The sequence below is a fragment of the Trachurus trachurus genome (genome assembly GCF_905171665.1).
Source record: "Trachurus trachurus genome assembly, chromosome: 6".
NCBI lineage: Eukaryota > Metazoa > Chordata > Actinopteri > Carangiformes > Carangidae > Trachurus > Trachurus trachurus.
Window position 1 is genome coordinate 26,825,624 of NC_139897.1, and position 120,262 is coordinate 26,945,885.

Genomic DNA, 120,262 nt, shown 5'->3' on the forward strand with positions numbered 1-120,262 from the left:
AAATACATTATTTGAAACAGACAGAGAAAAGCTATACTCTTTCTTCACTACCAGTTTTTCATGCAACCAACAGAGGGCGCTTGTTCTTTCTTCCGGAATCCCTCTGAAGATGACTATTTTCTAATATTCCCCATCACCTTCTTACCTTTAATCTTGTGTTTCTTTGTTTTGTATTAATCCCCACGTGTCTTTTGCTTACGCCGACCTTAAAAACACCCGTTCTCCTACACTTTTCCTTTTAAAAACATTAACCCCCGCCCGACGGCGCGACGCCGAGGAGCGAAACGCGCAGCCCAACGCACTTTGATGACGCCATCACCAACGAGCCATAACAAAAACAACAACAGAACTCAGCTGTTCGGCGGCTAGCTAGTTAGCTCATGTAGTTACTGACTGCTTTTTAGGCTTCAGCGTTTGTATATGTTACTTTACAGCCACCAGTTTACACGAATACTAAGCAGATTTTTATAAAATATTCAACATTGCGCAGTAATTTGCGATATTATTGTAAACTCCTTTGTTTCCTCTATGCTAGCTCCTAGCAGGTTAGCTGTTTAAACTGAAGACGAGGGGGAAGCCTGTTCCGACCAAAAAGGTAAAGACACGACTTTAGTCTCGATTATTCTCAATATCTATTAAGATGACGATACTTTATTGTCATTATACATGCACGTACAACGAAATGAAGGTGCACAGTCAGGATGCAGACTCATAAAAAGAAAGAATAGCCTAAACAATGTGCATCAGTCACACATCAGCATTTATTCACTGACCACACAGCAAAACCAATAAATGCCAAAGTACAAGGAAATGTCTGTTAAAGGGGTAGTTCAACATTTTGGCAAATTCGCCTATCGCCATAATGTCTATAGTCATAGCAGTAGGTTTTTTACCTTTAATTATCGGTGCATGTTGTTTTGAGATCCGCGGGGCAGAGACGTGAGCTGCTCAGTGAACACAATGGAGGTGAATGGTACAGGTCCCCTGCCCTGTCCCTCATCAAACTCATCAAATACACAATCCAACAACAAGTTGTGACCTGCACATTCACCACGCTATGAAATAATCATGTAAAATTATGTAACATTACGACACAAGAAGCAAATACTCTAATACTACTTGCGCTTTTGAGATCACTCCACCCAGCAGCCGTGTCTGGGATGTAGTTCTGGCTACGCATTTGTCTCTAAAACAACTCCGTCTACTAATGTTTCATGATTATCTCATAGTGTGGTGAATGTGCAGGTCACAACTTGTCCACCAGAGTGTTTTGGAGTTGTTGGATTGTGTATTTGATGAGTTTGATGAGGGACAGGGGACCTGTACCGTTCACCTCCATTGTGTTCACTGAGCAGCTCACGTCTCTGCCCCGCTGATCTCAAAACAACATGCACCGATAATTAAAGGTAATGAACCTACTGCTACGACTATAGACATTATGGCGATACGTGAATTTGCCAAAATGTTGAACTGTCGTTTTAATCATGTTTGCTTCACTGTTCAGTTACAAATATTATAAAAGGTGTGAGTGTTTGAATGTGCAGCTGCTCTGGACAGTAAATAGGAGCAAATAGAACAAAGATGACCAAGCAAACTAGAGTCTTGTCACACAACGAGTGTCGCAGCATTAAACTGTAATGTAATTCCCCCACAATCACTGAGCACGTGAAGATCACATTACGTGTAGGTTATTTATTGATCCTTTGGGTTATTTATTATTTAAATGCTAATGTTACACCTACCTGGTCAGCTAGCTGCACCTGGACTTCAAAAGGAGAGTCACTTAGTCAAATGATTCACATTCAATACAAATTCATTGACTAAAGAGAGATGAACCACAGTAAATTTACATGCCACAGTCACATCAATATGAGAATATTAGAGCTTTAGCTACTGAGTGTTGCCTGGTGCAGCTTTACAGTTTTCTAGCTTTTACAAGAAGTTATCCAAGTTCACAACCATCAAATGAGCTGTTCAGCTGGACCAAAGTTATTATCAATGATGATGATTACGTTCCCCATTCAGTGCATAATGTATGGTAAATATATGGTGTGTTTCCTGTGTTAAAGCAGACCACAAACTGAACCAGAAAGGGTGTTTTTCTGACTCTAAACTTTCAACAATTTAAGAAAAAAACCAAAATAACTGCCTGTTTTTCTTCTGACTCTAGGACTTCATCAGACCGGAGACATTTATGGCAGATCCAGACCAGAAGACCGGCCGGTGGAGATTCTGACCTCCACCAATGACCACCAATATAATTTCCTCATCCGTCGTAATGTCTCCCCGAAAAAGACCCCTGGTCCCCGTGAGCTGCCGGCGGAAACCGGCGGACGACTACTTCCCTTTCAACTTCCTGCCGGTGGAGTGTCAGCTGCACGTCCTGTCCTTTCTGAACGAGGTGGACAAGTGCAGCTGTGCCTTGGTTTGCCTGAGCTGGAGCTGTCTGGTCCGCTCGTGGAAGCTGTGGCGCGTGGCCGACTACTCCCGTCGCGGCGTTTTCCACCTGGGCCAGGAGGGGCTGCTGGTCTCCAACCGGGAGTTTGAGAGGTGGAAATCCTGGGTGCACCACTACACCCACCACCTCATCTCCCGCCATGCCAGCCTGCTCACGCTGAAGGCCAGCTTCGACCTCGGGGATCGATGCAACAAGTGGTGCGAGCTGCTGAGCCACCTGCTGGACAACGTTCACTGCAGAGACCTCAGCCACCTGGACCTCAACTGGACCTTCACTCTCCTGGAGCCGCTGGACCTCAGGGTCCACTCCAGCTCCAGTTCTCACCAGGACAGCATCACCAAAATGGACCAGGTAACTTGTTTTTGATTATTTCAGCTTTCACCGAGAATCTAGCCTCGCATCACCAGGCTCTTCAGACAAGCGAAGAGCCTGGTGTCCGTTACCTCTGAATTAGTCTGCATTCTGGTTCCTGTCTGTAGCGGATACCGAAATCACCAAATTCACCAAAATAAAAGTGTTCACCAACATAAAACTTATAAAATAAACATTAACTTGTAATACAATAAAAGCGAAATGTTAACTTAATGCCTCTGGGACTTTCTTGTAAATTATATTCCTTAAATTAAAGAGTTTTACCGCATTTTATTAGCTTGGTGCTTTTATTTTGAAGGAAAGGTCTGTCTCTCTCGCCCTGGATCCGTTTCCTTCCCAAAACAGCGAGTCAACAGCCCCAGACTACCGAGAATCCAGATTAGAACTTAAAGGGATAGTTCAACGTTTTGGCAAATTCTCCTATCACCATATTCACTATAGTCACAGCAGTAGGTTCATCACCTTTAAAGTCCCCCTCCCGCGACCCTTTTTGGTTATTTTAAATCCAGCAGCTCATTAGCAATGCACCTCTGGAGGGTGGGCGGAGACTGCGCTGCTCTACACCGAGCTGTCAAGCCTTTCACCTCTGAGCCAGATGCAGAGCGGGGCGGGAGCTTGTAGCACTAGTGCCCTCCCCTGGGGTTGTGACGCGTCAGCTCCAGTCTCCCTGAAACTGCCAGTTTGCGTCTGCCATTGGTTCACAGCAATTTGAAGGCAAAAAAACTCAGAAATGCAATTTTGCACACTCCTTTCTGCTGATATGTCCTCTAACACAAGAAAAATGCCACAGGAACACGTGAAAAGCACGAAAAACACGATTTTCATGGGAGGGGGTCTTTAAAGGGACAACGAAGAGTTTTGGAAAGCGAAGTGTTTTCACACTACATTTCCCATGAGCCTCCACGTGCACTGTGAAATTCTTGGACCGGCGCAATATGGAGGAAAGCGAAAACATTTGCCAAGAAGGTTTTCATTGATCAAGAATGAAAGTCGTAGGTTTGAAGACGATCAGATACCATCGTAGTTCCGACCATAAATGGCAATTCGGCGTATTATTCCCATGACCCGCCGGGCAGCGTCCGTGAAACCGAAAGTAGGAAATGTTGGGCGGGTCGACCGCTAAATAATAATGACAAAATACCTATAAAGACAAAACTATACATTTATCGAAAATGAACCCATTAACGTAGATTCATTCACATTAATATGATACTTTTTTATAACCAACTTCTTGCTGTCCCTTTAATTATCGGTGCATGTTGTTTTGAGATCAGCGGGGCAGAGACGTGAGCTGCTCAGCGAACACAATGGAGGTGAACGATACAGGTCCCCTGTCCCTCATCAAACTCATCAAATACACAATTCAACAACTCCAAAACGCTCTGGTGGACAAGTTGTGACCTGCACATTCACCACGCTATGAGATAATAACTGAACGTTACGAGACGGAGTTGTTTTCGAGGCAAATGCAGGCACGGCTGCTGGGCGGAGTGATATCAAAAGTGCAAGTAGTTCAGAGTATTTGCTTCATGTGTCGCAATATTACATAATTTTACATGATTATTTCATAGCGTGGTGAATGTGCAGGTCACAACTTGTCCACCAGAGCGTTGTGGAGTTGTTGGATTGTGTATTTGATGAGTTCGATGAGGGACAGGGGACCTGTACCGTTCACCTCCATTGTGTTCATTGAGCAGCTCACGTCTCTGCCCCGCTGATCTCAAAACAACATGCACCGATAATTAAAGGTAATGATATGAACCTACTCCTGGCGAATTTGTCAAAATGTTGAACTATCCTTTTAAGCTGCAGTTTCACATGTTGGTGGCTCCTGTTTTCAGCAAGCGTTAACATAAACATCCAGAAGTCTTGTAAGTATTTTGACCTCTGTAAACTGCACACATCAAGATAATACCTTCTACCGGTGCAGGGTAGTTTGAGATGAGAAGATGAGAAGTTGGAGATCTGGATGTGATGAGTAGAGATGATGATGCAGGAGAGAGGAGAGGTGATTTTAAAGTATGACAGGGACAATGTGATTGGCTAGTTGAGGGAGATCTGATTGGTTACCGAACACCTGAGGTCAACTGATTAGTCAGCAGATATCTTGACCTGTCAAACACAGAGGGAACTATGGGATGTGATTAACTATAATCGTCAAAATCTCTGCAGTAAGTAAAGTCCTGTGATGCTGTCAAGGCCATGAAGATTCATTTTCTTATTAGGGGGGGTAAAGAAAAGTTGGACAAAGACAAGTCAAAGTCAAACAAAGACAAAGTATTTTTATTGTCCCAAACAGGGGAAATGGAGACAGAGACATTAATTTCAAACACACTGTACAGATGGACAACAACAGATAACGTGTCATAGCGGGCAGATTCAAAGAGAAAAGTTGGTGACTTTCATTAGTTTTTTTCAGCTTTCAATAGTGAAACAAGTTTGGGAACCACTGTTATTCGATGTTTTTGTGCACATTAACATGTCACTTGTTGTTTAGATTAACCTTAAAGGGATAGTTCAACATTTTGGCAAATTGGCCCATTGACATAATCCCTATAGTCATAGCAGTAGGTTCGTTACCTTTAATTGTCGGTGCAAGCTATTTTTAGAGCAGCGGAGCAGAGCCGTGAGCTGCTCAGAGCTACTCTACAGAGGCTCATGGGATTTCTTGGTTTCCCTCATCAAACTCATCAAATACACAATCCTACAACTCCAAAACGCTCTGGTGTACAAGTTGGGACCTGCACATTCACCACACTATGAGATAATAACAGAACGTTTCGAGGTAAACTCATGCAAAACCGCTGATGCGCGTTGCCTTCAGGGACAGTTTTTCATCAAGCAGTCTCTGCATTTACCTCAAAAACAACTCTTGTTGTTGTTATTCTGTTATTATCTCATAGCGTGGTGAATGTGCAGTTCACAACTTGTCCACGACAGCGTTTTGGAGTTGTTGAATTGTGTATTTGATGAGTTTGATGAGGGAAACCAAGAAATCCCATGAGCCTCTGTAGCGTAGCTCTGAGCAGTTCGCGGCTCTGCTCCACTGTTCTAAAAATAGCTTGCACCAACATTTAAAGGTAACAAACCTACTGCTATGACTTATAGGGATTATGGCAATGGGCCAATTTGCCAAAATGTTGAACTCTCCCTTTAACATGTCACTTGTTGTTGTTTAGATTAACCCGGTTCATCTCTGTGATTTTGCAGGTGAACAGTTTCCAGGAGCTCCTGACCAAACTCACCCACAGCTGCCCGCGCGTCTCCAAGATGCGACTGCACTTCGACTGGTCGGACTTGTCGGTGTCGCTGCTCACCCAGTTCCAGCAGCTCCGAGTCCTGGAGCTCAAATACTTCTGGGTCTTCAAAGGGGTGACTCCCTCCACGCTGCAGACCCTCACCAAGTCCCTGCCCAACCTCAAGTCGCTGACGTTGCACATCCTGGTGCCGCTGAGGAACCTGGGCATCTCGTACACGCTGGAGTCTCAGTCGCTGGAGTTCCTGGACGTGTCGCCGAGCCGAGGCCTCGTCTTCCACTGCCTGAAGCTGCCGGCGCTGCGCGAGCTCCGAGCCAAGAAGATCGTGCGCGGGATCACGCTGGACCGGAGGACCAGGCTGCGGATCCAGCACCGGTGGCCCTGCCTGTACCACGTCCTCCGGGAGGGAACGCCGAAGCTGCAGGCCCTGAACAACGAGCGGCTGCTCCCCACGTGGCGGGAGCAGAGCTACGGGGATCTGTCCGCCATCCTGGAACAGTCCTGTTACTGTGTTCAGCATCTCGACAGCTGGCTTTGGTAGTCGGTCGGCCGCCCGTAAATGAAGTACAGATGGCGGATTCCAGAAGAAACCAATATATTTCCTTTTAAAACTTTGATTTACAGGGATAGTTCACCCAAAATTCAAATTTCACTCATTATCTACTCACCCTCATGTCGACTAAGAGCTGGGAAAATGTTGGTGTGTCTTTTTGGACGAAGAAAGTTGGTATCCATTGACAACCATTTAATTTAATTCAGTTTATTTGATAGGGACAATGCAGGTTAACATAGTGACACTTCCACTCGTTACAAACAAGTCAATGTGACTGATGTTCTGCATACAGAGATTATAGCTAATGCTAGTTTCCAACTCCCGTCCCTAGTTAGGCTTTTAGTAGAAAAAAGAAGTTAAGAAGAAAGACATCAAAATTACATACAACACTATAAAATGTACAATACATCTAAAATCATACCAAGTCATGACACATTAAAAATGCATACAGTTCTGATTTTGTTTCAGCCAGATTTTGACCTTTGTATTAAAAATTCTTATGTCTTGGGTTAGTTTTATTTCGGCCGGTAATGAATTCCACATCATCGTAACTCAGAGAAGGGTGAGTAGATAATGAGTGAAATTCGAATTTTGGGTGAACTATCCCTTTAAATGAAGTGAACGCCGTGCGCCCATGGGGGACACGGATAAAACTTGAACACTTGAAGTCGAATCAAACGGCTGCCAGCTGTTTCCAAAGCAGTGAGCTGCTGCTGCTGCTGCTGCTGCTGTTGTTAATGAGGAAACATGTTTGTGTCGACATGACAATGACAAACAGCAAGTCTGTAGTTGTTTTTTATTCTATTGGTCCAACATTCCCCCCCCCTAAAAGAAAAAAAAAAAGCTGATTGTACTGTTTTCGTGCCGGCCCGGGGATCCGTTTCCACTCAGGCTCTGGAAACTTTGCTGGAAAAGTGACGACAATGACTGCAACTTTATCTGAGCGTCTGAGTGCGTGTGTGTGGCCCGTGTGTGATGAAAAGAGACTGAATGACTTAGTGAGTGAGTGGATGAGTGAGTGTGGTGGCTTCTCTGTGGAAAAAAACTTAAAAACTTTTTAAACATCAGAGACAGAAAAACCAGGGCTCAGTGTCGAGGGAAGAAAAACAACAACCATCCGAACTAAAGGCAAAATATTTGGAGAAAGAACCAACTTGACACGGAGAGAGAGAGTTATAATTTAAAAAAGAGTTCATTTCATTTCAGAAAGTATGTGCTGTGTAATTAAAGTGATAATTTGAAGAAAATCTCAAAATATCACATTTTTATCCTTCCAATGTCACATTATTATCAATATTATGACATTTTTTCTTCTTTTTTTCTTGAAATATACTAGAAATATGACAAATGCACAACTGTTCAGTTTTTATCATTGGTTTATTCTCAAAATATTTTGCCTTTCTTCTCTGTATCCAGTCACCAACAATGTTACAACATGTTCTCAATAGCAGAAAACTGACATGTACTGTACTGTATTATTATTTTTTTTTACTTTTTTTTTTAGCTTGATGATTATTATTATTGATTGAAATGAGTCGTTTACTGCTGTCAAGGCTTTTATTAGAAAATGCGACGTGTGTGATCCCAGGCTCCTGGAACAGGTTTCCACATTGATCTCAGTGACATCAAAACAAAATAATCCATCATCTGTGTTGGCGGAGACACAGCAGGGACCAAAACGCTTCTCAGAATCGCTGTGCACCGAGTCCTCTTTTTAAATTCCTCTCTCATCTCGACGCAGAAAGTGTCCTCACCAATTATGTTGTTGGGTTTTTTCACGTTTACCGATACTCAGACTCAGAGGCGACGTTAGGCAGCAGTCGGGGTTTTACTGAGAGACACGAGCGAATTTGACAAACGGCGAAAGCCAAAGAATCAAAACAAAAAACAGCCAGAGGCTCAGACTCAGAGGTCCATCCCTTTAAAACCCGATCAAAACAGGATACCGATAACATCTTTGGCAACTTTTTAACACGTTGTTACCAGAACTGCAGTCGTTTTTTTGGCTTTGTTTTTGCTCCACAGCGTCAGGTTGACTCCTAAGAAGAAGAAAAAAAACATATCTTAATTGTTTCAACCAGACCATTTTTGTTATTTCTCACTTAGTTACCACACACACTCTGGTCAATTAATCAAACAGCCTGTCTGGAGGAACCAGGGCTCATTCCAGTTTGCACCAGATGTGTTTAAAATGTTTTCTTTCCTGCGTTGTTCAGTCTTGAATGTGTGATGTTGTTGGTGTTTTTAGTTTTTAAAAAGCAGAGAGAGCTGATGTGTGGATTTTATACGATGTTTGAGGACATTTTAACCTGCCTGTCTTAAAAAAAAAAAAGACATTTGGAGACTTTATTTGCACATTATATTTCCATTGCTGTCGTCAAAAGTCGATGTGGTTTTCAAATCGCTGCAGCAAACAAGTGACCAAAAGAAAGAAAAAAAAAACACCTGTTGTAGTTTGCGATCAGAGTTTTCCATGAATGTAAAGTTTTAGATATTTTATTTTTCTCATCATGAGCGGCGACTGTTTCCGGAGAGAGATGAAGTAGTCGGTGCCTTTTGCAGTTTCCCTCCCGATCAGCAGAGGACCTCCTCCGCTAAGATTTGACCGACAGGACTTCACTCCCTCTCTCCAGACACACGGGCGTGTTTACAGCTGGACTAGTGACACACTCGTGCGTTCAGATCAATGGATTCTCATCAGTTCACTCCAGTCACTTGTGCTGCAGATGTGTGTATGTGTGTGTGTGTATGTGTGTGTGTGTATGTATGTGAGGGTATTTATTTCTCCTGAATATATCAAAGTGTGCGTGAGGTTTGGTCGATGTCATGAAGAACTTAAAGAGTGTAGAAATCATCACACTTCATAAGCGATTGTACCCTGTCTTTATTTTCACTTGTGAGTCTGTATGTGTGTGTGTGTACTTGTATAGCTATACATGTGAGGACCAGTTTGAGTTTTAAACCATCAGAGTGAGGACATTTTGGGAAAGTGAGGACATTTTGGCCGGTCCTCACTTTCTCAGACCCCTTCCAAGGGTTAAGACTTTATAATAACTAGGTTATTAGGTTTAAGTTATGTTAAGAGTGATGGTTAAGGTTAGGCATTTGTTTTGGATGGTTAAGGTTAGGATAAGGGGCTAGGGAATACAGTATGTCAATGAGTGTCCTCACAAAGATAGCCATACAAGCGTGTATGTGTGTGTGTGTGTGTGTGTGCGTGTGTGTGGCAACATCGTGGCTCGTCGTTTCACAGAGAAACATGAATATTAATAATATGACCAATGACAGGTCTGATCCCGGATCTCCTGCTGTCTGAGGAACAAATCCTCCCTGAAATAACATATCACAGTGTGTGAGTAGAACACCCTGACAGATGTTGTAACATCTGGACCATAAGACCTTTTTTTTTTTTTTTCCTACATAATAAATGATTTAAGTTTCTTTTTGAATTCACTGGAATCTGATATGGTCGTTTTCTTTTTTGTTTTCTATTTGTGTCGCTACATTTATTAACTCTGTGACTGAGTGAGTGGGATTTATTTTATTTTACGTATTTATTTCTATATTTCTATATTTATTTGGAGATGTGTGTGACCAACAAGTGTCAGAACCATTAGAGATGATGTTTGGTGTGAAACCAGGAATGTGGCCTCCACCATGATGATGATGATGAGCGACCATTGTTGTGCCATCTCACTGTTCCAACATCTGTTCTCAGTACAAATAACCCGTCACCTCCTCAGGCGACTGTTTTCCGTCACCGTTGCCATTTCGTGCCCCGTTGTGTGTGTGTGTCTGTGTGTGTTTCCTCTGCTGAGGTGAGATCTCCTCCAAGTGTGTGTGGTGTTGGTCGTCACGGTCATGGTGGTCATGGTCGCCTGAAGCTGGGGCTTTCCAACCAATTCAATGATTTCCCAAATCACTCCATCTTCTATTCTCCTCCTCTCTCTCTCTCTCTCTTTCTCTCTCTGTCTTTTTCTTTTTCTTTTTTTTATATTCCTCTCTCTCGCTCTTATCCAGCCCACTCAGCACTCCTCCCTTCATATGCTTCTCGTTTTTTAGTCGGGGAGTTTGTCGGTCTCACAGGATCTGTATTTCCATTTATGTTTGGAACTCATCATCATCATCATCATCATCATCTGAAGCCCGTGCTGTGGTTTGTACCTGGACGAGGTGGATTGGGGATGACGGCGGCGGTCGAGAGGAAACAGACTCAGGACCAGTTCAACCACCACCACCACCACCACCACCACCACGGTCGTAGGTGATGACAGTGATGACCTCGACCATGTGAATGTGATTGTGATGGTTCGGTCAGTGTTTGCTGTGTGTGAGGAAGTGTGTGTTTGTGTGTGTGTGATGGGTTTGGAGAGTGTGTGCCGACTCAAGAGTGAGGAGAAAGTAAGTGTTCCTTGAGGTTTACCTAACCCCTGCATTAGCGGGAGAGACCACAGTAACCAGCTCCAGATGTTTGGGAGCAACAATCCGACTGATTATTTACAACAAGAGCGAACGAACATCGCCCTCTTTCTTCACAGTTTCACAGAGTTTTTTTTTTTACTCTTTGCTCCTTCGCTCGCCGGTGCCCGAGTTAATGCTTAATCCCAGCACAGGCCCTTAATTGCTGAGGCCAAGCCCTGTTTATGGGAGGGAGGGAAGGAGAGAGGGAAGGAGTGAGGGAGGTGACTTGGACTTGTTCTGATCAGTCACTGCAGACCAGAGACAGAGAAGCTCAGGGACTCATCTCCAGCACTCAGGCACCGGGACTCAGCCGACCAGGAGACGCCACCATGCCCAAAGGAAGCCACATATCCAAGGGCCTCGCCGCGGCCTTCGTCATCCTGACCCTCTCGGCCATCGCCTGCATGGTCACCATGATCGTCTTCTACAAGGTGAAACTCTCAGAGATCGACCCCACGCCTCTGCCGACCTTCGAGCCCACCACCGAGCCGCCGCCGCCCGACCTGCGGCTGCCGAGGTACGTGATCCCCCGGAGCTACGAGGTCTTCCTCCAGCCTCACCTCTACAGCAAGATCATCGAGGAGGTCAACGTCACCAGCCCCAACCAGACGATGCTCTTCACCGGAAACTCCACGGTGCACTTCTACTGCGCCCAGAGGACCAGCTTCATCTACCTGCACAGCGTGGACCTGGCCGTTTCCAACGCCGCGGTGAGGAACAAGGACAAGAACGTCATGCTTAAGGTTTCCGACATGTATCACGATGACAAGGGTGACTTTCTCGTAGTCGAATTGGAGGAAAGTTTGGACGAAGAGGGAAATTACAGTTTGTCTCTGGAATTCAAAGGAGAGATAGCAGACAATCTGAAAGGGCTTTATGTGAGCTCCTATGTTGAAGGTTCCCCAGAGTATGAAGACGATCCAAACGTAGATAGGTGAGTAATATCAAATATCTAAACTCAAAGATTTCAACTTTCTCTGTGCAGAAAATGCGTAAATTTTGTCTGTGTCTGTGAAAAATACAACAGGTCTGTAGAGTTATCCTCCAATTGAGCGTAGCTATCGGTTCATCTAAAAGATAAAAGTGGCGGTTTCGATGTCCGACTCTATAAACAAAGATGGCCGCCAGAGAAGGTCTCGGACAGTCTACACAGAAATACAGTTTCTCTAATAGACACCTTAATGTTACCTGTGCTGACGGACATATTAGTGCCAGGGTCAAAGTGGCTTAATTTAACCCAGGTGATCCCTGAAGGCAGCCTTACCTGTGGAACGACGTTAGCGAACATGTTTCCCTAATGAATTCTGGGGGATTGAACTGACATAGCTAGGCTACAGGTGTAGGCTAGGCTACGTCAAACTCCCGTTCAGAGAAGGAACAAGCGGAAACAAAAGAGGTGGAAAAACAATGAAATCGTATCGCAAAACTTTTCCCTTTTTTGTTTCTTTTGTTTCCAAAACCCAACATTAAGTAAAATGGAGTAAAAAAAAAATGAAAACAAGCTATTGACGAAAACACCTTTCTCTATCTAATCTAATAACACTAATCAGGAAAGAGACTCTGTGTTCAATAAAATCAGTCTGATCATTGACATGCGATGACAAAGATTTTACTTTCTGTTTAGACGAACCTGAATAGCCTACTGTACTTCACTTATCTTTGATGTGTGGTGCTAAAAACAGATAAAACCAAATACGTATAGGCTATATAGAAGATCATTCTACTTACCCTTTTTCTATTAACTATATTAATATCATAATTTAAACAGGAAGTAGGTTTGAATAAACACAACACTGATTAATATGAGTCATAACAATAACTTGGACATCATAAAATGTTGATGACGCTTCAATATAAATGTCATACAGACAATGATTTAGAGCAGTCTGATTATTATTGCCAATTCATTTCACATTGACAGGTCAAATCACTATTGGAAAAGTCGAACACTCTCACGTACACACTAGTATTTTTTTTTTATATCACGTTCAAATCGATTGGTTTCCCTTTACACTGAAGGTCTTTTTACCTGGTTAAATAAAGGCTAAATAAAAATAAAAATAAAGGTTAAAAGTTGAATTATCTTTATTATCCCCAAGGGGCGAATTGTTGTGCAGCCAGTAGCATTTGACTACAGTAAATCAATCACACACACACAAAGAAACCTAAAATCTAAATAAACATAGGTCCAACTGGTAAAAAGTCACACTGAGCAGCAGGAACAAAGGAAAGAGTGTGATCCTCTAACAACAACCTCCAAAATCCTTATGAATAATGATAATAGGACAATACAGCACCAACTTAACATAAAACCACCATTGTTTGTTTTCTCCCACCAACCGTATATATTATATGAACTAATATCTAATATAGCTATAAAACTTAGAGCCCAGATGTTAATGCTGTGTAATGAGTCCAGTTACTGCACCACAGACCTGCAGGTGCATTGTTATTGACCCAGAGGAGTTAATCATGAAGCTCAAATCACTTCCTCATGTGTTGTTTTTTAAATATGAGCTGCTGAAATACTCACTGCCCTTATACAGATTCCTCGCCGTCACCAACAATGAGCCGACTTATACCAGGAGGATTTTTCCTTGTTTTGATGAGCCCGACATGAAGGCAGTGTTTCACGTGACCATCATCCACAGGGCCGACACCACAGCTCTGGCAAACGCACGCTTCGGTAAGAAAATATGAATAATAAAGGTGTTATAGTCATTGTAGCCTACAACATACTATAACTGGTGTATGTGTTTATTTGGCTTCTGCTCACACAGTAGCTAATAAAGAAATAACAGCACATCCTTCCCCTTGTTCCTTTCCTTGTCTCCTCTTCTGCAGAAAGCAATGTTAATCGTGATGGTTGGAAATACACCAAGTTTTATCCGACGGAGAACATGTCCACGTACCTGTTCGCCTTCGCGGTGTCAGAGTTTACGGCAAAAAAATCCACGAACCATGAACGGGTGGAAATTAATGTACGTATTTCACTGTGGACCAAATGTTGTAAAGTCCATGTTGCTGTTGCTTCATCTTCTTTTTATCTCCCACGCAGACCTACGCCCGTCCTAAGGCCATCACTGACGGACACGCTGACTACGCAGCCGAGATCACCGGGAAGATCCTCAGCTTCTACGAGGAGTTTTTTGACATACAGTTCTCTCAGAAATCGCTGGGTAAGAGAGACCAATGTTAGAAACTTCTCTTCTGTGACAAAGTGGGGTAGCCTATGCTGAGCTACAGTTTGCTACCCATCTCATTTTTATATCATTTAATATCATCACTACTGAGAATGTATTTAGACATTCAGGTTGAGAATGTAAATCATATAGACAATGTAATGAATGAATGAATATTTTGTTGCATCCCTCTCTGACATCTGAAGTAGATGCAAAAAGATAAAGTCCTTGTGTCACGTGCAGGCAAAGTGTCACTGTCATCGGTATCGGCACTGGTTATAAGAAGCAGGAAGTTATAGGGTTAGAGTCATCATGCATCCCTGTTCTAAAAGGTTTTATAACATAGCGTATATCCAAACATAACCCAGTGAGAGGACTTTCCCAGATAAGACTCCTCTCTCCAGGTCTCAATGAGCAGTAAAAAATCCCCCACAGCTCTGGAAACACTGGGGTGAATCGCCCAACAGCAACATTTGGTTAAACTGACCATGTATCTGAAATCTAAATTGTTACCAAAGACCAAAACCACTGGAAGAAGAATCATCAGGAAATATCCTGTTTAGGTTCTGGGTCTGATCATATCTGGAAGTCATAGTTTGAAACATCTGGGGAACTGTGTCTCTGGACTCGGGGTAATTTGTGCACCAAAACAAAAAACAAACGGATAGTTCAGGTCTGATGAGCATCACCTCCTCTGGCTTCACTCGGTGTGGTGGTTCTTTTTTTTTGCATTTGTGTTCAATTTTTTCTGGCGTTTGGATCTTGAACATTGCCCGTAATATTTGTGCCTCCATACGTGTATGTGTCTTGTCCTTAAAGGGATAGTTCAACATTTTGGCAAATTGGCCCATTGCCATAATCGCTATAGTCATAGCAGTAGGTTCGTTACCTTTAATTGTCGGTGCAAGCTATTTTTAGAACGGCTGAGCAGAGCCGTGAGCTGCTCATAGCTACGCTACGGAGGCTCATGGGATTTCTTGGTTTCCCTCATCAAATTCATCAAATACACAATCCAACAACTCCAAAACGCTCTGGTGGACAAGTTGTGACCTGCACATTCACCACGCTATGAGATAATAACAGAACGTTACCAGACAGAGTTGTTTTAGAGGTAAATGCAGAGACTGCTTGCTGAAAAACTGCCCCCAGTGTTCAGTGTTTTTGCATGAATTTACCTCGAAAACAACTCCATCTTGTAACGCTCCGTAATTGATTGATTGATTGATTGATTGATTCAATTTATTGTCATTACACATGTTAAAAAACAAGGCAACGAAATGCAATTTGCATCCGACCAGAGTGCATATGCCGTATAATAAAAAAAATTATCTTACGTGGTGAATGTGCAGCAGCTCACAACTTGTCCACCAGAGCGTTTTGGAGTTGTTGGATTGTGTATTTGATGAGTTTGATGAGGGAAACCAAGAAATCCCATTAGCCTCCGTATAGCGTAGCTATGAGCAGCTCGCCGCTCTTCTCCACCTTTCTAAAAATAGCTTGCACCGACAAATAAAGGTAACAAACCTACTGCTAAAACTATAGGGATTATGGCAATGGGCCAATTTGCCAAAATGTTGAACTATCCCTTTAAAGTCCACTGTATTATTCTCTATCATCATTATTTTGACATACATCTGGTTATGTGTGTGTGTGTTTCCTTTAGACCAGATTGCGCTGCCAGACTTGGCCCCTGCAGCGATGGAGAACTGGGGGCTGGTCACCTACCAGGAAGGAGTCCTGCTGTACGATGAAAGAGTTTCCTCATTACTACTCAAGGAAGTGATCGCTTCTATCATCGCGCATGAATTGGCTCATCAGGTCAGAGGAGAGAGAGAGAGAGAGAGAGAGAGAGAGAGAGAGAGAGAGAGAGAGAGAGAGAGAGAGAGAGAGAGAGAACAGTTTGTGTTTTCCCTGCAATAAAAATGAAATAGTTTTATGAGGCCGATTTTACGGGTGAAGCACCTGGCGTCGATCTTTGTCCATCTGTGAGAGGATTTTTTCAGATTCAGATTCAGATTCAGATTCAGGATGGATGAGATGTTTTTGGAGCACCAACTCTTCTGTGTTGTCGTTTACTTACCCAGTGGTTTGGGAACCTGGTGACGATGAAATGGTGGAACGAAGTCTGGCTGAACGAGGGCTTCGCCACCTACATGTCCTACTTCGCAGTGGATCACGTCGAGCCTTCATTCAGCATCGTGAGTTCAGATTTCTGCTGCAGATTCTCTTTCGAAAAAAGTCACTAAAGCAAGTTTTTCTTTCTGGTTGCAAAGCTTTTCCTGAGTCATGTGACATTTGCGTCCTCCTTATCTTTGCCCGTTTCAGAGAGACAGATCCTTCTTGAGCGAACTCCACTCTGCCTTTGAGGAGGACGCTCTGGCCTCGTCCCACCCACTCAATCCTCCAGCGGACGACATCCAGACCACGGATGAGATCATGGAGATGTTTGATACTATCACCTACAGTAAGGTACAGTAAGAGTCGTTGTGTTCAGCGTTTGTGCATCACTCTAGCAAACAGTGTGTAACACAAAATCACACACAACCATGGGATCAGCATGAGAAAACTGTGGTTTTATATATATGATCTATGCTTTTCTGGTCTCTGATCCATGCATCAAGTGCCTCCCCGAGCACCGGCAGGAAGCTCTACTTCAACTTGATTTCTTACCTCTTTGTGCTCAAGTCATTCTGGGTCATTTAGCTCTTTATATTTATCAACCTAGTGAAATAAATCTAGTCCATACGTTTTCTTCTGGCTCGGTATACGGCACAAATCTGGCCCCGTACAGCAGCATTATTTCCACATCTTCTGGCTGGATAATAACCAGAATCTGCCCAGTAATGGAAGTATTTATATATATATATATATATATATATCCAGATGTGTGAGGACAAGAAGTTACATTGGGGACAGCTCTTTTGATACTGTGCAGTGGTGTGTGTGTGTCATTAAACTTATATACATGCATGTTTGTTCTTCTACAGGGAGCCAGTGTGTTGAGGATGCTGGCCGACGCCGTGGATGAGAGAGTTTTCAACCAAGGGATCAGAGTAAGCAACAGTTTCATTCAGTGGTTGTGTAGTTGTGCTACAAACAAACCTGTGGAGGAAGTAGTGACCCGGAAACTTTCCTCTACCAAAAATAAAAGCCCAGAGCTGAGAGAGGATCTAAACCCAGAGATTTATGTTAAAAATAAAGATAAATTAAATTAAAAGATAAATCCTCCACAATTAACCCAAATGGCCTGGATGACCAGCTTTCATCCTGTTCTTCTACCTCTGCTTTAACCAGATTTTCTCTGAGTATATGTATGTATATATAGAGAAATATACTTATTTGACCCCAGTTGCTCCTTGTGTAAACACCAAAATAGAAAAAGTTGGAAGTTTTTTAACATTAGTGATATTAAATCTCCATGGATCCTGAAGCTGCGTGGCGACCTCTGACACCGGACCGCTAGAGACTGACCTCAATGTCTGTCAGTCAAGACAAATTTGTTGTTTTGTTTTGTTTGTTGGTGGTGAGGAGATGTGGACACTGTAGCGTACGACGACGACGACGATGACATGACTTACAACATGGGCGGGGAACCAAACTACCGCACCGGAGATTTCTAATTTGATGCTTCAGTTTGCAGTAGGATGGGGGGAAAAAATAACATCTACATCGTAACTCACACAAACTTTATAATATTGTGTTTTCCTGGTCCAAAAAAACAGGAAAAAAAAGAAAGAAATGTAAACCACATCCAGCCAACATAATCAAGGGGTTTCACTTACTCTTTGGAGACACAGGGATAGTTGTACAGTAGATGGACGTATATAGTATAAAGCCTTCATACACACAAAGACAAGAGCAGGTTTGATTTGTCCGCCCTCAGATCCCCTCGTGATACTCGTGCAGATTTTCCCTCTGGACCGGACTGAATTCATCGCTAATGCAACAAAAGCTCCGTCTCAGTTACATAAGTTTATTTGCACATCAATAAACAACATTTCCATCATATATCCAAATCCGATCTGTTGACAATAACATCGTATTACTGTTTCTCTGAAGTCAAACATTCCAACATCTGGTTCATGTCTGTTGCAGTGGGAAAAAAGGCAGCACACACACACACACACACAACAATGTTTCTTATCCACTTGTACTTCATGAAATCACCGGGGGTGTTGAGTTGTTTCCCAGTGGGATGGTGCAGACGGTCAGAGTGATCCCGAGCTCCTCTGCAGACCTACAACACCTGCTCCATCATTCGCTATAGCCTGTGTCCAGAAAATCATAGAAAGCTTGTTTTCGGCAAAACATTTATTTCATCATTACATCCTCTCGCGCTCCGCTGCTGGCAGCTGTGTTTGGATATCTCCATCCAGTTTTCAGCATCAGTTATGAATACAGTATTTTAATTGTTTTGACTACAGAGTGAGGTGTGTTAACTATAAACCTGCCTCTCTTGTCCGTTTCTGTGTCTTTTAGACGTACCTCAAGGCCAATGAGTATGGGAATGTTGACCAGAAGAACCTGTGGGAGCATATACAGAAGGTCCGGCCTCGTGAGATGTGTTTTGAAATTATTTTTTTACCACCTCTTGTTTTTAATAATAATTTGAATACAAATATTACTTACTGTCTGCAGGCTGTAGACGACGATAAAGGTGACATGAAAGACGTTGCCAAGGTGATGAGCACCTGGACCGATCAGATTGGTTATCCAGTTGTCACCATCAACACGACCAGTGGAGTGGTCTCCCAGAAACGGTTCCTCTACAATGACACGGGTGAATCAAGGTTTGTGCTAAAGACGCTCCACTGTCAGTCAATCAATTATGATGTTCTAAGTACAGATAAGAAAAACCACAGACCAGTGTTTCTACTTCCTCTAAAACATTAACTATTAAAGGGATAGTTCACCCCAAATTCAAATTTCACTCGTTATGTAGAAGTTTCAGAGTCCTCCGTGCCTTCTCTGAGTTACGGGGGGGTCCGTGCAGCAGTATTTGTCCATATAATGGTTGTGAATGGTGCTCACTTTTCTTCGTTCAAAAAGACACACCAAAAAACATCCAAATACCTTCATACTGCTCGTCTGTAATGTGATGTCCCTCTTGTATTGAAGCCCCGACATGAGAAATTGTTGTTTTTAATAAGTCTATATTTTAAGCTTGTTTGTAGCGGAAGCTCCCAGTGTCTCAGTTCACTGCTCTTCCGAGATTTGCACTGATCGGGCAGTATGGAGGTATTGTTGTATGTTTTTTGGTGTGTCTTTTTGGACGAAGAAAAGTGAGCACCATTCATAACCATTATATGGACAAATACTGCTGCGCGGACCCCCCCGTAACTCAGAGAAGGCACAGAGGACTCTGAAAATTCTCCCAGCCCTTAGTCGACATGAGGGTGAGTAGATAATGAGTGACATTTGAATTTTGGGTGAACTATCCCTTTAAGAAAAGAAGAAGGAAAGAAGCTTGCGTGAGGTGAATGAGGAGCAACATGTGTGCATCGTTAAATGTGGCGTCCCACAGGGGTTTCTACTGGGGCCACTACTTTTTTTTTTTAATTAAAGCTACATTTAATTATACAATGACTCAGATGACTAATGCGATGGTTGTAGCTCACATTGATGATCTTAGTTTCCCTGAACTCTATAGCTTTTTAGTCTCTGAAAGTGTTTAATAATGCTTTCCGGATGCTTAATTGTTTGTAGTTATTGTTTTGGTGATATTATTACCAATATCACAGATCAACAGTTGGACAGTGTCACCCTCTATTTGTAGACAGTTTCGATGATATTACCTCTCACTGGGATCTGTATAATTGTTGCCAAACACATACATTGGTCATAGTAATCATAACTTCTTCCTCCATTGTAATTTTATGTCCTCTCTATGATTAGAAAAGATTGTTTACCTTCACTCCAGTATCTCTCCAAAGGCCAAAGTTCAATCATGTATCTGTCCTGTCACGTTCCTTCTGGGAGGAGTAGTAGTTGCAAAAAAAATAATAATTAAGGAGTCAATTTCCCCACGTCTGTTTTCAGCTGGCAGAAAACCCAGTGTCATTACATCAGCACCACCTTGTTAACCAAGTATGTTTCTGCCAGGCCTGCATGAATCACTGCGCTTGGCCCTATGGAGTGTTTCTGAAGCAATGCTTTGTAACTATGAGCTCCATAACACCACTGTGCTTGAGTTCAATGATAGATCAACACACCGTGACCTGGTTCAGAGTTTAGACAGGAGAACAGCTCTGGAGAGACTTGATGGTACACATCACTGGACCTTTATTTTGACTTTTCACTGTGTCAGAGCTTTTGTAATTACCATGCAGTGTTTTAGGGTTACCACATGTACCTGTTATATCTTGGCTTTGACATTTGTTTTTTGTTTTTTCTTTTGTCCATTTAGTCTTTTGTGGGATATCCCGATAAGAGTCATGTCAAATAAAACTGGATTTCCCCTTTTCTTCTTCCGGGAGAGTGGCCCAGGTAACCGAATACACAGCACACAACAGAGGGAATAAGGGCCAGATGCACTAAAGGGTTTTAACAGGGGTTGATTATTCATTCTGCTGCATGGATGAGATTGAGAAACAAAAATGAAGCCAAATCCTGCAGCGTGATCCCACTTCTTTTAGTGCATCTGGCTCCACGTTCCTCCAAACACTCAATTTTTAACAACTTTGGTTTCATATTTGAGAAAAACAAAAACATTTGAATAGGTAGTCACTGTGGGTTTTTTTTGATTGAGTACAAGTCAGTCATCTTTTTGTTCTAACACTACTTTGACATTTTCTACCATACCAATGATTTTTTTTTCGTTATGTATGACTTGTCTTTAACCAAAATGTGTCTTGTGAACAGTATCACTCGACCCGTTCCACTCTGGGGAGGGAGAGTGGATCCTGGCAAACGTGAACTGTACTGGATACTACAGAGTCAATTACAACCCAGAGAACTGGGACGCACTCCTGAAGCAGCTGTTAACAAACCCACATGTGAGTACGGAGCCAGACAACGAGTTAACGAAAACCAATCTCCATCTAGATACTGTCCATTTTACAAGGTGCCTTTTTTTTACGAGGAAGTAAAATTACACCAAGATGCCCGGCTGAATTCTTTGCCCTGAAGTTCTCAGAGAGAGACGGTGGAAGAAATGAAACCTTGACTCATTAATCCAGAATTGAGAAAATTGTTAACATACTTATGTGATTGTTAATTTTGCAGAAAAGAGCCGGCAAACACGAGTCAAAAAACACAACCGAGGCACACAAGGAAAGTGAGTCAAAGGGTATCTAATGAAGAAAAAAAAATCAGCAAGGTTCACACAGTCCATTTTTGCATTATTGTGAAGATTGGATCAGTTTTGTATAAGAGGAAGGGGAAAAAAGGCAGCTGAATGTTGTGATTGAAGGAAACCAGACGACTTACAACTGAACCTGACTCCAGAAAGAACCTCGAGGGGGAATAAATGTTTTGACAAGTGAAAAGGTTCAAAAGTTACTGGCAATTAATTTTGGCCAGATCGAGCCCTGGAGGGATTTTAATCCAAACAGTCCAAACTGTGTACCTGCAGGTCATGAACTTGGTGCTGATGATTAGACGCCCCGATCGCTAAAGACCATAGAGGCCTGGGCCCCACTCAGAGAATATAACATACAATACTAAGAAACCTGCTGTGGTTTGTTCACTGAATTAGGGTCTATAAATTAATTATGTCATCAACATCTGTTTAACATCCCATGTCTAGTGGAGGCTGTTTGGTCCAACACCTCATCCAGGCTGAAATATCTGATCTTCCTCAAGTACAACCGGCAGATCAAAGGTCATTACGTTGAGCCATTAGTGAGATTTGATGGCATCAACACTTAGTTATTCCTGTCCATGCTGTTGGGAACACAAACATCTGTACCGGAAAATACAGGAATCTCTTGAATCGTGTGAACGCGAACAGAACAAGTCTTGGTCTGGGGACCAAAGAACGCCTGTGAAAAACTTTACGACTCGCTGGTGGAAGGTCAGGGGATCAATAAAGTCGCTGTGAATCCTCTTTTGGTGGGAAATGTATGGCTGGCTTAATAAAATTTAAAGTCAATACATCAAATAGTTGCGGAGACACGTAACCGTAGACCAAAGCGGTGAGCCAACAGATAGACAGTTAATGTCATTCACATGGAAAAGCCTCTGGATCATTGGACAGCTCAAAACAGAACCAGCCAAAACTTGTATTTAATGTAATATTCAATCTTTTTATACAGTTGATCCCAGTGATGAACAGAGGACAGCTCCTTGATGATGCATTTAACCTGGCAAGGTAAGAACTACTCAGTCCACTGGGATCCTGTTTATCCAGGTCTCTACAGCAATGAAGATTATTCTTCTTTCAAACATGAAGTACTTGCTGCACTATCAGGTACTCTACCAGACTTGCAGGGCGTACAACCCCTTCCATACAAGACAAACTTGTAGACTGTGACAAGACCTTTAAATCAAGCTCCCTGTTGTAGTTTACTTTTAAAAGGATCTTAAAAGGATCAATAACAAAAGAAGTAACAATTGGTAACAATAATGGTCGAGTGTTAATCCAAAATCTTTGTAGAACTCTGGAGGTAATGACCTACTATGATATTAATTTAAGTCTTTTAAGTCTTCTAATTGTTGTCGTCTTCTCTTTTCACCTCTGAACTCAACTTTTGCACTGATAATTGATTTTTGACATCTTTTCTACTTGCTGCACTTTGCAGAAGTTGTTTGGTCTCGATACCTTATATCCTGTATTTGAAAGAGATGATTGAGATTGAATAGTCATGTCGGCAGCTCATTTGTCATCCTCATTTGATCTGATCAAAGTCTGATTTCTGTGTCCCCCAGGGCCAAAATGGTCGACGTGACTCTGGCCCTGAATATAACTCGCTTCCTTCGCAATGAGAGAGCGTACATTCCCTGGGAGGCCGCTAATGAAAACCTTTGGTACTTTGTCCTTATGTTTGACCGCACCGAGGTGAATGGACCCATGCAGGTATGTATCGGAAATTTTAAAAACGCATGTTTTGTTACACTACGGTACTTCACTGTTGGTATATTACTGCATGTACTTCAGAAACTCTGCTTTAAAAATGCCTCCTCCTGCAGGCCTACCTCCGACAACAGGTGGAGGTACTGTACAACTTCTTAAGTAACTACACAGATAATTCAACTATCCCTGAGGACCACTCCCTACAGTAAGGAAATATTAATTTTACCACGGGTTATTATTATCAGTTGTAAGTTTAGCTGCCACACTGCCATACTGAACGCATAACCATCTTAAGTTGCCAAATTATGTAATATTTCATTCTATTACATTTTTGTTTTCTTCTTCATCAAGATCAGTTACATTACATTTACCATGAATTAATTAATTTATACAGTATCTGCTCTCTGTACACTGTAGCCTACATGTGTATGTAAATTGAACTACCGTGTTTTCACCCAAAGGCTCAGCCAGAGCATCGCCATAAAGCTGGCATGTTCCAGTGGACTCCCAGCATGTGTAACCATGGCGACCACGCAGTTTGCTCAATTGATGGAACCCAACAGTACCAACGAGTAAGAAAAAACATTACTGGATTCTTTCTACCACCTTTAAATCGCCCATAACTGACATGATTATGTTGTAAATTACTGGTTTATAAACCTCTGTCTAATTGTAATAGTTTTCATTATATTCTGTAGCTTTACTTTCCAGAAATGATTTTGTAAAGGTAGGTTCTGGTTAATCACCTCATCTGTTATTATGACTGTTGTATGCATTGTGGGTATCTTTAAAGCTGCACGTGGCAGGATTTTCATGCGAAGATGGACTATTTAAAACAAAATAGTGAGATCTCTAGGAATGTGATCCTGGTCCTATTAACTGAAAGTAACAAAACAATAACTGGACTTATGTTTCCAGATGCAGCTTTAAATGACAAACCCATTGACCTCTCATTACTATATTGTTTAATGCTCATTACTTTGACACATATGCATCTGTTTGCATGCATGGCAATGTGTTTGTTCATTTGCCAACATTTGTATGTAGATGTGTGTGTGGTGTTTGTATGTGATGCTGCACGTTCAGTAGGCCTATAGCTAACATGTCCAACTTCAGAAATCATCAGTTTAATTTCAGACTCAACAAGATTATTTCCAGTTGGATTAAAATAGCTTTTTGTAAAATTTGCTTGTGCTAAATATCTTATCTAGAATTAGTAATAGCAATGCCAAAGTTATCTCCAGTTTCCTTATTTAACAGAGCAGTTTCTAAGTTATGCTATTGCTACATATAGCTAGCATTAGCATTAGCAGCTGTTTACCTTGCAGTCTAAAAGAAACATTCATCTTCCAACTTGGTCAAATTGTATTTGTTTACTCACCAAGAGCCTTTCTCCAGTGGTAGAAAGTAAACGCCAATGTTAGGTTTCATCTCTGTCACATCTTAATTTCTTCTAGTGAAGTTAGTATGCTAACCAGCTAGCGCAGGCCAGCCTGGTCTCTTTAATAATTGTGTTTGGCAGTAGGAAAAACATACAAATAGCCAGCCCACTTAACTACACCCGAAAAAGGTCAAAACTGAAATGAGACTGACACCTGAAGATCACAATAGAAATGATGTAGATGGATTTCTTTCTTTCGTTCTTTCTTTAAATGGAGAAATTTTGTCATTAAAACATCAACATCTGTAAAAGTTCAAGTTCAAGACAATTGGTTAGACAACTGAAAAAGATCAAGTATGGGAAAACCAAGAGTTATTAAGTTCGGAAACTGTTTGTGTAATAAAAGGGTGTGCTTATTTTTGATGCAGAATCCACGCCAACCTGCGATCTCAAATCTACTGCCAAGCTTTGGCCTATGGTGGGAAGGCAGAGTGGGAGTTTGTCTGGGAGAAGTATCTGAGCACCAGTGACACGTCAGAGAGAGACCAGCTCCGAAGTGCTCTGGCCTGCACCAAGAAAATCTGGCTGCTCAACAGGTAGAACGGCAAAAAAAAAGGGCCTGAAAAACACAGTTTTCATTAAGTGAAGAGTGAATCGTCAGTGTCTTCTTATCTTGCAGATTACTTGCCTACACCTTGGACCCTGAGAAGATACGTCTAATGGATGTTGCTTCCACAATATCGGACATAAGCGCGAACGTGGCAGGGCAAGCGCTGGCCTGGAACTTTGTCAGGGCTCACTGGGAATATCTCAGTCAGGGGTAGGTCCATTGGGTTGTGCCCCTGTTTTCCTGACTCATGAAAGTCTATCTAAGATTGTGTAGTTGGGTTTGACCAGTATTGATTGGAAGTGGCAGACATGACGATATTAGTTTTGGTCTGAGGTCAATGATGGGCATTGCTTAATTTTAAAGTTTCTATATTTTGTTGTTTTCAATTTAGATGGATTAGTACAGATTGACTACTCGACACTATTAATCGTTTTTATACATGAATTTACCTATTTGTCTCGTAACGTTCTGTTATTAACTCATAGCGCGGTGAATGTGCAGGTCACAACTTGTCCACCAGAGCCTTTTGGAGTTGTTGGATTGTGTATTTGATGAGTTTGATGAGGGAAACCAAGAAATCCCATTAGCCTCCGTAGCGTAGCTCTGAGCAGCTCACGGCTCTGCTCCGCCGTTCTAAAAATAGCTTGCACCGACAATTAAAGGTAACGAACCTACTGCTATGACTATAGGGATTATGGCAATGGGCCAATTTGCCAAAATGTTGAACTATCCCTTTAACAGAAACCCATCACATCTCTGTTTTGTTTTGTTTTTTGCCTTAACGGCATAAATTACAACTAATCCCAGTTAACCAGTAACTGGATTTAATTTTGTGGCTTATCAATAGAACCAAAGTCAGCAAAAAAAAAAAAAAACCTAGAGTAACAATGAATTATACAGCTTTAAATGTTTGCGTCTCTAGTACGGATATCAGAGTTGGCCACACAATAATCATTGATTACACAGCCACACAATAAAACACTGCTTACACAGCCACGTGATTAAGGCAATAATATCTGCAAATATGGTACTGTAGCAGACTCGGGTTCATAAAGCAGTAGCACGCAAACCTATGGTGCCGTGATTGGTGAATGTTGTTGGTGTAGTCAAGGAACTGATACTGATGAGTTACAGATAGACCAATGGTCAATTGAAGACATTTCAATAAACAAGCAGCCTCCATAAAGAAGAAGACAACAATGGTGTTTGTATCATCAAGTACAAAGGTTCCTCTCATTTAATCAGTCCTTATCATTCACACACCTTCATAAAAACCTCACGGTCAGCGTCGTTACCAGGAAGCCTGACTGATCACTTATCAGAGTTTAGATAGGCCTACACTAAAATAGACTGGGTTTCATTTCATGAGCAAACAGAGACACCTGAGATTGATCTTAATCAAGCAACCAGCAGGGATTATCTCTTATAAATACACATTTTGTCCATTAAGGCTTGTTCGTATGAATAAAAACACATCCTAGTTCATTCATCTGCTTCTAATATTCAGTTTGTGTTGAAATTCCTCTAGAGAGGTGTTTATTTATCTGTAATCCATTTGCTGCCGTTGCCTCACACTGAAAGCTGTTCCTAATAATTTGCTTTCTATCTTTCTTCTCTGTGCTGACAGGGGTGAAATTGGGCTGATGGCGGTGACCAGCCGGTTCTCAACACAGTTTGAACTGGAGGAGGTAATTACTCATGTTTTATCATATAAACATGATAACACAGCACGGATTGACGTCAAACAGGATGATTGGTAACCAGCCAAGCACCAATTATTGATGAGCACCAATAGGCTACACCCTGATATCTTATCATCAGTCCATCTGTCATCAGGCGTTTCTGACTTTTTACCCGTTGAGATGAGACATAACTCAGAAATACTCTTGCTCAGTCTTTTTTTTTTTTCAACAGAGCAGTTTGTAAATTATGCTGTAGGGTAGTTGCTTAGCTAGCATTAGCATTAGCAGCTGTTTACGAGAAGAAACATTGTTGAGTTCAAGGAGTAAAGGTCAAACTTTATTCCTGTAGGCTACTCACCAAAGCTTTGAAAGCAGCACCACTGTTTGTTCTCATCCCCACTATCCAGTCTTTTCCTACTCCTTAAGTTAGCATGCTAACAAGCTAGCGTGGCTCGTCACTTTCCGATACCGAGTCACTGTAGCCTCCAATCTGCCAGCAAGATGTAGCGCAGCTCGGAGAATGTGTTATTTGACTTACAAATATTTTTAATGAAACTTATAAACATATTCAATTCTCATTTGTAGACCTATAAAACATTATTTTAGATTAATTCATTGAGGGTGATTATATTTAGGCTAATATCTTTCACAATGTAAACTAAACTGATCCAAGGAGTAGGCTATTTCTTTGTGAACTCAAAGCCTGACCTCTAATTGTTGTCCAGATGTTTAAAACACATCAATCAGTCATGCTCTTTTGTGTTTCTTTTTTCTTTTCTTTTCTTTTTTTTTTTTTTAGCAAATTGTCACTCAACTGGGAATAACCTTTTGTACATTGTCAGTCATCAATTGTCAATAGTTCCTACAGCACGAGGGCGTGTGTATGCGTGTGAGTCGGGGTCAAAATGAACTACAATGTGTGTGTTCCTTCCCAGTGATGAAGGATCATGTCCCAGGATTAGGGTGTGTGTCCCTGATGTGTTTTTAATAGTATTTGGACAACAAGTGAGTTCAGTGATAAAGATGAATAAGGAATAATCAGAGTAATCAGGCTCTGGCAACACAGGCAACACTCAGGAGGATTATTGATTAATTCTGCTTTTGTTCTTTGCTTATCTGATGAAGAGTAAATGACTACAGCAATGTATTACGATTATGTATATTTTCTCTTAATTATGAGGACAGTGTGTCATTATTAGTAGATCAGGCTTGTGTGTTTCCTCTTCTTTGGTATAAAGCAGTGTGCTCCAACGGGTATTGCCCTAACATCGCTTTATCATCTGTTTTTGTTCATGCAGCTGCAGCGGTTTGCCAGTGACTACGCTCTTGGTTCTGCCACCAGGATGGTGGAACAGGCCATAGAGCAAACCAGAGTCAACATCGAGTGGGTCGGCGAGAACAAAGAGGCTATATTGGAGTGGTTTGAAGGAGAATCATCTTCGTAGAGTGAAAGAAATCCACGTCAAGAACAAGAACTGATCATTTCCAGGTCTACTTTGTGGACAGGGGAAAATAAGACTTGAAAAAGAAAAGGACAGCATAGAGAGTATTAACTCATGTACATTATTTATATTCAGTATATTCAGTGGAAAAACAGGCAAAGTAAATAGATTTCTTGACTCCGCTGTTTGTGATTTTGCACATGATGCTGCTGCGGCATCGATTTTTACAATCAAAGTTTTTTTTAAAGTGTTTACAGTGGCAAATATGAATTTGATGGGGAAAAAACAGCTCCAATTTGATTGCTGCTACTTTCCAGACCAGCCAGAGCCAAAGGACAGAACCTCATGTGTTTGTTTGTTAGTTAGTTAGTTAGTTAGTCAACATATCTGTATGTGTATAGTATAAGTTTTAATCAATAAATCAATTTATTCTTGTATGTCCCTGAAATTGTTATTTTTAATTTTTTAATAAAACATCTACATCATGTTAAACAAGAGGCCTGTCATTCATTATGTCAGCTTGATTTACCTGGAGAACATTGTGCATGTTGTTTTATTTACAGGTCACTACTGAAACATCTTAGAGGTGTGTTTAGATTAAATAAATGACTAATTAATGTCTCACTTTTTGTGTTTTAGGGATGTTCTGATATCAAAAATGCATATTGGGCTGATGGCAAATAATTTATTTTGGTGCTCATCCTTATCTTGTTATTTGAGTTTCAATCATAAAAAAAAAAAATCCAGGAATGACTAACTCTTCCTCCACTGGTCGTCCTAAAACAAAAACCACTTTGAAATTAAAGCCTTGTTGCATATTTTCCTCAGTGAGACCACAAACTGTCTCAGTGTGTCCCCGCAACCCTTTAACCAGTTACTAAAGACATTTCTGCAGCTTCATTTAATGATAAACTGTCAGAATTTTTTTTTTTTTTTTTTGGTGCTTGCTAAATTTAATCACCCCGAGGCCAATCCATGACTTTGGGCTGAGCTGCAACTAAAACACTTTTTAAATTTATGTGATGACGCTGTAAAAATTAGGGAGTGTACCGACCGAGTGTAATTACAACACAACCGCTGTTGTTCCACTCTGTCTCTGCTGAGTTATAATCAGGACAAGATATACTGTATATGCAAGTCTAATTCCTGCCTCTATTTGTATTTGTTGTCAAGGGATGTTGTCCAGGGAGATTAGATAGTGACACCGAATCAGTGATTGCACCACTGAACCATCCGAAGCTTCGTTCAGACTACATCAATATTCCAGGAAACACAGCTGCGATAAATATTTACTCCTTTAATTCATTATTCCAGATGCCATTTTATCTGTAGCAGAGTAAATGTCTTTTATTTGAATATTGTGAGTGGGAGCTTGCCATCGCCTTTCTTGTGAAATAATCAACATTTAATCAACATTTGCACATTTTTTTAAAGAGTTTAAATGAATAAAAAACAAATAGGAAAATACACTGAAGGTTTTTGATATGTGTCTCTTTAAATCAGTAACAGGAAGGTAAGTCACCCACTCTCCACCAGAGAAGTCAATCCCATCTGTGTGTAGTTTATGTAACATTGCTTTATTGTTGCGGTGTGGTCCACACACACCGACACAAACAAAAGGAGCTCCGGTCGTAGAAAGGTTGGGATTCAATCCAAAGTATATAAGAAGAAGGGGTGAAGCCTCAAAGACTCGGTCGCAGGGAACAGCCGGATACGCGGAGGAGCTGGAGGGATCAAGTCCTGCACTGTTGAAGTGATGCAAGGTTTCAAAACCCCAAGGCCACATGTGTAAGAGGTTCAATACCCAAGTGGAAACGTGGGAGTCCGGTCCAAGGACAGAGACACAGGAACAAAGCCAAGTTGAAGTGAGTTCAACCCCGTCGAGGCTGGAGCGAGGCCACGACTTCTCCCGGCTGACGGAGGAGAGATGGTTTCCTCACTCATCCTGAGAGAGAAAGACAAGTGAGGTGAAGTGAAACATCTCTGGTTTCCCCCCTTTTGTATTAACTAACAACATCACCACCTTCATCCTGGAGTGCAGATGCAGATGCAGCTTCGGCTCATCAAACAATCTGAGTCTGTGTGTGTGTGTGTGTGTGGAAAAAAAACAGAATAAAATAAGCGTAACGTGACTGTAGGTGCCAGACGAGCTCCTCTGAAACTGCTGATCACACGTCTCCAGAGGTTTTACCCAGAATGGTGAGAAAAAAGAAGAAAAAGAAAAACATCCAGTCAGCAGCAGCGGCAGCAGCTCTGTGGATGGAAACCAGATCAGAAAACCACTCTCTGACGACAGTGAAGAAGGCTGAGACCGGTCTCAGAGTGAACCACCTATGATGTTATATGTTTTTGTGTCAGAGGAGTGGATGATGAATGAAAACATTTTTCATTTTTACTAGGTAATCAATAATCGATTTCACTTCCAGGAGTTTATGGACACTTTTGAGGTGGAAGGTTTTCTTGCTTGCAACTCAACACAGGGTTTAAGTTTGGAAATCAATCAATTCTTAGATCACAAAACAAAACAAAACAAAGATGTGATGGGTTTCTGTTAAAGGGATAGTTCAACATGTTGGCAAATTGACCCATTGCCATAATCCCTATAGTCATAGCAGTAGGTTTGTTGCCTTTAATTGTCACTGCAAGCTATTTTTAAGCGGTGGAGCAGAGCCGCGAGCTGCTCAAGAGCTACGCTACGGAGGCTAATGGGATTTCTTGGTTTCCCTCATCAAACTCATCAAATACACAATCCAACAACTCCAAAACGCTCTGGTGGACAAGCTGTGACCTGCACATTCACCACACTATGAGATAATAACAGAACGTTACCAGACAGAATTGTTTTAGAGGCAAATTCATGCAAAACCGCTGATCCGCGTTCCTGTCAGGGACGGTTTTTCAGCAAGCAGTCTCTGAATTTACCTCTGTTTTTGTTCATGCAGCTGCAGCGGTTTGCCAGTGACTACGCTCTTGGTTCTGCCACCAGGATGGTGGAACAGGCCATAGAGCAAACCAGAGTCAACATCGAGTGGGTCGGCGAGAACAAAGAGGCTATATTGGAGTGGTTTGAAGGAGAATCATCTTCGTAGAGTGAAAGAAATCCACGTCAAGAACAGATCATTTCCAGGTCTACTTTGTTGACGGGGGAAAATAAGACTTGAAAAAGAAAAGGACAGCATAGAGAGTATTAACTCATGTACATTATTTATATTCTATATATGCAGTGGAAAAACAGGCAAAGTAAATAGATTTCTTGACTCCGCTGTTTGTGATTTTGCACATGATGCTGCTGCGGCATCGATTTTTACAATCAAAGTTTTTTTTAAAGTGTTTACAGTGGCAAATATGAATTTGATGGGGAAAAAAACAGCTCCAATTTGATTGCTGCTACTTTCCAGACCAGCCAGAGCTAAAGGACAGAACCTCATGTGTTTGTTTGTTAGTTAATTAGTTAGTCAACATATCTGTATGTGTATAGTATAAGTTTTAATCAATAAATCAATTTATTCTTGTATGTCCCTGAAATTGTTATTTTTAATTTTTTAATAAAACATCTACATCATGTTAAACAAGAGGCCTGTCATTCCTTATGTCAGCTTGATTTACCTGGAGAACATTGTGCATGTTGTTTTATTTACAGGTCACTACTGAAACACCTTAGAGGTGTGTTTAGATTAAATAAATGACTAATTAATGTCTCACTTTTTGTTTTAGGGATGTTCTGATATCAGAATTTCCCTCATCCTGTATGAATTTACCTGTAAAACAACTCTGTCTGGTAACGTTCTGTTATTATCTCATAGCGTGGTGAATGTGCAGGTCACAACTTGTCCACCAGAGCGTTTTGGAGTTGTTGGATTGTGTATTTGATGAGTTTGATGAGGGAAACCAAGAAATCCCATTAGCCTCCGTAGCGTAGCTCTGAGCAGCTCACCGCTCGGCTCGGCCGTTCTAAAAATTGCTTGCACCGACAATCAAAGGTAACGAACCTACTGCTATGACTATAGGGATTATGGCAATGGGCCAATTTGCCAAAATGTTGAACTATCCCTTTAAACTATTGGTTTATTTATTTATTTCACCTTTATTCTTTCCCTTTCACCAACTCTAGTCCTTGCACATACATACGCAAACCAACTTTCACTACCTTTAATACACTTCATTTTAAAATAACATTTTGTTTTTTCATGAGTGACGTTCTGATCTATAAGTGTTTAATTGTGTCTTTGTATGGAGAATAAACATTGTGGAGCATCATCCTGGTGAGAAAGTCGTCTAAAACAGTAACAAAACCTCTGGGACGTGTTGAACATGTGCACTGGAAATGAAAATCAACAAACTCTGCAGCCGCCATGTCGACGCCACACGTCCAGTGTGTTCCTGGTATCATGTTTTGGCTCATCATGTCTCCGTAGGATGAACTCATGACCGACCAGCTGGTCTTTCTAAACTTTTCCTCACCACTTTCACAGAAATACACATTACACATTACACATACACTGTCAGAGAAACATACAGTGCCAGTTCCTGCATTATGAGTATGACTATCCTGATGATGCATGAGGTGGTAACAGTTTGTTGTAAGTCTTCAACAAACACCCTGGACATCTGTAGTGAAGTGTTTGCTGCATGAAAACTGGAATTTATCGTCCTTTCAATCTCTAAAAAAGGAAAATTTCTATTGTTTTTCTTTTGACCTTGGACGGTTAAGCACTGACTAAGATCATTTAGATTTCAGCAGCTGAACATTTCTACAGAGTTGACAATAGCATTGTTATTGCTGTCATTCTGTTATTGCCTCTTTTTTATGGTTGTCGAGTGTCAATGTCTTTACATAATTTGTTGTATGTCACTGTACGTCAAATTAACTGTCACTTTGTTGTATGTCATTGCTATATGTTAGGCCTACTGTCTCTATTCTTCTTTTCTTTTGTGTCACTGTTATATGTGCTTTTATTGTCTATATTTTAATGTTATACTCCCCCTCTCCCTTGCCCCTTAGGAGGTCTTTCACCTCCTACCAGGCCATTAATAAGAATGTATTCTTAGCTATTCTTGCCTGGTTAAATAAAGGTTTACTACTACTACTAGACAGACTGTATGTAGCCTACAGGATCTCGTTGCTCTCACCCATTCATCCTCCTCCGCTCCCTCTCCTTCTCCTCCGGTCTTCTCCGAGCCGCCGGCGTCTGATTTGTTGGCCATGATCTTGTCCGTCCACGAAGCTCCGGCCTTCTCGTCTCCAGCAAAGTTACACTTGGTCACCGTGCCGCCGTCAACCTTGGCCAGGGAGACTGAAGGCAGAGAGGAAGTTAAGACGAGACGTGAGTTTTGTGCAGGAAGCACAAGACGAAACAGAAACTGAAGAATAAGAAATTAAAAAAAACTGAACAAACCAACAGAACAGCTGTGCAATGAACCAACCCAGAGGCTTCAAACTATTTCATGTGGCTCGTTGGTCTAGGGGTATGATTCTCGCTTCGGGTGCGAGAGGTCCCGGGTTCAAATCCCGGACGAGCCCAAAACCACATAATTAAATGCTCTTCTAACTCAGCAGTACATGTGGCGTATGACTTTGGTTTGGACACCAACTGAGCTTTAACCTCCAGCAGGATTTATAGAACATATGAAATTAGCTCTACCTCAGTGTGTACACTTACACTGACAACTGCATGTAGGTGGTGCTAAACCTCCTGTGAAGCAATAAAGTATTCTTTTGTTTTGATATAAAACCATTAGTCGAATGATAAAGTGATAATAATAATAATAAAAAACTTTATTTGTACAGCACTTTTTATACAAGAAATGTCACAACAAAGAAATGACCTTCACATTAAAAGACATAAAAATAAAGACATTAAAAGTAATTGATGTAAAATGAAAAACATAGGATGATAAAATAAATAAGTGAAATAATAATACATTCAAATGAAAAAATAATAATATACAGTATATTTAAAGAAGAAGTGCTGATGAGTTGATCAGGCCGGTAATAAATCAGCTGTTTTATGATGATGATACATTTCTACTTTAGCGGCCTCTTCATGCTCTCCTTGGGATTATAAAACTCCAAAATGGCAAAAAAAAAAAAAAAAAGTGTAAAAGTATAGGGTGTGAAAAGAGCAAAGAACTCCACACCACTAAGAAAGAAAAAAAAAAGGGGTGGATTGGATATCACAGGGCTGGATGGCTCCTGTGAGGTCAGACTGTGTTCAGGCCCTGGGAACCGACTTATGAAACTGTTAAAGAAGAGAGCAAGGGAGAAAAAAAAAAAAAAAAATTCAAGTTTAATTTCACTCACTCGCTCCCCGCTGCCTCTGAGGTCACCGCCGGGACAAAGCCGGGTCAACGTGAAGAGCATGAAAACCAAACGCAGCCATTTGAGGTAGTCAAAACAAATTAAAGAGCTGCAGCTAATCCTGTGCTGCTTTTTAACTTAAGCCCGGTTCACAGCGTTCTTCCCTTTTCAGGCTTCATCTGATACGAGGACGGACGATCAGCGCTGCTTTTTTGTTTTGTTTTGTTTCTGTTTTGTTTCTGTTTCTCAAAACCAAATATGAGGAGGCGGTTAAGCAGAGAAAACAGCCCTGGTGGTACTAATAACACTGACTGACTCACATATGAAGGGACTGTTTCCTCTGGTCTTCAGCCGGACGTCCTGCCCCGTCTCCAGCTCTGTTTTGTCCATCTCGGCCTCCGGGTACCAGAAGGCCCAGGCACCGGCCGGTCTGTGCTGCTCTGTTATTTTCTCCAGCTCGGCTTTGTTCACCAGGGCCGACAGCTGATCCGGGGACAGCAGGTCGGACTCGCCCTTGGCCTCCACCTCTGTGTGGACAGAAGGAGTCAGACGTCTGAGATAATAAAGACAGACAGTGGAGTGCAGTGGAAAGAACGTGAATGAACTCTGATGCACTACGACACTTTTTTGGGGGGAATATACACTTTAAATCAGAGTTTATTTAAGTTTTCAGTTCTTTTTTTTCCAACAATTATAAACAAACAAAATTGCAAAGAAACAAAAAACAAAGAAAGAGCAAAAATAAACAGAGAATAAAAGTGAACATAGTGGAAAATGGCGTGATCCTTCACAGGCCAAGAGCACTTTATAAAGGTATATAAAGTCCAACTTACCCAAATACAGTGTAATAAAAGAAAGTTATTGATTGTTTTATGTATATGAGCCAATAAAGTTTTCTGATTCAGATTCCTCTGCTGCACACAGGACAGGCATTCACTCCAAAATCGATGATTGGAAAAGCATCTTAAAAGGATAGTTCACCCAAAATTCAAATTTCATTATTCATTATCTACTCACCCTCATGTCGACTAAGGGCTGGGAGAAGTTTCAGAGTCCTCCGTGCCTTCTCGGAGTTACGGGGGGTCCGCGCAGCAGTATTTGTCCATATAATGGTTGTGAATGGGGCTCACTTTTCTTCGTCCAAAAAGACACACCAAAAAACATCCAAATACCTCCGTAGTGCTCGTCTGTAATGTCCTTCTTGTATTGAAGCCCCGACATGAGAAATTGTTCCGCCGGTCAGTGCAAATCGACACAGGAAGAGCAGTGAACTGAGACACTGGGAGCTTCCGCTACAAACAAGCTTAAAATATAGACTTATTTTATTTTTTTTCGTTACAATTTCTCATGTCAGGGCTTCAATACAAGAGGGACATTACAGATGAGCAGCATGGAGGTATTTGGATGTTTTTTTGGTGTGACTTTTTGGACGAAGAAAAGTGAGCCCCATTCACAACCATTATATGGACAAATACTGCTGCACGGACCCCCCTGTAACTCAGAGAAGGCAACGGAGGACTCTGAAACTTCTCCCAGACCTTAGTCAACATGAGGGTGAGTAGATAATGAGTGAAATTTGAATTTTGGGTGAACTATCCCTTTAAACAGTTTATCATTCAAAGTCCTCAACAAAAACACACTGGGTACAATCAGAGCTCTGCTGTAATGTTGCTTTTGTTGGTGTTTTATCATTTTAATATGGTTATTTAAACTTGAGTAAAGTTCTAGATAGATAAAATGTATTAATAAATAATCAAAACTCAAAATTGCTGTGTGAGACAAAGCGATACGTCACTGTCCTTTATTGCTTGATTAGCTATACACACATCCACTCAATCTTATGAGTGACTGTGGCTGAGGAGGTACAGTGGGTTGTCCAGTAATCAGAGGGTCGGTGGTTCGATCCCCGGCTTCTCCAATCCTCATATGAGAAAGGGCAAAATACTGAACTCAGATGTGATGTAGCATCAGTGTGTGATAAATGAGTAATAGAAATATGCTGGGTAAATGTAACATATTAGTGTAAAATGCTTTCAGATTAGATGTGTGTTTATATAACTCACCAGCTGTTTGCATTGTTACTAATAACAATAATAACACTTTCTGTTTTCGTCAGAAGAGTGATTCATGCTTCCAGATAAGACTTCCCAACATACTCAGTCATCCTTTTATTATCTTTAATGACTTTTTTGGACCATTTAATGCCTTTAATGACAGCTCCAGTGGAGACAGACAGGAAGTACTCAGTTAGTACAGTTGTGGAGTGGATCCAACGACCTCCTGCTAAAGGCTCAATGCAAACTCATGGTACAGAGACAGTGAACATGTGACGCATTCAGGTCCTTAACTTAAAACAACATTATCCACTTTCCTTGTATGTAACTGATAAATAACATCAGTGAAGTGGTTTGAGGTAAAATAGAGATGTAATGTATCCTAGGTGGGCAGCACTCCTATGTTTGGAGGAGACATCAAAGGGATAGTTCAACATTTTGGCAAATTGGTCCATTGCCATAATCCCTATAGTCATAGCAGTAGGTTTGTTACCTTTAATTGTCAGTGAAAGCCTTTTTTTGAACGGCGGAGCAGAGCCACGAGCTACGGAGTTGTTTTTGAGGCAAATTCATGCAAAACCGCTGATGCACGTTCCCGTCGGGGGCAGCTTTTCGGCAAGCAGTCTCTGCATTTACCTCTAAAACAACTCTGTCTGGTAACGTTCTGTTATTATCTCATAGCGTGGTGAATGTGCAGGTCACAACTTGTCCATCAGAGCGTTTTGGAGTTGTTGGATTGTGTATTTGATGAGTTTGATGATGAGGGAAACCAAGAAATCCCATAAGCCTCCATAGCGTAGCTCTGAGCAGCTCGCGGCTCTGCTCCGCCGTTCTGAAAAATAGCTTGCACCGACAATTAAAGGTAACGAATAGGGATTATGGCAATGGGTCAATATGCGAACATATTGAACTATCCCTTTAAAGTGGATCCCAAATACAGATTCATTTAGTTATGTGCTTAAAATTGAGACAAAGAGTAGCTCAGTCTCAACATCAACCTCTCAGCTGCTTTATTTTTTATTTTGACCTATTTTGGGGCCATTTTTTTGCTTTTATTTTGATAGTGAAGTGAGACAGGAAACAGGTGGGATTCAAACCTGCAATAAGCTGACTACATCCCAACCTCCTGGCTTCATGATGTGTTTTGAACCGTGTCACACACACACACACACACACACACACACACACACACACACACACACACACACACACACACACACACACACACACACACACACACACACACACACACACACACACACACACACACACACACACACACACACACACACAGAAAGCAGCATCTTATTTATTTTCATGTCCCTGCTCCTGCAGAACATCAGACTCTGTTTCATTCATCTGTCGTTCTTCGGCAGCTCTTCACAGATCTGTCTGTTCGCCTTAAAGGCCCTCGCGTGTGTGATTTAAAGACGCAGCTGCAGTTCATAAATCTCACCCCCCTTGAAAGACGGCAGGCACACACACACATATACACACACCACACTCCAAATAGAAACTGGATGGAGATGGAGATGGAGACGTTTGTTTTCCACTCACTGTAGGAGGACATGAGGAAGCCGGTGTTGACCTTTTTGGTGTCACTGAAGTTTGGCTCCATCTCTTTCCCACTGGCATCGAACTTCCTCTGGTGGATGCGGCCGGGTTTTATGTACAGCACGTAGAAACGGACCTGCCAACGAGGGGAAAATGAGCAAAACAAAAACAAAGTGTGGTTTTCCGTTCGTCTGTCTGTCTGTCTGTCTGACTGACTGTGTGTTTATGTTTAGTCTCTGCAAAAATACAAACACTGATAAGGATCTGGGAAACGCTCTCAACTTCTTGTGACAAAACGGTGGAAGAGTTTCTTTCTAAGGAGGAAAGACGATGTCAAATTGGGGAAATTGTCATTACATGTAGTATTATGTATAAGGTATTACTTTATATTTACTTTTATAATGACATGTGAACCTATAAAAGCAAATGGTTCCTTATCATCCTCAGAATCAAAAGGAAACAATATTTTATTCAATTGAAAGGACAGAAAGTGCTGTCAGTGATTCATCCATCCATTCATTTGAGTTAACCTCTATTTTAACACCAAAATGTAGGTTGAGCTGAGTATTGGAAGTTAAAAGGTCCTGGATACAAGAAACAACATTGAGCACCAACACAATAAAATCAAACAAGTGTCAAGAAATAAAACAACAATAAAAGCAACTAAAACATTCAAAATTCATTTAAAAAAAAGTTAATCATACTTAAAATATTAAAATAAGGCTGCATAAATCAGCTAAAACAGGAACATCTGGATGAGTTTTAGGATTTTTCATTTTGTACCTTTTGATTGTTGACATCAGTGATTGAATGTCTGGAAACATCCAATAACTTTCCCTCCAGAAGAACTCCTGGGCCACTGTGTGAAAAATAAATAATACATTTAAAAAAAAAAGATCTATCTATATCTATTTATACAATATACAATGCAATACAATACAATACAACTTTATTGTCCACCATCGTGGAAAATACATGATCTACTTCTATTTATTGCAATGCAAACTGACATAACGAGCTATAAAACAGACTCAGCTTCTAACCTAAAGGTGGTTGTTTAGTTTAATGTACTTGAACACACCGTCAGATAAACAGGAACTGTAAGTAGGCTATACCAAAACACTGTTTACAACTTTATTCAGATTAAGTTTTTTTAAGGTCGAATGCAAGAGCAACAATGATTTATTACAAATATATAATGTTTAATATTATGTAACTCACTGCTAACTGCACTAAATCTCTAAGAAAGCTTAAATTTGAGGTTATTTTAAATGAGGTTTGGTTCAGTGTCCACTAAACACGGAAGATGAAGCATCCACAGAGAGATAATGAGACTGACAGTAATCTGATTACCTGATAATCAGATTCCCAGTCAATATGTTTCCATACAAACATTAAATTCTCTTTAAAATCCAGGGGGCGCTGCACGGAAACCTGTTATTATCTCTCAGGACCAAACCTCGATTTAAAACCATTATTTATTTATTATAGACAGAAGCAGCTGTGTCTCGTGCCCCTACCTTTCATACGTGGACGGAGCCCACGCGCGGTCATATTTCTCATTGTGGACAGGTTTGTTCTGTAAAGACGTGTTGTGGTAAATTCGGCTCATTATTTCATTTAATAAAAACAAAAACAGTGTGTCTCTAACTTTTCCCGTCTCCGAGATTTTTCCCCCTGTTTCCGGACTTCCTGGTCCAGTCGCAGCTGAGGTGCGCTCGGTTTCATCCAGAGCGTGCGCCGGCGGCGAGTGACAGCTGTGAGAACGGGGCGGAGTTAGGATATACATAAATTATATATTATTCTTTTTACAGTCTATGATTATTATATATGTATGTATGTATACCTTTTTGTAAGTTTATATCATTTATAGCTCATTGGTTTTACAAATATCAATAAAAATAGATGCATACAATAAATTAAGTTACAACATAATGTAATGTATTATGTATTATTAATTAAAATGAAATAAAATATAGGTTAATGTCAAAATGAATTATACAGACAACTGGTTAAAGCTTGTTTTCTTCAGGTAACCAGCAACTTCAATCTTTGTGCATCATCCATATGTGATAAATCTATTATTTGACTTAGCAAAACCTTTTTGCAATTCAATTCCACATGTGAAGAGTAATAGAAAACAAAATGACATGTTCTCTATATCAGCCAAACAGCACATATACCATAAAGATATTATGATAGAAATGAAATGCCCAAAATAAAGATTGCATACGTTGTTTTATGTGGTATAACCTGTTGCACATTATATATAATATATCTTTTTAGATTTATACATGTTAATTTTTTATTAAAACAACATATACATACTTGTATATTCTTAATTATTATTATAATATAATTAATTTCTTATTAATCTTAAACTACCCCTCTCTTCCCAGTCTAATAGTGGTCTCTGACAAGGGTACACACTGTTTATAATATTAATGCACATGTTTACAGTCTTTGGGATGGATATACTGTATATATGTAACATATAGCTACAATATAAGATCATATACATCAACATACATAGTTGTTTTGACTGGAAATATATGTGAAATTGGTAGAATTATAAATATGCTACTACAATGCATTAAAACTCTGCATGAGGAGTATTTTGTTGCCTTAGGACAGAGTCATTCTTGCTGTTTCCCACTTGTTTACCTCCATCACTTCCTGTTTATCCGTTTCCTGCTGCAGATACCATAGTGTGTACAGACCAGTATACTTAAACTCACATCAGCCAGTGTAATTAAAACCACCTCTGTTTGCTTACTGCCTGGGCCTCCCAGCGGTTTCCATTTGCAGCAATCACAACAAAACACTAAATATCACATTGAAATAGTTTATTTTTACGACAGGCAGTAGTTCTTCAGTGTAAAAAGGTGTGCAAACTTTACTCCATGAACACAAGGGGACAGACACATTTGGGCAGAATCCATGGTTTGACTCGTCCTTCTGAGTTGTTTTGGCAGAATCTGTGTGTTTCCTCTGCATCTGGCCTCTGTCTCTCTCGAGGCAGAGCAGGAAGATGGGGCTGCAGATGGATTCCTGCATATAAAAACATGTGAGTTTGTTGTTTGGGGACCGGTGTGAGGTCCAGAGCCCAGATCAGTGGGCTTGTGGGGATACATCCTGTTCCAATCAAGGTGTTTTTGTGTTTTGTTTCACTCTGCTGCTTAAGGAGCTTTCTCTTTGGCCCGGATCGCAGGAGTTTAATTTGTTGTGGAGAGGATCCTGTTGCCGGAGGGATGCTCACATCTCGGGGCGCTCAGCTCCAGTCTGCATCTAAAAAAACACATTAAACATTACGATTAAATCTTCATCATCATTCAGTGGTAATTTGACTCATATCAATACATCATACATATCTGATCCATGACTTTTCCTCGGAGCTTCAACGGTGATTCACAGAAACGCCTCATGCCGAGAAAGAGACTTTTCTTTTTTTTTTAAACTTGGATGGTCGGTCTCTGATTCAGATTTACTCTACGGGCTCTTTGTCACAAACTTCCCAGTTTTTGTCTCAAATGCAAAATCAATTTCCTTCTGATGACAGAGAGTTTTGCAATAATGTCAAGACAACTTTTTTTTTATTAACGCAGATGTGAACCTGCACCTGCTTCTTCCAGTTATTGTTGTCGGTGCAGCTGGGGCCCAAACCAGTGTGCACTTCAAAATAAAAGTCTCCCAACAAATTCAGGGGTAAATGAATGCAATAATTTAACGTAGTGTGTATTATTTGTGACATCACACTACAATAACTCTGAGCTCTGCTAAAGGAGAATCTACGGTGGCCTTAATAGCTCAATGCACTGCAACTTAAGAAAACACATTTACACTGTAACTTTTGTGTCCCAGAAACAATTCAGTTGTGTTGTGAGTTTTTGTTGCATTACATGTGGGATTCTCACCTTCTGAGACGAGCTTCTGCTTCACTCTTTGGGGCTGCTCTCCTCACTGATACCTAGAATGACACAAGTCAAATGATATCAGTAACACTTCATCTATGCCCCTTTCCCACCTGCCAAAAAAACTTGTTTAAACCCGCTAACTATTGGCTTCGGACGGCAGTGGGAAAGGGTTAGTCGGCTGGCCTCTGATTGGTTTGCAGTGCGATTATACAGCTCAACCTGCTAATTTCTACATGATGATGTATGGCGCTATGTGCACTGGCGCTGACAAGACAGCGAGATAAAAGAGCTTCTCATTATCGGTGGGGAAGAGGAGGTTCAACGCCAGGTCACAGGGACCGTGCGAGACGCCACAGTCCACGTCGCTTCCCATTGTTTACGTCGCTAATTTTCTGTTGCACCGGACGCGCTGCAGTGAACGGCCACGCATCTTGGCAGCTGGAGAGCAAATGTGGGTTTTTTTGGCCAGTGGGAAAGGACTGTTTGCGATTGGGCCTGTGTCGACCTGCTAATTTTAGCGGGAAAGTGGCTTCATCATATAAATTATACAATATACAAGTTCTGGAAGTCAAAGTAGAACCAGCACGAGACTTGAAAACAGTCTGCACGGTTTCTTACAGGCCTCCCTGCAGCATTATACTATGCTAATGCTAACTGCTTGGTGCCTCAGGTTTAAGACTGTTGCATTGATATCAGCTTAAAAAACACTTAATAAAAAAAAACACACACAAACACCCACATACTGTATATAATTGATTCATCACTTTTCCTCAGAGCTTCAACTGTGAATGATTCACAGAAACGCCTAATGCCGAGAAAGATATTTTTATTTGCATAACTTGGATGGTCGGTCTCTGATTCAGATTTACTCTACGGGCTCTTACTTCATAATCTTTACAGGAACTGTGACAAACTTCCCAGTTTTCTTCCCAACTGCAAAATTAATTTCCTTCTGATAACAGAGAGTTTTGCAATAGTGTCAAGAGTCAAGACAACTTTTTTTTATTAACGCAGATGTGAACCTGCACCTGCTTCTTCTAGTTTTAGAGCAGCCAAACCAGAGTGCACTTCAAAATAAAAGTCTCCAACAGATTAATACAACAACAATCTAAACGCAGCCTGTATTATTTGTATCACTACAATAACTCTGAGCTCTGCTAGAGGAAAAAAACTCAACAAGAAGAACTCAGTGCACTGCAACTTAAGAAAACACATGCAAAGACACAAGCTTCATCAATTTGACAAGACATGCGCTGTAAAATCTCACAACACCTGTGACTTTTTTTTTGTCCCTAGAAACACCTGTTGATTGAGATTCTCACCTTCAATCTGCAGCTTCTCCTGATGCCAGGCAGCTCTGCTCATTGATACCTAGAACGACACAAGTCAAATGACTTATATTATGCAATATACAAGTTCTGGAAGTCCAACTAGAACCAGCATGAGACTTAAAAACAGTCCGCATGGTTTCTTACAAGCCTCCCTGCACCATTATGCCATGCTATGCCGATGCTAATTGCTTGGAGGTGCAAGGTGAGAACAGGTTTAAGACTGTTGTACTGATATAAGATAAAAAAAACACTTTAATCTTCAGTTTTGTTGAATATAAATGAAAAGTGCTATTAATATCTTGACATATAAAGGTAAAAGATAAAACATCATCCGTACTGAGGGGGTAGCGGCCGAGCTGGATGTTGAGCCAGATGTTTCGTCGTTGAGTCCAGCCGCCTGGAGCTTCCACCTCGTACAGATGCTCCTGATGTTCCTCATGCTGCTGCAGGAACCTCCTGCACACTGAACACAGGAAACACACACACTTTACTTTGCCTAAAGTGAATACAAATGTGATGAATAAATCTGTTTTGTTCAGAGCTATCCTAGAGTGGAATTCGTTGCCACTTTATATTGTGTTAACAGATTCTAAAGAGAGAGGGTATAAATTCTTGCTCAAACAGTTTCTTCTAATGTTGCAGCTGCAGTAGTTGGTATATGCTATATGATGAGGTGCCTGTTCTCTTCCCTGCCATATGAGATTACTATTTCGGTTTTTGTATGTTTTATTGTGTTGCCTTCCCCTTGTATGAGTATATTTATTGATTCTTGATTGTATTGTACAGGTGGTGTATCGTGTCTTGTGTTATACGTATGTCTGTGTCTACTGTGTGATTGTGTTAGTTGTTTTGTTCTACTTTATCCTTGATGTACCTGGAGGAATAGTGGTCAACTTTGACTGAATGTTTGGACTCCAGGAAGAATAGCCAAGCTAATGTGCTGGTGCTAATGGAGATCCAATAAATCAATCAATAAATAAATAAAACTTAAGCCGACCTGCCGCCATGCCGGGTGATAACGGAGCGCTGACTCCCAGGAACTCCTCGGTGGGGAAGGAGGAGCAGAAATCCTCCAGCATGTGGAGCCCCAGGCCTCTCCTCCTGCAGCTGCTCCTCACCAGCACCGTGTCCAGAACCGGCAGCAGGTAGCAGCAGCTGCTCCAGCCGTCACACAGGCTGCCTGGCACACAGGCAGCGGGACAGTTACTGTGACATGTAAAACACTTTCTACCGACTTCTTTTAATTAAGACTTGTCTTGGAGTCAGACCATTCCTAACCGAAACACACCAAAGTGCTTGTTTTTACTATGTTCTGCCCATATTTAAATAAAAGGCATTTTAATTTTTTCCTCAAGATGCGTGCTTTGGTATTTTATCTGTTTTTTGCCATTGATCCAGCCCTAAACCAAAGAGCATCATCTTAGCAACAAAGTCCTATGTTTAGGCAGCACTCCTACTCTTCAGCTTTTTCCCTACTGTTTGTTTCGTTTTGTTGAACTCGGTCTCAGCGAGGTGTTGATTCAACAGTAGGTTCATTCTCAGAGATGTGGTGTGTGAAGCTGTTGAGTTTCATAGCATTATACAGAGGTTTTGTTATTTAGCTATTTATGGGGTGGACAAAATAACAGAAACACTGATCTGTGGAGTTCAGTACTATCAGAAAATGTGATACTTATTGCATGACTGCTTTCAGTTTCGGTCTAAAAACAGAGATCAAATTATTTTTTTCTGAACAACTTTTTCATGTGGCGGCTTCAGGACTCTTGGGTCAGTACAGACGAGCAGTATGGAGGTATCTGGATGTTTCATAGTGTGTGTTTTGGACGATTCAAAAGTGAGCACAATTCTCCGCCTTTAAATGAAAATCCGTTGCCAGTCGGACCCCCCCTGGAACTCCAAAAACCTTTTGATGACTCTGAAAGTTCTCCAAACCCTTCCTTGGCATGATGATGAGTAGAAAATTGTTGAATTATCGATTTTGGGTGAAGTATTAAGATCAATGTTTTGGTCTCTTTTTTTGTGTTTTTCACTGAGAAATAAATAGAGCAACACATCAGAAACAATGCCAAAACTAAAAGAAAACGATTGTCCTCCTCCTCCTCCTCCTCCTCCTCCTCCTCCTCCTCCTCCTCCTCCTCGTCCATGGTACCTCTGTGTTTGACGGTGTAGAAGCCGAGCGCCTGGCCGTCTCTCCACAGCAGCTTGCAGCTCTCCGTGCGGGGGTGCAGGGAGAACAGCGCCTCCTCCTGACGACTCTTCTCCACCACTCGACTGAGCAGGAACACGATCACCCGCTCCATCAGGGACTGCACCTGGACACAACGTGGCGACTTAGGAGAGGGAACCACCAGCACAGATGAAAACAAACACCAGCATGCACATCATGGCTCTGCTCGAAAAATAAATACAACGGTCAAACTGTATAAAAGTCGTTGTTCTGAGGCAGTTTTGATCTCAAAAGACTGATTTTTTTTTTGACTTGTGGATTTAGCAACATGAAATATACTTCAAAGATAAATATTGTGAATCATAGGTTAGTACTTTTTGTTCTGTTCCTGATCAAATACTTTAGTTCAAGGCGCTGACTTCAACAAGTAGCCTTTGAAAGAGCAGTACAGATGTTTCTTTGCACACTGTTCAGACCTGTGTAGGATTTCTCATCAGTTGACAGACAGTCAGATGTACCAGTGCACAGTTACCAACATCAGGCCACTTCTGGATTCGCTGGACGTCCGTAAAAGGTCGTCCACACGCCACCACTTCTGATGCAGATACAGAGCCACCACTGAAAGGTGCACACAGGAAAGCATTAGTCTCTCTACACGCACACACACACACACACACACTCGATTAGCATTTATGAGGAACAACATGCAGGCTAGGATCCAAAAAGGACTCGATTCTTTGTGCCATGGATTTCACAAGACGTTGGAAACATTCCTTGGAGAGTTTGCCCCGTGTTGACATGACTGCGTCACGTCATTCCTGCAGTTTTGTGAGCTGCACAATCTCCTGTTTTTCGAAAGGTTTTCCACTGAATTCAGGGATGCACTGATGCGTTATCAAGTTGCGTAAATTCTGACCTCAGTGACTCTGTGAGTCTATATCTGTGTGTGTGTGTGTGTGTGAGGATGCAGTTTTAAACCTTTATGTTTATTTGCACGATTATAAAAGCAACAATAAAATTGAAAAAAAAAATTTAATTGGAAAAAAAGACATGTGCAGGTGAGGTAGAAACCCACTACAGGCTTATATTTAAACCTCACCTATAAAAGCAATTGCACAAATAACAAAGCAAAGCAAACAAAAGAAACATTAATATAACTTAAATAGCATTATAAACAAAAAGAGAGAAAGAACATGTATTTGAATCTGAGTAAAGACAGAGAATTAGTAAAAAAAATGCATATTTTTGTTCCAAACCTTGTGTTGGATCATCGGGAAGGTGAAGCGCCATCACTGCAACGTCAGGTTGGTCATCAAAGAGCTGCATCCACTTCACATTATTTGCTGTTATCTTCACCTGAGAAAACAGGACAGGACAGCTTTATGTTTAGGATAATGGCACGTGAATTATAAACATTTAAAAAAAGAGTTATGGTACCTTTGATGTCTGTGACACTTCCAACCACTCATCGTTATCGCCACATCTCGACTCCAAAGACGAGAGGTGCTTCTCAGATCCTGATGTCAGGTCACTGCCATCCACATCTGGAAGGTCGACAGGGTACATGGCCTCTCATGGGGCAGCGGCAAACAGCTGTAACTGTTCAAGATTTTTGCAATGGACAACATGCATCAACAAAGAACAACAAAATCTGCACTGACTTTATAATTGGCACCATGTTTGCTAACAAATTGAAGTTTGATCTCAAGACAGAAGCGCCTTTGTTTTCTGTCTCAGAGAATTGGCCACATTCCAAGTCGATAAGACCTGAATGACTCTGTTCTGCAGATCTTTTTATTCAATCGGTGGCACTGAACAAGGTATTGTGAAGGTTGTATGTAATATCGTGGGGTTTGTTGGAGTGAATTGCTTATTTAAGTTCAGTTCAGTTCAATTCAGACAACTTTATTTATCCTGCAAGGCGCAATTCATGTGTAGGTTTCCCAGTGCACATTCGTTCACACATTGATTTGACAGTGGGGAGGGAGGAGTCAAGAACCATATTACATATACAAGACGAAGAGATTAAGCAAGATGAGATAAAAAAAAAAACAAATGAGCTAAAAGCAGATAGTGTAGAAGCTGAAGCAATAAATAACAAGTCATTAAGAAGCAAGTACTGTGGAATGCTAGGAGTATCTGTATCCTCCCACTTCCATTAGGGAAATGAACCTGGTTGAACAGGGATGATGATGATGGTGATGAATCTGGTGATCTTTTACTGTGGCTGAATACAACACATTTTTTCATAAACCTACATACCTTAAAATGTAATGATGTTGTGGACTATAAAACTGCTCAAATGATGTATAAAGTAAATAATAATATGCTACCAGATGGCGTCCAGAGGATGTTTCAGACTCAAGCCATATGAACTAAGAAAGGTATGAACAAATGTGAAACAAACATTTATATCAATTAAATGAGTCAATCAATGGAATAATCTAGACTTAGAAATGAAACTATGTGACACATTTAACAGAAAAATAATATATAAAACTGAATTATAAATACCAGTGTGCTCATAAACTGCTGTATGTAGAATATGCAGGTTTTTTGTTCTGTGCTTGTTTTGTTTTGTATATTTTATCTACCTACTGCAAACAAATTGACAAATAAACTATACTTGCCTTGCCTTAATCATAGACAGCAGTGGAGGCATGATGTCTCTTCTGCACCCAGACCACATAAAAATATTACGTCACTTTTAAAGTCTCCTCCCTCGTGCCAACACATAATAACAAGTAGCAGATGACTTATGATCTTTGGCAGGTTTGTTGGTTCCTTATTATGGCAAGATCGGCCCAGTGTGTTACCGTAACTGACGCAAATGAACTGAACATTAACCTTTTAGTCACACACATGCATGCACACACACAAACACACGCGCGATGCTAACCTAGCTTTGTCACGCTAACTTTTAAAGATTAAACAATCAATTTACTTACTTTACAACAACAACCACAACTTGCCCAAGTTTTAAATATCCACCTCTCACATGTTGTCGATAGAAGTTGTCAGCTTCACCTGTGGTAACTAAAACTTCCCTGACTGGTTTTTCTTAGAAGCTGCAGCAGCGCCACCCTACGGTACAAAACAGGAACTGCGTCACCGGAAAACGTAAAATGGACTTCAAAATAAAAGCTCGCATCACATAATTTCAGGCATAGACATTTGATTTCAGGTGTTTTTTCTGAGAAAAATGTGCCAAATTTATATTTGCCCGGTCCTACTTCTTACATCTGCAAAAAAAAATCTGTCATTTGTCATTTACATTAATAAAATAAAATGTAACAAAATAATACATATTATACAATATTTTTTGTTGCATTGTTTACTTTTACTTCTACTGACCGCTCCATGTAATCTTGCGTCTATTTATTTGTCTTTGCTTTATTTATTTTCATTTAATTATTCATAGATTTATTTATTCATTTATTTTTTTTGTTTATTTATTTATTTCTATATTAGCTTTTGCATTGTTTGCCGGTTTATCTAGTTCATTTCTTCTTTTACTTTGATTGTAGTGTTTCTGACAAAAGGAAAAAAAAAAGTACGAGCGAAACCATGACGCCATAAAAAAGCGACGGGCTACCACCCGACGTCATCATTAGACGACGACTCAGTCCAACATGGAGGGTATTGAGTGTTTTCTGCTGGTGGTTTTGCTTCATGTAATGGCACATGGATTCATTACATCGACGGTGGAGAGTAGGCGAGAGTTTCTGGCCAAGCGGATTCAAGACGCCCGCGATTCACGACGCCGAGCACGAATACGACTTTTACAGATCGTAGGAGAGTTAGATCACGAGCTGGTAGAGACTCATATCCGCCATCGGGCACTAAGGAGGCAAATGGTAAGCATTGCAACATCTATTTCAGCGTCACATATCTGGTGTTGTATTGTGTTACTATAGCAAAATCACTTAAATCAACTTGTTTTGGTGCTGTTGTGTTGTCGTGATTCAGATATGCGATTACTACAGAGGACGTTGAGCTTCTCCTTTGGGCGCACAAATAGAGCAACGCAACGGAGAGGTGGGAGGGAGACTGTGGTTTCCGACCTGTACCGAAGCTCAGTGGATCCAGAGTATGTCCAAGGAGACATTTCAGTATCTCTGCCGCCGGCTTGAACCAGAACTGGGGCGACACGACACAAACTAAAGAAAGGAATCGCCATGGCATAGGGGGAAGCTTGTGCAACATCAACCAGGAATAAATACAGGAGCAGGAGCATCTCGCATTTGTTTGGAGTTGGCGTCACCACGGTGTGCCACTGACTGTGTACGTGATTTCTGCTCTTCTGTGGAGAAGGTGCTCATGGCCGACACAATACAGGTTCCAAACGCCGGGAAGTGAAAGGGATAGTTCAACATTTTGGCAAATTGGCCCATTGCCATAATCCCTATAGCAGTAGGTTCGTCGGTGCAAGCTATTTGAACGGCGGAGCAGAGCCGCGAGCTGCTCAGAGCTACACTACGGAGGGTAATGGGATTTCTTGGTTTCCCTCATCAAACCCATAAAATACCCAATCCAACAGCTCCAAAATGCTCTGGTGGACAAGTTGTGACCTGCACATTCACCACGCTATGAGAAAATAACAGAACGTTATGAGACCGAGTTGTTTTCTAGGTAAATTCAAACCAGCCTGAGGGGTCTCGGTCTGCTACTGTAGAAGCTGAGGGACTTGATATACATGCAGGTCTCATGGCGTACCTTAAAGTGATACTTTACCCAATATCAATAATTCACCAATTTTCAACTCTTCCAGAACTTTCGGCGTCATCAAAACGCTTTCATCCAGATACCTCCATACTGCTTGTCTGTACTGACTCAAGTGTCCTGAAGCCGCCACATGAAAAAGTTGTTTGGAAACAATTAATGTGATCTCTGTTTTGCAGCCTTGTTGTAGCAGTAGCTCCCAGTGGCTGCACAAGATTTGCTGTGAGATGCTCTTCCGTGTTTACATCATACATCCAGTGGTTTACAACGACAAACAAACATCTTGCGCATGTGCACAAACATCAACAGAGCCACTGGGAGCTACTGCTACAACAAGGCTTAAAAAAAAAAGGAGATCAAATTATATTTTTTCATTGTGTGTGTTTTGGACGATTCAAAAGTGAACTCTGTCCACCGCCATTATATGGTGAATTATTGATTTTGGGTGAAGTATCCCTTTTAACATGTAACTCATATTCGTTAATGTTTGCCTACTGCTGAACATCACTGTCATCTGTACCATTTGTTCTCGACAATAAATGGTTGTCATGTCTGTATGTGTCGTGTGTTTTCACTTGCTCCGCCAGTCACACTTATTATTCAGTTTTAGCCAGTTAGATTATGTTTTTAAAAATCATGATTCACATGATTTTCTGATACTCTTATTGTAGATCATCATCTCACAATATATGAAGAACTCCCAGTACACATAGTTTCAAGTCTGTTTTTTTTTTTATCAAGAAAACATTCAAATAAAAAAGGTGAGCAGTGCAAATAAGAAATGTCCAAATGTAGCGAGATCGAGTCTTGGGTAAAAAGTCAGTCCAACGGGGAGTCGGATGGCTTGTTGCGGCTGAGGGCGCTGGCTAGCTGCCCAAGAACGGCCAGAAAGCCGACCTGGAAGTCCTGCTGCAGACGCCGGCTTTCAGCGGCGTCGGCCTGGAGGAGCTCCAGTTCCTGCCTCCTCATCTCCGTCTCCTGGGCCTGCGCCTCGAGCAGCAGCTGCATGTAGTGGTCACGCTGCTGGTTTCCCTCGTCAATGACCACTCTGGTGGCGTCCTCCAGCTCGCGAAGTGCGTCCAGGAAAGATTCATCGTGATCTCTTTTCCTTTTTCCTAAGCAAGCAACACCAAAACACAAAAAGTAAATACACGAACGTAGCCTCACAATTCAGAAATACTGACAAGTTAAGGCCCTTGCACACCGTTTCAGGTGGTTTGCCTCCACATTGTGCCTTAAAGTGATAGTTCAACATTTTGGCACATTTGCTTATTACCATAATCCCTATAGTTTTAGGAGTAGGTTCATTACCTTTAATTGTCGGTGGTGCAAGCTGTTTTTAGATTGGCGGGGCAGAGACGCAAGCTGCTCAGCTAATGCAATAGAGGGGCATGGTACTTTTTGCTTTTTCCCTCATCAAATACACAATCCAACAACTCTAAAATGCTTTCGTGGACAAGTTGTGACCTGCACATTCACCACGCTATGACATAATAACAGAACTTTACAAGAGAGTTGTTATCAAGGCAAATGGCGATAGGTGAATTTGCCAAAATGTTGAACTATCCCTTTGAATCCATTTAACACAACTACTCCTTGATTCTCCCTCATGTACTCGACGCCTGCTGTGCCACTGTCGTCTTATTATCAACTTTACTATCCACAAGTTGCGGTAAATGCATGGATCTATTAATGCTGGCTTTTAACAATGGATGTCCATTTGTGTGATATCCTTTTGTTAAAAGTTGGCGTGATGATCCATGTGTTTTACAGATTTTCAATGAAAACAAAACATGCATTTACCGCGACTACTGAAACCAAAGGAGATGGTGAGAAGGAGCACGTGAGAGCTGTTTGTTGTCATGGTGTTGTGACGTACCTCCTTTCACGCTACATGATTGGTTGATGCGTTTAGCCGCCGGACCTCAGGAAAATCAACCTCACTCAAAACATTATGTCGCATTTTCACTGCGTAACATTCGTGGTCGGTGTGAAAGTATGGGATCCGTGATGAAAACCGGGGTTTGGAAAAAAAAAAAATATATATATACACATCGATGCACGTAAAATGCGTCCCCCGGTGTGAAATGGGCCTTTCGGCGTAACGTTACACAGTTTACCTCGGCGATTGTGACCGTCCTCGGAGGACCGGCGAGGGCTGCTGGCCGCTGTCGGTGCTGGGAACGAGGTCGAGGCCGGTTCAATGCGAAACACGTCCTCTCTCTCCTGGGTAGTCTCATCTGGAAAGCGCGGACAAAGAAAAACATTGATTTGCTGCCGGTTAGCACTGGGACTACTAGCATGTAGCCGGTTAGCATTACGACTAGCATGTAGCCGGTTAGCACTGGGACTAGCATGTAGCCGGTTAGCACTGGGACTAGCATGTGTATATATCTATGCTAGCATGTAGCTGGTTATCATCGGTTACCATTAGGACTAGCATGTAGTCGGTTAGCATTGGGACTAGCATGTAGCCGGTTAGCACTGGGACTGGCATGTAGCCGGTTAGCATTACGACTAGCATGTAGCCGGTTAGCACTGGGACTAGCATGTGTATATATCTATGCTAGCATGTAGCTGGTTACCATCGGTTACCATTGGGACTAGCATGTAGTCGGTTAGCATTGGGACTAGCATGTAGCTGGTTACCTAGCCTGTAGCATTTAGCTTTTGGCTAGGGAAACAAAACACTTCTGTTAGCAAAATATTACACGCATTTTAAAACAGGGCAACGATTTACCTTCGGTGTCGTTTGATTCCGTGTTGTCTTCTCGCCGTGGAGCTTCCACCAACAACGTTGCTGGTTTCTTTTTGGCTGCCGAGCCGGAAAACGCCGGCTTGTGCCCCAGCAAGGAATCGAGCCGGTCGTACCACTTCCCGGAGCGCCAGTCTTCTGGACTGCTCCGGTTGTTGTGGTCTTTTATTCTTCTGTAGTCCTGCTTTAGCTTCTTTAGCTTTTCGCGGATCTGCTTCACGCTGTGGTTAATGTCCATCTTCGCCAGCCTCGCTGCCATCTTCGCGTAAACTGTGTCATTTTTGGTCGAAGATTCAAGCCCTCGCTGGATGTCCTCTTCGGCATAAATGAAGAGCAAGGCCTGCACCTCGTGGTCCGTCCACCGGTCCAGTGATTTCTTGCTGGGCTCCATTCTTGAATCTTTAATCTTTAAACAGCTGCAAGCGTCGAACAGGTAGAAAGTAAACAGTGGGCTTGCAGCCAGAATTAAATGCAAAACAGAAACCGCGTTTCCACTCAAAGTTTCAGGAACCTGTAGTTCCTGGAACCTTTCGTACCCGGAACTAAATAGTTCCTTATTGGCCCGCTGTTGTCTGCGTTTCTTTCCACTGGGGCCCGGAGTCCCGGGGAGATTATGCAAATTACTAGTCTTAAAGGGATAGTTCAACATTTTGGCAAATTGGCCCACTGCCATAGCAGTAGCCAGGTTCATTACCTTTAAATATCGGTGCAAGTATTTTTTAGAACGGACGAGCTCAGCTGCAAGCTGCTCAGAGCTACGCTACGGAGGCTAATGGGATTTCTTGGTTTCCCTCATCAGACTCATCAAGTACACAATCCAACAACTCCAAAATGCTCTGGTGGACAAGTTGTGACCTGCACATTCACCACGCTATGAGATAACGTAACGTTATGAGACAGAGTTGTTTTCGAGGTAAATGCAGAGACTGCTTGATGAAAAACTGTCCCTGTAGGCAATGTGCATCAGCGGTTTTGCATGAATTTACCTCTAAAACGACTCAGTTTCGTAACGTTCTGTTATTTTCTCACAGCGTGGTGAATGTGCAGGTCACAACTTGTCCACCAGAGCGTTTTGGAGTTGTTGGATTGTGTATTTGATGAGTTTGATGAGGGAAACCAATAAATCCCATGAGCCTCCGTAGCGTAGCTCTGAGCAGCTCGCGGCTCTGCTCCGCCGTTCTAAAAACAGCTTGCACCGACAATAAAAGGTAACAAACCTACTGCTATGACTATAGCGATTATGGCAATGGGCCAATTTGCCAAAATGTTGAACTATCCCTTTAAAACTACGACGGAGTATTAGGACCACATTGGGACTTTTTTTCCACAGACTTTGAGAATAAAGTAATAACATTACTTTAAAAAAGTCATTGTATGATATTCTTTTCAAAGTCCTGATACTGTTGACAATGTGGTGCTGATGTGCCAAAATATTAAAGCCCCACTATGTAGGATTCGTGTTACTTTTACTCTGGTTGAGAAGAGCAACTGTCTGCTACCTCGTTCCCAGGGAAGCACAGTACTGTCCTGAATTTGTTGCGGTTGCCGTTTACTGTACCGCAAAACATCTGTCGTGATCTACAACAACAGAATATAATTTCCAGACATAATATATACATTTAACAAAATGTGAAAAATAAAATAAAAATCTGCACATTAATAAATCAAAAATCCTTGGTAATTCTTTGATTATTTATTATGTTGATTTTTTTTTTTCTGAACGTAACCACTCAATAACATACAAACATAAACTGACTTTACAGATTGTTTCATTACTGTATCTTTATTTCCAAAAGATAATATTAAAGGAAAGATTGTGATCAAAGAGACATGGAATGTTATTTCATATACAGCATGATGATCATGGTGCATAACATGTGAATGACACGGTAGCAAAATGGACACGCTGGTGGTCAGCCTAAAAAACATCCTTTAACCTGAAACTGTGGGTTACTTACAAACATCCCTTTTTTGAATGTTGTTAACGATTCTTTTCACCTGAGAGTAAATTGAGTCTTTTGTGCATCATGGCAGTCAGTGCCAGTATTTTTGATACCTGTCCTGACATTTATACAGGATATTTTCTAATAGAAATAGAAATTTACAGATGCTGGTAAATATAACTCACATGAATAGTGACAGGGTCATAGATATCACCACAATGTATGTGTATATACAGTATATAATGTTAGATAGAATTATGGATTGGTCACCACAAAATATTTTATATATGAAATATTATTAAATTATATTATTAAATATTTATATTACTGAGCATCTATTGTTTTCATGCATGCCAAATCGATGGGTTTTGACACTCCAGATGTTCATAGGTATCCTATATGAGTGAAAAATAAATCATAGATTGGCCATAAAGTAAACATTTGAGATTGAATAACTTGCACTATCATTAAAAACAACACTGCATCAAAAAGACATTTAATGAGAATCCTGTACAGTTTTGTAGATGCTAGCAGGGCAACTTAATGGACGTGATATCAAAGTGTGAGCACTGCATTATGTCGCTGTGGGCTACCTGTGGTCATGATTATCTGAGCTGTGGAAACAAAGACATGAGATTGAACGTTAAAATTTATTATTTAACACTGTTGTAGAATAGCAGGAAAGCTTTCAGTAGGCTCGATGCAGTACTTACAGTTATATAGGCTATGGCGCTGTCTGATCCCACTGAGTCATGTTGTGCTGAGCTCAATTCAGAACATGACTAGAAAATAGATTTTAAGCAACTCATTCTCACAATCTGACAAAAAAATCCATAAAATAAAACAAAAATCTTAAAAAAAAAATAAGACACCTTCTTGGTTTTTAAAGTGCACTCACACCCACTCCCACTGTGTACACAATAGCAGCAACCCACATTCAGCTGATTTAGTGGGTTAAAAGCACAGATTTTTTAAAAATCAGTAACATTGACTTCAACAGGAATGTGCTTGGAAAGAGTTAGAAGAAAGATCAGATACACAAATTATGTCCCAATAAGGCAGCAATGAATGATCCATAATGTTAATCAGTTAATTTTTAACTAAGAGGCCAGGACACAAACACATCCCTGTTGTTCTGTCAGTTTTGTAGTCTGAGCGCCGACAGAGGACGGACGGTCTGATTGAAAACATGCAAAGAATTCCTCATCTGGAAATTAAATTGTCTTGACTTTGTGGAAGTGGCTGAGGAAATGGTGAGTCAGCAACCAGGTCACTCAGTTTCTGAACTCACTGAAAAAAACTTAAATCATTCCCCCAAATATAGACGGATCTGTTTGCTGAGATACAGTAGTAATCTTCATTTAAAAATAATGCAATTGTTTCGTACAGTTGAGAAAATCTTTTGTTTTTCCATCTTCTGTGATTCAGCACAAAAAAAATAAAACAAATTTAAGTTTTAATTTCAAAAGCTGTATGTCAGCGTAGCAGTAATTCTGTGAGAGGCTCAGGCCCTTTTCACATCATGTCCAACAAAATCATCATATTTCATATTTTGTGGAAAGAAGGAGGAGAAGAAAAAGCCAGTGAATGCCAGAAGTTGGCATCAGCGTCTCCGTGGTGACAGCTAACCTGGACTGATGTGGCTGAGGATTTAAATACTGTAACATCGTCCAGTGACTTTGATGGATTTGGCTGAATATGAAGGACACTGAGTCCAGGCCCTTTCCACGGGTTTGATGTGCTGAAGCTCAGAGAGACTGAAGAACAAAAAAAAAAAAAGATGTGTAGCTTTCCAAATACTTGTGGTCTGGACTGAACTGTAACGTTGCTGGGATTTTCATTATCTCAGATGCTGTGAAACTCATTCAGATGAAGGGAAGGGCAGTAATGGAGATCCTTGCTACAGTTTCATCTCGTTAGATGGCAGAGAGAACGACGATGAGACACGGACGGACGTGACTTACAAAAGAGTCACTAGAGCAACGTTAAGTGCCAGTTTTTTTTTTTCTTAAATACTTGGTTGACTGGAGCCACCACAGAGCGACACGTTTACCTTTCCTCCCCACATCAGCAAGACAGGGAACACCCCAAAGGAAGAAAATAAACCGTCCCCGGTCTACTCTACATCTGAGGCGTCGCTGTCAGAGAGGAGGCGGTTGCTGCCTTTTACCCGGATGTAGTGGATGTGACGGTGGCCGTGGGGCGAGGAGACTCCACAGGAGCAGAGCGGACCCGTGAACAAGCTCTCGATGTCCTCCAGCTGCAGGCCCTGGGTCTCCGGGAGGCAGCCCTGCACGAAGAGGAGGCCCAGCACCACCAGGCCCGTGTACAGGAAGAACGCCCCTGGAGGAAGAGTCATGTGTTCATATTCACTGAAATATATACAGTAAATTTCACCGACGGTGCTCATACAGGCTGTTCAGACTCAGCTCCTGTGTTGATGTCACGACAGGAGTGAGGCCGGCCCCTCAGCGTGATAAAACGCCTATCACGTCTATTTCTATGGCGGCAGTGCACAGCAAGAAACTCCTGAGCTAAATTGATGAAATACCGACCAATTTTAAGTCATAAAGTGGTAATAATCTTTGCCGTGTACAGTAACCATGTTACTTAAAGGTGCAGGCACAGAAACAGCTTGTTCTCAGTAGAGCTCATTTGAGCGACTTTTAGACAGCCGACATTCAGGACCACGGATCAGTTTGAGGCAATACATTTCGAATACAAGTTGGATGTCTGACAGCTCAGTGAAATTGAGTAAAAAGAGTATAATATGGGATCTTTAAAAAAAACTGTTGAAACTGACAAAGAACTAATAGACACAATTGCATGAATGCCACACATGGATACAATCTCCTGTGTGCGTCGGATATAATATACATACTACCTCTTATCTTATTTTATCTTATCCATAATATGACAAAAAGTGTTTCCACATTTGAAGTGTTTAGTTAAACGCAGCTGAAACACTTAAGACACCAATGAAAATCAAGTATTATCAATATATAATATTTGACATTTGTTTGTTTTGACATTTTTCAAGTGTGCGAATCATTTCTGGGGCCACTGTGCTTGATATACATTACGTTTTAAATAGATTTCGTTGTGCTCTCTAGACCTGAGAAATGAAATTGCAGAGCGGGGCCTTTTGCATTTCACAAAGTTAACTCATAAATGAGCATGAAACAGAAGTGGCAGCAGCAGCACCCTCCGAGGCTTGTTTACCACAGCAACTGCTAAACACTAGGACATTTGAGGTTGTTTATAGCTTATTATTAAATTTAGCTCTTAGAGTCTGGGCTTGTTTTTGACCTGCTCATGCTTCAAATCAGTGGGATAAAGTGAGGATTCATGTAGCTGATGGACAAACGTTCACTGTTTCTCAGATTTTGTCGTCTATAGCTTGTGTGAAGCGGCAATTTCAGTTTAATATTCTGCAGCTGTGGTATTTTCCCCACCACTTCTCTGTTGCTATAAATAAAGACGGTGTTTACAGTGACCACACCTGGTTATATAAAAAAGAATAAAGATAAACTTTAAGGATCAGGGTAAAGCACAAGCGAGGGAGATGCTTTCACTGGCAACAGACTCTTAAAAGATTAATTACATAACAATAATAGAAGAAAGTGAGTTAAATAAACAGGAAACTCTGGATACTCATCTGAACACTTATCACAAAGGATTTAAGCTCAGAGTGACTTAAAGTTGAGTTTGAAATGGCACAGCAGCAGAGCATTGCTTCATCCTTGAACCAAGCTCTTCTAATTAAGACGATCTCACCTCACATGTAAGTACAGACTCTGATCCTCCTGACTAGTCTTACCATAGTAGGTCAGAAACTCAGCGATGTGCAGGAAGGTGAGAGACACCAGGACGTTGAAGATCCAGTTGACCCCGGCTGAGCAGGCGTTCCCGGTGCTGCGGGCCCACAGGGGGTAGATCTCAGAGTTCACCGTCCAAGGCATCGGTCCCATTCCTAACACACACACATACACACAGGAGGATGCAGAGTTAATATACATTAAAGACAGTATTTTTACAGACAAACCAACATTATGTTCAGTATTTGCTTTTCTTAAAAGTTAGTCAAATACACACCTGGAGCGAAGAATGCGAGGTAGAGGATGAGGCCGACCAGGACGAGCCAGGAGTAGGACGTGGGACAGTAGTTGTAGGCCCAGATTGGACTGCCAGCTGCCTCTGTCTGGTTGGAACATCTGGATTTAAAATGAAAGACGAAAAGGCAAGATAATGAAACACACTCTTTCAGGTGAGTCTTTTTATTTTATTTTATTAAAATTTTTTTACAACCAGAGTCAAAAATAATAAAACACGATAAAATTAATCATAATAACCAGTACATTTTTCAGTTAATATAAAGTAAAAGTGAGAAGAGGAAAACAAAACAAAAACATAACACAAAGAAAACACAGCAAAAGCTAAACAAGCATGAAAGCAATAAATTATGTGTTACACATACAATAAATATATAACTTTAGTGAGGAAGAAAAGAATGGAAAAATGAATAAATAAAAAAATAATTTATCTTTCAAGTGAGTCTTAATTATCCAGTATAAAAATCTGGTTTGCAAGAAGCTCTATCTGCTGTATTTTATAAAAACCTCTTTTCGAATTAAAACGAGGATGTTGCTCCTTGGTGAATTATCGATTTTGGGTGAAGTATCCCTTTAACTTCAGCTTTAATACAGATGCTGAAAGTGAAATCTGCTCATCACGGCTTCGAACTGGTGCTGCTGTTGTTGACACCATTTTATTTCATGCATGGGGTGTAAAGTTCGTCCCGTGTCAGCTTCATCATGTCCCAGTGCGACAGACACACAACAACCATCTCACCTTCCCCACGCTGCGTGGTCTGTGGCCTCCTGATTGACGGGAACGCAGGAGGAGTTGTACACTTCGATCCCGTTGTCGCGGTAACAGTATCCACAGTTCGGATCCAACATGCAGAACTCACAGGAGCTGGAGGAGAGAGAGAGAGAGAGAGAGAGCGCTCATGGTGAAACATGAAGACTTACACAACAACCAGGAGTTCACTGGAGAATAAGACGCTAAGAACCGTTTGAGTGGTTTGATCATATGATTGGCTGGAAATGGATATTCTCATATTTACCTAATGGAAATTAAATGGAAATATTCTTTAGGACACTTGCATTGGGGATTCAGAAAAGGTCAGAAAAGAAAAATAATTGATTCAAATATTCTTTCAGTGTTTGTATATTTTCAGTTTATGATGGTAAAGACATTCATTTCTTCATAAAGATCCCTGATGATGAAGCCTTTTTGCGTATTTGCAGTTTCCTAGACTACCTGTTGTTTTTTATTCAGCTCTAAAATTTTAATGAGGAGAAAAAGTGTACCATGTCCCACATTTAAAACACAGCATGACCCATCTTCTCTACATTTCCAACACGATTGCTACCTACATGTTAATTAATGGAGTGAATCGACTGCAGAGTGATACTGTATAATCTTACCTGTATTGATTGCAGGTGGAGTTCAGGCCGTCGATCGGGTGGAGGGTGACGGATGGAGAGTTCAGGGCAGAGAGCAAGAACCCAACTGCCAACAAAGCCAGACTCAGACAAGTACCTGCATTAGAGGAAATAACCACACTCATATTAACTGTGAATAAATAAAGACCCTGATAACTAAAATATACTGTATTTGTACATCTTCTATTTTATGCACTTCTGAATAACATCAATCCAATGCAATATAACAACTATACTATCACAATAAAATAGCAAATTGGTTTAAATTAAAGGGATAAATTGAAATTTCACTCATTATCTACTCACCCTCATGTCGACTAAGGGCTGGGAGAAGTTTCAGAGTTATCCGGGGCTTCTCTGAGTTACAGGGGGTCTCGGCATAGCAGTGCATGTCCATATAACGGTTGCAAATGGATACCAATTGTCTTGTTCACATCCAAATACCTCCATGCTGCTCGTATGTAATGTCCGTCTTGTATTGAAGCCCCGAAATGCGAAATTGTCCCGAAAAAAATTAAATAAGTCTATATTTCAAGCTTGTTTGTAGCGGAAGCTTCTCTTCCCGGTTCGTCCAAATTTGACGAACTGGGAAGAGGAGCTTCCGCTACAAAACAATTTCGCATTTCGGGGCTTCAATACAAGACGGACATTACATACGAGCAGCATGGAGGTATTTGGATGTTTTTGGTGTGTCTTTTTGTTACTAAGACAATTGGTATCCATTTGCAACCGTTATATGGACATGCACTGCTACGCCGAGACCCCCTGTAACTCAGAGAAGCCACGGATGACTCTGAAACTTCTCCCAGCTAGTTTTGGGTGAACTATACCTTTAACTATTTATTGAGAAAGAAGGAGAATATAAATCACAATTTGTGAATTTGATAAATACACAATCCTCTCATTGCTCTGAATCTAGGTCCCACACCTAGCAGACTGCCCAGCGTCAGCTTCCTGCGGCCCACTCTCTCCACCAGCCACACTCCGACCATCGTGAACACAAAGTTGGTGGCGGAGGTCGCAGCAGACAACCAGATCGCCTGTTTGTCGTCCCGCACCCCGGCCATCTGCAGGATGGTCGCACTGTAGTACCTGAGAAGACAGATCACGGATCAGTTGACAGTTTACAGTCCCGTTACCTCCCCCACTATAGCTCAGCCTCGACCAGTTCTTCCAGTTACACAGGATGAATAGATGACCTACATGACGGTGTTTATCCCAGACAGCTGCTGAAACATCTGGAGGCCGCAGCCGACGATGAGGGCCCTGCGAGTCGGCCCGTGGCTGAGGATCCGCAGAATAATGGGACCCCCTACAAAAACACATTTAAAGAAAAAGACAAAAATCAATAACAACTTGTGTCGTAAAACTTCTGTCTAATCTTCAGCTCCAAGTTTTCTCTTCTTCTTTTTTTCCTTTCTCATCCTAATTTTCAGAGATGTGTCACCTCCACCCGCCTCTTTCTCCTCCTCCTCGATGCTGGCTCTGATGGTGTCGTACTCCTCGTCGACGCTCCGCTCTCCTCTGATCCGGGCCAGGACGCTGCGAGCCTCCTCACTCCGCCCTTTCTGGAGAAGCCAGCGAGGGCTTTCGGGGAGGAAGAGGAAGCCGACGAACTGCAGCAGAGCCGGGACGATGGACAGACCCAACATGTACCTGCAGGAAGAGGAGGAAGAGGAAGGGGAAGCGTGATTGGGAGAAAATAGACTTCAAACTTTCAAACTTCAAACTTTATTTATTTATACAGCACCTTTCATACATATAAAAATGCAACACAAAGTGCTTTACAATGTTAAAAAACGTCTGATGATGAAGCAGGGAGGACAAATAAAAGGTCGAACAGATATTGTACCTCCAGCCGTCGTGGCTCAGGTAGCTGAAAGCTCCGTCCACCACGCTGGCGATGAACTGACCACCGGTGATGAAGAGGGAGTTGACGGTGACCAGCTGACCTCGCATGTGAGTCGGGGAAACTTCAGCGATGTACACAGGAACTGTCATGGAGGCGAGGCCTGAGGGGAAGAGGAGACAGGGTGTAAACAAGATCTCCCACACACTTCACACATCCAGATTCAGGCCAAGGGAATACAACGCATTTGACTCTGGAACATAATAGAGAGCCTAAGCAGAAGCAGGAAGTAACGTTGCCATGGGACCGCAATTCGGGAAAAATCTCCGTGTAAATGAACAGGAGTCAAAATCTTATTTCGTGATCCGATTGAATTGTGCCATGAGAAAAATATATGACCTCTACCTTTAAAACATAGCATTTCATGCCAAGACATCAGCAGTTTGTTGTAAAACTATTATAAAATAAAATTCTGAAAATCAGGTGGCGTAGGTGACGTCACACGCCACATGTCAGCTACTCCACTGTTACTGTAGTCCGTAGAGCAGTCTTCACACAAAATACATTCTTCTGTTGCTCTTTTACGACAAACTGCTGATTTTTTAGCATGAAACGCAATGTTTTAAATAAGTTAAGGTCTTTTTTTTTCTTCTCACGACACAATTCAATCAGATCACAAAATAAAATTTTCACTCCCGTTCACTTACATGGAGATTTTTTCCGAATCGAGCTTCTCTTCCGCTTAGGCTCTCTATCATTCATTTTCCTATGAGGCATTCAAGCAAACAACCTCCCAACAGAACTGGATAGGCAGGTGAGACGAGGTGAAGCCGCTCAGTATGTTTCCACCAACAATGTACAGATAGGTTAGAACAACAGGAGGTGGAGATCTGCTCATTTGACAGACGCAGCTTGTTGCTTGTGGTTCGACTTCTTCACTAGATCAACCTGTAAGGAAGTGAACAGGTGGTGGTGATCTGAGGGCTGAGAATCAGACCTCCTCGTTGTTACGCATGAGCCCAAAACAATGAAATATTGGGAATTTCTAACATGTTTTACAATATTTTTCCATTTATGAAAATAAGCCAAACGTATCAATGTGACTGATAAACAGTGTAGAGTTTGAAATATTTGATCAAAGAGGAGGTAAACAAGCTTCTGCATGTGACAAACAGCTGATATCAAACCTCTAGGACTCTAATGGCAGCACCAGGTGGTCTTGAGGAGGAGGAGCTATTAATTAATGATCTGTATCAGTATGAAATAAAGCAATGCTGATAAACATGTCACTTTACCTGTATAAATAAAGACAAACAATATGTTAATATGAGGCAATGTAATATTATTGCCTCATTTTATCTCACAGTTTTACTCAGACACTCGTTTTAGTTTTACTTTTACGCCTTCTTCTGATTTAACTCATTTATCCCATCTGTTCATAACTCATCTTATCTCCTTTTATCATGTATTCCCCTCCTTTTATTTATTTTATCTAATTAACTGCATCCTGCATTTTAATTTGAGTCCTTCTGGTCTCAATTTGTTGTTGGGGTCTTGTGTTGCTGTAATGCTTGGACAGCCCATCTCCTATGGCTTGTGACTATATGTGACTTGTTGCTTTAGTCAAGCACTTTGTAAACTTGTGTTTTTAAAGTTGCTATACAAATAAAGTTGTTATTATTATGATAAAGATGAGTGTGATGATTTCCAACCCACCTATGCCCAGGCCAACTGTGATCCTGCCCACGAGGAGGACCACCTTGTCCGGGGCGACACTCAGGATGATGCCGCCAACGCTGAAGATGAAGCTGGACACGAGGATGGCCACCCGGCGGCCCAGCCTCCCGTTCAGGCAGCCGCCGCCGAGGGCCGACAGCGCCGCGGCCCCCACGGTGCTGGACACCAGCAGCTCCTGCCACAGGGCGCTCAGGTTCATCTCCTTCTTCAGGAGCAGCATGGCCCCGGACACCACCCCGGTGTCGTACCCGAAGAGAAACCCTCCCAGGGCGGAGAAGAAGGCCAGCACGTACACGAACCCCGGTGTGGAGGTGTCCTGGTCCTCCAGCAGGGGAAGAGGGTTCCGGTCCCCCCCTCCTCCTCCGCCTCCTCCTCCGATGAGACTCCGCTCTCCATCGTCCACCGACCTCTGCCTCCGGCTGCTGCTCATACGGCCGTTCATGTGCTTCAGGCTGAATTCATCGTGGCAACTGGACATAAGGGAAGCAGTTATTATTTTAACAACAGCAGTAGCTTCTTATTCTCACTCCTTCATTATTTAGATTAGTTGACACCACTGCCCTACAAAGGCAAAGTGCAGTATCTGCATTTTTTCATTTTTTTCAAAATTTTTTTTTTGACCAATCAAAAGTGTGGCATATTCTCATATTTTTTAACTGAGTTAGTAACTCCACTACTTCACTATAATAGTAACTAGTTACCAGGGAAAGTAACTATTGCGTTACTTTTTCTTTCTTTTTTTTAAGTTTAAATATGTCGAAGAATTTTGATTTTTTTTCTCTCATTTTTAAATTGTATTTTATTGTTTTCATATATTTCACTGATCGCAATTATGGAATGCGAGTGTGTGTTTTATTGAAAGCGAGGCTGCCTATGAAAATAGGTTACAGTGGGTTTTTTAAGTGCTGTGGCTACAAGCAAATCTCATATTGTCTCTGTACAAAGACAACAAAGACCTTTTTAAATGTGAAAACAGCGGAGACCTATTCAAGATTTGCGTTTAATAACAGGCGAAACATCGAAATTAATTTATTCATGGCCACATTAAGTGAAATTATTAACTTTACCGATTATCCATCTGATTATCTGTCCTGCTGCGAGCGCACAACTTCTCAGGGTATCCGCGGATCCTTAAAAAGTCTTAAATTCATGTATCTAAAATTAAGGCCTTAAAAAGTATTACATTTATTAGAAAATTCTAAGATGGTCTTAAATATATAATACACAGCATCATAAAATATGTATGCACTTAAACTTTTATATGAAATAACAGGGTATGCGCGCGGGGTCTTAAAAAGTCTAAAATGTGAAAATCTAAATTTTAGGTCTTAAAATGTCTTAAATTTGTTGAATTATTGTGTTCAAGTCTTAAATAATTTTAGATGGGTCTTACATTTTCTTATGCCCACCATGGGCGAGCATTTCACTCGCATTTGCCCCTAAAAAAAAAAAAACATGTGTGAAGTGAACCGGGAAAATCACAAAAAGAAAGAGCACAACCTGCGATTGGTCAAAAACTACAAATCCCACAATGATCTGGCCTCAACAATAACAGTAGTTAGTGTAAATGAGGGAGAGTGGAGCTGTCGGTGAAAAGAGGAAACAACACCACGTCTGGTCCTGTTCTATGTTGTCCGTTCACACCGTCACCGTTTATTCATTACGTCCGCGGTGCAAAAGGCCGTGACGCAAAGACGCGATTAGGCGCGAGACGCGGTAGACGCGCCTTTTTTTTTTTGCGACGCAATACACCCGATTCTTTTATGGCGACGGGACCTTCGCGTCTTCGTCCTTTTCATCGTGTTTCATCAGCCTCGCTTTCACGAGGAACGCTTTTTTTTCGCTCGAGTTTATACGCGCGACCAAACGCGAGATACGCGAGAAATGCGATTTATCGCTCGTTTTGACCTTGTGTAAATTCGCGTCTTCACGAGCCCGCCCATTTTCACTACAACAACAACATTTCTGTTTCAAAGGAGGTTAAATCGAAAGCAACTGGACTTAGTTATTTAATAACTAAATAACTAAGTCCAGTTGCTTTCGATTTAACCTCCTTTGAAATACTATGACCTGGACAAATGAGAATATGCACCGGCTTAACATTTCTGCTCTCATCAACCATGGTTGAGGTCACAACGCTGCGCTGTAGCTGCTCCAATACCAAGCCAAAGTGCAGTATCTGCCATAAAACTGTCAAAATTGGTCAGGAAGACAAACTACAAAATACATTTAATTCAGTGCACCTTTATCTAATCAATTATAGACTTGGTAGTTATTCATAATTTGATGCTTAAACCTGACAATGAAAAACACAAAAAGCTGTTTTTCTCAGTTTGGCATTTTTACAGATAGCCTACTGCACTTTGCCTTTGTAGGGCTGACCAGGAGGGGACTCTGATGTCTGCAGCCATGTAATTAATAAAATGCCATTAAAACCATACAGTCTATGATTAAAACACATGAACAACAACTGATTTAAAGCGGATCCATAACAAAGGGAGAAAATGTTTAGATAAAAAAATATAATGTCCCGATAATCCCCAAATAAAAACTCCCACCTGAGTGTTTTGTTTTCAACGCTGAACCCCGAAAACAGAAAGTCTGTAACCAGCAGCCATAGTTATCTTAATATCTGACAACGACAACGCCTCGTTTTAAGTCCCTGTGGTTAATGAAGTGTTTGTGCCGCAGGTTTGTGTCACATCAGGTGAAAAACTCGCCCAACCGGTGAATTTAATGAGCTTAAACCGCGTTTGTTTACCAGCGACTCTGCTGCTGTGCTTCCACCACGCTGTTCGGCCATGTTTACGTAACGTCACCTGATCGCCGCGCTGCGTTCAAGTCAGTCAGTCCATTAAAAAAAAAAAAATTAAGAAAATAAATAAAAGTTCCCCAACAACCTTTAAATCAACATCTATCTCTAATAATTTCCTTTACATGCGTAAACACACTAAAAATATTAGCGTCATAGAGAAGTAGGATGTGTTTTGAGCGTCTAATAACAACACGCTGGCACTTGACTGTTGCTCTTGAACGCAGCACCGAGCTCCGTTCAAAATCTGTCAAATTATTGAATCACTGTTCTTCTGCATCTGCAAAAGAGAAATTTCTAAAATCATTGTGTCTTTTTAATTCGTCATATGTTGCAAGTTACTCATCCCAATCTTTTTTATTTAATAGCTGTTTATTTTATTTTTTACTTTTCCCAAATCAAATTCACCCACAAACAGATGACAAGTCACTGAATGAAAGAACATTGAAACTGTTAGTTTTGAACTCCCCCCTGTGATCCCTTTGGATCAGTAAAATAGGCTATCTCTACTCTAAGTCTAATAGCTCATCATTTCAATGTGAGGTGAACGAAATTGTCTGTGGTGAATGGTAGGCTAAATAGAGGCTTAGGCTATAGCTACTCCTAATTCATCAATGAGCTGTAATGCAGGCTACAGTTATTCAACTAGATGTTGAAAAATTAAACTGGAATGACAAAACAACACAATTCAGTCATAAAAATGTGATGCCATACAATCTGACAATGCCGACAGCTTTTTTTTTTTAACTGAGCGACTCACAGGTAAAACATGTCGTTTGGATCATGAAATACGACACATGCCATGTATAGGTTATTCTTGTTATTAAAGAGCCTCGACTGAACCAAACAGTTGATAATGTGTGCAAAATAACTCAAACTATACCTTTGAAACGCTTATTCCTGGAGCTCTGCTGCAGCTGGCGTCCTCCTTGAACGGGAAGTTTGTCTCATGGACCTCGATCATATGACCACCAGTTGCCGCAGGACAGGACAGGACACGCCCATTTGTCTTACAATGTGTAGTTTACCTGTGTTCCCAGTGACCCTATAGTATAGCAGACAGACAGGTGTGTTTACCTTTGACAATTTGCATTGTTGAGTAGTAGGCTAATAGTCTGAGTATAGTGTACGAGCCAGCTATCATATAACAGCTTTTATTTGGATATTCCTCATTCACCTCTGGCTATAAAGACTTAACAACGTCTGAAATTGAGTTTTATTTGCCTAGGGGCATAATTCCCATGTGACATGGGTGCGGCGAGCAGCAGCAAATTGATTCATATTCAATTTTAGGCTTGAGACATTTTATAAAGAAACCCGTTGATGCAGACACTGTCTTGTAGCCTATTCATTTGTAAAACTTCACATTCAGAATCTTAATATTTTATAATGTTTTATGCCACAGCGCATAGGCCTACACAAAAAAAAGATAACATTATCCCACAATAGGCCTACTCAAAATACAAGCTGTAGCCTAAATAATGAACAATATGCCATTTACAGTCGGTTTGAATAGGGTGAGTTACCATAGGCCTATTTATACAGAGTTGTTGTCAGATTGTTGCGCACGGTTGTGATTGCACGTGGGCGGAAGAAAAACTTGTCCAGGGGATCAATCAGTTGACAAATTGATTGTTAGAGGGAGGAGTTGCATAGGTTGAATTTGGCTAAATTTAAATGTTGGGCGGTGACGCTGCTATTCACTGACTCATGTGTAGCCTTACCAAAGCAGTGCGATGCTGAACCACAGGCTCTGTAAACTGTAAACACTGTGCATACAGTACAGTACAGTCATGATGCGCCAAGTGAAAGTTACCGTAGTTACGTTGCCAGGTGCGCAGCGTAAAAACAAATATGATGTAATTGCCTAATAAGTAAGAGGAAGGTGTATGGCCGAATTTAGCGATGCATCTTTAGGAGTTGTAACATGTATTAAAACTAGTTATATGAAAAAAAATAATGGGGCAATTCGGCAACAAAGACGGCAAGTGCGGACATTTTCAATGGAATACGGCACGAATCAGTGCCGCCAACAAAGAGGGTGGATCGGACGACGCGCAGACGTAACTCATAGGCGGCCATCTTGTGTCGGTCCACTAACTTTTTTTTTTTTTCGGTCCACTGGCGGGTGATCCATAGCCTGATGCATCAGCAGCTTATTTCATTACATTTCTGAAATTCGCCGGAACCAGTAGGCGGCGCCAGCCTGGCTAGGTGATCCAGTCATCTCAACTAAAAAACTACTCATAACCTTCTTTTTACAGTCTATGCTCATAACTCGGTGAAATTTTGACCGTATAGCTATTACTTAGTAGGCTATTATTAAAATTATTTGTAATTTTAAGTATATAGCTTTCAGTATCATGACTGAATTTCTGACATTCATAACAAACCATACCTGTTTGAAAATCAGTCAAAAAGCTGAGCAAGTTCTTGCTATTTTAGTAGATGCAGTGCACCATGGGAATAACGCATAGACTGTAAAAAGGAATAACGGCGTTATAAAATAATGATGTAGGTGCTTTTTTTTGTAAGGAAAGTTACTGTTTGCCGTATATAACGCCGTTACCGTTATTAACTCAAGAAGTCCCGTCACAAGATCATACACCTGTTTGAGTGTACGTTATTTGACATATTTGAGCATTTTATTAAAAAAAAGTAACGCAATAGTTATTTCTCCTGGTAACTAGTTATTTTTATGATGATGTAATTCAGTTACTAACTCAGGTACTTTTTTGGGAAAGTAACTAGTACCTATAACTAATTACTTTTGAAAAGTAACGTGCCCAAGACTCCGAGGGAGCGAGCGGACCGACGCAAGATGGCGACCGTGTGGCGACGCCGTGTCATTGGGCAGCAGCGTCGCGTGAATCATCTTGTTATATCTATGGTAACAACAACACAGTCAATCTCACAAAGTCCACGGCTGACAGACATTAGACACCAGCAGGGTGGGTGCAGGCAGACTGTGGGACAACACGGGTAGCATGTCTACCACTCGACCACCACAAACGGTTAGCCGAGCCAATTTGATCAGAGTAAAAAAAAAAAAAAAAAAAAAAAAATCACTGCACTAGCCTTGTCGCTCCCCTCGGCGGCGGTTAACGCCGAATGCCGCGTCGCTCACATTGAGATTACATTGGGCCGCGCCGCTCCGCGAAGGCGATAACTTCGCCGCGCTAAGCATGCTGGGATACCTAACGGCGCGACCCAATGTAATTTCAATGTGAGCGAAGCGGCATTCGGCGATGTCGTCGCTTGTAGTGGAGCTTCACTTAACCGCCGCCGCTCGCGCACGCCGCACGCTGTCTATTTCCAGCTTCTTCCTCCTCAACAAACGGGAAGTTTTTCTGACCGGAGTCATATGATGTGATGTGACATCGAGGCCGGGGGGAAGGAGGAACACCACGCCTGGCAGCCAGGAAGAAACCACCCGGACTTCCCCACAGAAAACAACAGAAAGTGTCCGATGAGTCGACAAAGCAAAGAGCAGCAGCATGTTTTTCCCTGAGCTGGGAGAAAGTTACGTTACGCTGGAGCCGTGATGTCAATGTCGGAACCGAAACTGCGCGACACTGACAGCTTCCTCAATCAGTGGGTGACTGCAACTTAGCTTTGCTGTAGCTTATGTCATATTGTGTAACACAACTTTTACTTATGTGATGTAATGATTCGTGGTTTTAGTAGCACTTTACTGTATCTTCCCCACCGCTGCTGCTGCTCTTGTTGCTGCTGCTGCTGCTGCTGCTGCTGCCATTAGTCGGTAACTTGGGAGGGACAGCACTGATTGACCTAAATGCAGGTCAAGTCATCCACTGGAAAACAGTATTTCAAAGACCATGGTTAACAAGGAGGAGCTGGAGGAGAGGCTGAGGAGGCTGCTGGTGAGGCTGAGGACCCCGCAGGAGGACAGACAGCTCAGCACCCTGATCCAGATCATCCAGGATCTGCTTTTCCTGGCGCACACAGACCATGGTAGGAAAAACACATTGTTCCCTCCAGCATGCATGTGCATCATCATCCTCATGCTGCTGCTGCTGCTCATAAAGTGAAGTGACCTCTAACTTAAAAGTTTTGGAGCTCAATCAGAAAATTTGGAGTCTGTAAAATACTGTAAAAAGACCTGCAAGGAAAATATTCACATTTCCTGTTCATTCATGATCACACACACAGTGGCATGCATAGGTTTGGCACCTCTGGTTAAAAATTCTGTTAATGTTAATGGGAACAGTTAACCAAGTGGAACATTAAATGATCGCCAAAAGGCATACAGTTAAACATGAAACACTCTTCCGCAAAACATTTTAAGCAATATCGGTGTATTATTTTAGTTTTCTACAGTTTTAGAGTGAAAACAGGAAACAAAGCAGCATCCTGCAAAATAATGTTAAACCCAGGAGACTTGAGCTCTCAGATAACTTTGACCAAGGTATCAGACAAGATATTTACTATTTAGCCTACATGCTGTGGGGCTACTACTAGGTAGGCTACTAACTATGCAGGGGGGGCAAACCTTTGCTGTTGTTTTTTTTTACCTGGGGTACCCAAACTTTTGCACGCCACTGTATTGACCTACTACTGTACCAGATTCTTTGAGTCGACCCCTTCCACATTTCACCAGAGTTTAAAAAAACAAAACAAACAGCAAATGCACTGGTTGCACATGTGGAAGTAGATGAAAAATTGACTTCTCAAATTTTAGGGGCAAAACCCCCCATTTTGGGGCAGTGTGGAGCCCTGTGTTGTACAGACATAGAGGGAAAAGTTGGCAGACCCTTCACTTCAACTTAAGTAGTGACATTTATTTATTTGCACCATTAAAAATCAATGACAATTACAAAAACAGAAATGAAACAAGAACAGTAAGTCTGTGGGAGAGGTTAAAAACCCTATAGGATCTTAGTATACAAACATACCTGTCCAAAAATATGCAAAGATTCAAGAACAATTCAATAACAAAAGCAACAAAAAAGGAAAGCAATACAACTGTCTTAGTATAACAAAAAGAATCAAAATAAAATCATGAGTATGTAGCCTATAAGTGTGAATTGATTGTGTATGAGTGGGTGAGCATGTATAGATTCACTAGGAAAGGAAACTATTGTGAGTCTTGATGTATCAGATACAGTAGTAGACCTTCAGTCTTTGTCTGCAGTGTTGGAGTTGAGCTGAAAAGATACAGGATAAAAACGTACAGTCCTTTGTTACATTACTACGCTGTAAGTGCAGGATGCATCCAGAATAGATGAGCAGCTGTACAGTAAGAGCACTCTGAAATTAGTTGTTGCCAGTTTTGGTTCCTGGTCCACAGATTAGAAAGGAGTTTAAATATGTCTTAGGGGGGTTTCCACTGTCTTTATTTTGTCTTCAGTTTTATACTGTCTGTACTTTTGCTTTTACAGCTGAGCTCAACATTCAACTCATAACTGTAGTTGCCAGTCATGTACCTATAAAGATATGACTCAAAGTGAAAATGATGCATTGCTGTAGTTTGGTTTGGGTAATGTAACCTTTAAAACATCTGGTTAGATGCACCCTGAACCTATAGAACAAAGTTTAGGCTATGTTTTGTACTAAAGTGCACGTTATTGCTGAAAATACCTTTTTATTTAGTTGGAGTCGAGAAAGCAGGACTGAGAATGATTAGTTAATATATTGATTAGTCAACTTACAGGAACATAATTGAGCTAAAATAGAAAATATTTCTGACACCCAGGTCAATAGTCAAGATTTATTGTTTCCATCTGTCCTTTATGATAATGGTTAATATCTTTATCTTCTCAATTGTGATGGTTTGGTTTTATTGAGACAGTATTTGATAGATCAACATGTGGGCCTGCTTTCAATAGAGTATTTCTTATATTGTGATATATCTGTATTTGAATGCAGCTTCTATGACTGCACAGACATCATTTCATCTCTTTGTCTACTTGTCAGTGTGTTGACGGAGCACCTCTCTGAGCCTTCACAGTGTTTTGCAGAGGAACAACAAAGACACCGACACTTGCGGCCTCATAATGGCTCCTTGTTATTTCTAGACTGTTTTCCAAGGCGTCTCGCAAAAATAGAAACGAGTGTGAAGAGTTCAAACTGAACCTGTGACATCACGTCTTCTCATCTGTTGTTGTTGGTGTTGTTGTTGTTGTGGTTTTTTTGTTTGTTGCAGCAGCTGAACTGTTCGAAGACAAAGACGTCCACGCCCCTCTCATGGTGATGCTGTCGTCCTACATCAGCAGCAGAGGAGTCCAGCAGGTGAGTGATACAGTACCACACGTCGTCAGAGACACGAGACCTCACAGTTGTGCACTTTATTTTCTCCCTGTGCGTCTGTAGTGAGTTTTTCTCTCACAACAACATGGACTGTTTTCAAGTTTATCCAGCTAAACCGAGATAAAAAAAACTCCACGTAGCACCTCGTGTTAGTTTTCCAGATGTTTCCCACCTTCATCCAGGCTCAGGGACGTGTGAGTGTGAACAACAACAACAGCATCACCTGCTCGGACAGTTTGTGCTCTGTGTGTAGATGCAGTGGCTCACAGCTGACAGGCCCATGCCTGATCCAGCGTGTTTATGGCATCTCGTGACTGCTCAGCTTATCAGACCAGAGAGAGAGAGAGAAAGAGAGGGAGAAAGAGACAGAGAGGTGTCATAGGGCAAGACGGCACAAACTGTGAGACTTGTGTACAGGTTCAGTCATAACAGAGTCGTTCCAAGGTTAAAACTGAACTGAACTCTGTTCCCACGCTTGTCTTTGTCTTGTAAAGTGCACAAATGAGGGACTTTGTCCAAACTGTACTACATTTTTATTGAGTTTTCTCCACATTCAGATCATCAGGATTCAACTCTTGCACTTCCACAATGGACTGATTTTAGATAGATAGATAGATAGATAGATAGATAGATAGATAGATAGATAGATAGATAGATAGATAGATAGATAGATAGATAGATAGATAGATAGATAGATAGATAGATAGATAGATACTTTATTTATCCCGAGGGAAATTCAGTTTGCACAATAAACATCATCATTCAACAACAAGACAACAGATCAGTTCATAAAATTAGTGCATAGAGAATGAGAATGAGAAGGATTTGCATTTTTATTGATGTATAAACATTTTTTCCTTAATTTATTATGGAAGTTATGACTTATTTATATACTGATACAAATACAAAAAAACTTGATTTATCCTCAAAGGGTAATTCAGTTTCTACAGATGAGTTTTTCAGCCATTCACACAACATAAAAACTTCCAGAAGAATAAAAATAGATGGATAGATATGGCCAGTGGTGTGCACAGAGGGGAGGCAAGGGGAGGCCGTCGCCCAGTCGTTGAAAAACACGTGCAAAAGTGTCCTCTTGGGAGCCAAAACGCGTGTAAAAGTGCCGCCTTCTGTGGCGAGGACACGCTGTTTGTGCCCTTTTTTTTCTTTTTGGCCTTGCCCTTCTGTGCACGCCAATGGATATGGCCATATGAATAAATAAATAAATCGATAAAACAGTATTTCACCACAGGTTATGTTGTATGATGATGAATATAATAATTATATCCATGGTGACAGGACCCAGCCTTGAAGGAGAGTGTGTGATGATGTGATTGTTGCCACAGGTTGGTTGGTCGCTGCTGTGTCGGCTGATTGAAATATGCCCTGCTACGCTGGACCAGCTGACTCAGCCGCTGCAGGCCGCCAAGGAGTGGGAGGTACTGGCAGTGCACCAGTAAGTCACTGAACTACCTTTTTTTTAATCTGAAGTTTTGATATCAATAAGGTGATATAGTTAAAGGGTTAAAAGACCAAAAACTATCTCAGTGAAGTTTTACATCTCCTCATGCCTTTTTCTGGAGCTTAAGCAGCAACATGTCAGTGAGCCAATCAGAAAAGGAAGGCTCTGAGCTTCTGATCTGATTGGCTGACGTCAGGTAAAACACTCAAGGGAAACGAAATCTTGTAAATGTTTTTTTTTGTTTTTGTGATCAACTTTTTATTTTAATTTTTACTGAAAAATATAGAAAGGTACAAGTCAATGTTACAACAATAAATCATAAGATATATATTCACATATACACATACCTATACATGTGTACAGATAGATATAAACAACAAAACTAAAATGATAAAGATAAAGGAATAAGTTAAAAAAAATAAAATATGATGCTAAATAAATCGTGTAAATGTTGAATGACCTGACCACTCTTTTCAAGGCTTAGTCTCTAAAGCTGTGTGGACTCAGGCTTTAATACTTCGTTTCACAGGATTAATGTAGAACCTATTCCTGCTTCATTATCAAAGAAGATCACAAGGGAATCGATCTTAATAGCATATAGGACCTTTAATGAATTCATATTTTCTTCTCACACAATGTGTCATGGAATTACATGACAATCGCAGCAGTGTGGTCGTCCAGGTTACATAAGATTCATGCTCAGAAGAAGCCATGAAGTTTGTCCAGTGAGCACATCTTTATGTAACTCTGTACATCATTGTCAGACAAAGACACACACAGTATCTTCATACACAGTCGTACATTTTGCCCTAAGCTATGAGATGTTAAGATTTTCTCTTCATTACAAAAAAAATCTGCTTTTTTTTAGTTCATTTATGTTCTATGGATGAAATTTCTCTGAATATGCACCAGAGCTTTATGTGGAGTGGACATCAATATGTTGAAGTTGCACTCATATGTTCATTAGTAGCATGGGTTTTCAGATTACTTCCACATGAGCTGTGCATGCCTTTTTCCCCCGCTCTCTGGTGATATGCAGATATGCAGTTGACTTGGAGCCATTTTTTCCCCCCTTCTGGTCAATAGATTTTTATCTCTCAGATGACCAAGTTCTAGATAAATATTTTTAGTTGTTTTTTTTTTTTTTTATCTTTTATGCTTTCACTTCCTGTGTATTGTAAGAAACCAGTTTTGCATCATATATTATGGTGTCACGCAATGTCAGTTTTACTTTTGATCTTATTTCCAAGTGGCCCTTTCAGTTCCTTTATAGTGCCATCTCACTTTTATCTAGTTCTTGATTTACACTTCTCTAACGACAGGGCTCTAAATCACAATATAGTTCAAAACAATTAGGATGTTTGGTTAAAGGGATAGTTCAACATTTTGGCAAATTGGCCCATGGCCATAATCCCTATAGTCTTAGGAGTAGGTTCGTTACCTTTAATTGTTGGTGCAAGCTATTTTTAGAACGGCGGAGCAGAGCCGCGAGCTGCTCAGAGCTACACTACCGAGCCTCATGGGATATCTTGGTTTCCCTAATCAAAGTCATCAAATACACAATCCAACAACTCCAAAACGCTCTGGTGGACAAGTTGTGACCTGCACATTCACCACGCTATGAGATAATAACAGGATGTTATGAGACAGAGTCGTTTTAGAGGTAAATGCAGAGACTGCTTGCTGAAAAACTGCCCCCGACGGGAACGCGCATCAGCGGTTTTGCATGAATTTACCTCTAAAACAATTCTGTCTGGTAACATTCTGTTATTATCTCATAGCGTGGTGAATGTGCAGGTCACAACTTGTCCACCAGAGCGTTTTGGAGTTGTTGGATTGTGTATTTGATGAGGGAAACCAAGAAATCCCATTAGCCTCCGTAGTGTAGCTCTGAGCAGCTCGCGGCTCTGCTCCGCCGTTCTAAAAACAGCTTGCACCAACAAATAAAGGTAACAAACTTACTCCTAAAACAATAGAGATTATGGCAATGGGCCAATTTGCCAAAATGTTGAACTATCCCTTTAAGCGTTAATAGTGGCCTTTGCACAGAAAGAGACAGTAGAATGAATCCTTCTGTCTTGGCCACAGCCCAGGTTTTAGTTTTTTTGCCTCTTCCTCTGTGTTTTCCAGGCAGATCCTCCGGGTGCTGTCTCAGTACCGGGCCGACTGCAGGGTCACCATGGTGGGACTGCGCGCTCTGGCGCTGCTGCTCACATCAGGTACGCGGTTACGCAGGGGACACGTTACAACACACGGGGGCGATGATTCGGGCTGCACGCCGTTACGCACTAGAAAGCAGAGAGTCGATTCGCTTCCCTTCCCCGTGACCCAGGCCACAGTTTGTGCTTTTTAATGGAGATTCTACGTCTCACGGGGGGAAAGTTGATCTGTATAACAAGCTCACAGAAAGGTTTACTGTATGTTACAGTGCAGTGACGTCATTGGAGTGATTTTTTTAGAACGATCAAAAGTGATATTGCAATTAAAGAAAAGAAAAACTGTGTATAAAACATCCACAGGCTGCAGACCAGATGTGTTTATCCGACTGTAATTCTGTATATTTAGCAGTATGTATTGCATCTGCTGTGTGGGGTTTCCCCTTTGAGAGCCTCCTTCAGCCGATTTTTATAGTGAATTCCTAGAGCAACATGCCATCTTTGTTCCTTAATCAACCCCTTTGGTTCTGCTTATTCCCCATCTTATGTGTAATGACCTATATTTCACGATTCATCATAACGATTTGATGATTCTGAGAAAGCCGGAAGAGTGGATGGCGTCATATTGTCGGTTTTGATTAGTAAAAGAGTCAGTGGTTATGCTGCCGGGAAAATATTTACATAATCTTGAAAAAAAGGTAACCTCATATCTGCAGCTGGGTCCAAATATTTCTGACTTATCACATGGCAAATTGTGAAAGTGAAAGTATGTAGATAACATTATAGTTAATCTACAGTATAGGTGACAAAATAGTTTGGTTATGTATTGTGCTTTAAAAATTATTGATTCATTTGTGACTCATATGTTGAAATTTGTTGGATGGGAGGAATTGATCACCGATTGCCGTGTAGAAGAAGTGTTTTTTATTGAAGCTGTTTTTATTGCAGACTTGATTCCTCTGCTGGTGCTGGAGGAGGAGGAGGATGTGTTCGGCCTGGTGGTGCACGCCATGAAGACGTTTCCTGCCAGCGAAGAAGTGCAGCTCCAAGGCTGTGCAGCTCTGCAGTTCCTGCTGGAGAGCGGTGGGCAGACACACACTGAAACCTTTTCATCATCAAAATAAGATATAACACTTAGAGGGATAGTTCAACATTTTGGCAAATTGGCCCATTGTCATAATGCCTCATAGCAGTAGGTTCGTTACCTTTAATTGTCGGTGCAAGCTATTTTTAGAACGGCGGAGCAGAGCCGTGAGCTGCTCAGAGCTACGCTACGGAGGCTAATGGGATTTCTTGGTTTCCCTCATCAAACTCATCAAATACACAATCCAACAACTCCAAAACGCTCTGGTGGACAAGTTGTGACCTGCACATTCACCACGCTATGAGATAATAACAGAACGTTACCAGACAGAGTTGTTTCAGAGGTAAATGCAGAGACTGCTTGCTGAAAAACTGTCCCTGAAGGCAACGTGCATCAGCGGTTTTGCATGAATTTCCCTCTAAAACAACTCTGTCTCGTATCGTTCTGTTATTATCTCATAGCGTAGTGAATGTGCAGGTCACAACTTGTCCACCAGAGCGTTGTGGAGTTGTTGGATTGTGTATTTGATGAGTTTGATGAGGGAAACCAAGAAATCCCATTAGCCTCCGTAGCGTAGCTCTGAGCAGCTCACGGCTCTGCTCCGCCGTTCTAAAACGAGCTTGCACTGACAATTAAAGGTAATGAACCTACTGGTATGACTATAGGGATTATGGCAATGGGCCAATTTGCCAAAAGGTTGAACTATCCCTTTAATTTAGCCCCATATGTTCAAGATAAACAGATAATGTTATACCAATATATAGAAACAAGGTCAGTAGGCAGTAGCCAGTGTGTTCAGCCGGTGTTTAACTAGAGAGCAAACAAACATGCAGAGACTTTGTCTGCGTATTCAACCACAGGTGTATCATCAGAGCAGAACATGACGCTATGTAATATATTTCAGTGAAGGTGACATCATTGAATCCACACATTACTCATCTGACTTTACTCTGCTAAATATACTATATATGGTAGCCTAACAGTCTGGGAGTCCTGTGAGGCTCATTATGTAGAGTAAAGCTTCGCTATCACTTTGTTCTGGGGGCGGCTCCTTAGCATGAGATAAGAGATAAGATAAGCTCGCTCTTTATTATAAGATTGTCCTTTATTAGTCCCACAGTGGGGGAATGTGCAGTGTCACAGCAGTAAAGTGGACGGGACAGAAAAACAAAGCTGCGAATGTCTCTATCAAACACTGAGATTTTATATAATTAGATTTAGCAAAAATAGCTGGATTATTGCACATGGTGTGTGTGTGGTCTTCTGAGTGTAGTGTTGTGATGACAACAGGAAGGAAAGGCCTGTGATATCTTCCCTTCACCGCCTGCAGGTGTGATTCATATCAGATAAAGATTCATTTTATCATCCTAAGTGGGAAACATGAATTACAGTCATATAAAACAAACAGATATGACATTTTCAGTAATGCTCACAATACAATAAAACAAACAAACAGCACAATAAGATCATCAGAATGAAGATCTCAGCATTTTTTCATGTCAGTAGGTGAATATATTCCCTGTGTGTGTGTGTTTCCAGTGAGCGATGACCACCTCATGGAGTTTGTGGAGAACCAGGACCACCTCGCGGTCTTGGCGGCTCTGCAGAAGTTCCCCGACAGCTCGGAGCTGCTGCTTCAGGCCATGAAAGTGCTGCTGCCCCTGGCTCGCCCGGGTAACGACCTCATTACACCTCAACAGGGCTCATGAGGGCAAGAAAAGAACTAGAGCACTAACTTTTTTTTACGACTTGATCATAGATTAATGTATAGATATAGAAGTTGATGTGTCCATGTGGAGAGGAACAGGAATGTGTGCTGCTGCTGTCACTCCACTAATGTCATGATTGATGTGTTGTTATGGCACAGGACTCTCAGTCGTACACAGAGATCCTAAAGAAGCACATTAATCATCATCCTTGTCTTCATATTTTTTCACACAGTCTATTTCCAGCCTTTCTTTATTTCTCCCGGTCTATTTCTAGCCCAGTCTCACTATGATGTCACCGTGACGTTTTGATGTAAATTAGATTAGATGACAGTAAACACTTTTGGCCTTGTGCTCCTACAGAGTAAGAGATACTGTTTGTGGGACAGGAGGAGAGTGGCTTTTTGCTGGAAAAAAAATCGTCAAATCTTCGTGGAAATTCCCCCCGTGGGGAGGAGGACAGAGCGGATACTCTTTGTATTTGCTTTCTAAATACATAGTTACGCAACAGATAATTGAGTCCTCCAACATTTCCATGAAAACTTTATTTTAAATTGTTTTGGAACAGCAAATGTGATTATCAGACAACCTCTGCAAATCCTGGTATTACTAGAATTAAATTTTTCTGACGTCATCAGAAAGGGTTGCTGTCAAAGTGGGAGGTTGTTGCTCGTTTAAGATGTTATCATTTTTATTTTTAAGTTTTATTCACACACAATTATGGTCTGTTTCATAAAATCAAATGCCACTGAATTAATCTCAAAGGTCCCATGCAGTATAAACGTAGATGTCTATGTGTAGTGTGATTATAAAGCAGATCTAGCTTCTCTATTAATACTGTAAAAGTATTAAAGTGTTCAGTCTACACAGTCTGTATTCAGAAACTGAGCCTTAAAACCAGCCGTGAGGACTTCCTGTTACTTTGTGATGTCATAACAACACAGCTTTTAGCCGTGCTTTAAGCCCCGCCCACCTGTACACACCGTCTTTTCTCCCAGGATTTGGTTTCTCTGAGTGTTTCCCTGAAATCTCCGAAAGATTTTTATTTTTCATCATCCAGAAAACAGTCAGCCAATCAGAGGGGAGGCTCAGAAATTCTGTCCTGAATAGATTATATAAGGTTATTTATCAGTTAGAAAAGTTAAGCACAGTAACGCAACGTTATATCATCCATTATCTCTTAAAAAGCCACCAGCTGACTTACGAAGAAAAATAACAGCACAAAGATAAAAATAAATAAATACATCAATAAATAAAGAAGAACCAACTGAGACGTTGCTTTTCTCTGAAATTCTAATTATCTGGATGATTCCTGTGTGGATCGTTGACCTGAACACGAAGAAAAGGAGGGAAAAAACTAAGTGCACAGAACAAAAGTGGAGGAGTTTCAGTCATGAACATTTTTTTCCACATTAATCTTCACAGATGTGTGATTTGTCTCGGTCATGGGGGATTCCAGCCTGGTTGGAGATAACACTCTGTCTTTATGAAGGACTTTTTCTGACCTCCTGCTTCATTTCCTTTGCTGATTTTTTTTTTGACAGTTGAAAAGATCCTTATCTTTGTCTCTGTTAATCAGCTCTTATCACATTACTCATACTATCTGGACTCTTTCAGAACAAATTTATATTTATGTATAATCTGTCCTTCGATTGCAGACTAGAATTAAATTAAATCCCAACCAGAAACACAAAAAAAACGTTGTTCATACTTTGAATTTACAACCTTTTTTTTTTTTTTTTTTCCCCACAGTCAGCAACGTGGAGGTGCTGATGTCAGGAGGCGCCCGGTGCTACAGCATCATCATCGCCGCCATGGACGCTTTCCCCGAGGTGGAGGAGCTGCAGGAGACGGCCTGCTGCCTCTTCAGGAGGTTTACTTCAGGTCAGACCCCGATCGTAACATCTATGAAACATCTCAGCCGCCCCCAAGCCTCCTGCATTATAACACAATAACTGATTTATTACATTACATACTGGGAAGGAGGGACTTGTATAACAGAAAGGCATTTTTACCTTTTTTGTGTATTTCTTTTAATTCCTTTACTTTAATTTCTACTTTAATTTTATTTTCTGCTTTATTTATTTTGCTGCATGTATTTATTTATTCAGTTATTCTGTCTTTGGTGTGTTTTCTTGTCTTATTTGTTCCTGTTATTATTGATTTTTATAGTGCTTGTCATTTTTATTTTGTAAAGCACTTGATGTTCTCCACTCATGATGCTGAGTCATTCAATAATTAACTCCGGAGTATCTCACTTGTTGACAGTCGCTACCATGACAGTGATAACACTGTTTGTGAAATCAAACAGTGTTATCACTGTCCACACAGTGGTGTTTGGATTTCACTCACTTAGAAGAGGCTAATGTGTTTTATTGACAGTTGACAGATTAAAGGGATAGTTCAACATTTTGGCAAATTGGCCCATTGCCATAATCCCTAAAGTTTTAGGAGTAGGTTTGTTTAATTGTCGGTGCAAGCTATTTTTAGAACGGTGGAGCAGAGCTGCGAGCTGCTCAGAGCTACGCTACGGAGGGTAATGGGATTTCTTGGTTTCCCTCATCAAACTCATCAAATACACAATCCAACAACTCCAAAACGCTCTGGTTGACAAGTTGTGACCTGCACATTCACCACACTATGAGATAATAACAGAACGTTACGAGACAGAGTTGTTTTAGAGGCAAATGCAGAGACTGCTTGCTGAAAAACTGCCCCCCGATGGCATCAGCAGTTTTGCATGAATTTACCTCTAAAACAACTCTGTCTGGTAACGTTCTGTTATTATCTCATATCGTGGTGAATGTGCAGGTCACAACTTGTCCACCAGAGTGTTTTGGAGTTGTTGGATTGTGTATTTGATGAGTTTGATGAGGGAAACCAAGAAATCCCATTAGCCTCCGTAGCGTAGCTCTGAGCAGCTCGCGGCTCTGCTCCGCCGTTCTAAAAACAGCTTGCACCAACAATTAAAGGTAACGAACCTACTGCTAAGACTATAGGGATTATGGCAATGGGCCAATTTGCCAAAATGTTGAACTATCCCTTTAAGATTGATATTGAATCAGTGGAGGCCTCTGTTTGTTTCATCTCGTAGAGAGTTACTACAACATCCTGGTGCTGAACGGCGTCCAGAGGGTCGCGGTGAGGGCCTGTCAGACTTTCCCCAACAACGCCGCGCTGCAAGCAGCCGCTCTGTCCTGCCTGGCTGACCTCAGTGAGGACACACACTCAACACACACACACACACACACTATACTATATATAACACATTTATTTATTTATGTCCTCATAGATGGATTAGTTATGGAAAACAATGAGTTGACCTCAATGTCTAGAAATAGCAGCGCTATCTACAAAAAGATCCTCTTTACATACAGAAAGAATGCCGATTGATTCGATTTGATTTGATTTACCCCCGTCAGCTGCAACCATCGTGCAAAGCAAGGCGGTGGCGGAGCAGGGTCTGGAGGAAGGAGAGGAGGAGGAGAACAGGGGTAAAGAGGAGGTGGAGGACATGGGCCTGGGCTGGATGGAGGCCTGCTGTGTGGCGCTGGAGCTCCACGCTGCCGAGCCAGCAGTTCAGGTCAGTCCAAGTCACTTCCCAGCGTCAGAGCCACGGAAAAATATTTAACCTTGTGTAACCCCCCGGTGGTGAAAGCCTGTGACTTGTGTGAATCCTCAGGAAGCTGCCAGTTGGGCCATTCACAGTCTGTTACTGCACAGAGCTGGAGTCAGCCACTCAGAGGAGGAGCAGGATGAGAGGTGCTCACTCAAACACAATCACACAGCAAACACATTTGATCCTTTTTGAATATATACATATTTTAACTTTTTTTTTGCAAAAATAGAAAAGAAAAGCTACATACAAAATGGATATACAGCACTTGACATTGTTACATGAAGTAATTAAAGTAATAAAAAGAAAGACAGAGGCTATATGAGGATATATACAATTAGACTGACTCGCCGCGAAACCGAAAGAGACAAAACGGTATATATTTATCGAAAATGGGCCCATTAACAAGTGTGGGTAACGTAGATTCATCCACATTGATATGAGACTTTTTTATTGTCGTGGAATTTTTCGTTCTGCCGATGGAGAAACTTTTCGTTGTCCCTTTAACGTGCGTCAGCAAGAGTGGATATAGTCTATGGGAGAGTCTGCCGCCACGCAAATATTAGTCATCACAGTCTGCACCTTGCAGAGTTTGTGCTGCTCCTCAGTTTCATTGTTTTTTTATTTGCAGAGTTTCACAGAGTCTTTCTATGTTTCTCCCTCTACCACAGTAAAAAGGGAACATTTACATATTTTCAGACAAGATAGTCTCATGAACTATTCATTTATTTTTCATTGAATGACTATTTGGTATTCAAAAATCATTTCCCATTCCTAAAACTTAACTTAAAATACTCTGTGATGTTGTTGAAAAATAAATATTCAAAATTCAGAATTTTGACTATTATTTATAGACAAAATAACTTCATTTACCACACTTACACACAAAAAGTACCGAAAACAGGTGCCGTTGTACCCGCACCGATTCCCAGGTACCGAGTATTGGTACTGTATTGATTCAGATGTGAAATGTTCCCATCCCTATATGCAATAACCAAAGTAGGGATATGGATAGTTTGGTGCAGTCCATCTGCTAAGGCGAATCCGTTTCATCCTAGAAACAAAAACCATTTCGTTGAGCCACCTCCTACACACATTTTATCCTTGAATGAATAAATGAATGAGAGAGTGTAATACTGTATGTCTGCTGTTGTGTTGTGTTGTGTGTCATCGTGTGGTTTTGTTTTCAGGACGCCGGTTCACAGACAGTTGATGGCAGCCATGCTGCTCCACTCCTCCTCTCCCAGCGTGTTTAAAGCTGCTACCAGTGCTATCGCCACTCTCATTACTCACAACAGTGAGTACATATAAGCAACCACTGTATCTACACATGTATCCACCCTCCTGTTAAACGACATTGACTCATCTAATTAGCCTAATAGGTTCAGTGATTAATAGATAGAGCCCTGTTTTGTCTGCTTGTACAATAAAAGGTCTGTTCTGGGTTGCAGGTAAAATGTGTACTCTGCTGCTGTCCAGTGGCCTCCATGTTAACCTAGTGGAGATGATGAAGAGACATTCATCCTCAGCAGAAGTTTCCATCAGCGCCTGCAAACTGCTCACCCTGCTTTTCCAGTCGAGGTGAGCAGCACAAACGCTCTTTGAACCCAGCGTGTCCATGTTGGTTGAGTAAGTCACAGGAATAGATGAGGTCAGATGTTAGCGTGAGGGGGAAATATGGTAATATCGAGGTCAATGTTGTTTGATGAGTATGAATAAAAGAGCCATTTGTAAGGTGTGCTATTGCTACAACATAGCTAGTGTTTAGGTTGTTTAGTCAGAATGAAAATACTGAAATTCTGCCAATCAAATCAGCATAAATGTAACTATTTGTAATGTTTGCGTAGCTTTCATTTGCATTAGCAGCTGTTTAACTATTCTGCAACTGAAACAGCTTCAAGTTTCAACATTAAACTTCACCAACATCTGTCTGTAGCAGTGGAAACCAACTGTAACACCTTTTCTCTTCTACTGTTAGCATGCTAACCAGCTAGCACTAGCGGCTAGCCTGTCTCATCACTTGGAGAAATCGAGTCTCTGTAGTTTCCAGGCTGTCCTGAAGATTTAGCGCTGCTCAGAGGGTTTCTTATAACTTCTTTATTAATGGCAAAACCGTAGCTATGCAGTGGCACCGATATGTATGAAAAGGTTGTAATAGGTGTAAAAAGATAGTTAAAGGAGAACTTCATAAATTCATATAGCTTCAAATCCGTCTTAAAACAGCAGTCAGAAGCCCATTCAAGCTCATGCAGATATGTTCCTAACATGACCGTCCTCCTGTGTCTGCAGGACGGCCAGTCTGGATGAGTTGAACATGGCCATGAGTCAGATCCTCAGCGCCATGAAGGTCCACAACTTCCAGCCAGAGGTCCAGCTGGAGGCTCTGCAGGCCAGCCTGGTCTTCCTCTGCCCAGGTACATTAAAACCTCCTCCCTCATTTTATTGTAGCCACTATTAAGTGTCAAAGGACAATTCTGGGCAAGATCAACCTGGAGCTATAGTTTCCTTATATTTTAGGTCTAAAAGAATGAATCTGGAGATTTTCTTTGTAATGTCTCCTGTTATGCAGTAGTTGTGTCTGTCCCCGCATCACCACAGCAGTGTAGAATGTGAGCGGACGGATCTTAGGCTGTTTAGGCTGTTTACATCCCACAAAACCGCAATTTTTTTCCACCGATAACGCCAGATGGCTACAAACATACACCGAGGGGTTTGTTTACTTCAAGAAAGCCGACATGTTTGTAAATGGAGCTGTAATACAAAGTCCAAACACAGCCCAAACAGCGTAAGATCAGTTTGCTCCCATTATATGCTCTTCAGAATCCTTCTTTTAGACCTAAAATATTAGGAAACTAGAGCCCAAGGTTGAATTTGCCCAGAATTGTCCTTTAATTTATGGACTAACTCCCCCCCATTAAATTAAATAATGGTTGTTTCCTCTTTTCCCTGTTATCCTAGTTATTTTGTGTCTGTGTCTATAAGGTTCAGTTTAATCTATTCAATCAGTGGACTGTAAGTTTTATTGTTTTATTGTATTAGAGACATATTAACTAAATAAACTGACATTTTACCAAAGCATTAGTAATGGCAGGGTTCGTATCAGACTTCCATTCATCAAGTGGCTGAAACACAACTCTTTATGAAATAGTATGCGATTACATTATGCTCTACATTTTGTGTTAACTCCAATCTGCTCCAGACTGAAATCAATTTACGGCATTAATGCCTTAAATGCTAACATTTAAGGCATAAAATTGCAATTCAAGCAATTGAAATAAATATAGGGCAGCACACTTATCAGGATCTGATCTGTTAGCTAATTTTCAAGAAGGTCAGGAATGTTTACATGAGTCCATGCACAGTGTGTGTGTGGTATAACAGTCTATATCTGGTGAGAACAGAGCAAGACAAAGCTCACAGACCCATATGGTGGATATAGATCTTAACTTCTGTGAATGACAGAGCAGCTTTATGTTGTGAAAAGCTGGTGAAGTGGAGAAGAAGATGTTTATGTTTTCATTTCTACCAAAATGAGGTTATAGTGGGTCTCTGTCTCTGCTGTTGGTGACACTGCTGATTAGATTAGTGATTGACAACAGAAGCAGTTGTATGTGTGTGTGTGTATATGTGGCAAGCCATTTTAACTTTTAAAAGCCAAACTGGATATGTGTTGCAGATATCTGTAATTTAGTTTTGTCTAGTCAAAAAGAACATTTCAGATATCCACACAACTACGTTCTTCCTAGGACAAATGACGTCACTTTAACCATTCATGTGTATTGGGGTTTGTCATTACAGATATCTGCAATTCAGTTGCAGATATCCAGATATGCAGATTGCAGATGCAGATTACGGATATCTGTTACTGAACTGCGACTAGTGCTAATTCCAGTTTGAGATATCTACAATTTGATTCTGACTAGTCATAATTCCAGTTACAGATATCTTTAATTCACATCAATTAAAGATATCTACATGTCCCTTTTCAGATATCTTAAATTAAGTTTTGACTAGGCGAAATGACGTTGTAGATATCTCAAACTGGAATCACTACTACTAGTTGTAATTCAGTTACAGATATCCATAATTCACATAGTGGATATCTGCAACTGAATTGTAGATATCTGTGATGACAAACCCCATACACATGAATGGGAAAAGTGACGTCATTTATCCTAGGCAGAATGTAGTTGTGGATATCTAAAATATTCTTTTTGACTAGGTAAAACTGAATTTCAGATATCTTGAATCAAAAATCCAACTACTCAAAATGTAATTACGATTAGTCAGAAAGACGTTGTTGATATCTACAATGTTAATTCCAGATAGTCAAACTTGGATCTGTGTGTCCATGTGTATATATGTTTCCTTGTGTCTTTGTCTTCACTCGTGTCTCCGCTGTGTGTGAACTCCCAGACAGGAGCTTAAGGGAGCACGGCAGCTCAGTCCCAGATCCCGACATGGTGGACGTGTCGCTGAAGGTCCTGAAAAACCAGTGTGTGGTGGAGGGAGCTCACACTCTTTACCTAGAAGTTCTCAACAGGGTACGACTTCCCTAAAAACATCTCTTTGTGTAATCTGACCCATCTTCTTTCAGTTTTTTTTATCGGTCTCTTTGAATCTGTGGCCTGATGTGATGGAGGGAGAGACAGCAGAGGTTGAAAAAACACCAGAAAACAACAGTGGGATTTGTTCTCCTCCAAAAGAGAAACAGCGTACGACGTCCATAGACTGTACATATAGTTCCCAGTCAGTACATAAATTAAACAACAGTTCATCCATTCATTGCAGAAATTATACAGTAGCTTGTCCCACAAGCAGAACATCGGAAGGATGTAATTACATTTCTAAAAAGAATTTGCTATACTCGCTGGGATGAATGAATGGGTGCACATGTTTGTTTTTTTCCCCCCTCTCTCCTTTCTCTTGTTGGTATCGTGAGCCCGAGGCTGACGTGGTTGACACAGACAGAAACAATATCAGCAGGAAAGCCAAAGGGCAACACTTAACAATAAAAGCTTTCAACCAGTGTTTTTTTTTGCCCTAGAAGGATTTTTTGTTCCTAACTGAGACATAAAGCATTTGACAGATATGACAAAGTCGTTCATCTTAAACCAAAGATTTATTTTTTTATGAACAATTCAATAACAGACACTAATGCGGCTCAGTGCTGTGAATCCTGCCTTCATGAAGGTTTTTATAACGCTCAGGTTCTCAGCCTCCACAGCTGGCGACAGTTGCTGTAGCCTGAGGCTCGTTCTCCTCCTGAACCGCAGCAACGTCTTGAGGAAATTCCTCCAATTTGATACAAATTCTCAAGGATGAAGTGATTAGATTTTGAAAGTCAAAGGTCACTGTTGCGTGATTCTTGTATCATTTTTAGAGAAGATGTGAATCAGTCCCATTTATAACAGCAATTACATCAACAAAGATGTTGTGCCACGAATATTATGCACTTTCTTATCCAATAATATACTATTTAACATATAAATGACAAATATCTCCATAGTTATGCACAATAATGCATAACTATGGAGATATTTGTTATCTGTATGTTAAATAGAAGCAGATTCAGTATTAACCTCTGTGCAACATTGGTCCTCCCAGGTCATCATTTTCTCTTTGATCTCTTTATCTGTTCATAAAATAACAAAATTGCATTATACCTTTTCAGCCAACTTGATACCAACGCATTACTGCCCCTTTTAAATTTTCTTTTGGAATTTTATTAAAGAAAAAAACAACGAAGAAGCTAAAATCTGAATGATTTGAATGACGAATGATGACGTTCAGTGAGGTTGCTGCGTTGAAACCGCTCCAATAGTTTGACCTGCAATGTCATGACCTGGGAAAAACCACAGATATTCAATGAAAACATTGTTGATTAGATCAGCAAAAACAGAAGTAAGGATCCATTCAGGTGGTTATGTGAAAGACAAATACCTTCTCATTGAGTGCTGTGTGTGTGTTTGTGTGTTTGCAGTTCATCAGCAGCCCCGTCATACAGCGGAGCGGTCTGAAGGTGCTGTCTGCTCTGGCCGACTGCTCCGGTGCAGTGGACCTGCTCTGCCAGCAGGGGGCCATAGACACGGTGCTGCACACACTACAGATGTTCCCACAGGACCGAGGTACAGTATACACAATTGTCGTTGTCGGTAATGGCCCTTTAACAGCCCAGAGGCTAAATGAACACAAATTAGATTGTATTATTATTGCATTGTGGGCAACACAGGGACAGTTTGTCTTGTTATTAACACGACAGGCGCTCCCTCGGGGGTCAGTCTGTAAAACCAGGTTTAGGTCGATGAAGAAGACCATTATTATTATTATTTATCTGTTCCATTCAATGTGTTTGTATATCGGACCTTGTGCTTTCACTAACTTTCCCCAACGTGCTGCAGAGATACACTACTGGGGACTGACCCTGCTCAACTACCTCGTATCCAAGAAGAAGCTGTCGAGGATGATCGTGCCTGTTCTGGCCTCCGTGGTGGTCGTCACCCTCGTCCAGTACAGAGAGGACTCTGAGATGCTCCTCAAGGTGACTGGCTGCTACTTCTTTCTGCTTCAATGCTTTAATTTGTTACGCCTACCCTGACATGCCCCTTGGTCAAGATGCTGTTGCAGTTTGAGGATGTAGTTTTAGTCCCAACACATCCACATCCCACTTCATGTCGAACACCTGCATCTTCTTACCTGACATGATGGGAAAATGATGCTTATTTAGTCAATGAAACAATTAGTTCAAAACGACTGTAGGCTACATGTGATATTTATTTTAAATTAGGCAGATTGGCCTTAAATTATGTGTCCTCGTATCTGTTTGTTCTTTTGTTTGTTCTTCACCTCATGTTCTCATGGTGTGGTGAAATGTTCATAGTGAAATTAGTTGGATGATTGGATAAGAGACTTAAACTCAGAGAAATGAAATTGCTTGCAAGTTACTTACATATTAAAGCAAAGTAACTTACAACAGCGTTTAAAATGTTGTAATTCTAACGCACGTTACACCAAAAACAGTTGTGCACAGTGTTTTGTCACTTCCACATTGTGCAGCTTTGCTTCACTCTCATCATCTCACTTGTTCTCACACATGGTCTCCCCACTTTCTGACTGACTAACAGGTTCGGCACCGTCTCTGTCTCCTGTAACTCACAGATCTGTTCTAATATAAGATGTTAATGTGATTGATGGTGAGCAGTCTGGACACTTTGGAGCTCCAGTTTGTTGGATGCAGATTGTAATGTTTTCCCGTCTCCGGTGGTGTGTGGTGCAGTGTTTTCAGGTGGCTCTCAGGATGCTGGATGCTTGTTCAGGAGCAGCTGCTGAGCTGCAGAGAGAAGACTTTGACAGGCACATCTTCCAACAACTCAGGGATGAAGGTCCAGACCAGAGCAGCAACCCGGTGAGTCAGAGCTACAGTAGACATCTGTGCTGACCTGAAATCCAAGACATAGATTTGAAAGTGTGATCTCAGGCTCTCTGCTGGTGTTATCTGTGTTCATTGCAATGAATTTTGAGATATTTTGGGCCATGAAGAAGATCCCCATTGGATTCAACTCACTGGATCCTCTTGTTGCATCACTTTGATCAAATCTTTAGTCTTTAAATGCAGCCTCAGAAGGATTCAGCCCCAGAACTGGGATAATGATTGAGGGCTGTATAAATATGTTTTTTTTTGTGATGCAACTGCAACTACAAATGTCAGGAATTTCAGTCATGTTTAAACAGAAGTGGCTTTGTACGCACACACAGCCCCCACTGAAAGGACCATGTAGTAGTTCCCAAACGATTGCACAGGACACAACAGGCATTTTTTTGAATACTTTTTAAATTGAGCATGAAGTTCTTAGAAAATCTCCTGCTGAAAAGATTGGGGAAGTTCAGAGTAATTTAATAAACAGAGTTGTGTGGGAGCCTTTTAGTCGTCCTTGACCTCTGCTCCCTCCCTTTCTCCCTCCCTCCTTCAGCTGCGGAAGTCTGTGTGCCTGGCTCTGTCTAAGATGTGGAGCGACTTGGAGCTACACTACAGGATGTTAGAAAAGGCCTGTAAGGACGGGAACACCACGATGGCCGAGTGTCTGATCGAGATGGGAGCCGACATCAACAAGAAGACAAAGACGGAGTCTCTCATCTACCAGGTCGGAAGATCACGATACATGAAGGCGCGATTAGGGTCAAATGTGAAGTTGTTTGACCCACAGATATTTGATATTTTTTGTCAATAGTTTTTAACATTTTAAAGTTGTCGTAAAGTAACAGTTATGTAAGATAAGATAAGATAAGATAAGATAAGATAAGATAAGAGCCCTTTATTGTCACTGCATTAAAATACAATGAAACTGCAACTGCCCATCACAGTGGTATTCTGGCATACATACTTACAATCATCACACATCAAAGAAGCAGGAAACAGAAAAACACTCTTCAACATAAAAACAAGAAACAAGGTAGGTTAAAAGAAGATAAGGAAACAAACACAACATGGCAGGTTACATGGGGTAAAGTGCTTGTAAGTGGTGGTATACGTATGTATATGGGTGTAGTTTTCAATATAGTGTCAATAATCAATAGAGAAATGTGAGCATATTTCCCCAAGGCCCCCTGATTTTTATTGAATGAAGCCAAGCCTACGGATCTCTGTACCTTCAAAGTTATCTTTATTGTCCCTGTTGGGAAATTGATTTGCAGACAGGAGGTCCAAAACACATAAAAACATCCAATACCCATAAATACAAATACACATAAAACACACACAGAACAATCAACCTCTGTTAAGAAAAACAGCACATATAGCAACATCTTTATAAACATGTTGAACTGTCCTGTTGGAGAATAAAAAAAGATCAAAAATCAAAAACAGAAATTCTGTTCCAGCTTTTATTAATTGACCAGAAAACTATTGTGATTCAATAAAACCTCCTGACGGACTCATCAGTAGAGAGGATAAACATTAATATCCCTGTGTTGACCTGTGCGTTGTGTCTGCAGGTGTGTGAGAGGGGCGGGCCTCTGGAGCTGGTGGAGCTGCTGCTCAGCCGAGGAGCGCACGAGCAGCATCTCCGCAAGGCTCTGGCGGTGAGCGTGAAGCGGGGCGACGGGCCCACCGTCATCCAGCTGCTGGGCCGACTGGGTCTGGACCTCAACAACAGCTCCCTCTGCCTGGGGGGCTTCAGGCTGGGCCGCCTGGACGCCGCCTGGCTCAGCCCCCTGCTGGCCGAAAGAGGAAGAGCACACAGCCTCCGTTACAACAACAGTGAGGAAGAGTCGATGCTTTTCTCTGTTTTATATCGTTCCACATTGATTATCTTTTGATTTTAACTTAAAGGTGAATCATGTTCTTGTTTTTTTTTCTTTCAGGTAAAGGTATGAGTCTGGCCAGGTACATTCAATCCCTCCAGAAGTCCAAGAGCGTCAGCGGCACCCCCAGGTCGGTGGGCGACCCCTGTCTGACCTCTGGCTACATCTCCGACGAGAGCGACGACTCGAGCTTCAGCTTCGTCTCCATGGACGACAGCCTGCTGTTCAACGACGACATGGAGAGCGATGGTAAAGTATCAGACTCATCAGACATGTGTTTAAAAATGGTTGCCATATTTTGTAAAAGGTCTTAACTTCTTGACACATGTGTTCATTCATTGATATCAGGAAGTAAAGTTCATAGCACAGTCTCGGGGGGGTTGTTAATCTCAGACAGTTCGAGTCTATAGAATGAAGTGGAACCGACACTTTATTAAATTTACACACTAGAATCACAGTAGGTTTGTTCAGACAGCAATTTAATTCTATTACAGGCTCGATCTGCTGAACTTTTCAGACTGTTGTCGTATTGTAACACCCCCTCACTGTCCCCTTGTCTTCTCAGAAGCATCATATACTCTCACATTGTGCATTTTTTCAGAGAGTCACATTGATTAGTTATAGATGTTTTGACTTGGCATTAGTCTCAGTTCATTCTGCCTCAGAGTTGTGATGCGACATTAGTGACTCATCTGTTCGTTTTGCATGTGACCTTTTCTTTTCTTTTCTTTTTTTAAATGATCATTAATCAAAAAAAAAGAGCATCTGTAGGCTGACGTGACACTAATGTGACTGTGTGCTCTTTCCTCTGTCTATAAATGAGTTCATCCTCCTTTTAGTCCTCCACGAACAAAAACAACTTATTTTCTTAATATTAATGGGCTTTATTTAAATAAAAACTCTTAGGCCTGACTATAATATGGCTGAATATTAACCATTTGTCCTCCTGTGTGTTTTTCCTTTTGCAGGCAGTGATTCACTGTCTGGTGTTCTGTCTCCAAAACCTCATAATAACTCCACAGAGGAGCTGAGGGGGGGCTCCTTTAAGAGGAAGCAGGGGCGACGCAGACATGCCAGTGCAGAGGTAAAAACTATTTATTATTATTAAAGGGATAGTTCAACATATAGGCAAATTTGCTCATTGCCATAATCTCTATAGTCATAGCAGTAGGTTCGTTACCTTTAATTGTCGGTGCAAGCTATTTTTAGAACGGCGGAGCAGAGCTGCGAGCTGCTCAGAGCTACACTACGGAGGCTCATGGGATTTCTTGGTTTCCCTCATCAAACTCATCAAATACACAATCCAACAACTCCAATAAAAATAGCTTGCACCAACAATTAAAGGTAACAAACCTACTGCTATGACTATAGCGATTATGGCAATGGGCCAATTTACCAAAATGTTGAACTATCCCTTTAAGCACGTAAAGCTTGTGTGATGTTGTTTTCTTGTGTATTTTAGAATAGATTGAATTACATTGTCGTAATGTTGTTTCTCTCTCTCTCTCTCTCTGTGTTTGCAGAGTGGTCAGACTGAGTGTGACCATGGTGAGTCTCTACACAGGAGATACGGGAGGACTAACTCCGCCCACAAAGGTAACTGCATTAGCTTTTCTATTCGGTTCAACTTTTTTCCCATTTGTCTTTCAAACAAAAACATTTCTGTTTTTCTCAGAGTGAACTTGAAAAATGTTCAAATGTTATTCATCTGCCTCTGAACCTGGAGCTGCTTCAAATACACACAGTTTTAGACGAGGACGGGAGACCTGCGCCACAGAATCTTTCACACTTTTTTTTTATAGACTCTATCACTTCTTTATTCTCCATGGAAAAAATGATTTAATCCATTACCGGTGAGACAAGGCTAAAAATTAGGATTGAGAGACATTTTTTAAAATCCTTTTAACCAAACACTGTCTACTGACGTCATGTTTCTGCACTTGTTAAATTGATTTTCACAGTATTTTGTACCATCCAGTGGCAAAACCCCTGACCTATGACCGTCTGTAAATCAGATCAGATTGTACCTAATGATTTGCCTCCTGTGGCTCGTCCTCCTCAGTGCTGGGCTCTGGTGAAAGCTCCGCCGCTCTGCCCAAAGAGCGGGAGAGGATCCGCCTGCTGGACCTGTCGGGGAACGAGCTGGACTCTGTGTCCTGTCTGATGGACGACGGCTTCGTGCAGCAGCAGCTGAGCCACGTCCTCCGCCTCGACCTGAGCCACAACAGTCTGCTGGAGTTTCCCTCAGAGCTCTGCCAGGTAACGGCTCTGACCTGTGCTGAATCACTGAGAAAAACAAATATTAAACCCGCTTTTTTTATAAAATCACGCATATTTGAAATTTATGGATTTGGTTAAAAGTTTAAAACAGCGCAGATAATGTACAAAGGAAGAAGTAATCTACTGCCAAGAAATATCCAGGGAATGTTCACAGAAAGAAGAAAAAGGCATTAATCTAACGGGAAAAAAACATAAAGTAAGAACAACAATGAAAAGCACGTGCATACTAAGCAATGCAAACAAACCTAAATACATATAAAGAGGTATAAAAAAATATTTCTAAATAGGTATATAGAAGAGATGAGGGATAAAAATAAATTGCTTAACATACGGGATATTATAAATTCATATGGATATTTATCTAGAATATATACTATATGTTTTATATATTTTAATGGATGGGGTATTTATGTTTATTTATATGGATATTTATGTAGTATATGTAGATATAGATAGATAGATAGATAGATAGATAGATAGATAGATAGATAGATAGATAGATAGATAGATAGATAGATAGATAGATAGATACAGTGGCGTAACATCATGGTGATGGGCCCTAGTACAAATATTTTTTTTGTGCCCCCACCCGCCGACCTAAACACAAGCGCGCGCGCCTACACACACACACAGGCTACAGCGCAGCGTGCGTCCTCGCAGGTGCTGGGCTGGTCGTACTGGGAGCGTGCTTCTCCTGCCCTCTCCGCGCTGGTCAAACATCGACTCCACTTGTCTCTAGCTCTGTATGGGTGTGTGTGTGTGTGTGTCTCTCGTGTGCAGAGTCAGACGCTGACAAATGTTTATAGACAGACAAGCAACAACTTAATAGTCATCATTTAATTATTTTTATTTTGAAAATTGACCGGATTCTCTCGCCTTTTCTGTGCCCGACTTCCTGTCGGGTACGACCTGGTCTATCCAGCTTGACAACAGCGCTCACGGCTCGCGTGAAAAATAGAACAGACGCTGCAGCACGCAAGCCTCCGCTGGCGAGCCGCCCCGCAACGTGGGATGTGCGTCCAGTCACATAGGTTAACATGGGCGCTGATCAGAAACTGCCTCCGCTCCAGGGCGCTGCGCTTCGGTTCCGTGGGCAGTGCAGAAAGTCATGGAGTCATTACTTTTATCCCTCAAGTAGTGCAACAAGAGTGTTCTCATTCATTCACTTTCAGCCTGTTTTCACACAAACTGGTGCAAAAATGACACATTGTTTCATTTTCAGCTCATAGCCTACTTATTATGTTTACACACGTTTGTTTTTTTCTCTGGCCCACATCATCCACATTTTTTTCCCTCTTCCTTCATGGGCTCCTGACGGCGTCTGGGCCCCGGTGCAGCTGCACCGGTTGCAGCGTCGATAGTTACGCCTGTGGATAGATAGATAGATAGATAGATAGATAGATTGATGGAGTGATAGATTGATAGATTGATTTATATATTTTTCATTTTAGACAAATGAAAAAAATAAATTCATTCATTCATTCAAAAGGAAATACACACTGAAGCTTTTGTTTGTTTGTTTTTGACCTGGCAGGGTTTGTACAGTCTGACTCGACTGGACCTGCAGAGCAACCAGCTGCAGTCGCTGCCGGTGGAGCTGCTGTCTCTGCCGTCGCTCAGCATGCTCAACGTCTCCCGTAACTGCGTGGGTCCCCTGCTGACCTTTGACCCCGCCGTCACCTGCCCCACGCTGCGGCAGCTCAACTTGTCCTTCAACAAAATCACCACGTTTCCACACGAGCTTGGCCGCGCCGTGGATCAGCTGGAGGAGCTGTTCATGGAAGGGTAGGCTGCCGGGAAAACGCTTCACTGCAACGAAACTTAAATACTATAAAACTATAATATGGAAAAGCAATACTTGTATTGTGCACCCCTCTAAACACATATTCACATAATCAAGTAAAGTTACATAGCACTAATATGTAGTACGTAATAGTGGTAGTAAGACAGGAAGTGGATGCCCTCACATTTATGTCACTTTCATTGTTTTGATGTGTTTGTTGCTATGACACCAATAAAACCCCACATACTGTATAATGAGATTTTCCCTGGACTTTTGCATTGAAGGAGGAGGGAAATGTGGAAAATTGTGAAATTCGATTTATTTCAGTCCATTGCACAGCAGAGAGTCAGCCATGTCTGCTGTGGTTACAGTGAATCGGCTGAATCAGGTCAATGCATAAATGACCTACAGTATACCGTGACTCTTGCAGCCACTGACCTGAATTACAGTGATATTACATCGCTGGCTGCGGAAGGTCAAAACCATAGTAACATTAATTTTATTTTCTCTGTATTTATCATAGATATCGCTAATAGAAACACGTAGTACACACAGCTCCACCAGTGCTGCACAATCCTTTGTTCATTTAAAGGGGACATATTATGCATATTTCACTGCTTTTGCAAAATCCGGATTTCAACAGATATGGAAAATTGGCCCATTGTCATAATCCCTATAGTCACAGTCATAGTAGGTTCGTTACCTTTAATTGTCGGTGCAAGCTATTTTTAGAACGGCGGAGCAGAGCCGCGAGCTGCTCAGAGCTACGCTACGGAGGCTAATGGGATTTCTTGGTTTCCCTCATCAAACTCATCAAATACACAATCCAACAACTCCAAAACGCTCTGGTGGACAAGTTGTGACCTGCACATTCACCACGCTATGAGATAATAACAGAACGTTACCAGACAGAGTTGTTTTAGAGGTAAATTCATGCAAAACCGCTGATGCGCGTTCCCATCAAGGGCAACTTCTCAGCGAGCAGTCTCTGTATTTACCTCTGAAACAACTCTGTCTGGTAACGTTCTGTTATTATCTCATAGCGTGGTGAATGTGCAGGTCACAACTTGTCCACCAGAGTGTTTTGGAGTTGTTGGATTGTGTATTATGAGTTTTTTTTTTTGGATGTATTTCTTTTTGGAGTTCATATGTAAAGGCTGTGCTCGCTCGCCGTCAGAGCGACTCCTCCAGATGAACTCGTACAGTCATAACAGGCCCATGATGCTCCTTCTCGGCCACAGTGTTTTTTAGAGGGACGTCGGCTGTCGATGTCGCCCCTGCACACATGGTGATCTCAGTTGGTCCGGTCTGTTCTGGTCTGTGGTTCCCAGATGGTGGAACAAGTGTCTCCCTCTGTGTCTGCAAGAATCTCTTCAGGCTTTAGAGTTTAATGTCCCTCACACTGAAGTCACTGGTTCTTGGCCAACCTTTCCAACACATCTCATTATATTCACTTCCTGTGGGACAGTCAGACTAAAATCAGTATCTCGTTTCCCTCCTCAAAAGCTTGCATATTATTTTCTTTTTTCTTATCCTATTTGTCATGTCGAATCAGGTTTTTCACACACCATGATAATTCACAATAACCGTTCTTCCATCGTTTTAACTCCGGGAACGTTTCTCTTGCCCCTCTTTTCAGTAACAGTATAACCGAGCTGTGCACCCCCCTGTGTCTGCCCGAGATCAAGCTGCTCGACGTGAGTAAGAACAGCGTGGAGAACATTTCCCCAGACTTCCTGAGCGGCTGTCCCAAACTGGAAACCTTCAGCGCCTCCATGAACCAAATCTGTGAGTGAGAGCTTTGTGCCTGCCTTTTTCTCCCCGCTATATGCTCGGCTGTTTTTTTTTTTTTTTTCAAAGTTTAATTTGAAAACACTATGAGGAAAAACTATTTTTGTAAATCAGATCAGGCCGGTATGTATTTGAAGTTATGTGATCACACAGAAAAAAGAGGAATCTTGTCTTAAAATAGGTAAAAAGTGAACTCTCTGCACCTCTCTCCAGGTTCCCTGTCTCATCTGCCGTCTAAGATCACAACACTGAAACTGGCCAACAACAGTTTCACGTATGTTTCTGAGGCCATACTTGATCTGCCAAAGTAAGTCAGATTCTCAGCTGCTCTTCTCCATGTCTGTGTATTTCAATATACAAGTGTGTGAAACTATTGCACTATGGAAATGTATTTATATTAATAATTACCTGGGTTTGGTCTTATCTGATGTTATTTGGGTTAATTATTTTGCTATTGTACCGAGCTACAACCTCCTGGAAATTATTTGGTGACATAATGGCACACAAATTCAGAATTATGAAAACAAATGATTAACTGCATGATTTATTTACATGATACACATCTATTTACTCAAATGTCACAAATTATTTGAATTTTTTTTACCGAGAAGTCTGGAAATTAGGGTCTGGAAAAAGTATATAATTTAGAAATTTCAAATATGTAGGAACTCTGGTGTGTGTGTGGAGAAAAAATGTGTGAACTTGTTTTTCGTCCGTCCAGTTTGAGGTCAGTGGACATGAGAACCAACAACATCGCGGTTCTTCCCGGCCCGCGGTTCTGGGCGTCCAGCAACCTGAGGGAGCTGATGTTCAGTCAGAACTGCATCACGTCTGTGGATCTGAGCGGACCGATACACAAGTGGACCAGACTGGAGAAACTCCACCTGAGCGGCAACAGGCTCAGTGAGGTACAGCTCAGCTCAGCCCAGAGCGCTACATGAGAACCGAGATGCTGGAAGCTGGAATTTCAGATGAATCGCTACTGTATAACGACGAGCTGTGACGCGGTGTCGTTTTTTTTTTTTTACACCCAGGTTCCTCCGCAGATCGGCCTGTTGGAAGGTCTGACCTCTCTGGACCTGAGCCACAACACCAACCTGCGCTCCTTCCCCGATGAGATGGGGAAGCTGAGCCGACTGTGGGACCTGCCTCTGGACGGCCTCAAGCTCCAACTGGACCTCAAGCTCATCGGCAGCAAGACCAAAGACATCGTCAGGTCAGGAGCTGCACTCACTGCATTCACATTCATGTATTCATATATCCCACTCATTCTTTTTTTTAAATAGACCCAGAGGAGTTTGCTTTTGGTTATAAAAGAGTCTCATGAATCTACGTTACCCACACTTGTTAATGGCTGCATTATCGTTTCGTCTTTATACCGTAGTTATTTTGATATTATTATTTAGTGGTCGACTCGCACAGCATTTCCTAGTTTCGGTTTCCCGGACGCTGCCCGGTGTGTCATGGGAATAACGCTGCCGGATCGCTAGTTGGCATCGTTTATGGTTGGAACTATGACGGTATCTGATCGTCTTTGAACTTCCGACTTTCGTTCTTGATGAATGTGATTCCCTGGGCAGAAAAATAGTCTACACTACAAATAGCTTTTACCCCATTCTTGGCAAATGTTTTCACTTTCATCCGTCTTGCGCCAGTCCAAGAATTTCACCGTGTGCACAGAGGCTCATGGGAAATGTAGTTTGAAAACACTTTGCTTTCCAAAACTCCTCGTAGTCCCTTTAAATGATTAATCTTAATTTAGTGCATTAATAACATCAGATAATCAATTGTGTTTTACATGGATTTCATTGCTTGATTGCTTGGTTTTCGTCTGAAGTATATTGTATATTTTCTTTATTTAGATTTTTTAAATCAGATTTTATATCATAACAACAATGCATATAACCATACATCAATAAGTAATGGAGCTAGGGGAGAAAAAAGAAAACAAAAATTAAGTAAAGTAGAAAATGAAGAGAAAATAATAAAAGAAGACAATACCACGAACAAAAATAAAGCAAAAGACAGAAAATAACAACAAATGAAGAAATATGTGTCCTTGTACATGTTAAGAAATATTTCTTATGTTTCCCCTCTGGATAATTTCACATAGATCCTGAGGCAGGTAATCCATCAGAGGCCATATGTCCCTAAAAATGTTGTAATTTCCTTTTAACTCGGCACTTAAAAATGTCTTTGTACTACTGAGTTACAGTGGGCGGTTTCTCACTGATCCAATTAAATAATAAATCTCACTCATTCTTGAAGTTGTAGAAGAAGAAACTGAGTTAAGTCTCCTCCTTCCTCTGCGCTCCAGGTTCCTGCAGCAGCGGCTGAAGAAGGCGGTGCCGTACCACAGGATGAAGCTCATCGTGGTGGGGAACGCCGGCAGCGGGAAGACCACCCTGATCCATCAGCTGATGAAGCTGAAACGCTCCCAGGTGAACTCCAAGAAGGCCGCGGTCGGCATCGACGTCCGGGACTGGGCCATCAGGGAGCGGGACAGGAAGATGGTGCTGAACGTCTGGGACTTCTCAGGTCGGTCCGCGAGCACAGAGCAGCTGGATACACACACGTCTTAGTGAGAAACTGATAAGTAGCACAGCGGTAGTGTTGTTTTTGTTTTAGTCTAGTCTTTGTGTCAAACTGTCATTTTAGTTTTTATTAGTTTTAGTCACTTTTTTGTCTAGTCGAGTTTCAGTCGACTAAAACTTACTTTTTAGAAGTTAAAAAGCATTTTAGTCAGAATAACCCACGACTATTTTCTTCTAGTTTTAGTCAATGACTTTAATCTCTTTCTAGTAATGTAATTCTATTTAACCCAGTCAATATACTATAATTACCTAGTATATAGACAAAACCAAATGTTTCTTTTAGTCAAACCCATTTCACAATTCAAACATGGTGATCTTATTATTATTGTATTATTGTTACCTTCAAGAAAACATCCATTCCATACTGGAAGATGCTCTGCTCAACATATTTATTTTCAGTTTCCACACACTATATCTGGCAGATATTTTGGAGAACCCCACTTTACACTCTCTCTCTCACAAATAAATATACACACACACGCTAGTCACACAGGTTTGTGGTTTGGCGATCCCCGGCTGCTCGGCCATCGGCCCCTTTCTTTTCTTTGTGTCAGATTTAACTTTGTTTCTTAAACTGTGGTTAACGCTAACCCACCGCAGCTGCATCTTTTAAATAATGCCGTGTGTGGGGATTGAGGGAGTGACGTTGCTGCCTAGGAAACAGAAATACTGCAAACTAATAAAAAAAATAAAAACGCGACAAAACGTTATTTCGTGTCGTCTCGTTTTGTTCAACGAAAATGAAGAGACATTTTAGCTGATTTTTTATATTGTGAACCACATTTAGTCTTGTTTTTATTCGTAAAAAATATTGCATTATAGTTATCGTCACATGACCTCCTTTTATGTTGCGTCTCGTCTCGTTTTCGTTACGTGATAAAGGTTTGTTCGTTGACGAAAGCAACACCACACGGCGGCTTTAAAAATATCAAGTCAGGCGTGGTGCAGGTGCAGGTGCATCCACATCCTCTCATTGCTCCTTCCACACTGCAGGTTCCAGCTGCAGCAAACAGTCTTCTACGTGAAAGTAAATCTAAATAAAAGCAATGTTATGTAGATTTTGTTTTTAATTTATATAATTTAGTTTGACTTGTATCTCCTCTGTCCAGGTGGAGAGGAGTACAGCGGCTCCCACCCTCACTTCCTGACGTCCAGAGCTCTGTACCTGGTGGTTTACAACCTCAGCAAAGGAGCCAGTCAGGTGGACGCCCTCAAACCCTGGCTCTTCAACATCAAAGTAGGTCCTGGACCAGGTTTCATCCAGACCGGGGGCCTTCAGAGACCCTAACTTTAAATACTGATACTCTGTGTGTGTGGTTTTCCACCTGTCCTCCAGGCCGTGGCTCCGCTCTCGCCCGTCATCCTGGTGGGGACGCACACCGACGTGAGCGACGAGCAGCAGCTTCACTCCTGCCTGAACAAGATCACGGAGGAGCTGCTGAACCACCAGGGCTTCCCCACCATCACCAACTACAACCACATGGTCTCCGTCTGCGAGGACTCGGACGCCCTGGCCCGACTCCGCAAGGCCATCGCCAACGAGGTCACCAGCTTCAAGGTGAGAGGAAACGAGGAGCGGGGGAGATACGATGAATCCAACAAAAAATGCTAATGAATTTTATTCAAATTACATTCAGTGAAGTTGTCTGCCATTTTATTTACTTGTTTATTTCGGGCATGTCAATTAAATCATCATCATCACACATCATCTTAGTTCAAATAATACAGTACACATGGCCGAAAGGGAAAGCGGGAGAAGCAAAAGCTTATCTAGTCCCGCCCCCATTTTTATTTTAATTTGCCCTATACTTATAATACTGCTATAATTTATTTCTTTTTATTAGAGCTATATACTTATTTAATTTATTCACTTATTTATTTTGTCATTTCTTCTTTCTATTTATCTAAATAATTTGATAATCTTTGTCCTTATATCATTTCGATGTGCGCCTTTCTCATGTCTTTTGTTCCTTTTTCACTTGTTCATACTATTTGATAATGTATTATCTAATGATAAATAAAGTTTAAAAAAAAGAAGAGAGAAGTGGGTGAGATGTTTCCTTCCTTCCTTCCTTCCTTCCTTCCTTCCTTCCTTCCTTCCTTCCTTCCTTCCTTCCTTCCTTCCTTCCTTCCTTCCTTCCTTTACCTCGTGGCTCACCACCTCTCTCCTCCTGGCAGATCCAGGGTCAGCCCGTGATGGGCCAGCTGGTTCCCGACAGCTACGTGGAGCTGGAGCGCCGGGTTCTGGTGGAGCGGGCCCGTGTTCCCTCGGAGTTCCCCGTCCTGCGGCACCAGCAGCTGCTGCAGCTCATCCAGGAGAGTCAGCTGCAGCTGGAGGAGGCCGAGCTGCCGCACGCCGTCCACTTCCTCAGTGAAGCCGGTGAGTCCGCGTCACAGCGACTTCACTTGATGTCACATAGGCCTGAAACTGCTTTTTAAACATCTATCTTCATTTGAACACATTTCTCCATCGCTGATAGAAGAAGTTATAATACGTATTTAACTATTCCATAGCAGACTGGCAGATTCCAGGTGTGTTTTATGCTTATAGATAGATAGATAGATAGATAGATAGATAGATAGATAGATAGATAGATAGATAGATAGATAGATAGATAGATAGATAGATAGATAGATAGATAGATAGATAGAACGATAGATAGATAGATAGAACGATAGATAGATAGATAGAACGATAGATAGATAGATAGAACGATAGATAGATAGATAGAACGATAGATAGATAGATAGAACGATAGATAGATAGATAGATAGATAGATAGATAGATAGATAGATAGATAGATAGATAGATAGATAGATAGATAGAACTTTATTCATCCCGAAGGAAATTCTTCTGCCAGGATGTTCCAAAGGGAAATGTTCAAGGGAGATAAATAGGATACAAAGAGGAAGTATATGATAACATTTCTAAAAGTATAATTTCTGCCTCTTTCATTATTATCATTAAATTCACTCATGTCTGTGTTTTTGTCACTGCAGGGGTTCTGCTGCACTTCGATGACCCTGCACTTCAGCTCCAAGACCTTTACTTCATCGACCCACAGTGGCTCTGCAACATCATCTCCCAGGTAACCGCATCCTTTTCTTCATTATAACTGCACGTTACCCCAACATGTTGCTGTCTAGCAATGTGTTATATTTATTTATTTATTAAGTACATTAATAAATAAACAGTTTCTCACATTCGCTGTTGTAAACTGTTTCCTTGTCAGTAACAACATCTATTGCACGTCTGTCCGTCCTGGGTGAGGGATCCCTCCCCTGTTGCTCACCCTGAGGTTTCTCCAATTTTTCCCTGTTAAAAGGGTTTTCTATGGAGTTTTTTCTCAGTCGATGTGAGGGTCTAAGGACAGAGGATGTTGTTATGATGTCATGTGAAGCCCTTTGAGACAAACTGTTTGTAAATACGGGCTATACAAATAAACTTGCCTTGCCTTGCCTATTTATGAATTTATAATAGGTTTCTAGGTTCTAATATTGGTTCTTGGGTTATTTATTTTCTTCGTTTTATCTCACTGGTCCTAAGAAACACTTTTGTTCTCTGTGTTTTAACATGTAGAATGATAAATAAGGATTCTGAGTCTGATCCTCACACACATAGTATAAAAGGCATCCACACACTCGGTGATAAATGCCTTTTTTTTCAGTGGAAACTCTTTTGGAAGCGACACAACTTTGTCTAGTTTTTTTCAGCTGAGGTTTAAGGCTGAATTTCAAATCGTATTTGTATTTGTAAGGTGCTGCCCCGCACAGACACATCCTAAATTCAGAAATGCCTGTTTACTGTCTCACCAAGATCTGATCACTTCTAAAAATGGGCACAAGATGTTTTTCAACATAAAAGACCTGTACTAAAACTCATACGCAGGTACGTGTTTGTGTCAGAGGTGTCAGATACGTAGCTGTTCTTGTGTGTGTTTGCAGAAGCTGACGTTGAAGAGCTGTGGCCTCTGGGAGCATCCCAAAGGAGTTGTTCAGCGCTCGATGGTGGAAAAGTTCCTGTTTGACACCAAATGTTTCCCGAAGAGTCACCTGACGCAGTTCTTCAAGCTGCTGGAGAAGTTCCAGATCGCCCTGCCGTTCGGAGACGACCAGCTGCTCGTGCCCAGCAAGTATGTTCAGATTCCCAGCTGGAGGTTTTATTTCTCCAGGATCAGGTTTAGTTCAGTTTAGTTTAGTTTAGTTTAGTTTAGTTTAGTTTAGTTTAGTTTAGTTCAGTTTATTAGCACATTATATACATAAAAACAATGAGAATGGTAAATGTAAAAACAACAATGGTCAGAAAAAGTTATAATACAAAAATTCGACCCGTGTTTTAAATCAGCTTTAAAACACACTAAAAACAATTATTTATCATCCCATTTGTTTCTTATCTTGATTACGTTGTCAGGCTTCCTTATCCATGAAAAACTTGGTTTTGCACTTATAATTATTGTTCTTATCATTATAACCGGGTTAAAATTGACCCTAACACCACAAATGTCATAATTTTAACCAGAGGATTTTAGAATTTTGTGGAAAATCTTTTATTTTTATTTTGTTTAAATAGAGGTTCCTGACAAAGTCAAAAAGCTTTGATGCTATAAACAAATTAATGAGGTACTTTGATTCATTTAAAACCTGAAATGGGGTCACTGATGACCTGAACACAAGAGGAAGGTTAAAAAAAAACAATTTACATACAAAATTAAAGATAAAGATTTACCGATCAAATAAAGTGCTACAAGTCTTTGTTAAAAGAAAAAAAAATCAGTTGTTTTTTTTGTACAATGACAGTGTAGAGATATTGTTTGTAGTGATGCAGGTAGATTTTGTAGAGATCTAATGATGGGCTCCGTTCACATATGATATCTCACCGCTTTTTCCTCTCTTGTGAAGTTTGTCCAAACACCGGCCGGTGATCGAGCTGCCTCACAGCGAGAACTCGGAGGTTATCGTGCGTCTTTATGAGATGCCGTACTTCCCCATGGACTACTGGTCCCGGCAGATCAGCCGCCTCCTGGAGGTGTCGTCGTACCTGCTCGGTGGAAGAGGTAAAAACACAGGGAAAAGTATGCACTGGTTCATCGGTGCTGTTCTGCTTTCAGAGCCAGATAAAACCTGACTGCATGTTGTGTCGTCTGCTCTCCAGAGAAAGTTATGAGACCGAACCGGATCTACTGGAGGAGAGGCATCTACCTGAGCTGGTCCCCCGAGGCGTACTGTCTGGTGGAGGCCGCCTCGGTGGAGGAGAACCCCTCCAGCTTCGTCAGGATTACTGTTCCCTCCTCACGGAAAGGCCGGATGCTGATGGGTCAGGTTGTGGATCACGTGGACTCGCTGCTGGAGGAGTGGTTTCCCGGCCTGCTCAACACCGACATGCACGGCAGCGGCGAGGCTCTGCTGAAGAGGTGGGCGCTGTACAGCTTCGAGGACGGACAGGAGTGGAACAAGATCCTGCTGGAGGATCTCTTCCCGTACTTCGACAACGGTACAGAAAATCACGATCGACATGTGTTTTTCTGGTTTAACCGGGTGACAAATGAATTGATGCGTAGTTGGGTTTTTTTGGTTTTTGTTTTTATATATTTTTTTAGCATTTTTGCCTTTATTTGATAGCACACAGTATAGATAGACAGGAAAGGGGGAGGCAGAGAGAGGGGGGATAACATGGGGCGGCCGCCTTAACCACTGCGCCACCCACTGCCCCTGATGCATAGTTTTTCATTATCCGAAACTTTCAATATTAGTGTTTATTGTTAATAACTTTTATTTATATAGCACTTTTAAAAACACAAGTTTACAAAGTATATATATTTTTTACGTATATATATATATATATATATTGATAAGTAATATTGACAATAATTATTAGAGGATAATACGATAAAAAGGACAAGGGGTAGGATCATATACGTTTTTTACTCCTTCCTACTCCCTTTCAAGCATTTTAGGACTGTTGATGAATATAAGTTATGAATTTTATTTGTTTTCTATTACTATTTGTTTTGTTTTTGTGTCTTATTTTTGTGTTTTAAGGCTTAAATAAATAAATGAATAAGAACAACACATAGGAGACAAGTCACAAACAACCACCCAAGCAATACAACACATAACACAGGCAATACGGAAAACCCAACAACAAATTGAGACCAAGAGGACTCAAATTAAAATGCAGGATGCAGTTGATCAGATAAAATAAATAAAAGGGGGTTATACAATAAGATATATGACCTGGGCAAATGAGAATATGCACCGGCTTACAATAAGATAAGAAAAGATGGGAGGAACGAGTTAAACAGAAGAAGGCGTCAAGGTAAAACTAATAGCATTAAAGAGTAAAACTGTGAGATAAAGCTGGGCAAAGTAGAGAGGGGAACTAAACCAACTAGGAGAGTAAGGGTGCAGTAAGACAGGGAATAAAAGTTATAGGAAATAAAAGGAAAACAATAAGAAGAGGATACAAAAAGAAGAGGATCATGAAACAAAAAAAGCAAGTGCTAAGTTATTGGTTGATTTATTCTTGTAGATTTCCTGCTGGTGGACCCGGAGGACTCGCGCTTCACGCTGCCCATCTCTCAGATCGCCCCCGACCTGGTGCTGAGCGACCAGCCGGCTGGAACCATCCTGGACAGCGAGGAGCTGGATGTGGACATGTCGCTGGAAAACAGACTTGGTGAGGTCTTTTCATTCATTATCATGTATTTTTTAATCGCCATTTCTTTTCATAAAAGATCAGGATGTTGTATTTTATTTAATTATTTAGCTGTTCTCATATGTATAAGTATGTTTGTTCTACGTGTGGTTGCAGGGGACGGCGGCTTTGGTACTGTCTATCGAGGCGTCTACAAAAACGAAGAAGTAGCAGTGAAGATATTCAACAAACACGCATCTGAGCTTTACATCTACAGACTCCTCAGACAGGTGCTGCTTTACAGACGTAACAGACTACAATATTCTGTACAGTCGCTGTGTCCTGGAAGACACTTTAACAACGAAAATGTCCTTTTTCTTTTTCCTTATTGTTTTGTTTTGTTTCTCAGGAGCTGGCGGTGCTGGGGCGCCTCCGTCACCCCAGCCTGGTCGGCCTGCTGGCGGCCGGCTCGGCTCCTCAGGTCCTGGTGATGGAGCTGGCCATGCGCGGCTCGCTGGACTCTCTGTTTCAACACGAGAACGGCAGCCTGAACCGGAAGCTGCAGCACAGGATCGCCCTGCACGTGGCCGACGGACTCAGGTAGAAAGTTACAGATGAATGAACAGCAGGTTCCTGGTTCTTTGTCGCCCTGTTTTCGGTTCATCTTCTCAATCTTTGGGGTTTGCACACACAAAACAATAAGAGATGTAAAATAAAATCTAGGAAAAAAATCAATAACTTAATTCATCATCCGTATTAAAGGGATAGTTCAACATTTTTGCAAATTACCTATAGTCATAGGAGTAGGTTCATTACCTTTAATTATCGGTGCATGTTGTTTTGAGAGTGGCGGGGCAGAGACGTGAGCTGCTCAGTGAACACAATGGAGGTCCCCTGTCCCTCATCAAACTCATCAAATACACAATCCAACAACTCCAAAACGCTCTGGTGGACAAGTTGTCACCTGCAAAATTATGTAACATTACGAGACAGAGTTGTTTTAGAGGTAAATGCAGCCAGAACTACATTCCAGACACAAAAAACATTTCAAAAGCGAAAGTAGTATGCTGAGTATTTGCTTTGTGTGTCGTAATGTTACATAATGTTACATGATTATTTCATAGCGTGGTGAATGTGCAGGTGACAACTTGTCCACCAGAGCATTTTGGAGTTGTTGGATTGTGTATTTGATGAGTTTGATGAGGGACAGGGGACCTGTACCGTTCACCTCCATTGTGTTCACTGAGCAGCTCACGTCTCTGCCCCGCTGATCTCAAAACAACATGCACCGATAATTAAAGGTAACGAACCTACTGCTATGACCATAGGGATTATGGCAATGGGCGAATTTTCAAAAAAAGTTTAACTATCCCTTTACGACTTTGTTTATACTTATGTTCAAAAATGTGGATAACATGGTCACAGCCATTGATGGATGTGTGTGTGTGATCAGGTATCTTCACTCGTCCATGATCATCTATCGGGATCTGAAGCCCCACAACGTCCTCCTGTTCAACCTGAAGACCGACTCCGAGATCATCGCCAAGATCACGGACTACGGCATCTCTCAGTACTGCTGCAGCATGGGAGTGAGGAGCTCGGAGGGAACTCCAGGTTCGGAACGGCTCCTCGCCGCTCACACACTGAAACTGTTCACCATGCACTGCAAAAACTCAAAATCTTTCCAAGAATATTTGTCTTATTTCTTGTCAAAATGTCTCATTTCTAGTCAAAACTAATCTCTTTCCACTTAAAATAAGACTCATCACCTAAAAATTAACTTGTTTTTAGATCATTTCTACTTATTTCAAACAAATTTTCCCTTGAAATAAGTAGAAAAATCTGCCAGTGAAAGCACGTTTTTTTGTGCTTGTAATAAGAAAGAAAAACTTGCTCCACTATCAGTCTGTACCAGTAAAGTTCCAGCCTAAATGTGAAGCTGTCATTAATTCATTGCTGTGCATCACGCAGGTTTCCGAGCGCCGGAGGTCGCCCGGGGCAACGTGATCTACAACCAACAGGCCGACATGTTCTCGTTCGGCCTCCTGCTCTACGACCTCATGACCTGTGGCGAGCGCATCTCCGACGGCATGAAGTTCCCCAGCGAGTTCGACGAGATCGCGGTGCAGGGGAAACTGCCAGGTAACGTCACAGAGGAGGAGGAAACATGAGCTTTACTCGCTGCCTCTAGGTGGCATCATTAAAGGGATAGTTCAACATTTTGGCAAATTGGCCCATTGCCATAATCCCTATAGTCATAGCAGTAGGTTTGTTACTTTTAATTGTCGGTGCAAGCTATTTTTAGAACGGCGGAGCAGAGCGGTGAGCTGCTCAGAGCTACGCTATGGAGGCTCATGGGATTTCTTGGTCATCAAATACACAATCAAACAACTCCAAAACGCTCTCGTGGACAAGTTGTGACCTGCACATTCACCACGCTATGAGATAATAACAGAACGTTACGAGACAGGGAAATGCAGAGACTGCTTGCTGAAAAACTGCCCCCGACGGCAAGCAGTCTCTGCATCTAAAAAACAATTTCAATGATATTTAAGCGCCACAGTGTTACAGATGAGACCTTTTCGTAACTCAGAATCAGAGGTTAACGTGCCAGTTTTTCACTTCACAGATCCAGTGAAACACTACGGCTGCCCTCCCTGGCCGGGCTTCCAGTCGCTGATGAAGGACTGTCTGAGGGAAAGACCACAGGACCGACCCACGTCTGCTCAGGTCAGAACCTGGAGTCAATCAATCAATCAATCAATCAATCAATCAATCAATCAATCAATCAATCAATCAATCAATCAATCAATAAACCAATCAATTTTATTGAACATGTCAAAAATAAAAACAACAACAACAATAAATAAGAGCGTATTAATAATCATCATCTCAAATGAAGATACCTGTCATGTTTAAAAGGGGTAAGGAGAAGTTGAAAGCTTTTCTAGTCCTACCCCCTTGTACTAATACTACTATATACAGTATAATACTAATAGAAAATAAACGTTGAATTTACGGCCATCAGTCCATGTTATCTCAGTCAATACAAACAAATCAACTCATTTGATCAGAACAAGAACAACGTAGTCAAAATGAATAGACCAGACAGTTCATACAGTCCACAAAATATAAGAGACAGAACCAGAAAAAACAAAAACACTAGAAGAGACTATTTCTTTCGTTTTCAGTGAGAACAATGGAAAGGTATGAGGAAGCAAAGTGCCGTGGAGACGAGCAGAGATTCACCTGATCAGAGTGTGACTCACACTGGTGAACCAGTCCAAATCGTAGAAACCTAGTCACTTGTCAAACGGGGACAACAAAGAATCCACCTGATGCGGAAACTAAACTCTTTTAGTGTTTCTAAAACCATTTATGTTCCTTTTATCATTCTTATATTGAGAGTCTTTTAACGTTCTCATTTATTTGTTGGTTCAATGGTCTGTCAGTGAAGGACAAGAACAGTCTGAATCAGATCATCAGAGTCTGCTCCAAGATTATTGGAGTCCAGCTAACAGACCTGAGTGTGCTCTGGAAAAAACATGTGGTCCAGAAAGCGAAATGCATCCTGAAGCAGGGAGACCAGTCATGCCCAGTGAATTTACTCTGATGCCCTCAGGGCGACGCTACGCTACCCCCCTGAGGAAGACAAATTGCTACTCAAATTCTTTTACCCCTTCAGTTATTAGGTTGATGAATGCCAATTTTAATGAGTAGGTTTGTGCTTGTCGTTTATTTATTTATTTATTTACTTGCATATTTGCACATGTACATGACATCGCTGTTGGGAAACCACGAGTTAAACTGATTTATTGAAAACTGAGAGTTGAGTGTCAGAGTTGTACAGTATGTCCAATGAATGATTGTTGTATATGTTGTGCTTTTTGTGTGTGAATGTGTGTGTGAATGCGATGTATGATGTAAAAGCGCTTTGGGTATTGTTGCAGGTATAGTAAAGCGCTATATAAATACAGACCATTTACCATTTTTCTTTTCTAACTTAATTGAACTGGGAGCTGTAAACTGAATTGCCCATATGGGATAAATAAAGTTTTCTGAACTGAACTGAACTGACTCATGTTGCAAGAGTCTTATTCCTGCCTTGTGTGTGTGTGTGTGTGTGTGTGTGTGTGTGTGCAGGTGTTTGACCGGCTGAACTCGGGGGAGATGCTGTGTCTGATGAGGGAGCTGCTGGTTCCCAGGGCGCTCAACGTCGAGTGCCTGGCGGTGACGTCGGCCAGCGGCGACGGCCCCTCCCCCGGCCACAGAGCCTGGCTGGGCGGGGGCAGCAGCGTCAGCAGCCAGCGGGTCGGCACCGTCACGGCCGTGGACCTGGACACCAACACGCGCACCACGCAGGAGGTGGACACCAGCCTCGTCCTGTGTCTGGTGACCGTCCAGATCCCCAACGAGCCCTGTGATTGGCTGGTGGCGGGCACCCAGTCCGGCTCCTTGGTGGTCATCAGCACGCAGGACGTGACCACGTGGCACCACCTGCAGAGCGTCCCGGACGCCGTCACCTCGCTCTACTTCCACGTGCACCCTCGTCGAACGTGAGTAAAGATCCACTTTGATTTAGATCTTTTCTCTTCTTTTTGTCATTTACTTTTTATTGATTTTTGATATAAACAAACAATCAAACAATGAACATTAAGACCTACAGTATAGACGAGCGCAAAAATATCAGGAGGAAAGTAAAAAATCTACATAAAGAAACACCTCCAGTCATGAAAGTAAGCAATAAAAGTAAAAAAGGGTAAAGAGGAAAATAAATAACTAATGATAGTCAAATCAGAGATTAGATTAGGATAGATAGATAGATAGATAGATAGATAGATAGATAGATAGATAGATAGATAGATGGATGGATGGATGGATGGATAGATAGATAGATAGATAGATAGATAGATAGATAGATAGATAGATAGATAGATAGATAGATAGATAGATAGATAGATAGATAGATAGATAGATAGATAGATAGATAGATAGATAGATAGATAGATAGATAGATAGATAGATAGATAGACAGACAAATGTTAAAAACAATATTGTAAGTGCAATCCTCTAATCATACAAGAAAGATGGGGGCTGGTAAAAGCAACACGTGTCTATCTGTAATATTGTTATATCTGCTCTATAGCAGTTTTAATGAACAAACCAATCCACAAGGAAAACCAAAAGGATGAAATGAACAGTGACTCATATAACAACAGATTGCATCTGTATCCATCATGTCATGTCACATTTTGTACATGTAGAACAAAATATCTTCATCTTTTTTATTTCTTTTCAGCCAAAGGAAGAATTACTTGCTGGTTGGAACAGCCAACGGACTTCTCACTGTTTATGAGGACTCTATTCTTATGGTAAATATGAAGTATTAAATAAAAGATCAAGTGTGTTTGTTCCCTGTGTTTTCTTTTCTTTTCTCTGTTTGTTCATTTAAATCCAGAAGTCCGGTTTGGGATCTTTATTTTCTTCCTGTTCTCTGTGTTTTCCAGCAGGAAAAAGGCTGGCCGGTTAAAACCATCTCTGTGGGAAACGTCAGCACGCCCGTCATGTGTCTGGGCCAGTCGCTGTATTCGCTGGACAGCAGGTGTGTGTGGGCCGGCTGCGGCACCAGGATCCTCTCCTTCACCGCCGAGTACGACGTCTGCAGGGCCATCGACACCAGACCCAACCTCATCTTCCAGTGAGTCCACATCATGTCCATCCAGGCTGGGGATGAGCTGATTTGAGCTGAATTTAAAGTCCAGGGACAGTATAGAAATGGGATGTTGTCATCCTATCTGTTGATGAATGAACAACAAAACAAAATGAAAAAAAAAAATGAATTTGTGATGGAAAGAATCACTTTTTCAATGAGGCTTCAGTGATCTAAATTCGAGGAGATCTGGAAGCAATGGAAAATGTAGATTTCCCTTCTTTTGTTTAGTGTTTTTTTTTTCTTTATATATTAAGATGTATTTAGTTAAAGGGACAACAAGGAGTTTTGGAAAGCGGAAGTGTTTTCACACTACATTTCCCATGAGTCTCCGGCCCCGTGCACGGTGAAATTCTTGGAGCGGTGCAAGACGGACGAAAGCGAAAACATTTGCCAAGAATATTTTCATTGATCAAGAATGAAAGTCAGAGGTTCGAAGACGATCAGATACTGTCGTAGTTCCGACCATAAACGGCGATTCGGTGACGTTATTCACATGACCCGCCGGGCTGCATCCACCACTAATAATAATAACAAAATAACGATAAAGACAAAACAATATATTTATCTAAATGGACCCATTAACAAGTGGTAACGGAGATTCATTCACATTAATATGAGACTTTTTTATAACCAAATACAAACTCCTCGTTGTCCCTTTAAATATTTATTTCCTTGTATTATTATATTAGAAAACACCCCATGTTCATGTGTTATTTTATAAAATGCTGAGTTTTGTGTGTGTGTGTCCTCTCCAGGCAGCAGCGGTCAGTGAGCGGTGAGGCTTGTGTGTCTCGAATGGTTGTGGACAAATATGTGTATCTGAGCAAAACCGGGACGTCCACGGTCGAGGTTTGGGACAAGAGGAGCGAGCGGATGGTGGACTGCATCGACTGCGCTCAGATCATCAGGTAAAGACACACAACACAACAACAACGAGGCTGCATTTATAAGGAAGAAGAGGTGGAAACAGTTAAGACAAAGCTAAAGTTCCCACCCACATGAATAAATGCTCCTGTCCCATCAGGCAGGACTCGGGCTGCAGAGGCAGGCAGGGCAGCGAGGCGGAGCTGCCCAGCGAGGCGACGCCCACCTGGGCCAGAGTGAAGGCTCTGATGGTGCAGACGGCTGCAGCTCTCTGGATCGGCACCAGGGGGGGCCACCTGCTGCTGCTGGAGCTCTCCAAACACCAGATGCTGCAGGTCATCAGCCTGCGCTGCAACTCCATCCGCTGCATCACCTCTGCACTCATCGGTGGGTCCTCGGCTTTGACTCATCTTACTATATTATTAATGCATTTCATTGAATTTGGTTTATTTCCATGTGCAGGTCGGCTTGTACATAGTTATCTATACATTTATCTACTGTGTGATATCACTTTGGGGCAGTTTGCTGCATACATTTGAATATTATTACAGGGAAATGATTGTCTTTAAACTTAAAACAGCAATTTATACATTATGATTAGCATAAATGGTCATCATCACAGTACATTAGGCAGCTCTAATGCCTCCTAATATCCTCAGACTAAGGAGAAAATATGTTTCCTGCTCATTTTGTTCCATATTTTCAACATTAATTCATTATTCAAGCAATGTTTTGCCATAAGCACATGCAACAACACAAGACTTCCTGGTTGTTTTTGGTGTCTTTTCCTCTGGTTTCATGGAGAAGCAGCTGTTTCACACAATAAGCATCCGAGCTGCAGAGTAAATAACAGTTGCAGTGCAGCGTGAGACATTTAGAAGAGAGTGTGAAAATGGATAAAAAACAGAAAAGGGATGGAAGTTGAAATGAGTGAAGAAAACTGTTTTTAACAGCTGGGTTATTCTTTTGTTTTGGTTTCATGCTCTGTCAGGGTGTTTGTGTGCAGAAATGTGTGAACGAGCCCAGCATGCTGCTCACAGTTTGCTCACTCTTTTGTCTATTATGTTTGTTTTCCTTTACCCCGCAGTCTCTTATTCTGGATTTGTAGCTGTAATTCTCATTCTCATCGCTTAATAACTAAATCCACACCAATGCTTCTTTTTTTTTTTCTGCGTGTGTGTGAATAGAAACACTAAACTTGAAGAATGTGGTGCTGACTTTGGGCAGAAGACTCCCACAAGACAGGAATCAGTTTGGTGAGTGTGACGGTTCATTGTTTTGTCCCACAGTCATATCGCTGTGTGAGGTTCTCTGTGTTGGTCTGAAGTTTGTGTGTGTGTGTTTGTGTGTGTGTGTGCCCTCAGATGAGGAGTCGGTGCTGATGGTGTGGAACAGCACGATGCCGATGGAGGTCAAAGACCTGAACAGACACTGTGAGAAGAGAGAGCAGATCGCCGCCAAGATGAGAGAGCAGCTCCACCACAGCTGAGCCCACAGGTTTGTGTGATTTTTGTCGTGTCCTCATCACAACCTACATTTTAACTCATGGCCATTGTGCAGCTTGATTGTGGTAAGAGTGAAACTGAATAAGAGACCTCGCCTGCGTCCTATCTCACAGATCTCAACCTCAAAGGCCCTGAAAAACATGACTCTCAAAATAAGCTATTTAGTTTACTGCTGTCTTTACCATTCCTAAAAAACACATGAAGATATATTTCATATTTTTCACAAGCCTGAAGAGGCCTTGATGCGAAACGCGTTGCTTAATAAATCATATATCCTCCATACAGTCTTAGTGTGCGGTTTTGTGGTTTTCTTTCTATTGATTGTACTTTTTTTTTTTTAACAACTTTATTTAAGGCATTTTCAGTTATATAAGAGTAACAAACATACAAACAAACGAATAATCAAAAATACAAGATACAAGATATCAGATCTTGTGAACATAATCCCACTCGGGGGATTCGCCCTCCCACATACCCTCCCTTGGGACCAAGAGTAGAAAAAAAAAAAAGAAAAGAAAAAAAAGGGGGATCCAATGTTGCAAAAGTGTGACATCAAAAGACTAGTCAGACAGATTGAAAATACCAAAATAATATGATTAGTTAGAGAATAAACTTCTTAACATAATCAATAAAAGGAGACCACACTCTGGTGTATGCATATTGATTGTACTTTTACGCCACACTACCAGCACCTCGACTGTTTGCTGTGCATTTTTCAAATTTTTTGATATATTTCAAACCTTAAATTGATTTTATTCATAATTTAAAAAAACAACTCTTACTTTCCTGTTGGATTAATAAACCATGGATACATATCATACTGGTTTTTGTTTTATATTAGTGGATTATGACTTGTGTCGATCAGTATAATGATCATTTCAACCATACCAATAACATCATTTATAGCGAGAGGCTGACATCAGACACGCTAAACAAAAGAAACTCACTGGGATTTCTAAACTAAAGATCAAACTGTTTATTAACAAAAACATAGATGATCTTATAATAAAATGCACAAACTTAAGTCAAAGTAATCACAGTGATCAATGAAGAAACAGCCAAAAAAAGAGGAATCCACAAAAACAAAAGATACGCCATCTCCCCAACAATAGAATAGTAACAGATGAACATATTAAGTGCTATCTCCGCCCATCACACCTCAATATATCACGAACTAAATCAGAATCAAAACAAACAACACCAAAATAACCCTTAACCTAAAGTAACAGAAAACACAATTCACGGCTCCTACATCATTTTCATTTCTTTTGTTTTATTTACAGGATTGCTCGAGGAAAAGGGATCAAATCTCCAGTGGAGCGATGCATCAACAGACGTTTTACCTCATGTTTGGACAGCCATGCGTAGAGAGGGGAGGGGAGCACCTTGCAATGAATCACTCTAAAGAATTTGAGTCACGAAATCCAGATTTTTTTGAAGACGCACATCACATTTATCAAATGCTGCGTGTGCCGTGTTTTGCCAGATGAGCACAATCAAAGAGAGACATTCATCTAAAAGGGACACAGGTGATCCGATTTGTGTTGTAATCAGAGCAGGGAGCGGTGCAGATGCTCAGGATGACCTCCTGTTCCTTAGTGAAGACTGATGTTTGTTTACTTGTAGTGTGATAGAAAAAAAAACTGGAAGAAAGCCAAAGGAAAGAAAATGTATATTTGATTATTTATTCTCATGTCTATGTGTGTGTGTTTACCACTGAGCTCATTCTCTCCACAGCAGTAAAATAAGACCATGGAGCTCCTCATGATGCTGCCGGCTTTGTACACATGTTTTTTTCTTTTTTTTAATGTAAAATTACTGTTGATTGAAGAATGTGTCAATCAAAGCAAGAACGTAAATGCTATTTTATGTACTGTCATGGCTCTGTGTTGTTGGTGGGACACCATTATTTACAAGCAATTAAACTAAAGAGAGGTTGTTTTGTTAGATGTAGGCCTTTCTCCCACTGAATATGGTTTCCTGCCAGGGATGGATGGAAGTAATTGTTGCTTTGGCCATTGTTTCATTTACAAGAACACAGTCATATTTATCTACAGTGGCATGCAGACGTTTGGTTACCCCTAAATGTCTGTTAATGTGAACAGTGAAGCAAGTGGAAGATGAAATTATCGCTAAAAGGCATTACAGATGACACATTTCCTTTACATTTTATTCTAATTTTTCACATTTTCAAATGACAGAAAAGGAAAAGAGCAGCAGCAACGGTTTGGACACCCTGCATAGCCCCCATTTGGAAACTGTCACGGTGTATAAAATTTATACAGACAAGCTATTACTATTTGTCTGATACCGTGGTCAAAGACAGTTATCTGAGAGCTCAAGTCTCCTGGGTTTCCCATTGTTTTGCAGGCTGCTGCTTTGTTTCCCTTTTTCACTCTGTAGAAAACAAAAACAATACACTGATATTGCCTAAAAAAGAGGTGTGGCAAAAGAGTGTTTCATGTTTAACTTTATGCCTTTTGGAGATCTAACAGTTCACATTAACATACATTTTGACCCGGTGCCCAAACTTTTGCATGATGCCACTTAGTGTCAATTTATTATGGGAATAGGAAACCGGATCCAAAATGGTGTTTTTTTTTTTTTTTTTTTAACCGTCACTGTTTGCTCTGCACGTGCATGATACGCCCATTTTACGTCAGTTATGTCAGGTCAGATTGGACGTACAGGAAGAGCCACCAACCGCGGACTAGGGTTAACAGGTAAGCATTGCTAACTACAGTTTAAGAAAAGACGCGGAAAAAAGACAAGAGTTAAAAAACAAACACGGCCATTGGAAAACTTTGTAGGTGAGTGAAGGAACACTTTGATGTCGAGTCATGACGTTTCTTCTAGACCATAAACACCTGCTAAGCTAATGCTAATGCTATTAGCAAATTTTTAGCTATTTGATTTCCATAAGTTGCGGTTGCTAATGGTAATGCTAGTTATATTTGACTAACAAAAGTAAGACACAGCTAACATCAAAGTGATTTGATATAAGAGAAAATACCAATTGCGTTGAGTATTTATTCTGAGAGTTGCTTTCCCAATTTTAGTATTAGCAAAATTAGCATGTAGCATTTTCATGTAGGTTTATCTCAAAGGAATAATGACAAACTGAGAATATCCTGAAATTAAAGAGGAACTATGCAAGATTTTTTTTTTTTTTTTACGTTAAGTATGCTAAATTTTTACCTCAATTCAACAGCTTCAAGGTAATTGTGATGGTTCAATAAATTACTTTGTAATTACTAAGATCAGAGCCTCTGACCCGGTGTCCCAGCTCTCGTCTCTGCATCACCATGGCCCAAACGCACCCTGTAACCCGTAATCTCTTGTTTATGATGGATTCAAATATAGGCTACACATCGTAACGTGTATAACGTTATCCCCCACTCCATGGATTGCTTTCTCTCTGGCTTCATGGAAAACAAATGCACATTGCCGGGGGGAGAGTTGGCAAAACGGGAAAAGCGAATGGACTTGCATAGTTCCCCTTAGTTCAAAGACAAATTTCTGTCAGTCGTGACAGACAATAAAGTTGATCTATCTATCTATCTATCTATCTATCTATCTATCTATCTATCTATCTATCTATCTATCTATCTATCTATCTATCTATCTATCTTTACGACTGAATGCAAAAAAAAACACAAACATCTATTTCATGAGGGTATGGACCATATGTGATCTTTAATCTTGACAGGGAAAAAAAGACATTTGCATTTGAAGCCATTTCATGGAAAAAAAAAAATATGTACAAGGAGGACTCAGTCCTTACAAACACTGACAATACATTAGTAAAAAACAAAGAGATGAGAGTTAAGGATTTGAAGTACTTCTGAACCTTAAAAACACGGTGTCCTGATATCCAAACTATCAAGATAAATATATTTATAATATTTATATTATATTTACAGAATACCTTAAATATACAACGATCATCATGTATTCTATAAACAAATATAAATTACTTAGGCACACTTTTGTCTCAAACAATCATGGGGGGTGGTTTTCAAAGGCCATCCTCTAGATTGATGTGAACTTTCATCAAAAAAAATCTCTTCCGTGTTGCAGTGTCATGCCATCCAGACGGCCTGCGCTGCTGCTAATCTCATTATCGGTTGGCCAGCGGTTACAGGTTATAATGTACACAACCACTTTTTACAGCAGGACTTGAAGCTGGCTTGATTTTTACACCACCCACAGACACAGACGCAGTCCCCAAATGACCTCATGACCCCCTGACTTGCTCCTCTGCATACTCCTCTTTGCAGATTCTTGTTCAAGTAGGCCTGGTGGGGTAATCCACCTTATTGCTTACACCTGTCCGCTCCTGCAGGATCTGCAAGGAGGAGGGAGCAAAGGTTGGAGGGAGCAGGGGGTAAGAGGTGAATTCGGGATGCCACCGAGCAAATGGGTCAATGAATGGTTCAGACAAGGACA

General features: G+C 41.2%; 7 protein-coding genes across 9 annotated transcripts; 3 read left to right on the top strand and 4 right to left on the bottom strand.

Moving 5' to 3' along the window:
- Positions 1 to 359: 359 nt before the first annotated feature.
- On the top strand, positions 360 to 7,095 carry LOC310988050 (uncharacterized protein). Its single transcript, XM_083974543.1, has 3 exons — positions 360 to 595; positions 2,171 to 2,809; positions 6,041 to 7,095. Exons 2-3 carry the CDS (start codon positions 2,246 to 2,248, stop codon positions 6,626 to 6,628), a joined length of 1,152 nt encoding a protein of 383 aa, XP_083830669.1. The 5' UTR covers positions 360 to 595; positions 2,171 to 2,245; the 3' UTR covers positions 6,629 to 7,095.
- A 3,624-nt stretch (positions 7,096 to 10,719) lies between these two features.
- On the top strand, positions 10,720 to 28,849 carry anpeplb (alanyl (membrane) aminopeptidase-like b). Its single transcript, XM_083973194.1, has 20 exons — positions 10,720 to 12,035; positions 13,648 to 13,787; positions 13,946 to 14,082; positions 14,160 to 14,280; positions 15,947 to 16,101; positions 16,368 to 16,481; positions 16,609 to 16,752; positions 17,271 to 17,336; positions 18,763 to 18,828; positions 18,922 to 19,073; positions 20,690 to 20,769; positions 21,145 to 21,278; positions 22,539 to 22,594; positions 23,152 to 23,299; positions 23,413 to 23,501; positions 23,758 to 23,868; positions 25,106 to 25,273; positions 25,357 to 25,497; positions 26,915 to 26,975; positions 28,268 to 28,849. The coding sequence occupies exons 1-20, from the start codon at positions 11,284 to 11,286 to the stop codon at positions 28,412 to 28,414; spliced, it is 2,982 nt and encodes a 993-aa protein (XP_083829320.1). The 5' UTR covers positions 10,720 to 11,283; the 3' UTR covers positions 28,415 to 28,849.
- Positions 28,850 to 29,758: 909 nt separating this feature from the next.
- On the bottom strand, positions 29,759 to 40,024 carry arpin (actin related protein 2/3 complex inhibitor). Its single transcript, XM_083973290.1, has 6 exons — positions 39,838 to 40,024; positions 39,101 to 39,176; positions 38,321 to 38,453; positions 35,030 to 35,236; positions 33,542 to 33,705; positions 29,759 to 30,356 (listed from the first exon to the last, which is right to left on the bottom strand). Exons 1-6 carry the CDS (start codon positions 39,927 to 39,929, stop codon positions 30,348 to 30,350), a joined length of 681 nt encoding a protein of 226 aa, XP_083829416.1. The 5' UTR covers positions 39,930 to 40,024; the 3' UTR covers positions 29,759 to 30,347.
- A 2,204-nt stretch (positions 40,025 to 42,228) lies between these two features.
- Positions 42,229 to 48,778, bottom strand: fam169b (family with sequence similarity 169 member B). Of its 3 annotated transcripts, none has more exons than XM_083973253.1 (9): positions 48,678 to 48,778; positions 47,167 to 47,328; positions 46,986 to 47,085; positions 46,262 to 46,347; positions 45,712 to 45,874; positions 44,560 to 44,742; positions 43,900 to 44,025; positions 43,554 to 43,602; positions 42,229 to 42,277 (listed from the first exon to the last, which is right to left on the bottom strand). In XM_083973253.1, the coding sequence occupies exons 2-8, from the start codon at positions 47,293 to 47,295 to the stop codon at positions 43,556 to 43,558; spliced, it is 834 nt and encodes a 277-aa protein (XP_083829379.1). In that variant the 5' UTR covers positions 47,296 to 47,328; positions 48,678 to 48,778; the 3' UTR covers positions 42,229 to 42,277; positions 43,554 to 43,555. The 3 variants fall into 3 exon arrangements, with proteins under 3 accessions (XP_083829379.1, XP_083829378.1, XP_083829380.1); XM_083973252.1 differs by having other exon boundaries at positions 42,229 to 42,284; XM_083973254.1 differs by having other exon boundaries at positions 42,229 to 42,284; positions 46,986 to 47,107.
- A 2,492-nt stretch (positions 48,779 to 51,270) lies between these two features.
- On the bottom strand, positions 51,271 to 53,629 carry LOC310987900 (uncharacterized protein; the record flags this gene model as incomplete). Its single annotated transcript, XM_083974369.1, has 3 exons — positions 53,192 to 53,629; positions 52,572 to 52,691; positions 51,271 to 51,566 (listed from the first exon to the last, which is right to left on the bottom strand). Exons 1-3 carry the CDS (start codon positions 53,595 to 53,597, stop codon positions 51,271 to 51,273), a joined length of 822 nt encoding a protein of 273 aa, XP_083830495.1. The 5' UTR covers positions 53,598 to 53,629.
- Positions 53,630 to 54,938: 1,309 nt separating this feature from the next.
- LOC310987049 (proton myo-inositol cotransporter-like) lies at positions 54,939 to 67,039 on the bottom strand. The gene is made up of 11 exons (XM_083973195.1): positions 67,007 to 67,039; positions 64,225 to 64,715; positions 62,512 to 62,671; positions 62,107 to 62,315; positions 61,863 to 61,971; positions 61,588 to 61,751; positions 60,642 to 60,756; positions 60,001 to 60,126; positions 59,245 to 59,363; positions 58,970 to 59,122; positions 54,939 to 57,492 (listed from the first exon to the last, which is right to left on the bottom strand). Exons 2-11 carry the CDS (start codon positions 64,685 to 64,687, stop codon positions 57,266 to 57,268), a joined length of 1,845 nt encoding a protein of 614 aa, XP_083829321.1. The 5' UTR covers positions 64,688 to 64,715; positions 67,007 to 67,039; the 3' UTR covers positions 54,939 to 57,265.
- A 3,857-nt stretch (positions 67,040 to 70,896) lies between these two features.
- Positions 70,897 to 117,592, top strand: lrrk2 (leucine-rich repeat kinase 2; the record flags this gene model as incomplete). The annotated part of the gene is made up of 50 exons (XM_083972864.1): positions 70,897 to 71,032; positions 73,224 to 73,309; positions 74,671 to 74,780; positions 76,917 to 77,005; positions 77,891 to 78,025; positions 79,566 to 79,700; positions 81,485 to 81,616; positions 82,827 to 82,946; positions 83,155 to 83,315; positions 83,415 to 83,494; positions 84,539 to 84,645; positions 84,800 to 84,929; positions 85,638 to 85,762; positions 87,765 to 87,892; positions 89,332 to 89,476; positions 89,750 to 89,889; positions 90,625 to 90,753; positions 91,319 to 91,489; positions 92,340 to 92,604; positions 92,709 to 92,897; positions 93,617 to 93,732; positions 94,172 to 94,244; positions 94,711 to 94,907; positions 96,463 to 96,713; positions 98,351 to 98,499; positions 98,716 to 98,809; positions 99,224 to 99,410; positions 99,537 to 99,718; positions 100,820 to 101,040; positions 102,206 to 102,333; positions 102,433 to 102,654; positions 103,275 to 103,476; positions 104,098 to 104,186; positions 105,043 to 105,230; positions 105,997 to 106,151; positions 106,250 to 106,588; positions 107,627 to 107,773; positions 107,909 to 108,021; positions 108,141 to 108,331; positions 109,185 to 109,345; positions 109,703 to 109,873; positions 110,361 to 110,461; positions 111,875 to 112,287; positions 113,031 to 113,103; positions 113,239 to 113,429; positions 114,200 to 114,352; positions 114,469 to 114,695; positions 115,496 to 115,564; positions 115,673 to 115,805; positions 117,097 to 117,592. 49 exons carry the CDS (start codon positions 70,897 to 70,899, stop codon positions 115,795 to 115,797), a joined length of 7,641 nt encoding a protein of 2,546 aa, XP_083828990.1. The 3' UTR covers positions 115,798 to 115,805; positions 117,097 to 117,592.
- Between the last annotated feature and the right edge of the window lie 2,670 nt (positions 117,593 to 120,262).

Bases quoted from the DNA above. Each gene is read 5' to 3' on its own strand.
- LOC310988050 (XM_083974543.1), top strand. From the start codon at position 2,246: ATGACCACCAATATAATTTCCTCATCCGTCGTAATGTCTCCCCGAAAA. The intron at 2,810-6,040 runs GTAACTTGTTTT...GTGATTTTGCAG, and splicing joins GCATCACCAAAATGGACCAG to GTGAACAGTTTCCAGGAGCT.
- anpeplb (XM_083973194.1), top strand. From the start codon at position 11,284: ATGGGAGGGAGGGAAGGAGAGAGGGAAGGAGTGAGGGAGGTGACTTGG. The intron at 12,036-13,647 runs GTGAGTAATATC...GCCCTTATACAG, and splicing joins GACGATCCAAACGTAGATAG to ATTCCTCGCCGTCACCAACA. The intron at 25,498-26,914 runs GTAGGTCCATTG...CTGTGCTGACAG, and splicing joins TGGGAATATCTCAGTCAGGG to GGGTGAAATTGGGCTGATGG.
- arpin (XM_083973290.1), bottom strand. From the start codon at position 39,929: ATGAGCCGAATTTACCACAACACGTCTTTACAGAACAAACCTGTCCAC. The intron at 39,177-39,837 runs GTAGGGGCACGA...TTTTTCACACAG, and splicing joins GCTCCGTCCACGTATGAAAG to TGGCCCAGGAGTTCTTCTGG. The intron at 35,237-38,320 runs GTGAGTGGAAAA...CTGTCCACACAG, and splicing joins CTTCCTCATGTCCTCCTACA to AGGTGGAGGCCAAGGGCGAG.
- fam169b (XM_083973253.1), bottom strand. From the start codon at position 47,295: ATGTACCCTGTCGACCTTCCAGATGTGGATGGCAGTGACCTGACATCA. The intron at 46,348-46,985 runs GTTTGGAACAAA...TGCACCTTTCAG, and splicing joins TCCCGATGATCCAACACAAG to TGGTGGCTCTGTATCTGCAT. The intron at 44,026-44,559 runs GTCGGCTTAAGT...TCCTGTGTTCAG, and splicing joins ATCACCCGGCATGGCGGCAG to TGTGCAGGAGGTTCCTGCAG.
- LOC310987049 (XM_083973195.1), bottom strand. From the start codon at position 64,687: ATGAACGGCCGTATGAGCAGCAGCCGGAGGCAGAGGTCGGTGGACGAT. The intron at 61,752-61,862 runs GTAGGTCATCTA...CTGTCTTCTCAG, and splicing joins TCTGGGATAAACACCGTCAT to GTACTACAGTGCGACCATCC. The intron at 60,757-61,587 runs GTGTGGGACCTA...CCTCTAATGCAG, and splicing joins GACGCTGGGCAGTCTGCTAG to GTACTTGTCTGAGTCTGGCT.